The following is a 144,179-nucleotide window of genomic DNA, read 5'->3' on the forward strand; positions in this document are numbered from 1 at the left end:
CCGTTAGGGTTAGGTCTCTCCTCCGTTAGCGTTAGGTCTCCCCTCCGTTAGCGTTAGGTTAGGCCTCTCCTCCGTCAGCGTTAGGTTAGGTCTCTCCTCTGTTATGTTAGGGCGGGTTGCTCCTCTCCTCTGTTAGGGTTAGGTCTCTCCTCTCCTCCGTTGGGGTTTGGTCTCTTCTCCGTTAGGGTTAGGTCTCTCCTCTCCTCCGTTAGGGTTAGGTCTCTTCTCTCCTCCGTTAGGGTTAGGTCTCTCCTCCGTTAGGGTTAGGTCTCTCCTCCGTTAGGGTTAGGTCTCTCCGTTAGGGTTCTCCTCTCCGTTAGGGTTAGGTCGCTCCTCTCCTCCGTTAGGGTTAGGTCTCTCCTCCCCTCCGTTAGGGTTAGGTCTCTCCTCCGTTAGGGTTAGGTCTCTCCTCTCCTCCGTTAGGGTTAGGTCTCTCCTCTCCTCCGTTAGGGTTAGGTCTCTCCTCCGTTAGCGTTAGGTCTCCCCTCCGTTAGCGTTAGGTTAGGCCTCTCCTCCGTCAGCGTTAGGTTAGGTCTCTCCTCTGTTATGTTAGGGCGAGGTTGCTCCTCTCCTCTGTTAGGGTTAGGTCTCTCCTCTCCTCCGTTAGGGTTTGGTCTCTTCTCCGTTAGGGTTAGGTCTCTCCTCTCCTCCGTTAGGGTTAGGTCTCTCCTCCGTTAGGGTTAGGTCTCTTCTCTCCTCCGTTAGGGTTAGGTCTCTCCTCCGTTAGGGTTAGGTCTCTCCTCCGTTAGGGTTAGGTCTCTCCTCCGTTAGGGTTCGGTCTCTTCTCCGTTAGGGTTAGGTCGCTCCTCTCCTCCGTTAGCGTTAGATCTCCCCTCCGTTAGCGTTAGGTTAGGCCTCTCCTCCGTCAGCGTTAGGTTAGGTCGCTCCTCTCCTCTGTTATGTTAGGGCGAGGTTGCTCCTCTCCTCTGTTAGGGTTAGGTCTCTCCTCCCCTCCGTTAGGGTTAGGTCTCTCCTCTCCTCCGTTAGGGTTAGGTCTCTCCTCTCCTCCGTTAGGGTTAGGTCTCTCCTCTCCTCCTTTAGGGTTAGGTCTCTCCTCCGTTAGGGTTAGGTTGCTCCTCCGTTAGGGTTCCGGTCTCTCCTCTCCTCCGTTAGGGGTTAGGTCTCTCCTCTCCTCCGTTGGGGTTAGGTCTCTCCTCTCCTCCGTTGGGGTTAGGTCTCTCCTCTCCTCCGTTAGGGTTAGGTCTCTCCTCTACTCCGTTAGGGTTAGGTCTCTCCTCTACTCCGTTAGGGTTAGGTCTCTCCTCTCCTCCGTTAGGGTTAGGTCTCTCCTCTCCTCCGTTAGGGTTAGGTCTCTCCTCTCCTCCGTTAGGGTTAGGTCTCTCCTCCGTTAGCGTTAGGTCTCCCCTCCGTTAGCGTTAGGTTAGGCCTCTCCTCCGTCAGCGTTAGGTTAGGTCTCTCCTCCGTGAGGGTGAGGTCGCTCCTCTCCTCTGTTATGTTAGGGCGAGGTTGCTCCTCTCCTCTGTTAGGGTTAGGTCTCTCCTCTCCTCCGTTAGGGTTTGGTCTCTTCTCCGTTAGGGTTAGGTCTCTCCTCTCCTCCGTTAGGGTTAGGTCTCTCCTCCGTTAGGGTTAGGTCTCTTCTCTCCTCCGTTAGGGTTAGGTCTCTCCTCCGTTAGGGTTAGGTCTCTTCTCTCCTCCGTTAGGGTTAGGTCTCTTCTCTCCTCCGTTAGGGTTAGGTCTCTCCTCCGTTAGGGTTAGGTCTCTCCTCCGTTAGGGTTAGGTCTCTCCTCCGTTAGGGTTCGGTCTCTTCTCCGTTAGGGTTAGGTCGCTCCTCTCCTCCGTTAGGGTTAGGTCTCTTCTCTCCTCCGTTAGGGTTAGGTCTCTCCTCTCCTCCGTTAGGGTTAGGTCTCTCCTCCGTTAGGGTTAGGTCTCTCCTCCGTTAGGGTTAGGTCTCTCCTCCGTTAGGGTTAGGTCTCTCCTCCGTTAGGGTTAGGTCTCTCCTCCGTTAGGGTTCGGTCTCTTCTCCGTTAGGGTTAGGTCGCTCCTCTCCTCCGTTAGGGTTAGGTCTCTCCTCCGTTAGGGTTAGGTCTCTCCTCCGTTAGGGTTAGGTCTCTCCTCCGTTCCTCTCCTCCGTTAGGGTTAGGTCTCTCCTCTCCTCCGTTAGGGTTAGGTCTCTCCTCTCCTCCGTTAGGGTTAGGTCTCTCCTCTCCTCCGTTAGGGTTAGGTCTCTCCTCTCCTCCGTTAGGGTTAGGTCTCTCCTCTACTCCGTTAGGGTTAGGTCTCTCCTCTCCTCCGTTAGGGTTAGGTCTCTCCTCTCCTCCGTTAGGGTTAGGTCTCTCCTCTCCTCCGTTAGGGTTAGGTCTCTCCTCTCCTCCGTTAGGGTTAGGTCTCTCCTCCGTTAGCGTTAGGTCTCCCCTCCGTTAGCGTTAGGTTAGGCCTCTCCTCCGTCAGCGTTAGGTTAGGTCTCTCCTCTGTTATGTTAGGGCGAGGTTGCTCCTCTCCTCTGTTAGGGTTAGGTCTCTCCTCTCCTCCGTTAGGGTTTGGTCTCTTCTCCGTTAGGGTTAGGTCTCTCCTCTCCTCCGTTAGGGTTAGGTCTCTTCTCTCCTCCGTTAGGGTTAGGTCTCTCCTCCGTTAGGGTTAGGTCTCTCCTCCGTTAGGGTTAGGTCTCTCCTCCGTTAGGGTTCGGTCTCTTCTCCGTTAGGGTTAGGTCGCTCCTCTCCTCCGTTAGGGTTAGGTCTCTCCTCCCCTCCGTTAGGGTTAGGTCTCTCCTCCGTTAGGGTTAGGTCTCTCCTCCGTTAGGGTTAGGTCTCTCCCTCCGTTAGGGTTAGGTCTCTCCTCCGTTAGGGTTAGGTCTCTCCTCCGTTAGGGTTAGGTCTCTCCTCCGTTAGGGTTAGGTCTCTCCTCCGTTAGGGTTAGGTCTCTCCTCCGTTAGGGTTAGGTCTCTCCTCCGTTAGGGTTAGGTCTCTCCTCCGTTAGGGTTCGGTCTCTTCTCCGTTAGGGTTAGGTCTCTCCTCTCCTCCGTTAGGGTTAGGTCTCTCCTCCGTTAGGGTTAGGTCTCTCCTCCGTTAGGGTTAGGTCTCTCCTCCGTTAGGGTTAGGTCTCTCCTCTCCTCCGTTAGGGTTAGGTCTCTCCTCTCCTCCGTTAGGGTTAGGTCTCTCCTCCGTTAGCGTTAGGTCTCCCCTCCGTTAGCGTTAGGTTAGGCCTCTCCTCCGTCAGCGTTAGGTTAGGTCTCTCCTCTGTTATGTTAGGGCGAGGTTGCTCCTCTCCTCTGTTAGGGTTAGGTCTCTCCTCTCCTCCGTTAGGGTTTGGTCTCTTCTCCGTTAGGGTTAGGTCTCTCCTCTCCTCCGTTAGGGTTAGGTCTCTCCTCCGTTAGGGTTAGGTCTCTTCTCTCCTCCGTTAGGGTTAGGTCTCTCCTCCGTTAGGGTTAGGTCTCTCCTCCGTTAGGGTTAGGTCTCTCCTCCGTTAGGGTTCGGTCTCTTCTCCGTTAGGGTTAGGTCGCTCCTCTCCTCCGTTAGGGTTAGGTCTCTCCTCCCCTCCGTTAGGGTTAGGTCTCTCCTCCGTTAGGGTTAGGTCTCTCCTCCGTTAGGGTTAGGTCTCTCCTCCGTTAGGGTTAGGTCTCTCCTCCGTTAGGGTTAGGTCTCTCCTCCGTTAGGGTTAGGTCTCTCCTCCGTTAGGGTTAGGTCTCTCCTCCGTTAGGGTTAGGTCTCTCCTCCGTTAGGGTTAGGTCTCTCCTCCGTTAGGGTTAGGTCTCTCCTCCGTTAGGGTTAGGTCTCTCCTCCGTTAGGGTTAGGTCTCTCCTCCGTTAGGGTTCGGTCTCTTCTCCGTTAGGGTTAGGTCTCTCCTCTCCTCCGTTAGGGTTAGGTCTCTCCTCCGTTAGGGTTAGGTCTCTCCTCCGTTAGGGTTAGGTCTCTCCTCCGTTAGGGTTAGGTCTCTCCTCCGTTAGGGTTCGGTCTCTTCTCCGTTAGGGTTAGGTCTCTCCTCTCCTCCGTTAGGGTTAGGTCTCTCCTCCGTTAGGGTTAGGTCTCTCCTCCGTTAGGGTTAGGTCTCTCCTCCGTTAGGGTTAGGTCTCTCCTCCGTTAGGGTTAGGTCTCTCCTCCGTTAGGGTTAGGTCTCTTCTCTCCTCCGTTAGGGTTAGGTCTCTTCTCTCCTCCGTTAGGGTTAGGTCTCTCCTCCGTTAGGGTTAGGTCTCTCCTCCGTTAGGGTTAGGTCGCTCCTTCGTTAGGGTTAGGTCGCTCCTCTCCTCTGTTAGGGTTAGGTCTCTCCTCCCCTCCGTTAGGGTTAGGTCTCTCCTCTCCTTCGTTAGGGTTAGGTCTCTCCTCTCCTTCGTTAGGGTTAGGTCTCTCCTCTCCTCCGTTAGGGTTAGGTCTCTCCTCCGTTAGGGTTCGGTCTCTCCTCTCCTCCTTTAGGGTTAGGTCTCTCCTCCGTTAGGGTTAGGTCTCTCCTCCGTTAGGGTTAGGTCTCTCCTCCGTTAGGGTTAGGTCTCTGCTCCGTTAGGGTTAGGTCTCTCCTCCGTTAGGGTTAGGACTCTCCTCCGTTAGGGTTAGGTCTCTCCTCCGTTAGGGTTAGGTCTCTCCTCCGTTAGGGTTAGGTCTCTTCTCTCCTCCGTTAGGGTTAGGTCTCTCCTCCGTTAGGGTTAGGTCTCTCCTCCGTTAGGGTTAGGTCTCTCCTCCGTTAGGGTTAGGTGTCTCCTCCGTTAGGGTTAGGTCTCTCCTCCGTTAGGGTTAGGTCTCTCCTCCGTTAGGGTTCGGTCTCTTCTCCGTTAGGGTTAGGTCGCTCCTCTCCTCCGTTAGGGTTAGGTCTCTCCTCCGTTAGGGTTAGGTCTCTCCTCCCTTAGGGTTAGGTCTCTCCTCCGTTAGGGTTAGGTCTCTCCTCCGTTAGGGTTAGGTCTCTCCTCCGTTAGGGTTAGGTCTCTTCTCTCCTCCGTTAGGGTTAGGTCTCTTCTCTCCTCCGTTAGGGTTAGGTCTCTCCTCCGTTAGGGTTAGGTCTCTCCTCCGTTAGGGTTAGGTCGCTCCTTCGTTAGGGTTAGGTCGCTCCTCTCCTCTGTTAGGGTTAGGTCTCTCCTCCCCTCCGTTAGGGTTAGGTCTCTCCTCTCCTTCGTTAGGGTTAGGTCTCTCCTCTCCTTCGTTAGGGTTAGGTCTCTCCTCTCCTCCGTTAGGGTTAGGTCTCTCCTCCGTTAGGGTTCGGTCTCTCCTCTCCTCCTTTAGGGTTAGGTCTCTCCTCCGTTAGGGTTAGGTTGCTCCTCTGTTAGGGTTAGGTCTCTCCTCTCCTCCGTTAGGGTTAGGTCTCTCCTCTCCTCCGTTAGGGTTAGGTCTCTCCTCTCCTCCGTTAGGGTTAGGTCTCTCCTCTCCTCCGTTAGGGTTAGGTCTCTCCTCTCCTCCGTTAGGGTTAGGTCTCTCCTCTCCTCCGTTAGGGTTAGGTCTCTCCTCTACTCCGTTAGGGTTAGGTCTCTCCTCTACTCCGTTAGGGTTAGGTCTCTCCTCTCCTCCGTTAGGGTTAGGTCTCTCCTCTCCTCCGTTAGGGTTAGGTCTCTCCTCTCCTCCGTTAGGGTTAGGTCTCTCCTCTCCTCCGTTAGGGTTAGGTCTCTCCTCCGTTAGGGTTAGGTCGCTCCTCTCCTCCGTTAGGGTTAGGTCTCTCCTCCGTTAGGGTTAGGTCTCTCCTCCGTTAGGGTTAGGTCACTCCTCCGTTAGGGTTAGGTCTCTCCTCCGTTAGGGTTAGGTCTCTCCTCCGTTAGGGTTAGGTCTCTCCTCCGTTAGGGTTAGGTCTCTTCTCTCCTCCGTTAGAGTTAGGTCTCTCCTCCGTTAGGGTTAGGTCTCTCCTCCGTTAGGGTTAGGTCTCTCCTCCGTTAGGGTTAGGTCTCTCCTCCGTTAGGTTAGGTCGCTCCTTCGTTAGGGTTAGGTCGCTCCTCTCCTCTGTTAGGGTTAGGTCTCTCCTCCCCTCCGTTAGGGTTAGGTCTCTCCTCTGTTAGGGTTAGGTCTCTCCTCTCCTCCCCTCCATTAGGGTTAGGTCTCTCCTCTCCTCCCCTCCGTTAGGGTTAGGTCTCTCCTCTCCTCTCTTCCGTTAGGGTTAGGTCTCTCCTCTCTTCCGTTAGGGTTAGGTCTCTCCTCTCCTCCGTTAGGGTTAGGTCTCTCCTCTCCTCCGTTAGGGTTAGGTCTCTCCTCTCCTCCGTTAGGGTTAGGTCTCTCCTCTCCTCCGTTAGGGTTAGGTCTCTCCTCTCCTCCGTTAGGGTTAGGTCTCTCCTCTCCTCCGTTAGGGTTAGGTCTCTCCTCTCCTCCGTTAGGGTTATGCTGGTCTCTCCTCTCCTCCGTTAGGGTTATGCTGGTCTCTCCTCTCCTCTATTTCATCTACTAAACAAAAACAATAACTATGTGCTGGGGTGAACAGTGGCACTGTTTCCCCTTATGCAGCTTTAAAGGCAATGTTCCCAGGTTTGACAAATACCCATTCATGGTAAACATTGCATATGTTGTCTCAATCGGAAATTACCTTGATAAGCCGCAATGCCTATAACCCGCAATCAGATTGAATAGAGCCCTTAGTGTTGTCGTACACACCTGCCTAGTTCATTAAAAAGTGTCTAATCCAACCTGTCATGTGATTTTGCAGCTGCAAGCTGAATGAACATTACGTCAACACATCCGACTTTCTGGACGCCATCAGGACCAACCTGGACAAGGCTCTGGGCAAGTGAAGAGGAGGACAACACCACCACCACAAAACAAACTAACACTAGCTTAGATTAGATCTGTGTTGCTGCCATGTTGTGGTGTCTCTCTGTAGTGTTGTGGTGTCTCTCTTTATGTAGTGTTGTGGTGTCTCTCTGTAGTGTTGTGGTGTCTCTCTTTATGTAGTGTTGTGGTGTCTCTCTTTATGTAGTGTTGTGGTGTCTCTCTTTATGTAGTGTTGTGGTGTCTCTCTTTATGTAGTGTTGTGGTGTCTCTTTATGTCGTGTTGTGGTGTCTCTCTGTAGTGTTGTGGTGTCTCTATGTAGTGTTGTGGTGTCTCCATGTAGTGTTGTCTGTCTCGGTTTGTTCTTAATTGACTTGCTTTTAAAATATATATATTTTTAAATTACCTTAACCCTAGTACAAAACAGACAACTTTGAAATAATCAAAAAATTGCATCCGTACGAGTTTTTGACCTTGTTTATGTAGCGTTAACCTAACTTGTTTTGACCCCAATATTTCAATTTGCTGTGTATCCTGTTTGAAGGGAACACGTTTGATATTTTCCTGACAGTTTGTGCTATGGACTATTTGTGCCAATCAGATGTGTTACTAATAGTGTGTTTGTCTGCCTTCCCATTGACAGGGGAGACTTGTCAAATCATTTTATTTTCTTGTCTGTGGTCCAATACATTCTGGATTCATATGATTAATAACCTATTATTCATATAATGAGATCAATACCAGGGATCAATTTAAAACAACCATTTCAATTAAGCGTAGATTACTCTTGAATGTTGTATAAAAAAAATCTAAATAATTCTCAATAAATGCAGTATGTACAGTCATCAGTTTCCATGTAAAGACTTCTACACTGTAGACTACCGACACCGACGTCTCCACGCTGTACTGATGTCTCAAATCAAAGACTTCTACACTGTAGACTGCCGACACCGACGTCTCCACGCTGTACTGATGTCTCAAATCAAAGACTTCTACACTGTAGACTGCCGACACCGACGTCTCCACGCTGTACTGATGTCTCAAATCAAAGACTTCTACACTGTAGACTACCGACACCGACGTCTCCACGCTGTACTGATGTCTCAAATCAAAGACTTCTACACTGTAGACTGCCGACACCGACGTCTCCACGCTGTACTGATGTCTCAAATCAAAGACTTCTACACTGTAGACTGCCGACACCGACGTCTCCACGCTGTACTGATGTCTCAAATCAAAGACTTCTACACTGTAGACTACCGACACCGACGTCTCCACGCTGTACTGATGTCTCAAATCAAAGACTTCTACACTGTAGACTACCGACACCGACGTCTCCACGCTGTACTGATGTCTCAAATCAAAGACTTCTACACTGTAGGCTGCTGACAACGACGTCTCCACGCTGTACTGACGTCTCCACTGTAGGCTGCTGACGTCTCCACTGTAGGCTGCTGACGTCTCCACTGTAGGCTGCTGACGTCTCCACTGTAGGCTGCTGACGTCTCCACTGTAGGCTGCTGACGTCTCCACTGTAGGCTGCTGACGTCTCCACTGTAGGCTGCTGACGTCTCCACTGTAGGCTGCTGACGTCGCTACGCTGTACTGACGTCTCAAATCAAATTGTATTCGCCGAATACAACAGGTGTAGACCTTAGTGAAGTGCTTACTTACAAGCCCCTAACCAACAATGCAGTTTAAAAAATATGAATAACAATAAGAAATAACAGGAACCAGTAATTAAAGAGCATCAGTAAAATAACAATAGCGAGACTATATACAGGTAGTACCGGTAAAGAGTCAGTGTGCGGAGGCACCGGTTAGTCGAGGTAATATGTTCATGTAGGTAGAGTTATTAAAGTGACTATGCATAGATAATATCAGAGTACCAGCAACGTGAAAGGGGTGAGGGGGGGGAATGCAAATAGTTTGGGTAGCCATTTGATTAGCTGTTCAGGAGTCTTATGGCTTGGGGGTAGAAGCTGTTAAGAAACCTCTTGAACCTAGACTTGGCGCTCTGGTACCACTTGCCGTGCGGTTGCAGAGAGAACAGTCTATGACTGAGGTGGCTGGAGTCTTTGACAATTGTTAGGGCCTTCCACTGACACTGCCAAACATGTTGGTATTACAGACTCGGACAGGGAGAGGTTGAAAATGTCAGTGAAGACACTTGCCGGACAGCGCATGCTCGCAGTACGCGTCCTGACAATCCATCTGGCCCTGCGGCCTTGTGAAAGTTGACCTGTTTAAAGATTTTACTCACATCAGCTACGGAGAGCATGATCACACAGTCGTCTGGAACAGCTGGTGCTCTCATGCATGTTATTTTTTTCCACCTTTATTTAACCAGGTAGGCCAGTTGAGAACATGTTCTCATTTACAACTGCGACCTGGCCAAGATAAAGCAAAGCAGTGCGACAAAAACAACACAGACTTGCACATAAACAAACGTACAGTCAATAACACAATAGAAAAATCTATGTACAGTGTGTGCAAATGTAGAAGAGTACGGAGGTAAGGCAACAAATAGGCCATAGAGGCAAAATAAAAACAATTTAGCATTAATACTGGAGTGATAGATGTGCAGATGATGATGTGCAAATAGATACTGGGGTGCAAAAGAGCAAGAGGATAAATTTACATTTTACATTTAAGTCATTTAGCAGACGCTCTTACTATATGGGGGTAGTTGGGTGTGCTATTTACAGATTGGCTGTGTACAGGTACAGTGATCGGCAAGCTGCTCTGACAGCTGAAGCTTAAAGTTAGAGAGGGAGATGTAAGACTCCAGCTTCAGTGATTTTTGAAATTCGCTCCAGTCATTGGCAGCAGAGAACTGGAAGGAAAGGCAGCCAAAGGAGGAATAGGCTTTGGGGATGACCAGTGAAATATACCTGCTGGAGCGTGTGCTACGGGTGGGTGTGGCTATGGTGACCAGTGAGCTGAGATAAGGTGGAGCTTTACCTAGCATAGACTTATAGATGACCTGGAGCCAGTGGGTTTGGCGACGAATATGTAGTGAGGGCCAGCCAACGAGAGCATACAGGTCGCAGTGGGTGGTGGTGAATGGGGATTTGGTGACCAAACAGATGGCACTGTGATAGACTGCATCCAGTTTGCTGAGTAGAGTGTTGGAGGCTATTTTATAAAATTACATCACCAGAGTCAATGATCGGCAGGATAGTCAGTTTTACGAGGGTATGTTCGGCAGCATGAGTTTAGGAGGCTTTGTTGCGAAATAGGAAGCCGATTCTAGATTTAATTTTGGATTGGAGATTCTTCATGTGAGTCTGGAAGGAGAGTTTACAGTCTAACCAGACACCTAGGTATGTGTAGTTGTCCACATATTCTAAGTCAGAACCGTCCGAAGTAGTGATGCTAGTCGGGCGGGAGGGTGAGAGCAGCAATCGGTTGAAGAGCATGCACTTAGTTTTACTTGCATTTAAAAGCAGTTGGAGGCCCTGGAAGGAGTGCTGTATGGCATTGAAGCTCGTTTGGAGGTTTGTTAGCACAGTGTCCAAAGAAGGGCCAGATGTATACAGAATGGTGTCGTCTCACCAGCAGCAAGAGTGACATCATTGATATATACAGAGAAAAGAGTCGGCCCAAGAACTGAACCCTGTGGCACCCCCATAGGGACTGCCAGAGGTCCGGACAACAGGCCCTCCGATTTGACACACTGAACTCTATCTGAGAAGTAGTTGGTGAACCAGGCGAGGCCGTCATTTGAGAAACCAAGGCTATTGAGTCTGCCGATAAGAATGCAGTGATTGACAGAATCGAAAGCCTTGGCCAGGTCGATGAAGACGGCTGCACTGTACTGTCTTTTATCGTTGGTGATAATGATATCGTTTAGGACCTTGAGCGTGGCTGAGGTGCACCCTTGACCAGCTCGGAAACCAGATTGCATAGTGGAGAAGGTACGGTGATCTGTTTGTTAACCTGGCTTTCGAAATATTTTAGAATGATTTTATTTGTCTCGAAGAGAGCGTAGAAGTAGTTTAGCTCATCTGGTAGGCTCGTGTCACTGGGCAGCTCTTGGCTGTGCTTCCCTTTGTAGTCTGTAATGGTTTGCAAGCCCTGCCACATCCGACAAGCGTCAGAGCCGGTGTAGTACGGTTCGATCTTAGTCCTGTATTTACACTTTGCCTGTTTAATGGTTCGTCAGGGATTTTGGAATTTCTTATAAGCTTCAGGATTAGAGTCCTGCTACTTGAAAGCGGCAGCTATAGCCTTTAGCTCAGTGTGGATGTTGCCTGTAATCCATGGCTTCTGGTTGGGATATGTATGTATGTATGTATGGTCACTGTCTCTACGCTGTGCTCACGTCTTTACGCTGTAGGACACTGACAGCAATGAGCATCTCAGGGAGGGATGGCAGCGCTCCTTAACACCTTTGGACTCCACACTGTGGTGTTCACACTACACCAAGTTTCATTTGAATATTTCTTGGTGGCTATTCAAGTTTTTTATTTAACTATTTATCAAATGGACAGAGGCGGCTGATCTTCCAGCCCAGGGAAGGTAAAGGTGAAATTCCTCTGACGTCCGGGAGTCACTGTACCACTTAATGGAGGGCCACAGATTCTTTCACAGGCAAGATTCAGAAAGCTGTTCCTACTGTGTTGTCTGTACAGCAGGTGGCGACATGGAGGCACAAGTAGATTCCAACTGAAACATGACATCACAGGCTGGGCTAAACAATTCCAGGGTTAGAATTCGGGTTAGAAAGACATGATTAGACTACAGAAGCAGTTGGACCCTTTGACTGTATGATATGGGAGCACAATAGGGTTATATACTGTACTAACTTACAAGGTTGAAACATACTGTCTAGTCATTACAACAAACGTTCAGTTTGAGGAATTACAGAATGCAGACAGATTAAAACAAGACTGAAAAACAGAAACCAAAGAACCTTTATTAAATAGTAATGTGAGGTTTCAGTTGGATTTTAATCATTCCAAAAACAACTATACCAGGGTTTTAGTTTTAGTGTGAATCAAGGCTCCCTGCATAGTAGAATGGGGGGGCAGGTGTTCCCCAAAACAGAACCAGAGAGAGGGTGAATTAGTTTTAACTCGGCCAGTGCTGCGGGACACTTTAGGACCAATGGAATGGTCTAAAAAATGTGCCCGGGCCAGTTATTGACCACTGTTTGATGTTACAGAGTCCTGCTTGTATTGACCACTGTGTGTAGTTAAAAGTCTTGCTTGTACCATCTCAGGTAGCCCGGTCCAGATCTGGTCGTACCGTCTCAGGCAGCCCGGTCCAGATCTGGTCGTACCGCCTCAGGCAGCCCGGTCCAGATCTGGTCGTACCGTCTCAGGCAGCCCGGTCCAGATCTGGTCGTACCGTCTCAGGCAGCCCGGTCCAGATCTGGTCGTACCGTCTCAGGCAGCCCGGTCCAGATTTGGTCGTACCGTCTCAGGCAGCCCGGTCCAGATCTGGTCGTACCTTCTCAGGCAGCCCGGTCCAGATCTGGTCGTACCGTCTCAGGCGGCAGCCCGGTCCAGATCTGGTCGTACCGTCTCAGGCGGCAGCCCGGTCCAGATCTGGTCGTACCGTCTCAGGCAGCCCGGTCCAGATCTGGTCGTACCGTCTCAGGCAGCCCGGTCCAGATCTGGTCGTACCGTCTCAGGCAGCCCGGTCCAGATCTGGTCGTACCGTCTCAGGCGGCAGCCCGGTCCAGATCTGGTCGTACCGTCTCAGGCGGCAGCCCGGTCCAGATCTGGTCGTACCGTCTCAGGCAGCCCGGTCCAGATCTGGTCGTACCGTCTCAGGCGGCAGCCCGGTCCAGATCTGGTCGTACCGTCTCAGGCAGCCCGGTCCAGATCTGGTCGTACCGTCTCAGGCAGCCCGGTCCAGATCTGGTCGTACCGTCTCAGGCAGCCCGGTCCAGATCTGGTCGTACCGTCTCAGGCAGCCCGGTCCAGATCTGGTCTGAATGTCAAGCTAAACCAAGTGAAACAAGGTGGGGGAAAAAGGTTTGTTTGTAGAGTAAGGAGACAGTACTGTAAGTGGTTACACATCAGCAACATGTTGTAGTATTAGCCATTAGAAACAGCAGACAGCAGTCACTTTGGGAAGTATAGACCTGACTTCAGATCAGCTCATAGAAGACTGTTCCTGTGCTCCTCCATGCTGCAGAACAGACATGTTGTGAAGATCATTCAAACATGTTATGTATCAATGTCTAATAGAAAGTACCTCTCAACTCTTTCCAGATTTTGTTGTTTTACAAAGTGGGATTAAAATTGATTTAATTGTCAACGATCTACACAAAATAATCCGTCACAGTGGAAGAAAAATTCTAACATCTGTAAAAAAGAAAGAAAAATAAAACACTAATATATTGTGATTAGATAAGTATTCAACCCCCTGAGTCAATACATGTTAGAATCACCTTTGGCAATGATTACACCTGTGTCTTTCTGGGTAAGTCTCTAAGAGCTTTTTAATTCTTCAAGCTCTGTCAAGTTGGTTGTTGATCATTGCTAGACTGCCATTTTAAGGTCTTGCCATAGATTTTCAAGTAGTTTTAAGTAAAAACTGTAACTAGGCCACACAGGAACATTCAATGTCATCTTGGTAAGCAACTCAAATGTATACTGAACAAAAATGGATAAGTGTTGATCCCATGTTTAATGAGCTGAAATAAAATATCCCAGAAATGTTTCATACACACAAAAAGCTTATTTCACTCAAATGTTGTGCACTAATTTGTTGACATCCATTAGTGAGCATTTATCCTTTGCCAAGATAATCCATCCACCTGACAGGTGTGACAAATCAAGAAGCTGATTAAACAGCATGACCATTACACAGGTACCCCTTGTGCTGGGGACAATAAAAGGCCACAAAAATGTGCAGTTTTGTCACACAGCACAATGCCAAGAAGTCTCAAGTTTTAAGGGAGCGTGCGATTGGCATGCTGACGGCAAGAATGTCCGCCAGAACTGTTGCCTGATAATGTAATGTTAATTTCTACCATAAGCCGCCTTCGACGTAGTTTTAGAGAATTTGGCAGTGCATCCAACCAGCCTCAGAACCGCAGACCATGTTTAACCACTGTAGCCCAGGACCTCCATAACCAGCTTCTTCACCTGCCGGATTGTCTGAGACCAGCCAGCTGGACAGCTGATGACACTGTGGGTTTGCACAACCGAAGAATTTCTGCACAAAAGTTCTGTCAAAAACTGTCTCAGGGAAGCTCATCTGCGTGTTCGGCGTCGTAACCATCTTCAGTGGGAAAATACTCACCTTCAATTATCACTGGCATGCTGGAGAAGTGTGCTCTTCACGGATTAATCCCATTTTCAACTGTCCCGGGCAGATGGCAGACAGTGTGTATGGCGTCGAGTGTACGAGAGGTTTGCTGATGTAAACGTTGTGAACAGAGTACCCCATGGTGGCGGTGGGATTATGGTATAGGCAGGCACAAACTATGGATAATGAACACAACTGCATTTTATCGATGGCAATTTGAATGCACAGAGATACCGTGATGAGATCCTGAGGCCCATTGTCGTGCCATTCATCCACCGCCATCACCTCATGTTTCAGTATGATAATGCACGGGCCCATGTCACTTGGATCTGAACACAATTCCTGGAAGCTGAAAATGTCCCAGTTCTTCCATGGCCTGCATACTCACCAGACATGTCACTAATTGAGCATGTTTGGGATGCTCTGTATCAACGTGTATGACAGTGTGTTCCAGTTCCTGCCAATATCCAGCAACTGCACACAGCCATTGAAGAGTGGCATAACATTCCACAGGTAACAATTAACAGCCTTATCAACTCTATACGATGGCGATGTGTTGCGGTGCACCAAATGGGCGGCAGGGTAGCCTAGTGGTTAGAGCGTATGACTAGTAATTGGAAGGTTGCAAGTTCACACCCCCGAGCTGACAAGGTACAAATCTGTCGTTCTGCCCCTGAACAGGCAGTTAACCCACTGTTCCTAGGCCGTCATTGAAAATAAGAATTTGTTCTTAACTGACTTGCCTAGTTAAATAAAGGTAAAATTAAAAAGATAGACTGGTTTTCTGATCCATGCACATACCTTTTTGTTAAGGTATCTGTGGCCAACAGATGCATATCTGTATTTCAAGTCATGTGAAATCCATAGATTAGGGTCTAATGAATTTATTTCAATTGACTGATTTCCTTATGACCTGTAACTCAGAATCTTTGAAATTGTAGCATGTTGCGTTTATATTTTTGTTCAGTGTGTCACACCCTGACCATAGTTTACTTTGTATGTTTCTATGTTTTGGTTGGTCAGGGTGTGATCTGAGTGGGCATTCTATGTTGGATGTCTTGTTTGTCTATTTCTATGTCTGGCCTGATATGGTTCTCAATCAGAGGCAGGTGTTAGTCATTGACTCTGATTGGGAACCATAATTAGGTAGCCTGGGTTTCACTGTGTGTTTGTGGGTGACTGTTCCTGTCTCCGTGTTTTGCACCAGATAGGACTGGTTTAGGTTTTCACACGTTTGTTAGTTTGTTGTACAGTTTTTTTTATTAAAGTACAATGAATAACAACCACGCTGCATTTTGGTCCGCCTCTCCTTCTACAGATGAAAGCTGTGACACAGTGTATATTTGGCCTTGTGTTTTTGTCCTGCTGAAAGGTAAATTCATCTCCCAGTGTATGTTGGAAAGCAGACTGAACCAGGTCTTCCTCTAGGATTTTGTCTGTGCTTAGCTCCATTCAGTTTTTTTATCCTGAAAACCTCCCCAGTCCTTAATGATGAAAAGCAAACCCATAACATGATGCAGTCACCACCATGCTTGAAAATATGGAGAGTGGTACTCAGTGATGTGTTGTATTGGATGTGCCCCAAACATAACTTTATGTCCTGAATACAAAGTGTTAATTTCTTTGACATTTTTTGTAGTATTACTTTAGTGCCTTATTGCAAAAAGGATGCATGTTTTAGAATATTTGTATTCTGTAGAGGCGTCCTTCTTTTCACTCTGTCATTCAAGTTAGTATTGTGGAGTAACTACAATGTTGTTGATCCATCCTCAGTTTTATATCACAGCCATTAAACTCTAACTGTTTTAAAGTCACCATTGGCCTCATGGTGAAATCTCTGAGCGATTTCCTTCCTCTCCTGCAACTGAGTTAGGAATGACTCCTGCATCTTTGTAGTGACTTGGTATATTGATATGCTATCCAAAGTGTAATTAAAAACTTCACCCTGCTCAAAGAGATAATCAATGTCTGCTTTTTTATTTTATACCCATCTACCAATAGGTGCCCTTCTTTGCAAGGCATTGGAAAACCTCTCTGGTCTTTGTGGTTGTATCTGTGTTTGAAATTCACTGCTTGACTGAGGGGCCTTATTATCTGTATGTGTGGGGTACAGAGAAGGTAGTCATTCAAGAAACATGATAAACAGTATTATTGCACACAGACTGAGTCCATGCAACTTGGTAAGCAAATTTTTATTCCTGAACTTATTTAGGCTGGCAATAAAGGTTGAATACTTACTGACTCAAGACATTTCAGCTTCTCATAAAAAATTCTACAAACAAATTCACCTTGACATTATGGAGTATTATTGTGTGTAGGCCAGTGACATTGAATCCATTTTAAATTCAGGCTATAACACAACATGTGTAAAAAGTCCAGGGGTGTGAAGACTTTCTGAAGGCGCTGTATACAGTGTGTCTAGTTGGATCTAAGATCAGAGTTATACTGCATCTGGCACGGCCTTCTGTCAAAACATAATGATTGGTGAATGATTCCATGGTAGGTAAGATGGTTCTGTGTAAAACTGATTTGAGTGCTGATACAGTTCCAAACCACAACTTAGAGTTTAGATCTGTCACTATAGTCTTTAGTCATGTCTGATAGAATATCCCAAGGACTTCTACACCAATCATGTCTGGTAGAATATCCCAAAGGACTTCTAGACCAATCATGTCTGGTAGAATATCCCAAAGGACTTCTAGACATGTCTGGTAGACCAATCATGTCTGGTAGAATATCCCAAAGGACTTCTAGACCAATCATGTCTGGTAGAATATCCCAAAGACTTCTAGACCAATCATGTCTGGTAGAATATCCCAAAGGACTTCTAGACCAATCATGTCTGGTAGAATATCCCAAAGACTTCTAGACCAATCATGTCTGGTAGAATATCCCAAAGGACTTCTAGACCAATCATGTCTGGTAGAATATCCCAAAGACTTCTAGACCAATCATGTCTGGTAGAATATCCCAAAGGACTTCTAGACCAATCATGACTGGTAGAATATCCCAAAGGACTTCTAGACCCAATTGTCAGTCTCAGAGTCACTTCTATCAGAGACGGGTGGCATGGATTGGCTGTTGAAGTGCATGTCCTGCCCCTCCATCAGGACAGGTCAGTTCTGGTTCTTAAAGAGTCCATGAACCCCCTCCCCGTGTCTCACTGCCACAGCACGCCCTAACCTTAACCTAGTCTCTCTCACTGCCACAGCACGCCCTAACCTAGTCTCACTGCCACAGCACGCCCTAACCTTAACCCAGTCTCTCTCACTGCCACAGCACGCCCTAACCTAGTCTCGCTCACTGCCACAGCACGCCCTAACCAAGTCTCACTGCCACAGCACGCCCTAACCCAGTCTCTCTCACTGCCACAGCACGGCAGCCATGTTGTCTGTTCCCCACCCATGGTCTCCTCTCCATTAACAAAAGCTGAAGAACATACACACATCCAGGTACTTTCCACAGGTGCTGGAGTTATAGGTAAACTCATGGAAAACAGAAAGGGAAACGCCACACTGCTGCTCATGCTCCCAGATATTTATTTATAACAATCTTTCCACCATTAGGTCCTGGATACCTGATGAAGACCTAAGGGTGGAAACGTTATAAATAAATATCAGCTGGGAGCATGAGCAGCAGTGTGGCATTTTCCTTTCTGTTTTCCCATGGTCTGTAGTTAGTCCACCAATAACCCATGGTCTGTAGTTAGTCCACCAATAACCCATGGTCTGTAGTTAGTCCACCAATAACCCATGGTCTGTAGTTAGTCCACCAATAACCCATGGTCTCCTCTACATTAACACATGGTCTGCAGTTAATACACCATTAACCCATGGTCTCTTCTCCATTAATCCATGGTGTCTAATGGTCTGTAGTCCATTAACACTTTTCTCCTACTGCTCAAGACGTGTTGTAGTTAGCTGTATCCTTCCCAAAGTTGTAATAGTTGTCCATGTCGTCCATGTTGGCCGTGGTGAGCTTGGTGAGGTTCTGGGAGCCTCCATTATCCATGTTGTTGTTTGCCCCTGAGGTCCCAAAGTCAAAGTTGTCCTCCTCATAGTGGCCCTGGCCCTCCATCTCAGGAAGAGCATCTGGGAACACACAGAGAAACAGGGCTGTTAGGGAGAGTACAGTGGTAGAACCAACCCCAACCCAGAACACAGTGGTAGAACCAACCCAGAACACAGTGGTAGAACCAACCCCAACCCAGAACACAGTGGTAGAACCAACCCCAACACAGAACACAGTGGTTGAACCAACCCCAACCCAGAACACAGTGGTTGAACCAACCCCAACCCAGAACACAGTGGTTGAACCAACCCCAACCCAGAACACAGTGGTTGAACCAACCCCAACCCAGAACACAGTGGTTGAACCAACCCCAACCCAGAACACAGTGGTTGAACCAACCCCAACCCAGAACACAGTGGTTGAACCAACCCTAACCCCAAACACAGTGGTAGAACCAACCCTAACCCCAACCCAGAACAGTGGTAGAACCAACCACAACCCAGAACACAGTGGTAGAACCAACCCTAACCCCAACCCAGAGGTTGAACAAACCCAGAACACAGTGGCTGAACCCACCCAGAACCCAGTGGTAGAACCAACCCTAATCCAGAACCCAGGGTTGAACAAACCCAGAACACAGTGGCTGAACCCACCCAGAACCCAGTGGTAGAACCAACCCTAATCCAGAACCCAGGGTTGAACAAACCCAGAACACAGTGGCTGAACCCACCCAGAACCCAGTGGTTGAACCAACCCTAACCCAGAACACAGTGGTAGAACAAACCCTAACCCAGAACACAGTGGTAGAACCAACCACAACCCAGAACACAGTGGTAGAACCAACCCTAACCCCAACCCAGAGGTTGAACAAACCCAGAACACAGTGATAGGACCAACCCCAACCCAGTGGTAGAACCAACCCCAATCCAGAACCCAGGGTTGAACAAACCCAGAACACAGTGGCTGAACCCACCCAGAACCCAGTGGTTGAACCAACCCTAACCCAGAACACAGTGGTAGAACAAACCCTAACCCCGAACCAAAAGGCAGTGTAAGAACAAACCCTAACCCCAACCCAGAACACCAACAGGATCACAAACAAAGTTTTAACAAACAGGATATACAACCACCAAGTCAGGCTACTCATTGACTGTTACTAACACTAAGCCTACAATAAGAAGGCTACAGGAATGGTAGTTAGGTGGCTGAATAAATAAGTGATGGATCGTGAGATGAGAGGAAGGAGAGGAGGGCCCTACCTTGTCCATTGGGGGAGATGTTCATGCTGGGTTAGGGTAAAGGGTTTGGTCTTAGGGTAAAGGGTTTGGTCTTAGGGTAAAAGGTTAGGGATAAAGCCCCACCTTGTCCGTCAGGGGAGATGTTCACGCTGGGTTAGGGTAAAGGGTTTGGTCTTAGGGTAAAGGGTTTGGTCTTAGGGTAAAAGGTTAGGGATAAAGCCCCACCTTGTCCATTGGGGGAGATGTTCATGCTGGGTTAGGGTAAAGGGTTTGGTCTTAGGGTAAAGGGTTTGGTCTTAGGGTAAAGGGTTAGGGATAAAGCCCTACCTTGTCCATTGGGGGAGATGTTCATGCTGGGTTAGGGTAAAGGGTTTGGTCTTAGGGTAAAGGGTTTGGTCTTAGGGTAAAAGGTTAGGGATAAAGCCCCACCTTGTCCGTCAGGGGAGATGTTCATGCTGGGTTAGGGTAAAGGGTTTGGTCTTAGGGTAAAGGGTTTGGTCTTAGGGTAAAAGGTTAGGGATAAAGCCCCACCTTGTCCGTCAGGGGAGATGTTCACGCTGGGTTAGGGTAAAGGGTTTGGTCTTAGGGTAAAGGGTTTGGTCCTAGGGTAAAGGGTTAGGGATAAAGCCCCACCTTGTCCGTCAGGGGAGATGTTCATGCTGGGTTAGGGTAAAGGGTTAAAGATAAAGCCCCACCTTGTCTGTCAGGGGAGATGTTCACGCTGGGTTAGGGTAAAGGGTTTGGTCTTAGGGTAAAGGGTTTGGTCTTAGGGTAAAGGGTTAGGGATAAAGCCCTACCTTGTCCGTCAGGGGAGATGTTCACGCTGGGTTAGGGTAAAGGGTTTGGTCTTAGGGTAAAGGGTTTGGTCTTAGGGTAAAGGGTTTGGTCCTAGGGTAAAGGGTTAGGGATAAAGCCCTACCTTGTCCGTCAGGGGAGATGTTCATGCTGGGTTAGGGTAAAGGGTTTGGTCTTAGGGTAAAGGGTTTGGTCCTAGGGTAAAGGGTTTGGTCCTAGGGTAAAGGGTTAGGGATAAAGCCCCACCTTGTCTGTCAGGGGAGATGTTCATGCTGGGTTAGGGTAAAGGGTTTGGTCTTAGGGTAAAAGGTTAGGGATAAAGCCCCACCTTGTCCGTCAGGGGAGATGTTCACGCTGGGTTAGGGTAAAGGGTTTGGTCTTAGGGTAAAGGGTTTGGTCCTAGGGTAAAGGGTTAGGGATAAAGCCCCACCTTGTCCGTCAGGGGAGATGTTCATGCTGGGTTAGGGTAAAGGGTTAAAGATAAAGCCCCACCTTGTCTGTCAGGGGAGATGTTCACGCTGGGTTAGGGTAAAGGGTTTGGTCTTAGGGTAAAGGGTTTGGTCTTAGGGTAAAGGGTTAGGGATAAAGCCCTACCTTGTCCGTCAGGGGAGATGTTCATGCTGGGTTAGGGTAAAGGGTTTGGTCTTAGGGTAAAGGGTTTGGTCTTAGGGTAAAGGGTTAGGGATAAAGCCCTAACTTGTCCGTCAGGGGAGATGTTCACGCTGGGTTAGGGTAAAGGGTTTGGTCTTAGGGTAAAGGGTTTGGTCTTAGGGTAAAGGGTTTGGTCCTAGGGTAAAGGGTTAGGGATAAAGCCCTACCTTGTCCGTCAGGGGAGATGTTCATGCTGGGTTAGGGTAAAGGGTTTGGTCTTAGGGTAAAGGGTTAGGGATAAAGCCCCACCTTGTCCGTCAGGGGAGATGTTCATGCTGGGTTAGGGTAAAGGGTTTGGTCTTAGGGTAAAGGGTTTGGTCTTAGGGTAAAAGGTTAGGGATAAAGCCCCACCTTGTCCGTCAGGGGAGATGTTCACGCTGGGTTAGGGTAAAGGGTTTGGTCTTAGGGTAAAGGGTTTGGTCTTAGGGTAAAAGGTTAGGGATAAAGCCCCACCTTGTCCGTCAGGGGAGATGTTCACGCTGGGTTAGGGTAAAGGGTTTGGTCTTAGGGTAAAAGGTTAGGGATAAAGCCCCACCTTGTCTGTCAGGGGAGATGTTCATGCTGGGTTAGGGTAAAGGGTTTGGTCTTAGGGTAAAGGGTTTGGGCAAAGGATTAGGGCATAGGGTTAGGGCATAGGGTTAGGGCAAAGGGTTAGAGCAAAGGGTTAGGGCAAAGGGTTAGGGCAAAGGGTTAGGGCAAAGGGTTAGGGCAAAGGGTTAGGGCAAAGGGTTAGGGGTTTGGTCTCAGGGTAAAGGGTTTGGGTTAAGGTAAATGGTTAGGGTAAAGGGTTTGGTCTCAGGGTAAAGGGTTAGGGGTTTGGTCTCAGGGTAAAGGGTTTGGGTTAAGGTAAATGGTTAGGGTAAAGGGTTTGGTCTCAGGGTAAAGGGTTTGGGTTAAGGTAAATTATTAGGGTAAAGGGTTAGGGGTCAAGCCCTACCTTGTCCGTCAGGTGAGATGTCCATGCCGTGTTTGACCTTCATGTGTCGGCTGAGGTTCCCCTTCAGGTTAAACTTGGAGGAGCAGTAAGGACACTTGAAGGGTTTGGAGCCGGCGTGGAGGTGCATGTGACCCAGCAGGTTGTACATTCTGTTGAACGACTTCCCGCACACCTGGGAAAGTCAAAGCACGAGTAACAGTATATGTTCATAATCGTGATCGTTTGGCTTGACAACATCAGGACATGGCAACATCAGGACATGGCAACATCAGGACATGGCAACATCAGGACATGGCAACATCAGGACATGACAACATCAGGACATGGCTATTAACTGTAGTCAGTCTTAGGGTAAAGTAGCCCCAGGACAATAAACGAGACGGCCTACAGGGAGGAGGTGAGGGCCTTCGGAGTGTGGCGTCAGGAAAATAACCTCACACTCAACGTCAACAAAACTAAGGAGATGATTGTGGACTTCAGGAAACAGCAGAGGGAACACCCCCCTATCCACATCGATGAAACAGTAGTGGAGAGGGTAGTAAGTTAAGTTCCTCGGCATACACATCACAGACAAACTGAATTGGTCCACCCACACAGACAGCATCTTGAAGAAGGCGCAGCAGCGCCTCTTCAACCTCAGGAGGCTGAAGAAATGCGGCTTGTCACCAAAAGCACTCACAAACTTCTACAGATGCACAATCGAGAGCATCCTGGCGGGCTGTATCACCGCCTGGTACGGCAACTACTCTGCCCACAACCGTAAGGCTCTCCAGAGGGTAGTGAGGTTTGCACAACACATCACCGGGGGCAAACTACCTGCCCTCCAGGACACCTACACCACCCGATGTTACAGGAAGGCCATAAAGATCCTCAAGGACAACAACCACCCGAGCCACTGCCTGTTCACCCCGCTATCATCCAGAAGGCGAGGTCAGTACAGGTGCATCAAAGCTGAGACCGAGAGACTGAAAAACAGCTTCTCTCAAGGCCATCAGACTGTTAAACAGCAACCACGAACATTGAGTGGCTGCTGCCAACACACTGACTCAACTCCTGCCACTTTAATAATGGGAACTGTTGGGAAATTATGTAAAATATATCACTAGCCACTTTAAGCAATGCTACCTAATATAATGTTTACATACCCTACATTATTCATCTCATATGTATACGTATATACTGTACTCTATCATCTACTGCATCCTTATGTAATACATGTATCACTAGCCACTTTAACTATGTGTGACGTAGAAGTCCGTCACTGGCCGCGGGCAGCATTTGGTTCTTTAACGCACACACATATTCATCACTCCTCCCTGCGCCATTATAAGATAAGTTAACAATGTGGGTCGACACACAAATTAATTGGGTTGGCTTTATAGTGCCTGTCCCAAATGGCTCATTGATGCATATGGGCATATTGAAAGATATTGTCAGTAGTGATGTAATGTTGTAAATGTTATGTTGTGATATTGTTTAAAACCGTGTTGCAATGTATATCCTTTAGTATGTTTAGTTCATGGAAAATGTAGGTTTGTATTGTTAATTGATTAATTAATTAGGGTTAATTGTTCTGAGGGGAGGGGCTAGCCCTACAAAAGGAGCCTCTCCTCCAGTCTCTAGAGAGGCAGTTTGGATTGAGCTGTGGATGGGGCAGCATTGTTTTTAAGCTGTCCCATAAGGTAGACGTTGATGGCAGTACTGTTGTTTTTTGTTCCGGAATCACTTGTAAATAAACACCTTTGCACAGAAGAACTTTTGCGGTTCCGCCATCTTTTTTATTTTGATAGAGGTTAGGTTATCCAGTTTAGCCTTCTGGCCTACTCTACGTGACATATGGTGGCAGTGGTGGGATGGCGTACCGCAAATCAATGAATTCCAAAAAGAGAGGTAAAGGAATGCGTACAGGATTGCGTTCTCAGCAACAGCATCAACCCAGACACATCAGCAACAGGTACAGGGGTTCCCACATACTTCTCAAGGCGCCGCTGGCGGCGTGACTTTCTGGGCCCTTTGGTTCCCCCCTCGCACAGACTATCACACAAGTCAGGCAAAGGTTGTAAACCAGCTTTGGCCTGGGCACGAGTGACAACTGAACATGCCATCTGAACATCAGACTGGCAAACTGACTGCCCATATAGCTGACCCCCCACACTTCCCAACAGATCAGAGAGTACAGGCACATCCCTCCCCAAAATCATCTCAAAAGGTAGCTTCTCCATTACCCCAACTTTGAGGAGGTATTTCTGACCCTGAATCTCAACTGTGAGATCAGCTGTGGGCTGCTGTGACTGGTCACCATGGACACATTGGATCAGTGTCTGATGACCATAATCAATGTCATTAACAGGTACATTACCTTTTCTGATCAATGACAGGGGATTGTCCAGTATGTCCTCCAGATGCGAGACAGGTTGGAACGGTACCGAGAGGAAGCTAGAGCAAACCTTCAGCAAGCCCAGAAGGTCCAGAAGAGAGGCTATGACCAGCACGCTCGCCACAGAAAGTTTGAGCCAGGACAGAAAGTCCTGCTCCTCCTTCCCTCGTCTACCAGCAAGCTCCTTGCGCAATGGCAAGGACCGTACCTAATTGGGAGGAAGATGGGCCCAGTGACCTACGAGGTGCTGCACCCGGACAAGGGTAAGAAGAAGCAAACCTACCATGTGAACCTTCTCAAGGCCTGGGAGGAGAAAGAGGAACTCTCCAAAGGAAAGTCCTTTCTGGTCCGCAGAGTAGAAGAGGATGAGTCGGATGGGGTCACAGAGGCATGGAAAGAACGAGCAGAAGTCATACTGGCTCACCTGGAAGAAGACAAGCAAGATGAGCTGAAGCAGCTGTTTGGCAAGTATCCGGCCCTCTTCAGTCAGAGACCAGGAAGAACCAAAGTCCTAGAACACGTCATTCATTTGAAACCTGGCCAGAACCCTGTCCGCCAGCATCCTTACCGTGTGCCTGAGAGGCTGGTGGTAGCCCTCAAGGAAGAGGTCCACACCATGATGGAGATGGATGTTGTCGAGCCATCTTCAAGTGAATGGAGCAGCCCTATTGTCATTGTCCCAAAGAAGGATGGCTCTTTGCGCGTCTGCATGGACTTCCGTAAGGTGAATGCCATCTCCCAGTTTGATACCTATCCCATGCCCCGCATTGACGACTTACTGGAGAGAATAGGTAGAGCTCATTACATCACCACATTGGATCTCTGCAAAGGGTACTGGCAGGTGCCCCTGGATGAACAATCCAAGGCCTACACTGCATTCCGGACGCCAATGGGCCTGTTCCAGTTCAAGGTCATGCCGTTTGGCCTTCATGGGGCCCCTGCGACTTTCCAGAGGCTGATGGACAAGGTCCTCCAGGACTGTGACGATTACTGTGCTGCTTACTTGGACGACGTGGTGATCTACAGCCACTCCTGGGAGGAGCACATACAGCATCTTAGCAGAGTTCTGGGGAAGATCCATGAAGCAGGCCTCACGCTTAACCTCCTGAAGTGTGAGTGGGAGAAACGGGAGACAAAGTACCTGGGTTACCAGCTGGGTAAGGGTGAAGTTCGGCCTCAGGTGGAGAAAGTGGAGTCCATCAGGAATAGCCCTCGACCCAGAACCAAGACACAGGTGAAATCCTTCCTAGGTCTGGCAGGGTGGTACCGGAGATTCATTCCACAGTTTTCGACCATCGCTGTCCCTCTGACCAACCTCACTTCGAAGGGGGCCAGCAACCCTGTGAAGTGGACTGAGGAGTGTGAGGAAGCCTTCATGACACTGAAAAAACGAATGTGCTCATTCCCTGTTCTCCAGACCCCTGATTTTCAGAAGAGATTTCTCGTGCAGGTGGACGCTTCGGCTGTAGGAATTGGAGCTGTACTGGCCCAAGGGGAGCCAGGAGAAGAGCTTCCTGTGCTGTACCTGAGTCGGAAGCTGTTGCCCAGGGAAACCAGGTATTCTACAATCGAAAAGGAGTGCCTGGCTATAAAGTGGGCCCTAGATAGCCTCCGTTACTACCTTCTTGGGAGGGAATTTGACCTGCACACGGACCACAGAGCACTGACCTGGATCCAGACCACGAAGCACCGGAATTCTCGTGTGACCAGGTGGTATCTGGAGCTCCAGCCCTTCAGGTTCTGTGTCCGTCACAAGGCAGGAAAAGAGAACGTTACTGCGGACTACCTATCAAGGCTCCCGAACATGGTCGCTTCAGGAGAGGAGGAAGGTAATGTGACGTAGAAGTCCGTCACTGGCCGCGGGCAGCATTTGGTTCTTTAACGCACACACATATTCATCACTCCTCCCTGCGCCATTATAAGATAAGTTAACAATGTGGGTCGACACACAAATTAACTTCTGTCTTGGTGCATGCATTTCACACTTGTCAATGTTCATATTTGAGAGATACAATAATTATTATACTTATCAATGTTGTGGATGAGCGCATTGTTTGTTTGTTCTGTTCCTCTCTCTCCAACTCTGTAGCTTCCGGGTATGCTGGAAAAGGACCCGAGCTAAGGGAATTGGGTTGGCTTTATAGTGCCTGTCCCAAATGGCTCATTGATGCATATGGGCATATTGAAAGATATTGTCAGTAGTGATGTAATGTTGTAAATGTTAGGTTGTGATATTGTTTAAAACCGTGTTGCAATGTATATCCTTTAGTATGTTTAGTTCATGGAAAATGTAGGTTTGTATTGTTAATTGATTAATTAATTAGGGTTAATTGTTCTGAGGGGAGGGGCTAGCCCTACAAAAGGAGCCTCTCCTCCAGTCTCTAGAGAGGCAGTTTGGATTGAGCTGTGGATGGGGCAGCATTGTTTTTAAGCTGTCCCATAAGGTAGACGTTGATGGCAGTACTGTTGTTTTTTGTTCCGGAATCACTTGTAAATAAACACCTTTGCACAGAAGAACTTTTGCGGTTCCGCCATCTTTTTTATTTTGATAGAGGTTAGGTTATCCAGTTTAGCCTTCTGGCCTACTCTACGTGACACTATGCCACTTTGTTTACATACTCATCGCATATGTATATACTGTACTCGATACCATCTACTGTATCTTGCCTATGCTGCTCTGTACCATCACTCATTCATATCTTTATGTACATATTCTTTATCCCCTTACACTTGTGTATAAGACAGTAGTTTTGGAATTGTTAGTTAGATTACTTGTTGGTTATTACTGCATTGTTGGAACTAAAAGCACAAGCATTTCACTACACTCGCATTAACATCTGCTAACCATGTGTATGTGACAAATAAAATTTGATTTGATTCGATTTAGTCCCTGCTACCAGTCCCTATTAACCAACCCCCAAGACCTAACTGTAGTCACTGCTACCAGTCCCTATTAACCAACCCCCAAGACCAAACTGTAGTCCCTGGCTGCTTACCAGTCCCTATTAACCAACCCTCAAGACCTAACTGTCGTCCCTGGCTGCTACCAGTCCCTATTAACCAACCCCCAAGACCTAACTGTAGTCCCTGGCTGCTACCAGTCCCTATTAACCAACCCCCAAGACCTAACTGCAGTCCCTGCTACCAGTCCCTATTAACCAACCCTCAAGACCTAACTGTCGTCCCTGGCTGCTACCAGTCCCTATTAACCAACCCCCAAGACCTAACTGTAGTCCCTGCTACCAGTCCCTATTAACCAACCCTCAAGACCTAACTGCAGTCCCTGCTACCAGTCCCTATTAACCAACCCCCAAGACCTAACTGTAGTCCCTGGCTGCTACCAGTCCCTATTAACCAACCCCCAAGACCTAACTGTAGTCCCTGCTACCAGTCCCTATTAACCAACCCCCAAGACCTAACTGCAGTCCCTGCTACCAGTCCCTATTAACCAACCCCCAAGACCTAACTGCAGTCCCTGCTACCAGTCCCTATTAACCAACCCCCAAGACCTAACTGCAGTCCCTGCTACCAGTCCCTATTAACCAACCCCCAAGACCTAACTGTAGTCCCTGCTACCAGTCCCTATTAACCAACCCCCAAGACCTAACTGTCGTCCCTGCTACCAGTCCCTATTAACCAACCCTCAAGACCTAACTGCAGTCCCTGCTACCAGTCCCTATTAACCAACCCCCAAGACCTAACTGTAGTCCCTGGCTGCTACCAGTCCCTATTAACCAACCCCCAAGACCTAACTGTAGTCCCTGCTACCAGTCCCTATTAACCAACCCCCAAGACCTAACTGCAGTCCCTGCTACCAGTCCCTATTAACCAACCCCCAAGACCTAACTGCAGTCCCTGCTACCAGTCCCTATTAACCAACCCCCAAGACCTAACTGTAGTCCCTGCTACCAGTCCCTATTAACCAACCCCCAAGACCTAACTGTAGTCCCTGCTACCAGTCCCTATTAACCAACCCCCAAGACCTAACTGTCGTCCCTGCTACCAGTCCCTATTAACCAACCCCCAAGACCTAACTGTAGTCACTGCTACCAGTCCCTATTAACCAACCCCCAAGACCTAACTGTAGTCCCTGCTACCAGTCCCTATTAACCAACCCTCAAGACCTAACTGTCGTCCCTGGCTGCTACCAGTCCCTATTAACCAACCCCCAAGACCTAACTGTAGTCCCTGCTACCAGACCCTATTAACCAACCCCCAAGACCTAACTGTCGTCCCTGGCTGCTACCAGTCCCTATTAACCAACCCCCAAGACCTAACTGTAGTCACTGCTACCAGTCCCTATTAACCAACCCCCAAGACCTAACTGTAGTCCCTGCTACCAGTCCCTATTAACCAACCCCCAAGACCTAACTGTAGTCCCTGGCTGCTACCAGTCCCTATTAACCAACCCCCAAGACCTAACTGTCGTCCCTGGCTGCTACCAGTCCCTATTAACCAACCCCCAAGACCTAACTGCAGTCCCTGGCTGCTACCAGTCCCTATTAACCAACCCCCAAGACCTAACTGTCGTCCCTGGCTGCTACCAGTCCCTATTAACCAACCCCCAAGACCTAACTGTAGTCCCTGGCTGCTACCAGTCCCTATTAACCAACCCCCAAGACCTAACTGTAGTCCCTGGCTGCTACCAGTCCCTATTAACCAACCCCCAAGACCTAACTGTCGTCCCTGCTACCAGTCCCTATTAACCAACCCCCAAGACCTAACTGTAGTCACTGCTACCAGTCCCTATTAACCAACCCCCAAGACCTAACTGTAGTCACTGCTACCAGTCCCTATTAACCAACCCCCAAGACCTAACTGTAGTCCCTGCTACCAGTCCCTATTAACCAACCCCCAAGACCTAACTGTAGTCCCTGCTACCAGTCCCTATTAACCAACACCAAGACCTAACTGTAGTCACTGCTACCAGTCCCTATTTGAGGCAATAACCAACCTGCAACACGAAAGACTAGGGGGCGTTTATTTCAGAATTCAAATAACAGTGTCCGAAACCCTCCCCTGTAGGCAAACACCAATGTTATGTCCACTGGATGGAATCAGAAATTGAGGATCCTTTAATGCAGATGTTTGTAAAGGTCATCCTTACATCCTTTCCTCACCTTGCATTTGAAGGGTTTGACAGGCAGGCCAAAAACTCATCAGGTAATGTATCATATAAATATATAATCTCACCAGGTAATATATCATGTAAATATAGAATCTCACCAGGTCATATATAATTTACATATATTTATTACCTGGTGAGATTATATATAATTTACATATATAATCTCACCAGGTCATATATAATTTACATATATAATCTCACCAGGTCATATATAATTTACATATATAATCTCACCAGGTAATATATCATGTAAATATAAACTCACCAGACAATAAAAATACAATGTTTTTTTCATTAGTTTTAGCAGACTGTGTTTGTCTATTGTTGTGACTTAGATGAAGATCAGATCAAATTTTATGACCAATTTATGCAGAATTCCAGGTAATTCAAAGGGTTCATATACTTGTTCTTGTCACTGTATAATATAAACTATAGGTCATCAATAGGTCATGTATACAATATAAACTCACCAGGTCATATATAATATATAAACTCACCAGGTCATACATACCATAAAAACTCACCAGGTCATATATAATATATAAACTCACCAGGTCATATATACCATAAAAACTCACCAGGTCATATATAATATAGAAACTCACCAGGTCATATATACCATAAAAACTCACCAGGTCATATATAATATAGAAACTCACCAGGTCATATATAATATAATGTGAATATATAAACTCACCAGGTCATATATAATATATAAACTCACTCATTAACCAGTTCCCATATATAATATATAAACTCACCAGGTCATATATAATATATAAACCACCAGGTCATATATAATATATACACTTACCAGGTCATATATAATATAATGTGAATATATAAACTCACCAGGTCATATATAATATATACACTCACCAGGTCATATATAATATATACACTCACCAGGTCATATATAATATATAAACTCACCAGGTCATATATAATATATACACTCACCAGGTCATATATAATATATACACTCACCAGGTCATATATAATATATACACTCACCAGGTCATATATAATATATAAACTCACCAGGTCATATATAATATAATGTGAATATATAAACTCACCAGGTCATATATAATATATAAACTCACTCATTAACCAGTTCCCATATATAATATATACACTCACCAGGTCATATATAATATATAAACCACCAGGTCATATACAATATATACACTCACCAGGTCATATATAATATATACACTCACCAGGTCATATATAATATAATGTGAATATACAGTGCCTTGCGAAAGTATTCGGCCCCCTTGAACTTTGCGACCTTTAGCCACATTTCAGGCTTCAAACATAAAGATATAAAACTGTATTTTTTTGTGAAGAATCAACAACAAGTGGGACACAATCATGAAGTGGAACGACATTTATTGGATATTTCAAATTTTTTAACAAATCAAAAACTGAAAAAATGGGCGTGCAAAATTATTTAGCCCCTTTACTTTCAGTGCAGCAAACTCTCTTCAGAAGTTCAGTGAGGATCTCTGAATGATCCAATGTTGACCTAAATGACTAATGATAATAAATACAATCCACCTGTGTGTAATCAAGTCTCCGTATAAATGCTCCTGCACTGTGATAGTCTCAGATGTCCGTTAAAAGCGCAGAGAGCATCATGAAGAACAAGGAACACACCAGGCAGGTCCGAGATACTGTTGTGAAGAAGTTTAAAGCCGGATTTGGATACAAAAAGATTTCCCAAGCTTTAAACATCCCAAGGAGCACTGTGCAAGCGATAATATTGAAATGGAAGGAGTATCAGACCACTGCAAATCTACCAAGACCTGGCCGTCCCTCTAAACTTTCAGCTCATACAAGGAGAAGACTGATCAGAGATGCAGCCAAGAGGCCCATGATCACTCTGGATGAACTGCAGAGATCTACAGCTGAGGTGGGAGACTGTCCATAGGACAACAATCAGTCGTATATTGCACAAATCTGGCCTTTATGGAAGAGTGGCAAGAAGAAAGCCATTTCTTAAAGATATCCATAAAAAGTGTCGTTTAAAGTTTGCCACAAGCCACCTGGGAGACACACCAAACATGTGGAAGAAGGTGCTCTGGTCAGATGAAACAAAAATGGAACTTTTTGGCAACAATGCAAAACGTTATGTTTGGCGTAAAAGCAACACAGCTAATCACCCTGAACACACCATACCCACTGTCAAACATGGTGGTGGCAGCATCATGGTTTGGGCCTGCTTTTCTTCAGCAGGGACAGGGAAGATGGTTAAAATTGATGGGAAGATGGATGGAGCCAAATACAGGACCATTCTGGAAGAAAACCTGATGGAGTCTGCAAAAGACCTGAGACTGGGACGGAGATTTGTCTTCCAACAAGACAATGATCCAAAACATAAAGCAAAATCTACAATGGAATGGTTCAAAAATAAACATATCCAGGTTTTAGAATGGCCAAGTCAAAGTCCAGACCTGAATCCAATCGAGAATCTGTGTAAAGAACTGAAAACTGCTGTTCACAAATGCTCTCCATCCAACCTCACTGAGCTCGAGCTGTTTTGCAAGGAGGAATGGGAAAACATTTCAGTCTCTCGATGTGCAAAACTGATAGAGACATACCCCAAGCGACTTACAGCTGTAATCGCAGCAAAAGGTGGCGCTACAAAGTATTAACTTAAGGGGGCTGAATAATTTTGCACACCCAATTTTTCAGTTTTTGATTTGTTAAAAAAGTTTGAAATATCCAATAAATGTCGTTCCACTTCATGATTGTGTCCCACTTGTTGTTTATTCTTCACAAAAAAATACAGTTTTATATCTTTATGTTTGAAGCCTGAAATGTGGCAAAAGGTCGCAAAGTTCAAGGGGGCCGAATACTTTCCCAAGGCACTGTATATTATATACACTCACCAGGTCATATATAATATATAAACCACCAGGTCATATATAATATATACACTCACCAGGTCATATATAATATATAAACCACCAGGTCATATATAATATATACACTCACCAGGTTATATATAATATAATGTGAATATATACACTCACCAGGTCATATATAATATATTAACTCACCAGGTCATATATAATATATACACTCACCAGGTCATATATAATATATAAACCACCAGGTCATATATATTATATACACTCACCAGGTCATATATAATATATAAACCACCAGGTCATATATAATATATACACTCACCAGGTCATATATAATATATACACTCACCAGGTCATATATAATATATACACTCACCAGGTCATATATAATATAATGTGAATATATAAACTCACCAGGTCATATATAATATATACACTCACCAGGTCATATATAATATATACACTCACCAGGTCATATATAATATATAAACCACCAGGTCATATATAATATATACACTCACCAGGTCATATATAGTATATACACTCACCAGGTCATATATAGTATATACACTCACCAGGTCATATATAATATATACACTCACCAGGTCATATATAATATAATGTGAATATATAAACTCACCAGGTCATATATAATATATACACTCACCAGGTCATATATAATATAATGTGAACATATAAACTCACCAGGTCATATATAATATAATGTGAATATATAAACTCACTAGGTCATATATAATATAATGTGAATATATAAACTCACCAGGTCATATATAATACATACACTCACCAGGTCATATACCAGGCGCAACAACAACTCAGCCGCGAAGTGGTAGGCCACACAAGCTCACAGTATGGGAACGCCGAGTGCTGAAGTGCGTAACAATTGTCTGTCCTCGGATGCAACACTCACTACCAAGTTCCAAACTGCCTCTGGAAGCAACATCAGCACAAGAACTGTTTGTCGGGAGCTTCATAAAATGGGTTTCCATGGCCGAGCAGCCGCACACAAGCCTAAGATCACCATGTGCAATGCCAAGACGGACAAATTTGGGTTTGGCAGATGCCAGTAGAACGCTACGTGCCTGAATAAATAGTGCCAACTATTAAGTTTAGTGGAGGAGGAATGTTTGGGGCTGTTCATGGTTCGGGCTAGGCCCCTTAGTTCCAGTGAAGGGAGATCTTAACGCTACAGCATTCAACGACATTCTAGACGATACTGTTCTTCCAACTGTGTTGGAAAGGGAAGGCCCTTTCCTGTTTCAGCATGACAATGCCCCTGTGCACAAAGTGAGGTCTATACAGAAATGGTTTGTCGAGGTCGGTATGGAAGAACTTGACTGGCCTGCACACAGCCCTGACCTCAACCTCACCGAACACCCATGGAATGAATTGGAACGCCAACTTCGAGCCAGACCTAATTGCCCAACATTAGTGCCCGACCTCACTAATGCTCTTGTGGCTGAATGGAAACAAGTACCTGCAGCAATGTTCCACAATCTAGTGGAAAGCCTTCCCAGAAGAGTGGAGGCTGTTATAGCAGCAATGTTCCTACATCTAGTGGAAAGCCTTTCCAGAACAGTGGAGGCTGTTATAGCAGCAAAGGGGGGACCAACTCCATATTAATGTCCATCATTTTGGAATGAGATGTTTGACGAGAAGATGTCCACATGCTTTTAGTAATGTAGTGTAAAGCCAACATGAAATGTGATACCAGGCCTATAGTGTCTGAAAGAGTGAATCCATTCTTCTCTAGCTAATAAAAACCTGTCTCCCTATCTTCTGAATCAAGCTTGTACTCAGTACAGTAGCCTATGCTTCGGAGAGGGGAGGGGCAGGTAGCCTAAACACAGACAGGTAAAGATTTTCACCTGGCAGGCAGACAGAATACGTTTGAGTGACAGCGTGGGGGCTTTGTATAGGCGTTTTGTTGTAGGACTAGAAACAAATGCCTGGAACATAAAATAACGTTATTAACCGGTTCCCATGCTTTTAAAATAACAGTTATGTTCCGGAACAGTATGGATCACGTTCCTTCCAGGTTCCCTTGCTGTTATTTTCCGGTTGTGTTCCCTGAACTTGTTCCGACCCTGGATATAAACTCACCTTGCATTTGAAGGGTTTGACGGGCAGGTGGACGATCATGTGCGTTTTGAGCGTCTGTTTCTGGATGAAGCTCTTGAAGCAGATGTGACACTGGAAGGGTCTGATGCTGTTGTGGATCAACATGTGTCTCTTCAGGTTGGCTGACAAGGTGAACTCACGGGAACACACCTCACACTTATGACCCTTCATTCCCTGACCAATAAGAACACAGGAGGACAGTTAGATGAGGACCATTGCAGCAGAATGAATGAACATGAAGTTAGTTTAAATTCTGTAAAGAAGCTGAAGGAAAAGCATGACTATACTGGGATCAGACCTAGCTTGGTCAAATACTTCTAAAGGCTGGGTGGTACTTAACTTGGTTGGTCTGTTATACTGGGATCAGACCTAGCTTGGTCAAATACTTCTAAAGGCTTGATGGTACTTAACTTGGTTGGTCTGTTATACTGGGATCAGACCAAGCTTGGTCAAATACTTCTAAAGGCTGGGTGGTACTTAACTTGGTTGGTCTGTTATACTGGGATCAGACCTAGCTTGGTCAAATACTTCTAAAGGCTTGATGGTACTTATCTTGGTTGGTCTGTTATACTGGGATCAGACCTAGCTTGGTCAAATACTTCTAAAGGCTTGATGGTACTTAACTTGGTTGGTCTGTTATACTGGGATCAGACCTAGCTTGGTCAAATACTTCTAAAGGCTGGGTGGTACTTCACTTGGTCTGTTATACTGGGATCAGACCTAGCTTGGTCAAATACTTCTAAAGGCTTGATGGTACTTAACTTGGTTGGTCTGTTATACTGGGATCAGACCTAGCTTGGTCAAATACTTCTAAAGGCTGGGTGGTACTTAACTTGGTCTGTTATACTGGGATCAGACCAAGCTTGGTCAAATACTTCTAAAGGCTGGGTGGTACTTAACTTGGTTGGTCTGTTATACTGGGATCAGACCTAGCTTGGTCAAATACTTCTAAAGGCTGGGTGGTACTTAACTTGGTCTGTTATACTGGGATCAGACCAAGCTTGGTCAAATACTTCTAAAGGCTGGGTGGTACTTATCTTGGTTGGCCTGTTTGGGATTATTCCATTCCATTGCACACTAAATCAAGCACAGCTCTAGTACTGACATGATTCATATGCATCTGAGCCAGGTCTGATTGGGATACATGAAAGATCATGTATTCTTTGTTCTAGCTAGCAGACAGACAGACACAGGTAGCCCAGCGGTTAAGAGCTTTGGCCCAGTAACCGAAAGGTTGCTAGTTCGAACCCCCGAGTCGGCAAGGTTGAAAAGTCTGCCGTTCTGCCAATGGGCAAGGCAGTTACCCCCAACAACTTCTCCTCGGGCGCCAATGACGTAGATGTCAATTAAGGCAGCCCCCCGCACCTTTCTGATTCAGAGAGATGGGTTAAATGTGGAAGACACATTTCAGTTGAATGCGTTCAGTTGTGGAACTGACAAGGTATCCTCTTTCCCACAGTCAATCCAGTCTGTCGCAACCCACCGTGTCTGACTCTCTGTCTCCACCCCCCGTCTGCCCGCCCCCACCCCCCGTCTGTCCGTCTCCACCCCCCGTCTGTCCGTCTCCCCGTCTGTCCGTCTCCACCCCCCGTCTGTCCGTCTCCACCCCCCCGTCTGTCCGTCCGCCTGTCTCCCCCACCCCCTCCCGTCGTTACGTCCCTCCCCCCCCGTCTGTACATCCGCCTGTCCCCCCCCCCCATCTGTACGTCCGTCTCCCCCACCCCCCGTCTGTACGTCCGTCTCCCCCACCCCCCGTCTGTACGTCCGTCCCCCCGTCTGTACGTCCGCCCATCTCCCCCCCACCCCCCCACCTCTCAGGTTGGTCATCTAATCAGAACCAAGGACTATATAGAGTTCCTGGAAATAACTACTTTTAATAAAGACTAACTAAACTGAACCACTGAGAACATAGTCAGTCTACCATGGCCTTTGAAACCTTCTGGGTTATGGTTAGAGCTAGGGGTTCCAGTGGTCTCAGATGGTCAGTACCTCGTGGGTGAGGGATGCTGGCAGAGGGCTAGGGTTGAAGGTCAGTGGTTAGAGTTAGGGTTTAGGTGTATAGTGGGTGAGGGATGCTGGCGGAGGGCTACGGTTGAAGGTCAGCGGTTAGAGTTAGGGTTTAGGTATATTGTGGGTGAGGGATGCTGGTGGAGGGCTAGGGTTAAAGGTCAGGGGTTAGGATTAGCTACATGGCCAAAGGTATGTGGACACCTGCTCGTCCAACATCTCATTCCAAAATCATGGGCATTAATATGGATTTGGCCCCCCCTTTGCTGCTTTAACAGCCTCCACTCTTCTGGGAAGGCTTTCCACTAGATGTAGGAACATTGCTGCTATAACAGCCTCCACTCTTCTGGGAAGGCTTTCCACTAGATGTTGGAACATTGCTGCTTTAACAGCCTCCACTCTTCTGGGAAGGTTTTCCACTAGATGTTGGAACATTGCTGCTATAACAGCCTCCACTCTTCTGGGAAGGCTTTCCACTAGATGTTGGAACATTGCTGCTATAACAGCCTCCACTCTTCTGGGAAGGCTTTCCACTAGATGTTGGAACATTGCTGCTATAACAGCCTCCACTCTTCTGGGAAGGCTTTCCACTAGATGTTGGAACATTGCTGCAGGGACTTTCTTCCATTCAGCCACAAGAGCATTAGTGAGGTCGGCACACAGTCGGCGTTCTAATTCATCCCAACTGTGTTCGATGGGATTGAGGTCAGGGCTGTGTGCAGGCCAGTCAAGTTCTTCCATACCGATCTCGACAAACCATTTCTGTATGGACCTCACTTTGTGCATGGGGACATTGTCATGCTGAAACAGGAAAGGGCCTTCCCCCAAACTGTTGCTGCAAAGCCTAGAATGCATGCTGTAGCGTTAAGATCTCCCTTCACTGGAACTAAGGGGCTTAGCCCAGACTCAGACCATGAAAAACAGCCCCAGACCATTATTCCTCCTCCACCAAACATTACAGTTGGCACTATTCATTCGGGCAGGTAGAGTTACCTGGCATCCACCAAACCCAGATTTGTCCATCAGCCTGCCAGATGGTGAAGCGTGATTCATCACTCCAGAGAACGCGTTTCTACTGTTCCAGGATGCAATGGCGGCGAGCTTTACACCACTCTAGCCGACGCTTGGCATTGCGCATGGTGATCTTAGGCTTGTGTGCGGATGCTCGGCCATGGAAACCCATTTCATGAAGCTTCCGATGAACAGTTCTTGTGCCAACATGTTTTGGTTGGTAAATATATTAATAAAAAGGCACCTTAGAGAGATTATCACAGCCATCAAAACGCCACGCATGGGTAAGCCCACACAAATCACAGCTCTTATTTGAAATGTCTCTAAAAATCCACCATGGGGAAAAATGAATGGCAGTTTGGAACTCTGTATCGAGTGTTGCAACCGAGAGCAGACCATTTTTACGCGCTTCAGTACTCGGCGGTCCCGTTCTGTGAGATTGTGTGGCCTACCACTTCGCGGCTGAGCCGTTGTTGCTCCTAGACATTTCCACTTCACAATAACAGCACTTACAGTTAACCGGGGCAGCTCTACAAGGGCAGAAATTTCATGAACTGACATGTTGGAAAGGTGGAATCCTATGACGGTGCCACGTTGAAAGTCACTGAGCTCTTTGGTAAGGAAATTAAATTTCAAATGTGTGTGTCTATGGAGATTGCATGGCTGTGTGCTCAATTTTATACACCTGTCAGCAACTGGTGTGGCTGAAATAGCTGATTCCAATAATTTGAAAGGGTGTCCACATACGTTTGGCCATGTAGTGTGTGAGGGTGTGCTGGGGGAGGGTTATGGTCAGGGGTCAGAGTTAGGTACCTTGTGTGTGCTGGCAGAGGGTTATGGGTAGGGGTCAGAGTTAGGTACCTTTTGTGTGAGGGCGTGCTGGCGGAGGGTTATGGGTAGTGGTCAGAGTTAGGTACCTTGTGTGTGAGGGCATGCTGGCGGAGGGTTATGGGTAGGGGTCAGAGTTAGGTACCTTGTGTGTGAGGGCGTCCTGGCGGAGGGTTATGGTTAGGGGTCAGGGGTCAGAGTTTGGTACCTTGTGTGTGAGGGCATGCTGGCGGAGGGTTATGGTTAGGGGTCAGAGTTAGGTACCTTGTGTGTGCTGGCAGAGGGTTATGGGTAGGGGTCAGAGTTAGGTACCTTGTGTGTGAGGGCATGCTGGCGGAGGGTTATGGGTAGGGGTCAGAGTTAGGTACCTTGTGTGTGAGGGCGTGCTGGCGGAGGGTTATGGTTAGGGGTCAGAGTTAGGTACCTTGTGTGTGCTGGCAGAGGGTTATGGGTAGGGGTCAGAGTTAGGTACATTTTGTGTGAGGGCGTGCTGGCGGAGGGTTATGGGTAGTGGTCAGAGTTAGGTACCTTGTGTGTGAGGGCATGCTGGCGGAGGGTTATGGGTAGGGGTCAGAGTTAGGTACCTTGTGTGTGAGGGCGTGCTGGCGGAGGGTTATGGTTAGGGGTCAGGGGTCAGAGTTAGGTACCTTGTGTGTGAGGGCGTGCTGGCGGAGGGTTATGGTTAGGGGCCAGGGGTCAGAGTTAGGTACCTTGTGTGTGAGGGCGTGCTGGTGGAGGGTTAAGGTTAGGGGTCAGAGTGAGGTACTTTGTGTGTGAGGGCGTGTTAGCGGAGGGTTAAGGTTAGGGGTCAGAGTGAGGTACCTTGTGTGTGAGGGCGTGCTGGTGGAGGGTTATGGGTAGGGGCCAGGGGTCAGAGTTAGGTACCTTGTGTGTGAGGGCGTGCTGGTGGAGGGTTATGGGTAGGGGTCAGAGTTATGTACCTTGTGTGTGAGGGCATGCTGGCGGAGGGTTATGCGTAGGGGTCAGAGTTCAGAGTTTGGTACCTTGTGTGTGAGGGCGTGCTGGTGGAGGGTTATGGGTAGGGGTCAGAGTTATGTACCTTGTGTGTGAGGGCGTGCTGGTGGAGGGTTATGCATAGGGGTCAGAGTTAGGTACCTTGTGTGTGAGGGCGTGCTGGCGGAGGGTTAAGGTTAGGGGTCAGAGTTAGGTACCTTGTGTGTGAGGGCGTGTTGGCGTAGGGTTATGGGTAGGGGTCAGGGTTCAGAGTTTGGTACCTTGTGTGGAGGGCGTGTTGGCGGAGGGTTATGGTTAGGGGTCAGAGTTAGGTAGCTTGTGTGTGAGGGCGTGTTGGCGGAGGGTTATGGGTAGGGGTCAGAGTTAGGTAGCTTGTGTGTGTGAGGGCGTGCTGGTGGAGGGTTAAGGTTAGGGGTCAGAGTGAGGTACCTTGTGTGTGAGGGCGTGCTGGCGGAGGGTTAAGGTTAGGGGTCAGAGTGAGGTACCTTGTGTGTGAGGGCGTGCTGGTGGAGGGTTATGGGTAGGGGCCAGGGGTCAGAGTGAGGTACCTTGTGTGTGAGGGCGTGCTGGTGGAGGGTTAAGGTTAGGGGTCAGGGTTAAGGTTAGGGTGAGGTACCTTGTGTGTGAGGGCGTGCTGGTGGAGGGTTAAGGTTAGGGGCCAGGGGTCAGAGGGTACCTTGTGTGTGAGGGCGTGCTGGTGGAGGGTTATGGTAGGGGCCAGGGGTCAGAGTGAGGTACCTTGTGTGTGAGGGCATGTTGGGGGTCGTAGGGTTATGGGTAGGGGCCAGGGGTCAGAGTGAGGTACCTTGTGTGTGAGGGCGTGCTGGTGGAGGGTTAAGGTTAGGGGTCAGGGTGAGTTAGTACCTTGTGTGTGAGGGCGTGCTGGTGGAGGGTTAAGGTTAGGGGTCAGAGTGAGGTACTTTGTGTGTGAGGGCGTGTTAGCGGAGGGTTAAGGTTAGGGGTCAGAGTGAGGTACCTTGTGTGTGAGGGCGTGCTGGTGGAGGGTTATGGGTAGGGGCCAGGGGTCAGAGTTAGGTACCTTGTGTGGAGGGCGTGCTGGTGGAGGGTTATGCATAGGGGTCAGAGTTAGGTACCTTGTGTGTGAGGGCGTGCTGGCGGAGGGTTAAGGTTAGGGGTCAGAGTTAGGTACCTTGTGTGTGAGGGCGTGTTGGCGTAGGGTTATGGGTAGGGGTCAGGGTTCAGAGGTTAGGGTTATGGTTAGGGGTCAGAGTTAGGTAGCTTGTGTGTGAGGGCGTGTTGGCGGAGGGTTATGGGTAGGGGTCAGAGTTAGGTAGCTTGTGTGTGTGAGGGCGTGCTGGTGGAGGGTTAAGGTTAGGGGTCAGAGTGAGGTACCTTGTGTGTGAGGGCGTGCTGGCGGAGGGTTAAGGTTAGGGGTCAGAGTGAGGTACCTTGTGTGTGAGGGCGTGCTGGTGGAGGGTTATGGGTAGGGGCCAGGGGTCAGAGTGAGGTACCTTGTGTGTGAGGGCGTGCTGGTGGAGGGTTAAGGTTAGGGGTCAGAGTGAGGTACCTTGTGTGTGAGGGCGTGCTGGCGGAGGGTTAAGGTTAGGGGTCAGAGTGAGGTACCTTGTGTGTGAGGGCGTGCTGGTGGAGGGTTATGGGTAGGGGCCAGGGGTCAGAGTGAGGTACCTTGTGTGTGAGGGCATGTTGGCGTAGGGTTATGGGTAGGGGCCAGGGGTCAGAGTGAGGTACCTTGTGTGTGAGGGCGTGCTGGTGGAGGGTTAAGGTTAGGGGTCAGAGTGAGGTACCTTGTGTGTGAGGGCGTGCTGGCGGAGGGTTAAGGTTAGGGGTCAGAGTGAGGTACTTTGTGTGTGAGGGCGTGTTAGCGGAGGGTTAAGGTTAGGGGTCAGAGTGAGGTACCTTGTGTGTGAGGGCGTGCTGGTGGAGGGTTATGGGTAGGGGCCAGGGGTCAGAGTTAGGTACCTTGTGTGTGAGGGCGTGCTGGTGGAGGGTTATGGGTAGGGGTCAGAGTTATGTACCTTGTGTGTGAGGGCATGCTGGCGGAGGGTTATGCGTAGGGGTCAGAGTTCAGAGTTTGGTACCTTGTGTGTGAGGGCGTGCTGGTGGAGGGTTATGGGTAGGGGTCAGAGTTATGTACCTTGTGTGTGAGGGCGTGCTGGTGGAGGGTTATGCATAGGGGTCAGAGTTAGGTACCTTGTGTGTGAGGGCGTGTTGGCGTAGGGTTATGGGTAGGGGTCAGGGTTCAGAGTTTGGTACCTTGTGTGGAGGGCGTGTTGGCGGAGGGTTATGGTTAGGGGTCAGAGTTAGGTAGCTTGTGTGTGAGGGCGTGTTGGCGGAGGGTTATGGGTAGGGGTCAGAGTTAGGTAGCTTGTGTGTGTGAGGGCGTGCTGGTGGAGGGTTAAGGTTAGGGGTCAGAGTGAGGTACCTTGTGTGTGAGGGCGTGCTGGCGGAGGGTTAAGGTTAGGGGTCAGAGTGAGGTACCTTGTGTGTGAGGGCGTGCTGGTGGAGGGTTATGGGTAGGGGCCAGGGGTCAGAGTGAGGTACCTTGTGTGTGAGGGCGTGCTGGTGGAGGGTTAAGGTTAGGGGTCAGAGTGAGGTACCTTGTGTGTGAGGGCGTGCTGGCGGAGGGTTAAGGTTAGGGGTCAGAGTGAGGTACCTTGTGTGTGAGGGCGTGCTGGTGGAGGGTTATGGGTAGGGGCCAGGGGTCAGAGTGAGGTACCTTGTGTGTGAGGGCATGTTGGCGTAGGGTTATGGGTAGGGGTCAGGGGTCAGAGTGAGGTACCTTGTGTGTGAGGGCATGTTGGCGTAGGGTTATGGGTAGGGGTCAGGGGTCAGAGTGAGGTACCTTGTGTGTGAGGGCGTGCTGGCGGAGGTGGTGCAGCTGGACAAACTCCAGCCCACAGTGGGAACAGGAGTATGGCCGAGGACTCTGGTGTTTCAGTAGATGGTTCTGCAGCTGGCTGCGGTAGGTGAAGGACTTGTTGCACTCTGTACACTGGTAACTAGTTGGTCCCTGGTGGCTGGTCTGGTGGCGCTTCAGATGGGCATAGGTGGGGAACTCCATGCCACACTGGGAACACACGTGGCAGCGCCCGCGCTCGTGTTTGGTCTCGTGGGCGCGGAGCTCGCTGGGGTAGGCGAAGCCACGGCGACAGAAGCGGCAGCTGTAAGGTTTGACGTCGGTGTGCTGCAGCATGTGTCTCTTCAGGTGGGAGGTCTGGGTGAAGCCCTTCTTACACACGGTGCATTTATGAGGCCTAGTTCCCTGGTGGGTGAGCAGGTGGGTCTGCAGGTGGCTGGGCTGTTTAAACAGCTTCCCACAGTGGGGGCAGGCGTGAGGCTTGATGCCCTGGTGACCCAGGATGTGAGTTACCAGGTTGTACTTGGAGGTGTAAGACTTTTCACACATACGACACTTCCATCTCTTCAGCCCCTCCCCCATGTCCACGCAGTACGACTCATCTATCTGGATGTTGATGTCTAGACGGTCAACCCTCCGGCCGTGGTGACGATGGGTCCCTCCTCTTCCTGCTCCTGCTCCTCCTCTTCCCCCTACCCCCTGCTCCAGCTGGTTGCCCCACATCATACCCTGGCTGTTCTCATGGTAGATCTCCCCCCCCTCGTACCCCCCCACCTCGCTGGACTGGAAGTAGCTGCTGATAGTCTCCTCCTGTCCTCCTTTCATCAGGCTGTTTCCCTGCTCTCCCTCCTCCTCCTCCTCCCTTGCTCTCTCCTGATGCCCCCTCTGCCCCTGCAGGCCTCGATGCCCCGGCTCCCCTTTATGGCTGTGCCCTGCCTGGGAGTGTGTGTGAGGGTGTGTGTTAGCCTGCTGGCTGGACATGTCTCTGTCACACTCGGCACAGCCTTTTTGGACGGCGGCACGGAGAGAGGCGGGGTCAACCTGGACCAATCCCCCTCTAGTAGTAGCCAGGTTGTTCAGCATGTGAACACAGGACGTCAGGCCAGTGATAACCCCTTCTCCTTTCACTTGGGATGACCCGTCCACAGGCACTCCAGCATGGCGCTCGGGCCCTACCATCTTCCCCTCGGGGGGTGGTCCGTGCCACCTCCTCTGGCTACAGCTGGGCTGCATGTGTCCGTCTTCAGGCAGGTTGTCTCCCAGGTAATCTCCGTTAGCTCCTATCAGCTGATCAGCGTATTCGTAATCCACCCCCTCTACAGGCAGGGCAGGGGACTCTTTAGGTTCTCCTGTGTAGAAGCCATTAGGAGCGATGGTAGCACCAAACACCTCATTCTGAGAGATGAGCCCCAGAACAGCAGCCTGGGCTAGAGACAGAACCACCACAGGATCCGTCTGAGTGCCAGAATCAACCTGTCTGGCCATCTCCCTGGGCTCACATCTAACCAGGCGCCTGCTGGCTTCCTCCTGAGACACAAAACAGGGAGACAAGGTTAGTAATGCAGTCAACACATTTTTACTATCTATGATGTTGATCAGAGATAGCAGCAGAGTCAGTGAGGAGAGAATTCATTACTAATATCACCTCTCAACACTGGTCAACCATCATCAATAATATCACCCATCAGCCCCTGGTCAACCATCATCAATAATATCACCCATCAGCCCCTGGTCAACCATCATCAATAATATCACCCATCAGCCCCTGGTCAACAATCATCAATAATATAACCCATCAGACCCTGGTCAACCATAATCAATAATATCACCCATCAGCCCCTGGTCAACAATCATCAATAATATCACCCATCAGACCCTGGTCAACCATCATCAATAATATCACCCATCATCAATAATATCACCCATCAGCCTCTGGTAAACCATCATCAATAATATCACCCATCATCAATAATATCACCCATCATCAATAATATCACCCATCAGCCTCTGGTCAACCATCATCAATAATATCACCCATCAGCCCCTGGCCAACCATCATCAATAATATCACCTATCAGCCTCTGGTCAACCATCAACAATAATATCATCCATCAGCCCCTGGTCAACCATCATCAATAATATCACCCATCAGCCCCTGGTCAACCATCATCAATAATATCACCCATCAGCCCCTGGTCAACCATCATCAATAATATCACCCATCAGCCCCTTGTCAACCATCATCAATAATACCACCCATCAGCCCCTGGTCAACCATCATCAATAATATCACCCATCATCAATAATATCACCCATCAGCCCCTGGTCAACCATCATCAATAATATCACCCATCAGACCCTGGTCAACCATAATCAATAATATCACCCATCAGCCCCTGGTCAACAATCATCAATAATATCACCCATCAGACCCTGGTCAACCATCATCAATAATATCACCCATCATCAATAATATCACCCATCAGCCTCTGGTCAACCATCATCAATAATATCACCCATCATCAATAATATCACCCATCATCAATAATATCACCCATCATCAATAATATCACCCATCAGCCCCTGGCCAACCATCATCAATAATATCACCCATCAGCCCCTGGTCAACCATCATCAATAATATCACCCATCAGCCCCTGGTCAACCATCATCAATAATATCACCCATCATCAATAATATCACCCATCATCAATAATATCACCCATCATCAATAATATCACCCATCAGCCCCTGGTCAACCATCATCAATAATATCACCCATCATCAATAATATCACCCATCATCAATAATATCACCCATCAGCCCCTGGTCAACCATCATCAATAATATCACCCATCATCAATAATATCACCCATCATCAATAATATCACCCATCAGCCCCTGGTCAACCATCATCAATAATATCACCCATCATCAATAATATCACCCATCATCAATAATATCACCCATCAGCCCCTGGTCAACCATCATCAATAATATCACCCATCATCAATAATATCACCCATCATCAATAATATCACCCATCAGCCTCTGGTCAACCATCATCAATAATATCACCCATCAGCCCCTGGCCAACCATCATCAATAATATCACCCATCAGCCCCTGGCCAACCATCATCAATAATATCACCCATCAGCCTCTGGTCAACCATCAACAATAATATCACCCATCATCAATAATATCACCCATCATCAATAATATCACCCATCAGCCTCTGGTCAACCATCATCAATAATATCACCCATCATCAATAATATCACCCATCATCAATAATATCACCCATCAGACCCTGGTCAACCATAATCAATAATATCACCCATCAGCCCCTGGTCAACCATCATCAATAATATCACCCATCAGCCCCTGGTCAACCATCATCAATAATATCACCCATCAGCCCCTGGTCAACCATCATCAATAATATCACCCATCAGCCCCTGGTCAACCATCATCAATAATATCACCCATCAGCCCCTGGTCAACCATCATCAATAATATCACCCATCAGCCCCTGGTCAACCATCATCAATAATATCACCCATCATCAATAATATCACCCATCAGCCCCTGGTCAACCATCATCAATAATATCACCCATCAGACCCTGGTCAACCATAATCAATAATATCACCCATCAGCCCCTGGTCAACAATCATCAATAATATCACCCATCAGACCCTGGTCAACCATCATCAATAATATCACCCATCATCAATAATATCACCCATCAGCCTCTGGTCAACCATCATCAATAATATCACCCATCATCAATAATATCACCCATCATCAATAATATCACCCATCATCAATAATATCACCCATCAGCCTCTGGTCAACCATCATCAATAATATCACCCATCAGCCCCTGGCCAACCATCATCAATAATATCACCCATCAGCCCCTGGTCAACCATCATCAATAATATCACCCATCAGCCCCTGGTCAACCATCATCAATAATATCACCCATCAGCCCCTGGTCAACCATCATCAATAATATCACCCATCATCAATAATATCACCCATCATCAATAATATCACCCATCAGCCCCACCCATCATCAATAATATCACCCATCAGCCCCTGGTCAACCATCATCAATAATATCACCCATCATCAATAATATCACCCATCATCAATAATATCACCCATCAGACCCTGGTCAACCATCATCAATAATATCACCCATCATCAATAATATCACCCATCATCAATAATATCACCCATCAGCCCCTGGTCAACCATCATCAATAATATCACCCAACAGCCCCTGGTCAACCATCATCAATAATATCACCCATCAGCCCCTGGTCATCCATCATCAATAATATCACCCATCAGCCCCTGGTCAACCATCATCAATAATATCACCCATCAGCCCCTGGTCAATCATCATCAATAATATCACCCATCAGCCCCTGGTCAACCATCATCAATAATATCACCCATCAGACCCTGGTCAACCGTAATCAATAATATCACCCATCAGCCCCTGGTCAACAATCATCAATAATATCACCCATCATCAATAATATCACCCATCATCAATAATATCACCCATCAGCCTCTGGTCAACCATCATCAATAATATCACCCATCATCAATAATATCACCCATCATCAATAATATCACCCATCAGACCCTGGTCAACCATCATCAATAATATCACCCATCATCAATAATATCACCCATCATCAATAATATCACCCATCAGCCCCTGGTCAACCATCATCAATAATATCACCCAACAGCCCCTGGTCAACCATCATCAATAATATCACCCATCAGCCCCTGGTCATCCATCATCAATAATATCACCCATCAGCCCCTGGTCAACCATCATCAATAATATCACCCATCAGCCCCTGGTCAACCATCATCAATAATATCACCCATCAGCCCCTGGTCAACCATCATCAATAATATCACCCATCAGACCCTGGTCAACCATAATCAATAATATCACCCATCAGCCCCTGGTCAACAATCATCAATAATATCACCCATCATCAATAATATCACCCATCATCAATAATATCACCCATCAGCCCCTGGCCAACCATCATCAATAATATCACCCATCAGCCCCTGGTCAACCATCATCAATAATATCACCCATCAGCCCCTGGTCAACCATCATCAATAATATCACCCATCAGCCCCTGGTCAACCATCATCAATAATATCACCCATCAGCCCCTGGTCAACCATCATCAATAATATCACCCATCAGCCCCTGGTCAACCATCATCAATAATATCACCCATCAGCCCCTGGTCAACAATCATCAATAATATCACCCATCAGACCCTGGTCAACCATAATCAATAATATCACCCATCATCAATAATATCACCCATCATCAATAATATCACCCATCAGCCTCTGGTCAACCATCATCAATAATATCACCCATCATCAATAATATCACCCATCAACCCCTGGTCAACAATCATCAATAATATCACCCATCAGACCCTGGTCAACCATAATCAATAATACCAATAACAGCAACTCAACTGAGGTAGCCTATCGGTTAAGAGCGTTGGCCCAGCAACTGAAAGGTTGTTGGTTCGAATCCCAGAGGCAACTAGGTGACGAATCTGTCGACGTGCCCTTGAGCAATGCACTTCACTCTAATTGCTCCTGTAATTCATTGTGGATAAGAGCGTCTGCTACATGACTAAACTGTAAAATGACAGAGGCGGATGAGGAATCTTGATAGAGGAGTTAACTATCTAACGTTGGTCAACTGAGTTGAACTCGGGATAACAGGTGACATGAGAGGCTCACCTTTTAGTCAGCCAATTTCTATGGCAAATAAACCTTCAGAACTACCCTGCTCCGGGGCACACTGTCTCAGGGCTGTCATTTATGCTGAATGAAGTGTTGGAGCTGTGTGTTGAGGACCAACCAAATCAAATCACCATTCACAATCCTTTACTTTAGATTCATCTAGATTCTATACCGATCCATAATATAATCTGAACATGTAGCTAACTGAATGAATCCACACAGCTGCAAAACACACACAGTAAGAAGACTACAGCTACACTTTCATGGTAACATACTGTTGTTCTTACATGATAATATGATATGGTGACAGATCTGGTCTGAGAACAGTTAGAGCGAAAGAGCGAGAGAGAGCGAGAGAGCGAGGACAGAGAGAACAGAGAGAACAGAGAGAGAGCGAGAGAGGACAGAGAGAACAGACACAAAGAGAGAGAGGAAAATGAAAGCGGGTGATGGAGGAGAGGGGGAGGGGAGAAAGAGGATGAATGAAAGGGGGGGAGAAAGAGAGGGGGAGGGAGAAAAAGAGAAGGAAAAAGAGAGAGAGGGAGAAAGAGAGAGAGGGAGAAAGAGAGAGAGGGAGAAAGAGAGAGAGAAAGAGAGAGAGAAAGAGAAGAGAGAAAAAGAAAGAGAAAGAGAAAGAGAGAGGGAGGGAGAAAGAGAGAGGGAAAGAGAAAGAGAAAGAGAAAGAGAGAGGGAAAGAGAAAGAGAGGGAAAGAGAAAGAGAGGGAAAGAGAAAGAGAGAGGGAAAGAGAAAGAGAGAGGGAACGAGAAGAGAGAAGGAAAGAGAGGGAGGGAGAAAGAGAGAGAAGGAAAGAGAGGGAGGGAGAAGAGAGAGGAGAAGGAGAAAGAGGAGAAAGAGGAAAGAGAGGGAGGGAGAAAGAGAGAGAAGGAAAGAGAGGGAGGGAGAAAGAGAGAGAAGGAAAGAGAGGGAGGGAGAAAGAGATAGAAGGAAAGAGGGAGGGAGAAAGAGAGAGGGAGGGAGAGAGAGAGAAGGAAAGAGAGAAGGAAAGAGGGAGGGAGAAAGAGAGAGAAGGAAAGAGGGAGGGAGAAAGAGAGAGAAGGAAAGAGAGGGAGGGAGAAAGAGAGAGAAGAAATGAGGGAGGGAGAAAGAGAGAGAAGGAAAGAGGGAGGGAGAAAGAAGGGGAGGGAGAAAGAGAAGGAAAGAAAGGAGAAAGAATGAAAGGGAGGGGAGGGAGGGAGAAAGAGAGAGAAGGAAAGGGGGGACAGAGAAAGAAGGATAGGGAGGGGGGGGGGGGAGGGAGGGAGGGAGAAAGAGAGAGAAGGAACGAGAATGAAAGAGGGGGAGGGAGAGAGAATGAAAAGAGACACTGGAGAGAAAAGAGGAGGGAGAGCAGAGAATGAGAGTGAGAGGGTGAAAGAGGCGGGAGGGGGAGAGGGAGGCAGTGAGCAAACAAAAAAGAGAGGAAAGGGAGGGGAGAGGGAGAGAAAAGGGAGGGGGAGAGGGAGTGAGCAAGCAAGAGGGAGAGAAAGAAATGACTAAATGAAAGGCAGACAAAATGAAAGATTAAATCGTGTAGAGAGGGAGAGAGAGACAGAGAGTACAAGAGATGACAAAATGAAAGATTAGATCATGAAGAAAAAGAGAGAGAGAGAGAGAGCGAGAGACAGAGAGCGAGAGACAGAGCGAGAGACAGAGAGCGAGAGACAGAGAGCGAGAGACAGAGAGCGAGACAGAGAGACAGAGACAGACAGAGACAGACAGAGACAGAGACAGAGACAGACAGACAGACAGACAGACAGAGAGAGAGAGAGAGCGAGAGAGACAGAGAGAGAGAGCGAGAGAGACAGAGAGAGAGAGAGAGCGAGAGAGACAGAGAGAGAGAGAGCGAGAGAGACAGAGAGAGAGAGCGAGAGAGACAGAGAGAGAGAGCGAGAGAGACAGAGAGAGAGAGCGAGAGAGACAGAGAGAGAGAGCGAGAGAGACAGAGAGAGAGAGCGAGAGAGAGAGAGAGCGAGAGAGAGCGAGAGAGAGAGAGCGAGAGAGAGAGAGAGAGAGAGAGAGAGAGAGAGAGCGAGAGACAGAGAGAGAGAGAGCGAGAGACAGAGAGAGAGAGCGAGAGACAGAGAGAGAGAGCGAGAGACAGAGAGAGAGAGCGAGAGACAGAGAGAGAGAGCGAGAGACAGAGAGAGAGAGAGAGAGAGAGAGCGATAGACAGAGAGAGAGACAGAGAGAGAGAGAGAGAGAGAGAGAGAGAGAGAGAGAGAGAGAGAGAGAGAGATGACAAACTGGAAAGGTTTCACCTATAAGGAGGGAGAACGTTTTAAACAACAACTATCACATTTTCTCCTTCTCAACACTCTCAAACTGTGAATGTTCCAACTAATCACCACTAAACCAAACTACTGAACACACCAAAGGTAAATGTTAACCTTAATCCTGTGGTTACCAGCCCAGAACTCACCACATTCTTCCTGTTGTGATGTTTCAGGTGCTTCAAGGACCTCATTCTCCAGACAGAGAGACAGAGTGTCTCAGAGACAGAAGAGAGGAAGTGTTCTGCTCCTATTTATATACTCAGGAAGAAGGAGGCGGGCCTTCTGGCTCCTCCCCCTACCAGAGTGTGTGTGTCTCTCTCTCTCTCTCTCTCTCCACACAAGTACAAAACATTATGAGCGCCAGCTCTTTCCATGACAGACTGACCAGGTGAAAACTATGATCCCTTATCGATGTCACTTGTTAAATCAAACTTTGTCACATGCGCCGAATACAACAACTGTAGACCTTACAGTGAAATGCTTACTTACAAGCCCTTAACCAACAGTGCAGTTCGAGAAAGTTAAGAAAATATTTACCAAATAAACTAAAGTAAAAAATGTGAAAAAGTAACACAAAATAACAATAACGAGGCCAAGTCAGTGTGCAGGGGGTCATTTGTACATGTACCCACTGTAGCGCCTTACGGTCAGATGCCGAGCAGTTGCCATACCAGGCGGGGATGCAACAGGTCAGGATGCTCTCGATCAATCCACTTCAATCAGTGTAGATGAAGGGGAGGAGACAGGCTAAAGAAGGATGTTTACGCCTTAAGATAATTGAAACATGGATTGTGTATTTGTGCCAAACAGAGGATGAACGGGCAAGACAAAGTGCCTTTGAACGGTTATAGTAGTAGGTTTGAGTCAAGAACTGCAACGCTGCTGGGTCTTTCACACTCAACAGTTTCCCCATGTGGATCAAGAATGGTCCCCCACCGGCCTCACAACCGTGGAAACCAAGGCAGCCCAGGACGTCCACATTGGGCTTCTTCACCTGTGGGATGGTCTGAGACCAGCCACCCAGGCAGCTGATGAAACTGAGTTTACACAACCAAATCATTTATACACAAACTGTTAGAAACCATCTCAGGGAAGCTCATCTGCTCGTCGTCCTCAGGGTCTTGACATGACTGCAGTTTGGCGTCGTAACTGATTTCAGTGGGAAAATGCTCACCTTCGATGACCACTGGCACGCTGGAGAAGTGTGCCCTTCACAGATGAATCTCGGTTTCAACTGTACCGGGCAGATGGTATGGGCAGGCATAAGCTACGGACAACGAGCACAATTCCATTTTATCGATGGCAAGTTGAATGCACAGAGATACCGTGATGAGATCCTCAGGCCCATTGTCGTGCCATTTAGCCGCCACCATCACCTCATGTTTCAGTATTATAATGCACGGGCCCATGTCACTTGGATCTGAACACAATTCCTGGAAGCTGAAAATGTCCCAGTTCTTCCATGGCCTGCATACTCTCCAGACATGTCACTAATTGAGCATGTTTGGGATTGAAGAGGAGCGGCACAACATTCCACAGGTCCCAATCAACAGCCTGATCAACTCTATGTGAAGGAGATGTGTCACGCTGCACGAGGCAGACGGTCACACCAGATACTGACTGGTTCTGATCCACACCAGATACTGACTGGTTCTGATCCACACCAGATACTGACTGGTTCTGATCCACACCCCTATCTGTTTTAAACTGTTCTCTCTGACCAACAGATGCATATCTGTATTCCCAGTCCTGTGAAATCCATAGATTAGGACCTAATGAATTTATTAAACTGATTTCCTTATGAACTGTAACTCAGTAGAATATTTGAAATTCTGGCATGTTGTGTTTATATTTGTGTTCAGTATAGTTTCCTCAGATGCTCTTCTGTTATGAAACCAACCAGGTTGATAGTTACACTAGAAGAATACTGACTGAATCAAATAATCCCGAGTGGTGCAGCTCTCTAAGACACTACAGTCCCTGGTTTGAATCCAGGTGGGATCACATCCGGCTGTGATTGGGAGTCCCATATGGCTGTGCACAATTGGCCAAGCATCTCCGGGGTAGGCCGTCATTGTAAATAAGAATTTATTCTAAACTGACTTGCCTAGTTAACACTACACCACTACACTAGTACTGGGGGAAACTGGGCTCAACACTGTCCCCTGGTCAACACTACACTAGTACTGGGGGAAACTGGGCTCATCACTGTCCCCTGGTCTGTCCCCTGGTCAACACTACACTAGTACTGGGGGAAACTGGGCTCAACACTGTCCCCTGGTCTGTCCCCTGGACAACACTAGACTAGTACTGGGGGAACTGGGATCAACACAGTCCCCTGGTCAACACTACACTAGTACTAGGGGAAACTGGAATCAACACTGTCCCCTGGTCTGTCCCCTGGTCAACACTACACTAGTACTGGGGAAACTGGGCTCAACACTGTCCCCTGGTCTGTCCCCTGGACAACACTAGACTAGTACTGGGGAAACTGGGCTCAACACTGTCCCCTAGTCAACACTACACTAGTACTGGGGAAACTGGGCGCATCACTGTCCCCTGGTCAACACTAGACTAGTACTGGGGGAAACTGGGCTCAACACTGTCCCCTGGTCAACACTACACTAGTACTGGGGAAACTGGGCTCAACACTGTCCCCTAGTCAACACTAGACTAGTACTAGGGGAAACTGGAATCAACACTGTCCCCTGGTCTGTCCCCTGGTCAACACTAGACTAGTACTGGGGGAAACTGGGCTCAACACTGTCCCCTGGTCAACACTACACTAGTACTGGGGGAAACTGGGCTCATCACTGTCCCCTGGTCTGTCCCCTGGTCAACACTACACTAGTACTGGGGAAACTGGGCTCAACACTGTCCCCTAGTCAACACTACACTAGTACTGGGGAAACTGAGCTCAACACTGTCCCCTGGTCTGTCCCCTGTTCAATACAACACTAGTACTAGGGGAAACTGGGCTCAACACTGTCCCCTGGTCTGGTTTGTAATAGACAGTATGTGAGACACCATGATTCTAATGAGTCATGGTTAGACAACAACACACTGGGACACTTCTAGAGACACTAGCTTTAAGTAGATCAGATTCACAGAGGTTTGTTTAAAGCATATTTCTGAATCAAATATAAGTCAGTAAAGTTGGTATAATACATGGTCTGGAAGAGGGGGAACAACATGATGGAGGGAATATGAAGGAGAGAGGGAGAAAACAGATGGAGAGAACATGGTGGAAAGAGGGAAGAGGGAGGATATGCTTTCAGAGGAGAGGACAAAATGGGGGCGTAATGGAGGAAGCACAGGGAGAGAGGGAGAGAGAGTGAGCAGAGAGAAAGAGAGCAGAGAGAGAGCTAGAACAGATGATTGCATGGAATGAACGAGGGATTGAGGGGGGAGGGAAGGGAGGAGATAAAGAGAACAGGGGAGGGAGGGAGTGAAATGGTGGAGTGAGGGAGAAGGAAAATAAGAGGCAGCAGCAGTGGGGGAAGGGAGAATAGTAGAGAGAGAAAGAGAGAAAGAGAGAGGAGATGGGGGCAGGGAGCAATGTGAGAGAGAAAGAGAACGGGAGGGGCAGGGTGCAACGTGAGAGGGAGGGAGGGAATGCAGAGAGAGGGAGGGAGGGGGAGAGAGAGAGAGAGAGAGAGAGAGAGAGAGAGAGAGGGGGAGAGCTCAATAGAGAGCAGAAAGAGGGAGGGAGGAGGAGGAAGGGAGTGAGTGAGTGAGTGAGTGAGATGGAAACCGAGAGCAAAAGAGAGAGAAAACAAGAGCGAGAGAGGCAGAGACAGAGAGAGTGGGGGAGAATGAGAGAAGGACAGAGCAAAGAGGAACAGAAAGAGAGAGAGGGGGAAGGGAAAGAGAGAGAAACAAGAGCGAGAGAGGCAGAGTGGGGGAGAATGAGAGAAGGACAGAGGAACAGAAAGAGAGAGAGGGGGAAGGGAAAGAGAGAGAGAAACATATAGAGAGAGGAGAGATATAGTCTTGCTCCACGATGTGTTGTTACACAAACATGGCGACCACAAAACAGTTTAATACACAGACAGCTTGACAATATTAGTTTGATGTGAATTCAAGAACACAGGTTCATGGAGCTATACTCCCTGTATCTTCATACCCATGGGAGCCGAAACGTCATGGAGTCTGAACCACGTTAGCCTATGGTCATCTAGCCAGGCGCAGACCCTGTACCCTAGCCAGGCGCAGACCCTGTACCCTAGCCAGGCGCAGACCCTGTACCCTAGCCAGGCGCAGACCCTGTACCCTAGCCAGGCGCAGACCCTGTACCCTAGCCAGGCGCAGACCCTGTACCCTAGCCAGGCGCAGACCCTGTACCCTAGCCAGGCGCAGACCCTGTACCCTAGCCAGGCGCAGACCCTGTACCCTAGCCAGGCGCAGACCCTGTACCCTAGCCAGGCGCAGACCCTGTACCCTAGCCAGGCGCAGACCCTGTACCCTAGCCAGGCGCAGACCCTGTACCCTAGCCAGGCGCAGACCCTGTACCCTAGCCAGGCACAGACCCTGTACCCTAGCCAGGCACAGACCCTGTACCCTAGCCAGGCACAGACCCTGTACCCTAGCCAGGCGCAGACCCTGTACCCTAGCCAGGCACAGACCCTGTACCCTAGCCAGGCACAGACCCTGTACCCTAGCCAGGCGCAGACCCTGTACCCTAGCCAGGCGCAGACCCTGTACCCTAGCCAGGCGCAGACCCTGTACCCAAGCCAGGCACAGACCTGCTGTACCCCCTAGCCAGGCGCAGACCATTCACCTGCCAGGCGCAGACCCTGTACTAGCCAGGCACAGACCCTGTACCCTAGCCAGGCGCAGACCCTACTGTACCCTAGCCAGGCAGACCCTGTACCCTAGCCAGGCACAGACCCTGTACCCTAGCCAGGCGCAGACCCTGTACCCAAGCCAGGCACAGACCCCTGCTGTACCCTAGCCAGGCACAGACCCTGTACCCAAGCCAGGCACAGACCCTGTACCCAAGCCAGGCACATTCACCTGCTGTAAGGTATGAGGTAGACTACCAGGTTAAACATTCACCTGCTGTAAGGTAGGAGGTAGACTACCAGGTTAAACATTCACCTGCTGTAAGGTAGGAGGTAGACTACCAGGTTAAACATTCACCTGCTGTAAGGTAGGAGGTAGACTACCAGGTTAAACATTCACCTGCTGTAAGGTAGGAGGTAGTCTACCAGGTTAAACATTCACCTGCTGTAAGGTAGGAGGTAGTCTACCAGGTTAAACATTCACCTGCTGTAAGGTAGGAGGTAGTCTACCAGGTTAAACATTCAACACACCTGCTGTAAGGTAGGAGGTAGACTACCAGGTTAAACATTCAACACACCTGCTGTAAGGTAGGAGGTAGACTACCAGGTTAAACATTCACCTGCTGTACGGTAGGAGGTAGTCTACCAGGTTAAACATTCAACACACCTGCTGTAAGGTATGAGGTAGTCTACCAGGTTAAACATTCACCTGCAGTAAGGTAGGAGGTAGTCTACCAGGTTAAACATTCACCTGCTGTAAGGTATGAGGTAGTCTACCAGGTTAAACATTCACCTGCTGTAAGGTATGAGGTAGACTACCAGGTTAAACATTCACCTGCTGTAAGGTATGAGGTAGTCTACCAGGTTAAACATTCACCTGCAGTAAGGTAGGAGGTAGTCTACCAGGTTAAACATTCACCTGCTGTAAGGTATGAGGTAGTCTACCAGGTTAAACATTCACCTGCTGTAAGGTAGGAGGTAGACTACCAGGTTAAACATTCACCTGCTGTAAGGTAGGAGGTAGTCTACAAGGTTAAATATTCACCTGCTGTAAGGTAGGAGGTAGACTACCAGGTTAAACATTCACCTGCTTTAAGGTATGAGGTAGTCTAGCAGGTTAAACAATCAACACACCTGCTGTAAGGTAGGAGGTAGACTACCAGGTTAAACATTCACCTGCTTTAAGGTATGAGGTAGTCTAGCAGTTTAAACAATCAACACACCTGCTGTAAGGTAGGAGGTAGACTACCAGGTTAAACATTCAACACACCTGCTGTAAGGTAGGAGGTAGTCTACCAGGTTAAACATTCACCTGCTGTAAGGTATGAGGTAGACTACCAGGTTAAACATTCACCTGCTGTAAGGTATGAGGTAGTCTAGCAGGTTAAACAATCAACACATCTGCTGTAAGGTAGGAGGTAGACTACCAGGTTAAACATTCAACACACCTGCTGTAAGGTATGAGGTAGTCTACCAGGTTAAACATTCACCTGCTGTAAGGTATGAGGTAGTCTACCAGGTTAAACATTCACCTGCTGTACGGTAGGAGGTAGTCTACCAGGTTAAACATTCACCTGCTGTAAGGTATGAGGTAGTCTACCAGGTTAAACATTCACCTGCTGTAAGGTAGGAGGTAGTCTACCAGGTTAAACATTCACCTGCTGTAAGGTATGAGGTAGTCTACCAGGTTAAACATTCACCTGCTGTAAGGTAGGAGGTAGACTACCAGGTTAAACATTCACCTGCTGTAAGGTATGAGGTAGTCTACCAGGTTAAACATTCAACATAGAACACATTTTAATGGTCCAGTAAAACTATGTATTGGTTCCATAGACTACAATTCTACTGCACCTTCCTCCTCTCACCAATGGGCCAGCAGGTTCTAATGATGACAGTGTAACATAATAGGTTATAGACAGTAGAGATCTAATAGGTTATTGACAGCAATCTAATACAGTAGATTAGACAGTAGAGCTCTAATAGGTTAGACAGTAGATATCTAATAGGTTATAGACAGTAGCTCTCTAATAGATTATAGACAGAGATCTAATAGATTAGACAGTAGAGATCTAATAGGTTATTGACAGAAATCTAATACAGTAGATTACAGACAGTAGAGCTCCAATAGGTTATAGACATTAGAGATCTAATAGATTAGACAGTAGAGATCTAATAGATTATAGACAGTAGAGATCTAATAGAGTATAGACAGTAGAGATCTAATAGAGTATAGACAGTAGAGATCTAATAGGTTATAGACAGTAGAGATCTAATAGATTATAGACAGTAGAGATCTAATAGACTATAGAGATTAATAGAGTATAGACAGTAGAGATCTAATAGGTTATAGACAGTAGAGATCTATTAGACTATAGACAGTAGATGGGGGTGCCACAGGGTTCAATCCTCGGGCCGACTCTTCTCTGTATATATCAATGATGTTGCTCTTGCTGCGGGCGATTCCCTGATCCACCTCTACGCAGACGACACCATTCTATATACTTTCGGCCCGTCCTTGGACACTGTGCTATCTAACCTCCAAACGAGCTTCAATGCCATACAACACTCCTTCCGTGGCCTCCAACTGCTCTTAAACGCTAGTAAAACCAAATGCATGCTTTTCAACCGATCGCTGCCTGCACCCGCATGCCCGACTAGCATCACCACACTGGATGGTTCCGACCTTGAATATGTGGACACCTATAAGTACCTAGGTGTCTGGCTAGACTGCAAACTCTCCTTCCAGACTCATATCAAACATCTACAATCGAAAATCAAATCAAGAGTCGGCTTTCTATTCCGTAACAAAGCCTCCTTCACTCACGCTGCCAAGCTTACCCTAGTAAAACTGACTATCCTACCGATCCTCGACTTCGGCGATGTCATCTACAAAATTGCTTCCAACACTCTTCTCAGCAAACTGGATGCAGTTTATCACAGTGCCATCCGTTTTGTCACTAAAGCACCTTATACTACCCACCACTGCGACTTGTATGCTCTAGTCGGCTGGCCCTCGCTACATATTCGTCGCAAGACCCACTGGCTCCAGGTCGTCTACAAGGCCATGCTAGGTAAAGCTCCGCCTTATCTCAGTTCACTGGTCACGATGGCAACACCCATCCGTAGCACGCGCTCCAGCAGGTGTATCTCACTGATCATCCCTAAAGCCAACACCTCATTCGGCCGCCTTTCGTTCCAGTACTCTGCTGCCTGCGACTGGAACGAATTGCAAAAATCGCTGAAGTTGGAGACCTTTATCTCCCTCACCAACTTCAAACATCAGCTATCTGAGCAGCTAACCGATCGCTGCAGCTGTACATAATCTATTGGTAAATAGCCCACCCATTTTCACCTACCTCATCCCCACAGTTTTTATTTATTTACTTTTCTGCTCTTTTGCACACCAATATCTCTACCTGTACATGACCATTTACCTATCCAGTGTTAATCTGCAATATTGTAATTATTCGCCTACCTCCTCATGCCTTTTGCACACATTGTATATAGACTCCCCTTTTTTTTCCTACTGTGTTATTGACTTGTTAATTGTTTACTCCATGTGTAACTCTGTGTTGTCTGTTCACACTGCTATGCTTTATCTTGGCCAGGTCGCAGTTGTAAATGAGAACTTGTTCTCAACTAGCCTACCTGGTTAAATAAAGGTGAAATAAAATAAAATAAAAAAGAGATCTAATAGGTTATAGACAGTAGAGATCTAATAGATTATGGACAGTAGAGATGTAATAGGTTATAGACAGTAGAGATCTAATAGAGTATAGACAGTAGAGATCTAATAGATTATGGACAGTAGAGAGCTAATAGGTTATAGACAGTAGAGAGCTAATAGGTTATAGACAGTAGAGATCTAATAGGTTATAGACAGTAGAGATCTAATAGGTTATAGACAGTAGAGATCTAATAGACTATAGACAGTAGAGATCTAATAGGTTATAGACAGTAGAGATCTAATAGATTATGGACAGTAGAGATGTAATAGATTATGGACAGTAGAGATCTAGTAGAGTATAGACAGTAGAGATCTAATAGATTATGGACAGTAGAGATCTAATAGATTATGGACAGTCTAGATCTAATATGTTATAGACAGTAGAGATATAATCCCTTATACTACCCACCACATGCGACCTGTATGCTCTAGTCGGCTGGCCCTCGCTACATATTCGGCGCCAGCCTCTGTAATCCGAAGGTTAGCAATACTAACAAGTACATGTGAAATCCCATTCCGAATGCTACAGTAACTCCATTCTAACCAGCGCATTGCCAACATTTTATAGAGTCTCTGACCTAAACCATGCTGAACAAAAATATAAATGCAACATGATGCAAGTGTTGGTCCCATGTTTCATGAGCTGAAAAAAAATATCACAGAAATGTCCCATACGCACAAAAAGTTTATTTCTCAAAAATATTGTGGACAAATTTGTTTACATCTCTGTTCGTGAGCATTTCTCCTTTGCCAAGATATTCTATCCACCTCACAGGTGTGTTTTATCAAAAAGCTGATTAAACAGCATGACCATTACACAGGTGCACCTTGTGCTGGGGACAATAAAAAGGCCACTGTAAAATGTGCAGTTTTGTCGCACAACGCAATGCCACAGATGTCTCAAGTTTTGAGGAAGCGTGCAATTGGCATGCTGACTGCAGAAATTTCCACCAGAGCTGTTGCCAGAGAATTTCATGTTCATTTCATTTTACATGGTTTTAGATCATTAATTTTGCAGTACATCCAACTGGCCTCACAACCGCAGACCACGTGTATGGCTTTTGTGGGCAAGCGGTTTGCTGATGTCAACGTTGTGAACAGAGTGCCCCATGGTGGGGTTATGGTATGGGCAGGCATAAACTACGGACAACGAACACAATTGCATTTTATCGATGGCAATTTGAATGCACAGAGATACCGTGACGAGATCCTGAGGCCCATTGTCGTGATATTAATCCGCCACGATCACCTTATGTTTCAGCATGATAATGCACAGCTTGTTTGTCCTGTCCAGTCCATTACCTCATGTTTCAGTATGATAATGCACAGCTTGTTTGTCCTGTCCATCACCTCATGTTTCAGCATGATAATGCACAGCTTGTTTGTCCTGTCCTGTCCAGTCCATCATGTTTCCATGATAATGCATGTTTCAGTCCATCACCTCATGTTTCAGTATGATAATGCATTGTTTGTCCTGTCCTGCACAGCTTGTTTGTCCTGTCCTGTCCAGTCCATCACCTCAGTATGATAATGCACAGCTTGTTTGTCCTGTCCTGTCCAGTCCATGATAATGCACAGCTTGTTTGTCCTGTCCTGTCCAGTCCATCACCTCATGTTTCAGCATGATAATGCAGCTTGTTTGTCCTGTCCTGATAATGCACAGCTTGTTTGTCCTGTCCATCACCTCATGTTTCAGCATGATAATGCACAGCTTGTTTGTCCTGTCCTGTCCAGTCCATCACCTCATGTTTCAGTATGATAATGCACAGCTTGTTTGTCCTGTCCTGTCCAGTCCATCACCTCATGTTTCAGCATGATAATGCACAGCTTGTTTGTCCTGTCCAGTCCATCACCTCATGTTTCAGTATGATAATGCACAGCTTGTTTGTCCTGTCCTGTCCATCACCTTATGTTTCAGCATGATAATGCACAGCTTGTTTGTCCTGTCCTGTCCAGTCCATCACCTCATGTTTCAGTATGATAATGCACAGCTTGTTTGTCCTGTCCTGTCCAGTCCATCACCTCATGTTTCAGCATGATAATGCACAGCTTGTTTGTCCTGTCCAGTCCATCACCTCATGTTTCAGTATGATAATGCACAGCTTGTTTGTCCTGTCCAGTCCATCACCTTATGTTTCAGCATGATAATGCACAGCTTGTTTGTCCTGTCCTGTCCATCACCTCATGTTTCAGTATGATAATGCACAATTGTCCTGTCCTGTCATCACCTCATGTTTCAGCATGATAATGTTTTGTCCTGTCCCAGTCCATCACCTCATGTTTCAGTATGATAATGCACAGCTTGTTTGTCCTGTCCAGTCCATCACCTCATGTTTCAGCATGATAATGCACAGCTTGTTTGTCCTGTCCATCACCTCATGTTTCAGCATGATAATGCACAGCTTGTTTGTCCTGTCCAGTCCATCACCTCATGTTTCAGTATGATAATGCACAGCTTGTTTGTCCTGTCCTGTCCAGTCCATCACCTCATGTTTCAGCATGATAATGCACAGCTTGTTTGTCCTGTCCTGTCCATCACCTCATGTTTCAGTATGATAATGCACAGCTTGTTTGTCCTGTCCAGTCTACAGGTCGACTGATTATGCCTTTTCAACGCAAGTACCGATACCGATTATTGGAGGACCAACAAAGCCGATTACGATTAATCGTCCGATTTTAAAAATAAAATGTATTTGTAAAAATGACAATTACAACAATACTGAATGAACACTTATTTTAACTTAATATAATGCATCAATAAAATCAATTTAGCCTCAAGTAAATAATGAAACATGTTCAATTTGGTTTAAATAATGCAAAAACAAAGTGATGGAGAAGAAAGTAAAAGTGCAATATGTGCTATGTAAGAAAGCTAACGTTTCAGTTCCTTGCTCAGAACATGAGAACATATGAAAGCTGGTGGTTCCTTTTAACATGAGTCTTCAAATTTCCCAGGTAAGAAGTTTTAGGTTGTAGTTACTATATGAATTATAGGACTATTTCTCTCTGTACCATTTGTATTTCATTAACCATTAACTATTGAATGTTCTTATAGTCAGAGGACACGCTAGATAATATCTAGTAATATCATCAACCATGTGTAGTTAACTAGTGATTATGATGGATTGTTTTTTATAAGATAAGTTTAATGCTGGCTAGCAACTTACCTTGGCTTCCTGCATTTGTGTAACAGGAAGTCTCCTTGTGGAGTGCAACGAGAGAGAGGCAGGTCGTTATTGCGTTGGACTAGTTAACTGTAAGGTTGCAAGATTGTATCCCCCGAACTGACAAGGTGAAAATCTGTCGTTCTGCCCCTGAACGAGGCAGTTAACCCACCGTTTCTAGGCAGTCATTGAAAGTAAGAATGTGTTCTTAACTGACTTGCCAAGTTAAATAAAGATGAACTAAAAGGCGTAAAAATGTTGTTTTTTTTTTTTAAATCGGCACCCAAAAATACAGATTTCCGATTGTTATGAAAACTTGAAATTGGCCCTAATTAATCGGCCATTCCGATTAATCGGTCGACCTCTAGTCCAGTCCATCACCTCATGTTTCAGCATGATAATGCACAGCTTGTTTGTCCTGTCCTGTCCAGTCCATCACCTCATGTTTCAGTATGATAATGCACAGCTTGTTTGTCCTGCCCAGTCCATCACCTCATGTTTCTGTATGATAATGCACAGCCTGTTTGTCCTGTCCAGTCCATCACCTCATGTTTCTGTATGATAATGCACAGCCTGTTTGTCCTGTCCAGTCCATCACCTCATGTTTCTGTATGATAATGCACAGCTTGTTTGTCCTGTCCAGTCCATCATCTCATGTTTCTGTATGATAATGCACAGCTTGTTTGTCCTGTCCAGTCCATCACCTCATGTTTCAGCATGATAATGTACAGCCTGTTTGTCCTGTCCATCACCTCATGTTTCAGTATGATAATGTACAGCCTGTTTGTCCTGTCCAGTCCATCACAGGGTTCTAATAGTGTTCTGTCTGTCCTGTCCAGTCTATCACAGGGTTCTAATAGTGTTCTGTCTGTCCTGTCCAGTCCATCACAGGGTTCTAATAGTGTTCTGTCTGTCCTGTCCAGTCTATCACAGGGTTCTAATAGTGTTCTGTCTGTCCTGTCCAGTCCATCACAGGGTTCTAATAGTGTTATGTCTGTCCTGTCCAGTTCATCACCTCATGTTTCAGCATAGTAATGCACAGCACCATGTTGCAAAGATCTGTACACAATTCCTGGAAGCTGAAAATGTCCCAGTTCTTCCATGGCCTTCATACATACCAGACATGTCACCTATTAAGCATGTTTGGGATGCTCTGGGTCGCTGTGTACGACAGCATGTTCCAGTTCCTGCCAATATCCAGCAACCACAGCCATTGAAGAGGAGTGGCACAACATTCCACAGGTCACAATTAACAGCCTTATCAACTCTATGTGAAAGAGATGTGTCACGCTGCATGAGGCAAATGGTGGTCACACTAGATACTGACTGGTTTTCTGATCCACTCCCCTACCTTATTTATAAAGGTATCTATGACCAACAGATGCATATCTGTATTCCCAGTCATGTGAAATCCATAGATTAAGGCCTAATACAGTTTGTAACATTTTACAAAATGTAACTCAGTAAAATTAAAATTATAGCATGTTGTGTTTATATTTTTGTTCAGTATATATAGTTAGAGAAATTTGATGTGAGCTAGCAACAGAAAGACTGGTTTCGTGCGGACAAACCAAATACAGTCACTCAGCAACCGGACACGAACGCAATCTGTGGAGAAAAACACATGTTCAAATATTTGCATAACCTTTGATTGGAGGATAGCTGTGGGGGTTATCCAATCAAGATCAAATCTTCTGTTCTCCTCAAGTTCATTAATGGTAATTTTGAAGAAAGACCAGTCTCTTTGACACATAACATTAATTTTAGCTAAACAGACTGGCAACGAGGCTAGATTGGTACCAGTTTAGAGTTGTGGTTTGTTGGTTAGTACTAGTACACCGTATACCAAGGTATTTAGCCATGGGATGGTTTTTAAATACCGTTGAAACTATTTTTTTTTTTAAACAAATGGTAATATTTGTAGCTATTTTAAGTAAATACCTGAAGTCAACTTACGACAGGAGATAAATACGACAGGAGATAAAGAAGACCACGTTCTTAATTTCACCTGTCACAATTTTTCATTATGACGCTTACTGGTCGTCCTCAGTCACGTGATATTTGTTTACAAGCACTCACTGTTGTGCAGCTCGTGCCAGGTGATCTGGAATTCACAACTAAATGTTTGCCAGCTAGATATCTTATAACCAACTAACTGTCTAAAATGTGATAAATGCTCTGCATTTAATGCTATGCTCTAATTTAGTAGCTAGTTCACTATCTAGCTAAGTGGTTAGCTTCTTCCAAAATCAAGTTTTACTTGATAACAGCAGGAGATCCCATCCTGGATCAAGAGCCTTGCTGTCTAATATTAGTTTACTGTGTCCAGCAAACTGAGTAGCATTTTTGAGTTCCTTGTATAACTTTATGAGCTGGGATGTCTGTCTTGTGAATACTTTAGGTCAGAGACTGTATAAAATGTTTGCAATGTGCTCATGAGCTTTTAGTTAGCATGCTCTATGGGATTTTACGTGTACTTGTTAGCATTGCTGACCTTCGGATTACAATAACGCCCCTTGGGTTCAGTGCCGGTATTACCCGAATATCCTGGTATGGCACAAGGTGGGTATGAAGGTAGGACAATCTGGATACCGCCCAAGCCTAGTTAAGAGTTGTGGTTTGATGGTTGGTACTAAACGGAGTCAAAAAAAAGAATTGTCCCCTTTTCAGGACTCTGTCTTTCAATGATAATCCGTAAAAATCCAAATAACTTCACAGATCTTCATTGTAAAAGGTTTAAACACTGTTACCCATGCTTGTTCAATGAACCATAAACAATGAATGAACATGCACCTGTGGAATGGTCATTAAGACACTAACAACTTACAGGCAATTAAGGTCACAGTTATGAAAACTTAGGACACTAAAGAGGCCTTTCTACTGACTCTGAAAAACACCAAAAGAAAGACGCCCAGGGTCCCTGCTCATCTGCGTGAACGTGCCTTGGGCATGCTGCAAGAAGGCATGAGGACTGCAGATGTGGCCAGGGCAATAAATGTCAATGTCCGTACTGTGAGACACCTAAGACAGAGCTACAGGGAGACAGGACGGACAGCTGATCGTCTTCACAGTGGCAGACCACGTGCAACAACACCTGCACAGGATCAGTACATCCGAACAGCACACCTGCGGGACGGGTACAGGATGGCAACAACAACTGCCCGATTTACACCAGGAACACACAATCCCTCCATCAGTGCTCAGACTGTCCGCAGTAGGCTGAGAGAGGCTGGACCGAGGGTTTGTTAGGCCTGTTGTAAGGCAGGTCCTCACCAGACATCACCGGCATCACAAAGCAGTGTCGCACTGCTTTGCTTTATCTTGGCCAGGTCGCATTTGTAAATGAGAACATGTTCTCAACATGTTCTCAACTGGCCTACCTGGTTAAATAAAGGTGGGGAAAAACACCAATCGGGACAAGTTCTTCCAGTTTAAAAATTATGTAAAGGTGTTACAAGCCGATGACAGAGTACATAAAAGCCCTTTTCTGAACAATAAAAATGGCCAAATAAAAAGGTAGTAAATCCAAATTGGGTTTATAAAAAAAGTATACCAGTGACTGAGCCTACGAGTGACTAGAGAAGGCCAGCCAACCCTGGTATACAAAGTGCAGTGGTGCGTAAGGGTTTTGCTGTTTAAAATAAATCTCAATGTGCCATGGTAAAGGGTGTCAATTGATTCCAAACACTGAGAAGAAGCATTTATATATAAAATATCCCCATAGTCTAGTAAAGGCATAAATGTAGCTGATATTAGCCTCCTTCTGGCTTCAAAAGAAAAACAGGCCTTGTTCCTAAAATAAAATCCCAACTTCTGTTTACATTTTTTTGTAAATTCTTGAATGTGCAATTTAAAAAAGAGGCCTTGATCAATTAAAATTCCAAGATATTTATATGAGGTTAGTCTCAATCTCCTTGCCCTGACAGGTAGTAATAGATGAAAGGTTCAGAGGTCTATTTCTTGCTTTAGAAAACACCAGTAGTTTAGTTTTGTCAGTATTGAAGGGACAGCTTTAATTGACACAAGGTATGTTGAACAGTATAAAAAGCAGTTTGCAAGATCTGGAAAGCTTTTGTGAGAGACGAGTCACAACAATAAATAACAGTATCATCAGCATAAAAGTGAAGTTGTGCATTTTGCACATTTTTGTCTAAATGATTAATATAAATAGTGAATAAGATGGGACCAAGTACACAGCCCTGGGGCACACCACTACAGACAGAAATGAGCCCATCAAACAGAGTGCACTGAGTTCTATCAGATAGTTAGCAAACCATGCAACTGCATGCTCCGAAAGACCTACTGTCGACAATCTCTGTCTCAGTATAGCATGATCAACTGTATCAAAAGCAACAGTGCTGTTTTTTGTCAAGGGCTTCAGTAATATCATTTAAAACATTCATGCCTGCTGAAATTGTGCTATGCTTTTTACTGAAGCCCGAATGGTACAATGGTCAAAATAGACATTACTATAATTACTGTACCACCTCCATGACATTACTATAATCTACTGTACCACCTCCATGACATTACTATAATCTACTGTACCACCTCCATGACATTACTATAATCTACTATACCACCTCCATGACATTACTATAATCTACAGTACCACCTCCATGACATTACTATAATCTACTGTACCAACTCCATGACATTACTATAATCTACTGTACCACCACCATGACATTACTATTACTATAATCTACTATACCACCTCCATGGCAATACTATAATCTACTGTACCACCACCATGACATTACTATAATCTACTATACCACCTCCATGACATTACTATAATCTACTGTACCACCTCCATGACATTACTATAATCTACTGTACCACCTCCATGACATTACTATTACTATAATCTACTATACCACCTCCATGACATTACTATAATCTACTGTACCACCTCCATGACATTACTATAATCTACAGTACCACCTCCATGACATTACTATAATCTACTGTACCACCTCCATGACATTACTATAATCTACTATACCACCTCCATGACATTACTATAATCTACAGTACCACCTCCATGACATTACTATAATCACCTGTACCACCTCCATGACATTACTATAATCACCTGTACCACCTCCATGACATTACTATAATCTACTCTACCACCTCAATGACATTACTATAATCTACTGTACCACCTCCATGACATTACTATAATCTACACCACCTCCATGACATTACTATAATCTACTCTACCACCTCAATGACATTACTATAATCTACTGTACCACCTCCATGACATTACTATAATCTACAGTACCACCTCCATGACATTACTATAATCTACTGTACCACCTCCATGACATTACTATAATCTACTATACCACCTCCATGACATTACTATAATCTACTGTACCACCTCCATGACATTACTATAATCTACAGTACCACCTCCATGACATTACTATAATCTACAGTACCACCTCCATGACATTACTATAATCTGCTGTACCACCTCCATGACATTACTATAATCTACTGTAGCACCTCCATGACATTACTATTACTATAATCTACAGTACCACCACCATGACATTACTATTATAATAATCTACTGTACCACCTCCATGACAATACTATAATCTACTGTACCACCTTCATGACATTACTATTACTATAATCTACTGTACCACTTCCATGACATTACTATAATCTACAGTACCACCTCCATGACATTACTATAATCTACTGTACCACCTCCATGACATTACTATAATCTACTATACCACCTCCATGACATTACTATAATCTACAGTACCACCTCCATGACATTACTATAATCTACTGTACCACCTCCATGACATTACTATAATCTACTGTACCACCTCCATGACATTACTATAATCTACTATACCACCTCCATGACAATACTATAATCTACTATACCACCTCCATGACATTACTATTACTATAATCTACTATACCACCTCCAAGACATTACTATAATCTACTATGCCACCTCCATGACATTACTATAATCTACAGTACCACCACCATGACAATACTATAATATACTATACCACCTCCATGACATTACTATTACTATAATCTACAGTACCACCTCCATGACATTACTATAATCTACTGTACCACCTTCATGACATTACTATAATCTACTGTACCACCTCCATGACAATACTATAATCTACTGTACCACCTCCATGACAATACTATAATCTACTGTACCAACTCCATGACATTACTATAATCTACTGTACCACCTCCATGACAATACTATAATCTACTGTACCACCTCCATGACATTACTATAATCTACTGTACCACCTCCATGACAATACTATAATCTACTGTACCACCTCCATGACAATACTATAATCTACAGTACCACCTCCATGACATTACTATAATCTACTGTACCACCTCCATGACAATACTATAATCTACAGTACCACCTCCATGACATTACTATAATCTACAGTACCACCTCCATGACATTACTATAATCTACAGTACCACCTCCATGACATTACTATAATCTACTGTACCACCTCCATGACATTACTATAATCTACTGTACCACCTCCATGACAATACTATAATCTAGTGTACCACCTCCATGGCATTACTATAATCTACTGTACCACCTCCATGACATTACTATAATCTACTGTACCACCTCCATGACATTACTATAATCTACTGTACCACCTCCATGACATTACTATTACTATAATCTACAATACCACCTCCATGACATTATAGTAATCTACTGTACCACCTCCATGACATTACTATAATCTACTGTAACACCTCCATGACATTACTATTACTAGAATCTACTATACCACCTCCATGACATTACTATAATCTACTGTACCACCTCCATGACATTACTATAATCTACAGTACCACCACCATGACATTACTATTACTATAATCTACTGTACCACCTCCATGACATTACTATAATCTACTATACCACCTCCATGACATTACTATAATCTACTATACCACCTCCATGACATTACTATTACTATAATCTACTATGCCACCTCCATGACATTACTATAATCTACAGTACCACCACCATGACATTACTATAATCTACTGTCCCACCTCCATGACATTACTATAATCTACTATACCACCTCCATGACAATACTATAATCTACTGTACCACCTCCATGACATTACTATAATCTACTGTACCACCTCCATGACATTACTATTACTATAATCTACTGTACCACCTCCATGACATTACTATTACTATAATCTACTGTACCACCTCCATGACATTACTATAATCTACTGTACCACCTCCATGACATTACTATAATCTACTGTACCACCTCCATGACATTACTATAATCTACTGTACCACCTCCATGACATTACTATTACGATAATCTACTATACCACCTCCATGACATTACTATAATCTACTGTACCACCTCCATGACATTACTATAATCTACTGTACCACCTCCATGACATTACTATAATCTACTGTACCACCTCCATGACATTACTATAATCTACTGTACCACCTCCATGACATTACTATTACTATAATCTACTGTACCACCTCCATGACATTACTATAATCTACTATACCACCTCCATGACAATACTATAATCTACTGTACCACCTCCATGACATTACTATTACTATAATCTACTGTACCACCTCCATGACAATACTATAATCTACTCTACCACCTCAATGACATTACTATAATCTACTGTACCACCTCCATGACATTACTATAATCTACAGTACCACCACCATGACATTACTATTACTATAATCTACTGTACCACCTCCATGACATTACTATAATCTACTCTACCACCTCCATGACATTACTATAATCTACTGTACCACCTCCATGACATTACTATAATCTACTGTACCACCTCCATGACATTACTATAATCTACTGTACCACCTCCATGACATTACTATAATCTACAGTACCACCTCCATGACATTACTATAATCTACTGTACCACCTCCATGACATTACTATAATCTACTATACCACCTCCATGACATTACTATAATCTACTGTACCACCTCCATGACATTACTATAATCTACAGTACCACCTCCATGACATTACTATAATCACCTGTACCACCTCCATGACATTACTATAATCTACTCTACCACCTCAATGACATTACTATAATCTACTGTACCACCTCCATGACATTACTATAATCTACTGTACCACCTCCATGACATTACTATAATCTACAGTACCACCTCCATGACATTACTATAATCTACTGTACCACCTCCATGACATTACTATAATCTACTGTACCACCTCCATGACATTACTATAATCTACTATACCACCTCCATGACATTACTATAATCTACAGTACCACCTCCATGACATTACTATAATCTACACCACCTCCATGACATTACTATAATCTGCTGTACCACCTCCATGACATTACTATAATCTACTGTAGCACCTCCATGACATTACTATTACTATAATCTACAGTACCACCACCATGACATTACTATTATAATAATCTACTGTACCACCTCCATGACAATACTATAATCTACTGTACCACCTTCATGACATTACTATTACTATAATCTACTGTACCACTTCCATGACATTACTATAATCTACAGTACCGCCTCCATGACAATACTATAATCTACTGTACCAGCTCCATGACATTACTATGATCTACTGTACCACCTCCATGACATTACTATAATCTACTGTACCACCTCCATGACATTACTATAATCTACTATACCACCTCCATGACATTACTATAATCTACAGTACCACCTCCATGACATTACTATAATCCATGACATTACTATAATCTACTGTACCACCTCCATGACATTACTATAATCTACTGTACCACCTCCATGACATTACTATAATCTACTATACCACCTCCATGACAATACTATAATCTACTATACCACCTCCATGACATTACTATTACTATAATCTACTATACCACCTCCAAGACATTACTATAATCTACTATACCACCTCCATGACATTACTATTACTATAATCTACAGTACCACCTCCATGACATTACTATAATCTACTATACCACCTCCATGACATTACTATAATCTACTGTACCACCTCCATGACATTACTATAATCTACTGTACCACCTCCATGACATTACTATAATCTACTGTACCACCTCCATGACATTACTATAATCTACTGTACCACCTCCATGACATTACTATAATCTACTGTACCACCTCCATGACAATACTATAATCTACAGTACCACCTCCATGACATTACTACTATAATCTACATACCACCTCCATGACATTACTATAATCTACTGTACCACCTCCATGACATTACTATAATCTACTGTACCACCTCCATGACAATACTATAATCTACAGTACCACCTCCATGACATTACTATAATCTACAGTACCACCTCCATGACATTACTATAATCACCTGTACCACCTCCATGACATTACCTCCATGACATTACTATAATCTACTACTGTACCACCTCCATGACATTACTATAATCTACTGTACCACCTCCATGACATTACTATAATCTACTGTACCACCTCCATGACATTACTATAATCTACTGTACCACCTCCATGACATTACTATAATCTACTCCATGTTACCACCTCCATGACATTACTATAATCTACTGTACCACCTCCATGACATTACTATAATCTACTATCCATGACATTACTATAATCTACTGTACCACCATTACTATTACCATGACATTACTATAATCTACTACTGTACCACCTCCATGACATTACTATAATCTACTGTACCACCTCCATGACATTACTATGACTATAATCTACTGTACCACCTCCATGACATTACTATACTATAATAATCTACTGTACCACCTCCATGACATTACTATAATCTACTGTACCACCTCCATGACATTACTATTACTATAATCTACTGTACCACCTCCATGACATTACTATAATCTACTGTACCACCTCCATGACTCCATGACATTACTATAATCTACTGTACCACCTCCATGACATTATAATCTATGTACCACCTACTATAATCTACTGTACCACCTCCATGACATTACTATAATCTACTGTACCACCTCCATGACATTACTATAATCTACTGTACCACCTCCATGACATTACTATAATCTACATTACTATATCTACTGTACCACCTCCATGACATTACTATAATCTACATTACTATAATCTACTACCACCTCCATGACATTACTATAATCTATCTACATTACTATAATCTACTGTACCACCTCCATGACATTACTATAATCTACTATACCACCTCCATGACATTACTATAATCTACTACCACCTCCACATTACCACCTCCATGACATTACTATACTGTATCTACTACTGTACCACCTCCATTACTATAATCTACTGACATTACTATAATCTACTACTGTACCACCTCCATGACATTACTATTACTACTGTACCACCTCCATGACATTACTATAATCTACTGTACCACCTCCATGACATTACTATAATCTACTACCACCTCCATGACATTACTATAATCTACTGTACCACCTCCATGACATTACTATAATCTACTGTACCACCTCCATGACATTACTATAATCTACTGTACCACCTCCATGACATTACTATAATCTACTGTACCACCTCCATGACTTACTACACCTCCATGACATTACTATATCTACTGTACCACCTCCATGACATTACTATAATCTACTGTACCACCTCCATGACATTACTATAATCTACTGTACCACCTCCATGACATTACTATAATCTACTGTACCACCTCCATGACATTACATTATAAATCTACTGTACCACCTCCATGACATTACTATAATCTACTGTACCACCTCCATGACATTACTATAATCTACTGTACCACCTCCATGACATTACTATAATCTACTGTACCACCTCCATGACATTACTATAATCTACTGTACCACCTCCATGACATACTATAATCTACTCCACCTCCATGACATTACTATAATCTACTGTACCACCTCCATGACATTACTATAATCTACTATACCACCTCCATGACATTACTATAATCTACTGTACCACCTCCATGACAATTACTATAATCTACTGTACCACCTCCATGACATTACTATAATCTACTGACATTACTACTATAATCTACTGTACTCCATGACATTATACTATAATCTACTGTACCACCTCCATGACATTACTATTACCACCTCCATGACATATCTACTATACCATCTCCATGACATTACTATTACTATAATCTACTGTACCACCTCCATGACCTCCATGAAACATCGGGACTTGTTTCAATTGGTTGGTCATTATTAGCCTCTGAACACGCGCTGTATCTTTAAATGGGCCGATAACTTGACAGGAAAACTAAGTTGAAGAAAGACAGGTTCTGGACGGGCCTACTAAAGATAGGTTAGGTTCGGCTCGACCCGCTAGTGACATGGAGGGCTCAGCTCTGAGATGGGGATACCTAGTGTGGCCTCACTACTCGTTTATGGGTCTCTTTCACACTCCCTCCATCCCCCCCTCACGACGCCATCGGTTTGTGGCATGGGACATAGAATGTGGAAGTCAAATAAAAGACGACATTTTGGCTACATAGTGGCTGACGTAGACGGGCTCTTTGTTTACAAGCCGATGTTAACCGCCATAAAGAAACAACCGCGTAAACAAGCACATTACACACTCGCGATACACAGAGAGCCATTTCCAAACCGAGTGAAAAGGAATGAGATAAATGACGCTAGACTAGGAACACTGTCGCCTCTCCGGCCGGTCTACTCTATTCGTCTGTTGTTTCCTTCCTTTATTTCACCAATTAACAGATATTCAACTCACCTGGTTCCAAAAGAGGTTTATGGTGGCGAAGTGATTGTGGTGGGTGTTAATATGAGAAACCAGTTTGAACGTGGTGTCCCCCGTTGACGTTGTATGTAGAGCAGGACGGAAGGAGGAAGGGATTGAAAGAGGGGTGACGTAAATGAAGAAACAACAGACCTCCTCCTCCTCGCTGGCAAACAGGAGAGAAGTGCTGATAAACTGACATGGAGAATAGACACCTCGTTAGTATTGCCATTTTACTAAGATATAATACATGTATCACCTTTACTTTCTTTTTAGTCATAGAACACATTTCGGTAGGCCAATAGGCTCCAACTCAAGGTCTGCCCCTAGCGGACTAAACCTCATTCCATGGTGAAGGAAGTTTATAGTGAACTTCACCAACAGAGTGGAGCAGAGACCAGGCTTTGCGGAATCTCGCTCCGACTTCATCGATTCGCTCAAGGTCAATACCCCCCCCCCAAAAAAAATGTTAATCATGAAACGCCTACCTTGTACCTATGTTTGTCCTCTGTAGTTGCGTGCCTTTCTTTGTTTGCTGAAATCTATACTTTTTCAATAAACATTCATCAAATACAACCACCGACGTTTATTCTCGTTTCTAGAGTAAAGGGATGACATGACGTGTCGCTTTGTGTCCAATCAAATCACACGCTCTAACAGCTGGTGACAACCATTCAAATGTAGATCATTACAGGCGCCAGTAAACAATACATTTGTTCCATAACCTTATTGACTTGGCACATTTCTGTCCAGACTCTAGAGATACTGAGAAATAAGAGAGAGAAATCATATATTTTTTTTACATATTACAATCATTTTATTATAGGTTTCATTTACACACTTCATCGGATTTACATTGACACGTGTGCTGAGTTGCCACCTTCGAGAAACGGAAACAAGCAAAAAGTCGGTGGTTGTATTCACGTTTATTGAAAATGTATGGATTTCAGCAAGCAAAGAAAGGAAAGCAACTATTGTTACAAAGGTCTCTAACCATGGAGTGGACTTTGGTCCCCAAGGTCTGCCACATGCAACCAATAGAGGCAATAATTATTAAAATGTTCTTCTCATTACTCTCTATTTATAACTGATAATAATAATAATCGATGTAGTCGGGGGTAGATTCCGCAAAGCCTGGTCTCTTCTGCATTCTGTTGGTGAAGTTCGTAAACTTCCTTCACCATGGAGTGGAGTTTGGTCCGCAAGGTCTGCAACCAATATTGGCATTAATTATTAACATTTTCTTCTCATTACTCTCTATTTATAACTGATACTAATAATGAATAATATCTCATTAAGTCCTTATTGGGCGTTAAGCCACCAGAGGGCGCTCTAGCACAATATACCCTGCAGACAGGCTTGGTGCAGACCATAGAGAATAATTTGAGGCCCCTAGTCGCCAAAAGGTTCTATTAATATAGGTTGTATTTAGTATTGTTAACTGGGTGAGACTTCCAACTTTATTGGCTGATCCATCCCGATAACCCTGTTGGAGTCATGTCCTATCTGGATCAGCCAATCATGAAGAAAAATGACTACTTCAATATGGAGATTGCCTCAATGGCGCTGCCCATGCTGTTATGCTATAATGGGAGAGCTTTGATTTGATGCTATAATGGCAACAGATATAAAGATGAGTCCTCTATCTATCTCTATGGCGCAGGCCCAGACCTGCCTTGTATTTTTGAAGGAGAGTAATTCCTTCTTGTTTAAGGTTCAGTTGGATTCAGTTATGATAGATCTATTAGAATTCTTTAGATATTCAGCAGCTATGATTGTTGTGACTGAACACTGAACTCTTGATGTGCATACAGTAGTCTAAAGGCCATTCTATAATGAATGAATAGGTTACTTTATGTTATTCTATAGACCATACTGTATTCAAATCAAAATCAAATCAAATTTATTTGTCACATACACATGGTTAGCAGATGTTAATGCGAGCGTAGCGAAATGCTTCTGCTTCTAGTTCCGACAATGCAGTAATAACCAACGAGTAATCTAACTAACAATTCCAAAACTACTACCTTATACACACACACTATAGAATAACATAAAGTAACCTACCCTGGTATCATTAATACAGTATGGTCTATAGACCAACATAAAGTAACCTACCCTGGTATTATTAATACAGTATCGTCTATAGACCAACATAAAGTAACCTACCCTGGTATCATTAATACAGTATGGTCTATAGAATAAATAAAGTAACCTACCCTGGTATCATTAATACAGTATGGTCTATAGACCAACATAAAGTTTTTATTTTTTTATTTTTTTTATTTCACCTTTATTTAACCAGGTAGACTAGTTGAGAACAAGTTCTCATTTGCAACTGCGACCTGGCCAAGATAAAGCATAGCAGTGTGAACAGACAACACAGAGTTACACATGGAGTAAACAATTAACAAGTCAATAACACAGTAGAAAAAAAAGGGGAGTCTATATACATTGTGTGCAAAAGGCATGAGGAGGTAGGCAAATAATTACAATTTTGCAGATTAACACTGGGGTGATAAATGATCAGATGGTCATGTACAGGTAGAGATATTGGTGTGCAAAAGAGTATGGGGATGAGGTAGGTGAAAATGGGTGGGCTATTTACCAATAGACTATGTACAGCTGCAACGATCGGTTAGCTGCTCAGATAGCAGATGTTTGAAGTTGGTGATGGAGATAAAAGTCTCCAACTTCAGGGCCAGCCGACTAGAGTATACAAGTCGCAGTGGTGGGTGGTATAAGGTGCTTTAGTGACAAAACGGATGGCACTGTGATAAACTGCATCCAGTTTGCTGAGTAGAGTGTTGGAAGCAATTTTGTAGATGACATCGCCGAAGTCGAGGATCGGTAGGATAGTCAGTATTACTAGGGTAAGTTTGGCGGCGTGAGTGAAGGAGGCTTTGTTGCGGAATAGAAAGCCGATTCTTGATTTGATTTTCGATTGGAGATGTTTGATATGAGTCTGGAAGGAGAGTTTACAGTCTAGCCAGACACCTAGGTACTTATAGATGTCCACATATTCAAGGTCGGAACCATCCAGTGTGGTGATGCTAGTCGGGCATGCGGGTGCAGGTAGCGATCGGTTGAAAAGCATGCATTTGGTTTTACTAGCGTTTAAGAGCAGTTGGAGGCCATGGAAGGAGTGTTGTATGGCATTGAAGCTCAATTGGAGGTTAGATAGCACAGTGTCCAAGGACGGGCCGAAAGTATATAGAATGGTGTCGTCTGCGTAGAGGTGGATCAGGGAATCGCCCGCAGCAAGAGCAACATCATTGATATATACAGAGAAAAGAGTCGGCCCGAGAATTTAACCCTGTGGCACCCCCATAGAGACTGCCAGAGGACCGGACAGCATGCCCTCCGATTTGACACACTGAACTCTGTCTGCAAAGTAATTGGTGAACCAGGCAAGGCAGTCATCCGAAAAACCGAGGCTACTGAGTCTGCCGATAAGAATATGGTGATTGACAGAGTCGAAAGCCTTGGCAAGGTCGATGAAGACAGCTGCACAGTACTGTCTTTTATCGATGGCGGTTATGATATCGTTTAGTACCTTGAGTGTGGCTGAGGTGCACCCGTGACCGGCTCGGAAACCAGATTGCACAGCGGAGAAGGTACGGTGGGATTCGAGATGGTCAGTGACCTGTTTGTTGACTTGGCTTTCGAATACCTTAGATAGGCAGGGCAGGATGGATATAGGTCTGTAACAGTTTGGGTCCAGGGTGTCTCCCCCTTGGAAGAGGGGGATGACTGCGGCAGCTTTCCAATCCTTGGGGATCTCAGACGATATGAAAGAGAGGTTGAACAGGCTGGTAATAGGGGTTGCGACAATGGCGGCGGATAGTTTCAGAAATAGAGGGTCCAGATTGTCAAGCCTAGCTGATTTGTACGGGATTTGTACGGGTAACCTACCCTGGTATCATTAATACAGTATGGTCTATAGACCAACATAAAGTAACCTACCCTGGTATCATATTAATACTATGACGAACGTGACACACTCCAGTGTTAATCTGCTGAATTGTAATTACTTTGCTACTATGGCCTATTTATTGCCTTACCTCCTCATGCCATTTGCACACACTGTATATAGAATATTTTTCTATTGTGTTATTGACTGTCACAGTTGTAAATAAGAACTTGTTCCCAACTTGCCTACCCGGTTAAATAAAGGTGAAATAAAATAAATAAATGAAAAAGCTTGTGTGGCAACTTCGGAGGAGAGCACAGACCTCGCTAGTGCCCAGCATATAGAAAATAGTGTCACAACTGTGTCATGAAGAACCATGCAGGCAGCGGAGGCAACACAATACAGTACACTGTGTCAATGAGGACCAGGACAACAGCAGTGACAACGAGTACAGTGAGGGGGCTTTGGGTGACCTCTTTGTAGGAACAGTCGAGCGAGCAGGACCAGACGAGGACTGGACTTCTACAAGACTAATGGAACTGACATTGTGTTCAAACTTGACCCTGGATCACAGGTCAACATCATTCCAGAGACTGAATTGTTACGGTTACAGGTAAAACCAGTGGTGAACACTAAATAAAGGAGAAGACTGAAAGCTTACAGTGGTAAAGCACATGCACATTCGTGCTGGAGGTCGATGACCAAGGTTCCTTTAGTCATAGTAATGGGAGAAAAAACACCTAACCCTTACAGTGGTAAAGCACATGCACATTCGTGCTGGAGGTCGATGACCAAGGTTCCTTTAGTCATAGTAATGGGAGAAAAAACACCTAACCCTTACAGTGGTAAAGCACATGCACATTCGTGCTGGAGGTCGATGACCAAGGTTCCTTTAGTCATAGTAATGGGAGAAAAAACACCCATCATTGGGTTCAAGTCATGTAACTTACTGGTAAAGCACATGCACATTCGTGCTGTCCAGTGAAACAGGTTCAGGATGCTGATGTTTTTCAGGAAATAGGAAACCTCAAGGTGCAGCACAACATGGAGTTAGAGCAGCCAAACAGACCAGTGATCCATCCACCTAGAAAGGTCTCATTATCACTAAGAGACCAGCTAAAAGCAGAGCTACTGAGGCTAGAGGCCTTCGATATCCTAGACAACGTAGAAGAGTCTACTGAATGGGTCCACTCACTAGTAATAGTTGAGAAGAGACACTCTCTCAGACTGTGTATGGTTCCAAAAAAGCTCAACCAGTATGTAAAAAGGGAACACCTTCAGCTGCCTACCAGACAGGAGACATTCAGGGACATAGCAGGGGTTACAGACTTCTCAAAGCTAGACGCCTCCTCGGGGGTTTGGCAGATCAGTATAGACAAGGAGAGTACAAGGCTTTGTACTTTCAATACTCCTTTTGGTAGTTACTCATTTAAAAGGCTCTTGTTTGGTCTCACTTCAGCACCAGAAGTCTTTCATAAGACAGTCAAACAGAATTTTGAGAGTAAGCCAGGCACAAAAGTGTACATTGATGATGTGCTAATATGGGGTTAGACTCTTGAAGAGCACAGCACAAGCTTGAAAGCAGCACTTGATCTAGCCAGAGCTAATGGGCTAAAGCTAAACACAGACAAATGTAAATTCAGAAAGACAGAAATAATCTTATTGGGTGAAAAACAAATATGTGAAGATGTTCAGATAGACCAGAGCAAAGTGACAGCCATAAGGAACCGTCTACCGATCAAGAGGGTATATAAAGGTTCTTAGGTGGGGTTAACTAGTTTGTCGCTAAGCTGGCAACTCACACGAGTCAGATGAGACGTCTGCTGTGTAAAACTACAGAGTGGTGTTGGAACAGTAATCATGCATACACTGAGCATGCAAGCACATCTCACCAGATACCATGGGCTCCCGAGTGGCGCAGTGGTCTAAGGCACTGCATCTCAGTGCAAGAGGTGTCAATACAGTCCCTGGTACAAATCCAGGCTGTATCACATCTGGCTGTGATTGGGAGTCCCATAGGGCGGCGCACAATTGGCCCAGCGTCGGCCGGGATGGCCGTCATTGTAAATAAGAATTTGTTCTTAATAACTGACTTGCCTAGTTAAGAAAAGGTGCAATGTTGTTACAGCAGTATGGCACTAGTTGGTGCCCAGTTGCATATGCCTCCAGGGCTCTGACAACTTCTGAGTGTAACTATGCTCATATTGAGAAAGAGGCATGTGAGAAATCCGATGTGGTGAAACACATCATAAACCTTTGGTTAATATTGTAAAGAAGGGTCTCACATATACACCACCAAGGGTACAGAGACTGTTTCTAAAACTTCAGAAATATTACTTGCAACTCGAGTACAGGCTAGGGAAAGAATTGTTTTGGCAGACACATTGTCCAGAGCTTTTGACAACTCAGAACCAAACCAAATATAGGAGCAGGACGAGACCATACATGGAAACCTTATCAGAAAGAGTTGCCCTGTCTCAGATGAAATGTGGGCAGTTATTTCACCTGCTACTGCAAAATATGAGTGTTTGCAAAAGGTGATTTAAGCCATAACATGCGGGTGGTGTGTACAAGCTATACCCTTATGGTCAATACAGGATGAGCCATCTGCTTGATGGAATTCTGTTTAAGGGTTCAAGAATTCTGATACCAAGTGTGTTACAGAAAAACATGCTGATCAAAATACTGTGACAAGAAAACGTATGTGAACCGTTTGGAATGACCTGGACTTCTGCAGAAATAACCTCAACTAAACGGATCAGACCTGCACAACGGTCAGGAGGGATTTTGGACCATTCCTCTTTACAAAACTGTTTCAGTTCAGTAATATTCTTGGGATGTCTGGTGTGAACCGTTCTCTTGTGGTCATGCCACAGCATCTCAATCGGGTTGAGGTCAGGACTGTGTCTCCGCAGAAGGCCTATTTTCTTCTGTTGAAGCCATTTTGTTGTTGATTTATTTCTGTGTTTTGAGTCGTTGTCCTGTTGCATCACCCAACTTCTGTTGAGTTTCAATTGGCAGACAGTTGGCCAAATATTGTCCTACAAAATGTCTTGATAAACTTGGGAATTCATTTTTCCGTCGACGATAGCAAGCTGTCCAGGCCGTGAGGCAGCAAAGCAGCCCCAAACCATGATGCTCCCTCCACCATACTTTACAGTTGGGATGAGGTTTTGATGTTGGTGTGCTGTGTCTTTTTTTCTCCACACATAGTGTTGTTTGTTCCTTCCAAACAACTAAACAATTTCATCCATCCACAGAATATTTTGCCAGAAGCGCTGTGGAACATTCAGGTGCTCTTTTGCGAACTTCAGACATACAGCAATGGTTTTTTTGCACAGCAGTGGCTTCTTCCGTGGTGTCCTCCCATGAACACCATTCTTGTTTAGTGTTTCACGTATTGTAGACTCGTCAACAGAGATGTTAGCATGTTCCAGAGACTTCTTTGTCTTTAGCTGACACTCTAGGATTCTTCTTAACCTCATTGAGCATTCTGCTCTGTGCTCTTGCAGTCCTCTTTGCAGGATGGCCAGTCCTAGGGAGAGTAGCAACAGTGCTGAACTTTCTCCATTTATAGACAATTTGTCTTCCCGTGGAATGATGAACATCAAGGCTTTTAGGGATACCTTTGTAACCCTTTCCAGCTTCATGCAAGTCAACAATTCTTGAACTTGGGTCTTCTGAAATCTCTTTTGAGACATAGTTCACATCAGGCAATGCTTCTTGCAAATAGCAAACTAAAATGTTTTTTTTTTTTTTTTTTTTTTTTTTTTATAGGGCAAGGCAGCTCCAACCAACATCTCCAATCTCGTCTCAATGATTGGACTCTAGGTTAGCTGACTCCAATTATCTTTTGTAGAAGTCATTAGCCTAGGGGTTCACATACTTTTTCCAACCTACACTGAATGTTTAAATGATGTATTCAATATAGACAAGAAAAATACAATTTGTGTGTTATTAGTTTTAGCAGACTGTTTGTTTGTCTGTTGTTGTGACTTAGATGAAGATCAGATCTAATTTTATGACCAAATTATGCAGAAATCCAGTACATTCCAAGAGGTACTTTTTCTTGCCACTGTACATGAGGGCCATCTAGGGATTGAAAAGTCCAAATTAGGTGCAGAAGCAGTGTTATTCTGGCCCAATATGAATGCTGATATAGAGCATACAGTCAGAGCCTGTGAAACATGCCAGAAATACTTTGAGTCAAATATCTAGCAATGTGCATGAAAGATCTGGTCTAATCAACAATCTAATATTATTTGTCACATGAGCTGAATACAACAGGTGTAGACTTTACCGTGAAATGCTTCCTTACGAGCCCTTTCCCAACAATACAGAGTTAAAAAGTCTGAACATTTGTATTGGTTTAGCCCAGGCCCTTTACCGCTACCAGTCAATGCCTAGGCAGATGGCACAAACGGGGCAGTTTGATTGGGCAGAGCAAGAGTTCAGTCTGTTTCCATCAATAGCAAGCGCGAGGGGAGGGGATGAGCTGGTTTTGAAGTTAGAATGGGTAACTGAGCTGGCTTTTGAAGTTAGAATGGGTAACTGATTCTGAGCTGGTTTGGAAGTTAGAATGGGTAACTGATTCTGAGCTGGTTTTGAAGTTAGAATGGGTAACTTTGGAAGTTAGAATGGGTAACTGATTCTGAGCTGGTTTTGAAGTTAGAATGGGTAACTGATTCTGAGCTGGTTTGGAAGTTAGAATGGGTAACTGATTCTGAGCTGGTTTGGAAGTTAGAATGGGTAACTGATTCTGAGCTGGTTTTGAAGTTAGAACGGGTAACTGATTCTGAGCTGGTTTGGAAGTTAGAATGGGTAACTGATTCTGAGCTGGTTTGGAAGTTAGAATGGGTAACTGATTCTGAGCTGGTTTTGAGCTGCAGTTAATGGCCAACCCAGGAATGGCAGACAGCTGTGACCATTTGCTGGACTGTAAATTACGTGTATGTGTAGAATATAAACTGTGTGGCTAAGAAGAGTTGATCATCGAGTATCGAGACCAGATCGCAACTCTTGCCGCGTTCAAATCAACTGGGAACTCGAAAAAACTCAGACAGGGAAAAATCTAATTGAACATTGGTCATCCAACTCTTACTTTTTCCAGAGTTCCCAGTTGTTTTGAACAAAGCATCTATATACGGGCAATTCTAGTTTCCTCTGGATCTCTGTTGTATCTTCTTGTCTAAGAAATATTAAAGAAAAGTGTTCTTTAAAACACAAGTCCTTCTTTATCCAAGGTAACCGGAGCCGTACAAGTATAGTGCTTTGAGCTGGAATCTCCCTCTGTCCAACTGCTGTACGCAGGCTGCGTGTCCCTGAGGCCGATTCAAGTATAGTGCTTTGAGCTGGAATCTCCCTCTGTCCAACTGCTGTACGCAGGCTGTGTGTGCCCGAGGCCGATTCAAGGCGCTCGGTCACATTTAGGACACAATATAATGTATTATTTTACAGAAACATGGTTGTCAGAGAAAGATGACATTCCATAGCTAAGTGAATGTGAGAAGAGTAGAGGGATAAACTGAAAATCTGTTTTTTCCTTGGACACAAAGTGTCATGCTCAGCAGAGCGGACTGTGGCATTACCTTCGATAAGGGGCGAAGACAGGGTTAGGTTCTCTCATAAATAAATAGTCATATTGGAGACTTCTGAGGCATGATACCTCAGAAGGATGTAGATGTTGGGCTAAGACAGAACACCCTGTCAATATAAGGTTAGCTGACTCCAAACTAATAATAACGATTGTTTGGTGTGAGACACTTGGTTGTGACACTGTATTTATAATTTAATCTTAATCTCCCAATTTATTCAAAGCCCTATCAAAACATGGTCCATTCTTCAGTGGATCTAAGAAAGCAGATGTAAGAACCCATACATTATTGCCTGTAACATATGCTAACATCAAATCTAATAATGTAAAACCTTCCATTACCGCTATACCCAAAAGTCAAGATGCCAACCTGGAAGAACACAGGTTACGCTGAGGGAGATGTAGTATTCAATCAATATATCCTGTAGGTTTTCATGTGTCAGTCTATGTAGTGATGGAAGACATGTGGACGTGGTAATGTCCTGCTTGTGGTGGTTCTGTAAAATGGTAACAGGGTGTTGGTTCTGTAAGAGGGGAACAGGGTGTTGGTTCTGTAAGAGGGTAACAGGGTGTTGGTTCTGTAAGAGGGGAACAGGGTGTTGGTTCAGTAAGAGGGAACAGGGTGTTGGTTCAGTAAGAGGGTAACAGGGTGTTGGTTCAGTAAGAGGGTAACAGGGTGTTGGTTCTGTAAGAGGGTTGGTTCTGTAACAGGGTGTTGGTTCAGTAAGAGGGTAACAGGGTGTTGGTTCAGTAAGAGGGTAACAGGGTGTTGGTTCAGTAAGAGGGTAACAGGGTGTTGGTTCTGTAAGAGGGTAACATGGTGTTGGTTCTGTAAGAGGGTAACAGGGTGTTGGTTCAGTAAGAGGGTAACAGGGTGTTGGTTCAGTAAGAGGGTAACAGGGTGTTGGTTCTGTAAGAGGGTAACAGGGTGTTGGTTCTGTAAAATAGTAACAGGGTGTTGGTTCAGTAAGATGGTAACAGGGTGTTGGTTCTGTAAGAGGGTAACAGGGTGTTGGTTCTGTAAAATAGTAACAGGGTGTTGGTTCAGTAAGAGGGTAACAGGGTGTTGGTTCTGTAAGAGGGTAACAGGGTGTTGGTTCTGTAAAATAGTAACAGGGTGTTGGTTCAGTAAGATGGTAACAGGGTGTTGGTTCTGTAAGAGGGTAACAGGGTGTTGGTTCTGTAAAACAGTAACAGGGTGTTGGTTCAGTAAGAGGGTAACAGGGTGTTGGTTCAGTAAGAGGGGAACAGGGTGTTGGTTCTGTAAGAGGGGAACAGGGCGTTGGTTCAGTAAGAGGGGAACAAGGTGTTGGTTCTGCAAGAGGGGAACAGGGTGTTGGTTCTGTAAGAGGGGAACAGGGCGTTGGTTCTGTAAAATGGTAACAGGGTCTTGGTTCAGTAAGAGGGTAACAGGGTGTTGGTTCTGTAAGAGGGGAACAAGGTGTTGGTTCTGTAAAATGGTAACAGGGTGTTGGTTCAGTAAGAGGGTAACAGGGTGTTGGTTCTGTAAGAGGGTAACAGGGTGTTGGTTCTGTAAGAGGGTAACAGGGTGTTGGTTCTGTAAGAGGGTAACAGGGTGTTGGTTCTGTAAAATAGTAACAGGGTGTTGGTTCAGTAAGAGGGTAACAGGGTGTTGGTTCTGTAAGAGGGGAACAGGGTGTTGGTTCTGTAAGCGGGGAACATGGTGTTGGTTCTGTAAGAGGGTAACAGGGTGTTGGTTCAGTAAGAGGGTAACAGGGTGTTGGTTCTGTAAGAGGGGAACAGGGTGTTGGTTCAGTAAGAGGGTAACAGGGTGTTGGTTCAGTAAGAGGGTAACAGGGTGTTGGTTCAGTAAGAGGGTAACAGGGTGTTGGTTCTGTAAGAGGGTAACATGGTGTTGGTTCTGTAAGAGGGTAACAGGGTGTTGGTTCAGTAAGAGGGTAACAGGGTGTTGGTTCTGTAAGAGGGTAACAGGGTGTTGGTTCTGTAAAATAGTAACAGGGTGTTGGTTCAGTAAGATGGTAACAGGGTGTTGGTTCTGTAAGAGGGTAACAGGGTGTTGGTTCTGTAAAATAGTAACAGGGTGTTGGTTCAGTAAGATGGTAACAGGGTGTTGGTTCTGTAAGAGGGGAACAGGGTGTTGGTTCTGTAAGAGGGGAACAGGGTCCTGGTTCTGTAAAACAGTAACAGGGTGTTGGTTCAGTAAGAGGGTAACAGGGTGTTGGTTCAGTAAGAGGGGAACAGGGTGTTGGTTCTGTAAGAGGGGAACAGGGTGTTGGTTCAGTAAGAGGGGAACAAGGTGTTGGTTCTGCAAGAGGGGAACAGGGTGTTGGTTCTGTAAGAGGGGAGCAGGGCGTTGGTTCTGTAAAATGGTAACAGGGTCTTGGTTCAGTAAGAGGGTAACAGGGTGTTGGTTCTGTAAGAGGGGAACAAGGTGTTGGTTCTGTAAAATGGTAACAGGGTGTTGGTTCAGTAAGAGGGTAACAGGGTGTTGGTTCTGTAAGAGGGTAACAGGGTGTTGGTTCTGTAAGAGGGTAACAGGGTGTTGGTTCTGTAAGAGGGTAACAGGGTGTTGGTTCTGTAAAATAGTAACAGGGTGTTGGTTCATTAAGAGGGTAACAGGGTGTTGGTTCTGTAAGAGGGGAACAGGGTGTTGGTTCTGTAAGCGGGGAACATGGTGTTGGTTCTGTAAGAGGGTAACAGGGTGTTGGTTCTGTAAGAGAGTAACAGGGTGTTGGTTCTGTAAAATAGTAACAGGGTGTTGGTTCAGTAAGAGGGTAACAGGGTGTTGGTTCTGTAAGAGGGTAACAGGGTGTTGGTTCTGTAAAATAGTAACAGGGTGTTGGTTCTGTAAGAGGGTAACAGGGTGTTGGTTCTGTAAAATAGTAACAGGGTGTTGGTTCAGTAAGAGGGTAACAGGGTGTTGGTTCTGTAAGAGGGGAACAGGGTGTTGGTTCTGTAAGAGGGTAACAGGGTGTTTGTTGGTTCTGTAAGAGGGGAACAGGGTGTTGGTTCTGTAAGAGGGGAACAGGGTGTTGGTTCTGTAAAATAGTAACAGGGTGTTGGTTCAGTAAGAGGGTAACAGGGTGTTGGTTCAGTGAGAGGGAAATAGGGTGTTGGTTCTGTAAGAGGGGAACAGGGTGTTGGTTCTGTAAAATGGTAACAGGGTGTTGGTTCAGTAAGAGGGTAACAGGGTGTTGGTTCAGTAAGAGGGTAACAGGGTGTTGGTTCAGTAAGAGGGTAACAGGGTGTCGGTTCTGTAAAATGGTAACAGGGTGTTGGTTCAGTAAAAGGGTAACAGGGTGTTGGTTCTGTAAGAGGGGAACAGGGTGTTGGTTCTGTAAGAGGGGAACAGGGTGTTGGTTCAGTAAGAGGGGAACAGGGTGTTGTTTCAGTAAGAGGGGAACAGGGTGTTGCTTCTGTAAGAGGGTAACAGGGTGTTGGTTCTGTAAGAGGGTAACAGGGTGTCGGTTCTGTAAAATGGTAACAGGGTGTTGGTTCAGTAAGAGGGGAACAGGGTGTTGGTTCTGTAAGAGGGGAACAGGGTGTTGGTTCAGTAAGAGGGGAACAGGGTGTTGTTTCAGTAAGAGGGGAACAGGGTGTTGTTTCTGTAAGAGGGTAACAGGGTGTTGGTTCTGTAAGATGGTAACAGGGTGTTGGTTCTGTAAGATGGTAACAGGCTTGTTGTCAGTTCTGTAACAGATGGTAACAGCTTGTTGTCAGTTCTGTTAGATGGTAACAGCTTGTTGTCAGTTCTGTTAGATGGTAACAGCTTGTTGTCAGTTCTGTTAGATGGTAACAGCTTGTTGTCAGTTCTGTTAGATGGTAACAGCTTGTTGTCAGTTCTGTTAGATGGTAACAGCTTGTTGTCAGTTCTGTTAGATGGTAACAGCTTGTTGTCAGTTCTGTTAGATGGTAACAGCTTGTTGTCAGTTCTGTTAGATGGTAACAGCTTGTTGTCAGTTCTGTTAGATGGTAACAGCTTGTTGTCAGTTCTGTTAGATGGTAACAGCTTGTTGTCAGTTCTGTTAGATGGTAACAGCTTGTTGTCAGTTCTGTTAGATGGTAACAGCTTGTTGTCAGTTCTGTTAGATGGTAACAGCTTGTTGTCAGTTCTGTTAGATGGTAACAGCTTGTTGTCAGTTCTGTTAGATGGTAACAGCTTGTTGTCAGTTCTGTTAGATGGTAACAGCTTGTTGTCAGTTCTGTTAGATGGTAACAGCTTGTTGTCAGTTCTGTTAGATGGTAACAGCTTGTTGTCAGTTCTGTTAGATGGTAACAACTTGTTGTCAGTTCTGTTAGATGGTAACAACTTGTTGTTCTGTTAGTTCTGTTAGATGGATGGTAACAGCTTGTTGTCAGTTCTGTTAGATGGTAACAGCTTGTTGTCAGTTCTGTTAGATGGTAACAGCTTGTTGTCAGTTCTGTTAGATGATAACAGCTTGTTGTCAGTTCTGTTAGATGGTAACAGCTTGTTGTCAGTTCTGTTAGATGGTAACAGGGTGTTGTCAGTTCTGTTAGATGGTAACAGCTTGTTGTCAGTTCTGTTAGATGGTAACAACTTGTTGTCAGTTCTGTAAGAGCACCATGGCGGCATGCTCTTGGAGCTGGTTCCATGTCTCAGTCATGACTTTGTTTCTCTCCTCCACAGATTGAACCCTGAAACACAATACAGACAAACACACAAAGCCAGAACAATTACAGTATATACAATAGAATACTGTGGAAATCACCAATTACACAATACACAGACACACAACCAGGACAGTTGTACGCAACACAACAGACTACTGTAGAAAACCCCCAGGACTATTACACACAATACAACAGACTACTGTAGAAAACCCCAGGACTATTACACACAATACAACAGACTACTGTAGAAAACCCCCAGGACTATTACACACAATACAACAGACTACTGTAGAAAACCCTGTGTTAAAACCACGTATTAAACCTCTCCTTGGGACCCAATACAACAGGCCAACATGTTTTAAACCTCTCCTTGGCACCCAATACAACAGGCCAACATGTTTTAAACCTCTCCTTGGGACCCAATACAACAGGCCAAGATGTTTTAAACCTCTCCTTGGGACCCAATACAACAGGCCAAGATGTTTTAAACCTCTCCTTGGGACCCAATACAACAGGCCAAGATGTTTTAAAACTCTCCTAGGGACCCTACAACAGCCCAAGGCCAACATGTTTTAAACCTCTCCTAGGGACCCTACAACAGCCCAAGGCCAACACGTTTTAAACCTCTCCTTGGGACCCAATACAACAGGCCAACATGTTTTAAACCTCTCCTAGGGACCCTACAACAGCCCAAGGCCAACACGTTTTAAACCTCTCAGCCGTTCAAGGTATTTGAACTATTCCAGAGCTAATACAGCTGATTTAACTTGTCAACCAATCATCAAGCCCTTGACTAGGTCAATCATTGAGTTAACTTGTAAACTAATCATCAAGCCCTTGACAAGGTCAATCATTGAGTTAACTTGTCAACTTATCATCAAGCCCTTGACTAGGTCAATCATTGAGTTAACTTGTCAACTAATCATCAAGCCCTTGACTAGGTCAATCATTGAGTTAACTTGTCAACTAATCATCAAGCCCTTGACAAGGTCAATCATTGAGTTAACTTGTCAACTAATCATCAAGCCCTTGACTAGGTCAATCATTGAGTTAACTTGTCAACTAATCATCAAGCCCTTGACTAGGTCAATCATTGAGTTAACTTGTCAACTAATCATCAAGCCCTTGACTAGGTCAATCATTGAGTTAACTTTTCAACTAATCATCAAGCCCTTGACTAGGTCAATCATTGAGCTAGTTCAGGTCTACAACAACATTGTGAAATGTCTGGGTGTCCCCGAGGAGCTTTGAAAAACACTGGCCCAAGTCATACTGGTAAAAGCAGTGTGTGTGGCTCTCTTTTCATTAGAGTTTCTGATTATTCCCCCAGGCACCTGCAACAAGCCCATTCAGATGTGCCACAGCTTTTCATAGTTTCATGTTAAATCAGACCAATTCCATGCCATATGACGTCACCACCTGATGTTATAACTAGACCACTGACATACTGTTGATGGGTTCTGACTTCAAAACTTGAAATATGCTTACACATGTTACTGGGGGAGAGAGAGGGGAATGCAGAACATTTACATTCTGTCATAACATGTTATTGTTAGACACCAGGTATCCTATGGAAAGGAGGAGGGCCACAGTCTGGGACGAGTCAACAGGACAGCCGTGAGTTGGGGAGAAGTGAGGGATTTGGGCCGAGGTCAGATGAATTGAGAAAGAACAGGCATCACTAAAGTCCTGTCCAGCAACAGAGATGTTGTGGCTGTCCAGATGTGCAAGGAGGAGACTCAGCATAGGAGGAAGGGTAAATTCCAGTGCTTGTGTAAATAGGTTTTTGTCTGTTCAGCTATCTGACCCATTGGGTGAATACATTTGGTTTGAGCTTTTCCTACCGTTAGTTTGTACTCTGTTTATTTAGAACCTAACACAGTATTAAATACCGGTTGTTTCACACTCTGATGTCATCAACTCTGTTTCAGCAACTAGTGTTTAACAGGAACACACAATGAGAGATTCATTTTGACGCGTGTCTGGATGAGTCCAAACTGATCTGGAAAGACATATTATTGTGATAATGGCGTTTAGCTGTAGGTACAGTAATAGCAGTTGGACTGACAGTTGTTCCTGCACCTAGAAAGGCTAAATAAATCTGTTCTTAAACAGAGCTGAGCCTGTAAACAAACCTTTGTTGGAAATAGAGGTTGCATGTTTCCTCCAAGTTAGAGGCGCCTGTCCCTGATTGGCCCTGGGGTGATGATGCTCTGCCGACATATTCGTGTCTGTACGGCTTGACGACAGCAGCATCTTGGAGACGGAACACAAAGAGTCGACTCCCTCCGTCCTCCCCCTCCTCCCCACTGTCAGGACCGGGACGCTGATCACCTGGGGGAGAAGGAATTGCTTAATATCCCACCATTAAAACTGAATTGAGTTATTTTATATAACAGTTAAAGGCTATGTTGATATCCTGTAGGTCAGTAAATGTAAACTAACGATATTTTCCATTTAAAATATATTAGACCATAAAGAGGGGATCAGTTGCTGGTCACCGGAGGTAGAAAAGCCTAGAACCGGGCTCAGAGGGCCAGTCCTCTCCTGGCTGTACCTGGTAAAGAGGAACCGTGCTCAGAGGGCCAGTCCTCTCCTGGCTGTACCTGGTAGAGAGGAACCGGGCTCAGAGTGGTGGCCAGTCCTCTCCTGGCTGTACCTGGTAAAGAGGAACCGTGCTCAGAGGGCCAGTCCTCTCCTGGCTGTACCTGGTAAAGAGGAACCGTGCTCAGAGGGCCAGTCCTCTCCTGGCTGTACCTGGTAAAGAGGCACCGCGTTCAGAGGGCCAGTCCTCTCCTGGCTGTACCTGGTAGAGAAGAACCAGGCTCAGAGGGCCAGTCCTCTGCTGGCTGTACCTGGTAAAGAGGCACCGGGCTCAGAGGGCCAGTCCTCTGCTGGCTGTACCTGGTAAAGAGGCACCGGGCTCAGAGGGCCAGTCCTCTCCTGGCTGTACCTGGTAAAGAGGAACCGGGCTCAGAGGGCCAGTCCTCTCCTGGCTGTACCTGGTAAAGAGGCACCGGGCTCAGAGGGCCAGTCCTCTCCTGGCTGTACCTGGTAAAGGGGTGGCCAGTACTCTTCTGTACCGGTGGAGGTTTCAGAGCATATATCACCATTAAGGCCAGATGGTTTTTCATGACATGACATCAGGTGTGTTGCTTTAGAACCATGAGGTAAAGCAGACGTGAGGTAAAGAAAGAACAAAACCCAAGCACTCCTCGTAGCTGGGCCAACGCCGTTACTATCTACCAGCAACATTACTAACCACCAGCAACATTACTAACTACCAGCAACATTACTATCTACCAGAGCTGTTACTATCTACCAGCAACATTACTAACCACCAGCAACATTACTATCTACCAGAGCCGTAACTATCTACCAGAGCCGTAACTATCTACCAGAAGCGTTACTATGTACCATTAACATTACTATCTACCAGCAACATTACTAACAACCAGCAACATAACTAACTACCAGCCACATTACTAACTACCAGCCACATTACTATCTACAAGCAACATTACTAACAACCAGCAACATTACTTACTACCAGCAACATTACTAACTACCAACCACATTACTAACTACCAGCAACATTACTAACTACAGAGCCACTACTAACTACCAGCAACATTACTAACTACAGAGCCACTACTAACTACCAGCAACATTACTATCTACCGGCAACATTACTAACAACCAGCAACATTACTTACTACCAGCAACATTAATAACTACCAACCACATTACTAACTACCAGCAACATTACTAACTACAGAGCCACTACTAACTACCAGCAACATTACTAACTACCGCCAACATTGCTAACTACCAGCAACATTACTATCTACCAGAGCCACTACTAACTATCAGCAACATTACTATCTACCAGAGCCGTTACTAACTACCGGCAACATTACTAACTACCAGCAACATTACTATCTACCAGAGCCGTTACTATCCACCAGCAACATTACTAACCACCAGCAACATTACTAACTACCAGAGCCGTAACTATCTACCAGAGCCGTAACTATCTACCAGCAACATTACTATCTACCAGAGCCGTTACTATCCACCAGCAACATTACTAACCACCAGCAACATTACTAACTACCAGAGCCGTAACTATCTACCAGAGCCGTAACTATCTACCAGCAACATTACTATCTACGAGCAACATTACTATCTACCAGCAACATTACTAACAACCAGCAACATTACTAACAACCAGCAACATTCCTAACAACCAGCAACATTACTAACAACCAGCAACATTCCTTCCGTGGCCTCCAACTGCTCTTAAACGCACGACGAGCATCACCACCCTGGATGGTTCCGACTTTGAATATGTGGACACCTATAAGTACCTAGGTGTCTGGCTAGACTGTAAACTCTCCTTCCAGACTCATATCAAACATCTCCAATCGAAAATCAAATCAAGAGTCGGCTTTCTATTTGCAACAAAGCCTCCTTCACTCACGCCGCCAAACTTACCCTAGTAAAACTGACTATCCTACCGATCCTCGACTTCGGCGATGTCATCTACAAAATTCCTTCCAACACTCTACTCAGCAAACTGGATGCAGTTTATCACAGTGCCATCCGTTTTGTCACTAAAGAACCTTATACCACCCACCACTGCGACTTGTATGCTCTAGTCGGCTGACCCTCGCTACATACTCGTCGCCAGACCCACTGGCTCCAGGTCATCTACAAGTCCATGCTAGGTAAAGCTCCGCCTTATCTCAGTTCACTGGTCACGATGGCAACACCCATCCGTAGCACGCGCTCCAGCAGGTGTATCTCACTGATCATCCCTAAAGCCAACACCTAATTTGGCCACCTTTCGTTCCAGTACTCTGCTGCCTGTGACTGGAACGAATTGCAAAAATCCCTGAAGTTGGAGACTTTTATCTCCCTCACAAACTTCAAACATGTGCTATCTGAGCAGCTGTACATTTTTTTTTTTTTTACCTTTATTTAACCAGGCAAGTCAGTTAAGAACAAATTCTTATTTTCAACGACGGCCTAGGAACATTGGGTTAACTTCCTGTTCAGGGGCAGAACGACAGATTTTGTACCTTGTCAGCTCGGGGATTTCGGTTACTAGTCCAATGCTCTAACCACTAGGCTACACTGCCGCCCCAAAGTCTATATACATAGTCTATTGGTAAATAGCCCACCCATTTTCACCTACCTCATCCCCACACTGTTTTTATTTATTTACTTTTCTGCTCTTTTGCACACCAGTATCTCTACCTGTACATGACCATCTGATCATTTATCACTCCAGGTCTAATCTGCAAAATTGTAATTACTCGCCTACCTCCTCATGCCTTTTGCACACAATGTATATAGACTCCCCTTTTTTTCTACTGTGTTATTGACTTGTTAATTGTTTACTCCATGTGTAACTCTGTGTTGTCTGTTCACACTGCTATGCTTTATCTTGGCCAGGTCGCAGTTGCAAATGAGAACTTGTTCTCAACTAGCCTACCTGGTTAAATAAAGGTGAACTACCAGCAACCTTACTAACTACCAGAGCAGTAACTATCTACCAGATGTAACGGTCTTCATGCGGTGAAAGAGAGTCGGACCAAAATGCAGCGTGTAGACTGCGATCCATGTTTAATCAAACGTAAACACGAAACAATACAAATACTACAAAACAAAGAACGTAATGAACGTAATGAAAACCGAAACAGCCTATACTAGTGTAAACTAATACAGCGACAGGAACAAGGACACTAAAGACAATCACCCACGAAACACACAAAGAATATGGCTGCCTAAATATGGTTCCCAATCAGAGACAACGATAATCACCTGACTCTGATTGAGAACCGCCTCAGGCAGCCATAGACTAACGCTAGACATCCCACAAAACCCCAAGACAAAAACACACCACAATAACCCATGTCACACCCTGGCCTGACCGAATAAATGAAGAATAAACATAATATATTTCGACCAGGGCGTGACACCAGAGCCGTTACTATCTACCAGCAACATTACTAACTACCAGCAACATTACTAACTACCAGCAACATTACTAACTACCAGCAACATTACTAACAACCAGCAACATTATTAACAACCAGCAACATTACTATCTACTAGCAACATTACTAACTACCAGCACCATTACTAACTACCAGCCACATTACTATCTACCAGCAACATTACTATCTACTAGCAACATTACTAACTACCAGCACCATTACTAACTACCAGCAACATTACTAACTACCAGCCACATTACTATCTACCAACAACATTACTAACAACCAGCAACATTACTTACTACCAGCAACATTACTAACTACCAGCCACATTACTATCTACAAGCAACATTACTAACTACCAGCAACATTACTAACTACAGAGCCACTACTAACTACCAGCAACATTACTAACTACCACCAACATTGCTAACTACCAGCAACATTACTATCTACCAGAGCCGTTACTAACTACCAGCAACGTTACTATCTACCAGCAACTTTACTAATTACCGGCGACATTACTAACTACCAGCAACATTACTAACAACCAGCAACATTACTAGCTGCCAGCAACGTTAATAACTACCAGCCACATTACTATCTACAAGCAACATTACTATCTTCTAGCAACATTACTAACAACCAGCAACATTACTAACAACAAGCAACATTACTAACAGCCAGCAACATTACTAACTACCAGCAACATTACTAACTACCAGCCACATTACTATCTACCAGCAACAGTACTAACAACCAGCAACGTTACTTACTACCAGAAACATTACTAACTACCAGCAACATTACTAACTACCACCAACATTGCTAACTACCAGCAACCTTACTATCTACCAGAGCCGTTACTAACTACCAGCAACGTTACTACCTACCAGCAACTCCACTAACTACCGGCGACATTACTAACTACCAGCGACATTACTAACTACCAGCAACATTACTAGCCACCGGCAACATTACTAACCACCATCAACATTACTAACTACCAGCAACATTACTAACTACTAGAAATATTACTAACTACCAGCAACATTACTAACTACCAGCAACATTACTAACTACAGGCAACATTACTATCTACCAGCAACATTACTATCTACTAGCAACATTACTATCTACCAGCAACATTACTTACTACCATAACTGATCATATTGTTGCAAAGAGTTCTGGGATATTAGAATCCTGTTGTCTTCAACGTTGTCATCCTCAACTCAGCACTAAACTAAATCCAGAAATAATCTAGATTAAAATATGTAAAAAATATGCCTTTCAAGATACACTATTGCCCATTGTTCCAGTACCTCTTATGAACAGAGGCTTCAGAACCATGCAACACAAACATTGGTTTAGTATAATGTCATATAAATCTAAGCAGAGTATGAAATTAAATGTTTATCTTTTTTGTCTTGCAAGACATTCTAGTACCTGGTATGAGCAGAGACTGCTGCGTGGGGTCCAGTAGAAACACAGGATTCCAGGGATTGGCCAGGAGATGAGTGTCTGGGAGGGAGAAGCAGCACACTACTCTCCTGTCTACCATGTCTTGGAGGAGGATCTTCCCATTCCTCTGCATGATCAGAACCTGTTTACCAGGGACCATCAGAAACATGATCAGAACCTGTTAACCAGGGACCATCAGAAACATGATCAGAACCTGTTAACCAGGGACCATCAGAAACATGATCAGAACCTGTTAACCAGGGACCATCAGAAACATGATCAGAGCCTGTTTCCCAGGGACCATCAGAAACATGATCAGAACCTGTTAACCAGGGACCATCAGAAACATGATCAGAGCCTGTTTCCCAGGGACCATCAGAAACATGATCAGAACCTGTTAACCAGGGACCATCAGAAACATGATCAGAACCTGTTTCCCAGGGACCATCAGAAACATGATCAGAACCTGTTAACCAGGGACCATCAGAAACATGATCAGAACCTGTTAACCAGGGACCATCAGAAACATGATCAGAACCTGTTTACCAGGGACCATCAGGAAACATGATCAGAACCTGTTTCCCAGGGACCATCAGAAACATGATCAGAACCTGTTAACCAGGGACCATCAGAAACATGATCAGAACCTGTTAACCAGGGACCATCAGAAACATGATCAGAGCCTGTTAACCAGGGACCATCAGAAACATGATCAGAACCTGTTTCCCAGGGACCATCAGAAACATGATCAGAACCTGTTAACCAGGGACCATCAGAAACATGATCAGAACCTGTTAACCAGGGACCATCAGAAACATGATCAGAACCTGTTTCCCAGGGACCACCAGAAACATGATCAGAACCTGTTAACCAGGGACCATCAGAAACATGATCAGAACCTGTTAACCAGGGACCATCAGAAACATGATCAGAGCCTGTTTCCCAGGGACCATCAGAAACATGATCAGAACCTGTTAACCAGGGACCATCAGAAACATGATCAGAACCTGTTAACCAGGGACCATCAGAAACATGATCAGAGCCTGTTTCCCAGGGACCATCAGAAACATGATCAGAACCTGTTAACCAGGGACCATCAGAAACATGATCAGAGCCTGTTTCCCAGGGACCATCAGAAACATGATCAGAACCTGTTAACCAGGGACCATCAGAAACATGATCAGAGCCTGTTTACCGGGGACCATCAGAAACATGATCAGAACCTGTTAACCAGGGACCATCAGAAACATGATCAGAACCTGTTTACCAGGGACCATCAGAAACATGATCAGAGCCTGTTTCCCAGGGACCATCAGAAACATGATCAGAACCTGTTAACCAGGGACCATCAGAAACATGATCAGAACCTGTTTCCCAGGGACCACCAGAAACATGATCAGAACCTGTTTCCCAGGGACCATCAGAAACATGATCAGAACCTGTTAACCAGGGACCATCAGAAACATGATCAGAACCTGTTAACCAGGGACCATCAGAAACATGATCAGAACCTGTTTCCCAGGGACCATCAGAAACATGATCAGAACCTGTTTCCCAGGGACCATCAGAAACATGATCAGAGCCTGTTTACCGGGGACCATCAGAAACATGATCAGAACCTGTTAACCAGGGACCATCAGAAACATGATCAGAACCTGTTAACCAGGGACCATCAGAAACATGATCAGAACCTGTTAACCAGGGACCATCAGAAACATGATCAGAGCCTGTTTCCCAGGGACCATCAGAAACATGATCAGAGCCTGTTTACCGGGGACCATCAGAAACATGATCAGAACCTGTTAACCAGGGACCATCAGAAACATGATCAGAACCTGTTAACCAGGGACCATCAGAAACATGATCAGAACCTGTTTCCCAGGGACCATCAGAAACATGATCAGAACCTGTTAACCAGGGACCATCAGAAACATGATCAGAACCTGTTAACCAGGGACCATCAGAAACATGATCAGAGCCTGTTTCCCAGGGACCATCAGAAACATGATCAGAACCTGTTTACCAGGGACCATCAGAAACATGATCAGAGCCTGTTAACCAGGGACCATCAGAAACATGATCAGAACCTGTTAACCAGGGACCATCAGAAACATGATCAGAACCTGTTTCCCAGGGACCATCAGAAACATGATCAGAACCTGTTAACCAGGGACCATCAGAAACATGATCAGAACCTGTTAACCAGGGACCATCAGAAACATGATCAGAGCCTGTTTCCCAGGGACCATCAGAAACATGATCAGAACCTGTTTCCCAGGGACCATCAGAAACATGATCAGAACCTGTTAACCAGGGACCATCAGAAACAACAGCTGAGTCAGATCATGTCAGATAAAATAGGAGAGTTAGAGAAATGTATTTAAGTGTCACTCCACAATGATCCAAACCCCAGATGATTTGTATCCACATTGTGGACCACTAACAGGGAGTTATGAGACTGTAAAAAGTCGCTCCAGTTCCATATCAGGAGATTATTCTAGAAGATGCAGAATAAGTGGACCTATTAGGACTCGTACCCATTAAGCCCACTTCAAACTCTGGATAACAACATTATCATAAATCATTCTGCTGTTGAAATGCAAATTAATTACTTAAAAATCAAACAATGTGATTTTCTGGATTTTTGTTTTAGATTCCGTCTCTGACAGATGAAGTGTACCTATGATACAAATTACAGACCTCTACATGCTTTGTAAGTAGGAAAACCTGCAAAATCGGCAGTGTATCAAATACTCTCCCCACTGTATATAGCCTCCACAATGACTCTGTACCGTAACACCCTGTATATAGCCTCCACAATGACTCTGTACCAGTACCCCCTGTATATAGCATCCACAATGACTCTGTACCGTAACACCCTGTATATAGTCTCCACATTGACTCTGTACCGTAACACCCTGTATATAGCCTCCACATTGACTCTGTACCGTAACACCCTGTATATAGTCTCCATATTGACTCTGTACCGGTACCCCCTGTATATAGCCTCCACATTGACTCTGTACCGGTACCCCCTGTATATAGCCTCCACATTGACTCTGTACCGTAACACCCTGTATATAGTCTCCATATTGACTCTGTACCGGTACCCCCTGTATATAGCCTCCACATTGACTCTGTACCGGTACCCCCTGTATATAGCCTCCACATTAACTCTGTTCTGGTACCCCTTGTATATAGCCTCCACGTTGACTCTGTACTGGTACCCCCTGTATATAGCATCTACAATGACTCTGTACCGGTACCCCCTGTATATAGCATCCACAATGACTCTGTACCGTAACACCCTGTATATAGTCTCCACATTGACTCTGTACCGTAACACCCTGTATATAGCCTCCACATTGACTCTGTACCGTAACACCCTGTATATAGTCTCCATATTGACTCTGTACCGGTACCCCCTGTATATAGCCTCCACATTGACTCTGTACCGGCACCCTCTGTATATAGCCTCCACTTTGACTCTGTACCAGTACCCTCTGTATATAGCCTCCATATTGACTCTGTACCGTAACACCCTGTATATAGTCTCCACATTGACTCTGTACCGGTACCCCCTGTATATAGCCTCCACATTGACTCTGTACCGGTACCCCTGTATATAGCCTCCACATTGTCTCTGTACCGGTACCCCCTGTATATAGCATCCACAATGACTCTGTACCGTAACACCCTGTATATAGCCTCCACATTGACTCTGTACCGTAACACCCTGTATATAGCCTCCACATTGACTCTGTACCGTAACACCCTGTATATAGTCTCCATATTGACTCTGTACCGGTACCCCTGTATAGCCTCCACATTGACTCTGTACCGGTACCCCCTGTATATAGCCTCCACATTGACTCTGTACCGGTACCCCCTGTATATAGCCTCCACATTAACTCTGTTCTGGTACCCCTGTATATAGCCTCCACATTGACTCTGTACTGGTACCCCTGTATATAGCATCTACAATGACTCCGTGCCAGTACCCCCTGTATATAGCATCCACGTTGACTCCATTACCCCCTGTATAGCCTCCACATTGACTCTGTACCGGTACCCCTGTATATAGCATCCACAATGACTCTGTACCGGTACCCCCATAAGCCTCCACATTGACTCTGTGCCGAACGCCCAGTATATAGCCTCCACATCGACTCTGTACCGGTACCCCCTGTATATAGCATCCACAATGACTCTGCACCGGTACCCCTGTATATAGCCTCCACAATGACTCTGTACCGGTACCCCCTGTATATAGCCTCACATTGACTCTGTACCGGTACCCCCTATATAGCCTCCACATTGACTCTGTACCGGTACCCCCTGTTATAGCATCCACAATGACTCTGTTATACCCCCTGTATATAGCCTCCACATTGACTCTGTACCGGTACCACTGTATATAGCATCCACAATGATCTGTACCGGATACCCCTGTATATAGCCTCCACATTGACTCTGTACCAGTACCCCTGTATATAGCCTCCACATCGACTCTGTACCGGTACCCCTGTATATAGCCTCCACAATGACTACCGGTACCCCTGGATAGCATCCACAATGACTCTGTACCGGTACCCCCTGTATATAGCCTCCACATCGACTCTGTACCGGTACCCCCTGTATATAGCATCCACAATGACTCTGTACCGGTACCCCCTGTAATAGCCTCCACATTGACTCTGTACCGGTACCACCTGTATATAGCCTCCACATCGACTCTGTACCGGTACCCCCTGTATATAGCATCCACAATGACTCTGTACCGGTAGTATATAGCCTCCACAATGACTCTGTACCGGTACCCCCTGTATATAGCCTCCACATTGACTCTGTACCAACACCCTGATATAGCCTCCACATTGACTCTGTGATAAATATAGCATCCACAATGACTCTGTACCGGGATATAGCCTCCACATTGACTCTGTGAGGTACCCCCTGTATATCCTCCACATTGACTCTGTACCGGTACCCCCTGTATATAGCCTCCAGACTCTGTACCGAGTATATAGCCTCCACATTGACTCTGTACCGGTGTATATAGCCTCCACATTGACTCCGTACCGGTACCCCCTGTATATAGCATCCACGTTGACTCCGTCCGGTACCCCCTGTATATAGCCTCCACATTGACTCTGTACCGTACCCCTGGGATATAGCATCCACAATGACTCTGTTTACCAGGTACCCCCTGTATATAGCCTCCACATTGACTCTGTACCGGTACGCCCAGTATATAGCCTCCACATCGACTCTGTACCGGTACCCCTGTATATAGCATCCACAATGACTCTGCACCGGTACCCCCTGTATATAGCCTCCACAATGACTCTGTACCGGTACCCCCTGTATATAGCCTCCACATTGACTCTGTACCGACCCCTGTATATAACCTCCACATTGACTCTGTACCGGTACCCCTGTATATAGCATCCACAATGACTCTGTACCGGTACCCCCTGTATATAGCCTCCACATTGACTCTGTACCGGTACCCCTGTATATAGCATCCACAATGACTCTGTACCGGTACCCCCTGTATATAGCCTCCACATTGACTCTGTACCAGTACCCCCTGTATATAGCCTCCACATCGACTCTGTACCGGTACCCCCTGTATATAGCCTCCACAATGACTCTGTACCGGTACCCCCTGTATATAGCCTCCACAAACTCTGTACCGAACCCCCTGTATATAGCCTCCACATTGACTCTGTACCGGTAATATAGCATCCACAATGACTCTGTACCGGTACCCCTGTATATAATCCACATCGACTCTGTACCGGTAATATAGCATCCACAATGACTCTGTACCGGTACCCCCTGTATATAGCCTCCACATTGACTCTGTACCGGTACCACCTGTATATAGCCTCCACATCGACTCTGTACCGGTACCCCCTGTATATAGCATCCACAATGACTCTGTACCGTACCCCCTGTATATAGCCTCCACAATGACTCTGTGCCGGTGTATATAGCCTCCACATTGACTCTGTACCGTAACACCCTGTATATAGCCTCCACATTGACTCTGTACCGAGGGACCCCCTGTATATAGCATCCACAATGACTCTGTACCGGTACGCCCAGTATATAGCCTCCACATTGACTCTGTACCGGTACCCCTGTATATAGCCTCCACATTGACTCTGTACCGGTACCCCCTGTATATAGCCTCCACATTGACTCTGTACCGACCCCCTGTATATAGCCTCCACATTGACTCTGTACCGGTACCCCCTGTATATAGCCTCCACATTGTCTCTGTACCGGTACCCCCTGTATATAGCCTCCACATTGACTCTGTACCGTAACACCCTGTATATAGCCTCCACATTGACTCTGTACCGTAACACCCTGTATATAGCCTCCACATTGACTCTGTACCGTAACACCCTGTATATAGTCTCCACATTGACTCTGTACCGGTACCCCTGTATATAGCCTCCACATTGACTCTGTACCGGTACCCCCTGTATAGCCTCCACATTGTCTCTGTACCGGTAGCCCCTGTATATAGCCTCCACATTGACTCTGTACCGTAACACCCTGTATATAGTCTCCACATTGACTCTGTATACCCCCTGTATATAGCCTCCACATTGACTCTGTACCGGTACCCCCTGTATATAGCCTCCACATTGACTCTGTACCGGTACCCTCTGTATATAGCAGGGTACCCCCTGTATATAGCCTCCATATTGACTCTGTACCAGTACCCCTGTATATAGCCTCCATATTGACTCTGTACCGTAACACCCTGTATATAGCCTCCACATTGACTCTGTACCGTAACACCCTGTATATAGCCTCCACATTGACTCTGTACCGTAACACCCTGTATATAGTCTCCACATTGACTCTGTACCGGTACCCCTGTATATAGCCTCCACATTGACTCTGTACCGGTACCCCCTGTATATAGCCTCCACATTGTCTCTGTACCGGTACCCCCTGTATATAGCCTCCACATTGACTCTGTACCGTAACACCCTGTATATAGTCTCCACATTGACTCTGTACCGGTACCCCCTGTATATAGCCTCCACATTGACTCTGTACCGGTACCCCTGTATATAGCCTCCACATTGACGCTGTACCGGTACCCTCTGTATATAGCCTCCACATTGACTCTGTACCGGTACCCCCTGTATATAGCATCCACAATGACTCTGTACCGGTACCCCCTGTATATAGCCTCCACATCGACTCTGTACCGGTACCCCTGTATATAGCATCCACAATGACTCTGTACCGGTACCCCCTGTATATAGCCTCCACATTGACTCTGTACCGGTACCACCTGTATATAGCCTCCACATCGACTCTGTACCGGTACCCCCTGTATATAGCATCCACAATGACTCTGTACCGTATAGCCTCCACAATGACTCTGTACCGGTACCCCCTGTATATAGCCTCCACATTGACTCTGTACCGTAACACCCAGTATATAGCCTCCACATTGACTCTGTACCGGTACCCCCTGTATATAGCCTCCACATTGACTCTGTACCGGTACCCCCTGTATATAGCCTCCACATTGACTCTGTACCGGTACCCCTGTATATAGCCTCCACATTGACTCTGTACCGGTACCCCTGTATATAGCCTCCACATTGTCTCTGTACCGTACCCCCTGTATATAGCCTCCACATTGACTCTGTACCGTAACACCCTGTATATAGCCTCCACATTGACTCTGTACCGTAACACCCTGTATATAGCCTCCACATTGACTCTGTACCGTAACACCCTGTATATAGTCTCCACATTGACTCTGTACCGGTACCCCCTGTATATAGCCTCCACATTGACTCTGTACCGGTAACCCCTGTATATAGCCTCCACATTGTCTCTGTACCAGTACCCCCTGTATATAGCCTCCACATTGACTCTGTACCGTAACACCCTGTATATAGTCTCCACATTGACTCTGTACCGTAACCCCTGTATATAGCCTCCACATTGACTCTGTACCGGTACCCCTGTATATAGTCTCCACATTGACTCTGTACCGGTACCCCCTGTATATAGCCTCCACATTGACTCTGTACCGGTACCCCTGTATATAGCCTCCATATTGACTCTGTACCAGTAATGTATATAGTCTCCATATTGACTCTGTACCGTAACACCCTGTATATAGCCTCCACATTGACTCTGTACCGTAACACCCTGTATATAGCCTCCACATTGACTCTGTTCTGGTAACACCCTGTATATAGTCTCCACATTGACTCTGTACCGGTACCCCCTGTATATAGCCTCCACATTGACTCTGTACCGGTACCCCCTGTATATAGCATCCACAATGACTCTGTACCGGTACCCCCTGTATATAGTCTCCACATTGACTCTGTACCGTAACACCCTGTATATAGCCTCCACATTGACTCTGTACCGGTAACCCCTGTATATAGCCTCCACATTGACTCTGTACCGGTACCCCTGTATATAGCCTCCACATTGACTCTGTACCGGTACCCTCTGTATATAGCCTCCACATTGACTCTGTACCGGTACCCCTCTGTATATAGCCTCCATATTGACTCTGTACTGGTACCCCCTGTATATAGCCTCCACATTGACTCTGTACACCCCTGTATATAGCCTCCACATTGACTCTGTACTGCCAACCCCCCACCCTGTATATAGCCTCGCTATTGTTATTTTACTGCTGCTCTTTAATTATTTGTTACTTTTATTTCATTTTTTCTTGTATTTTTCTTAAAACTGCATTGTTGGTTAAGGGCTTGTAAGTAAGCATGTCACTGTAAGGTTGAATTCTCCTAAGATAGGAGTTGTACATAAGATAACTAAGATAGGAGTACTAAGGGAAGATAGGAGTAGTGATGGTCTGTCATGGATAGATGACAGTGAAACAGAGAAACACACTCGTCCAGAATCACTACATCAAATGAGACTGAGAGATGGACCTGGTGGCCAGAGAGAGAGTCAACATAATAACGCTGGTTTACCAGGCGCTGGAGGAACATAACCGCAGCAGTCACCACGGGGAAACAGCCTGGATCTGATGGTCTGAAACATAGTAGACAGGAAGTTATAGAGGGAGGGGAAACAGCCTGGATCTGATGGTCTGAAACATAGTAGACAGGAAGTTATAGAGGGAGGGGAAACAGCCTGGATCTGATGGTCTGAAACATAGTAGACAGGAAGTTATAGAGGGAGGGGAAACAGCCTGGATCTGATGGTCTGAAACATAGTAGACAGGAAGTTATAGAGGGAGGGAAACAGCCTGGATCTGATGGTCTGAAACATAGTAGACAGGAAGTTATAGAGGGAGGGGAAACCTGGATCTGATGGTCTGAAACATAGTAGACAGGAAGTTATAGAGGGAGGGGAAACAGCCTGGATCTGATGGTCTGAAACATAGTAGACAGGAAGTTATAGAGGGAGGGGAAACAGCCTGGATCTGATGGTCTGAAACATAGTAGACAGGAAGTTATAGAGGGAGGGGAAACAGCCTGGATCTGATGGTCTGAAACATAGTAGACAGGAAGTTATAGAGGGAGGGGAAACAGCCTGGATCTGATGGTCTGAAACATAGTAGACAGGAAGTTATAGAGGGAGGGGAAACAGCCTGGATCTGATGGTCTGAAACATAGTAGACAGGAAGTTATAGAGGGAGGGGAAACAGCCTGGATCTGATGGTCTGACAGGAGAGACAGGAAGTTATAGAGGGAGGGGAAACAGCCTGGATCTGATGGTCTGAAACATAGTAGACAGGAAGTTATAGAGGGAGGGGAAACAGCCTGGATCTGATGGTCTGAAACATAGTAGACAGGAAGTTATAGAGGGAGGGGAAACAGCCTGGATCTGATGGTCTGAAACATAGTAGACAGGAAGTTATAGAGGGAGGGGAAACAGCCTGGATCTGATGGTCTGAAACATAGTAGACAGGAAGTTATAGAGGGGGAGGGGAACAGCCTGGATCTGATGGTCTGAAACATAGTAGACAGGAAGTTATAGAGGGAGGGGAAACAGCCTGGATCTGATGGTCTGAAACATAGTAGACAGGAAGTTATAGAGGGAGGGGAAACAGCCTGGATCTGATGGTCTGAAACATAGTAGACAGGAAGTTATAGAGGGAGGGGAAACAGCCTGGATCTGATGGTCTGAAACATAGTAGACAGGAAGTTATAGAGGGAGGGGAAACAGCCTGGATCTGATGGTCTGAAACATAGTAGACAGGAAGTTATAGAGGGAGGGGAAACAGCCTGGATCTGATGGTCTGAAACATAGTAGACAGGAAGTTATAGAGGGAGGGGAAACAGCCTGGATCTGATGGTCTGAAACATAGTAGACAGGAAGTTATAGAGGGAGGGGAAACAGCCTGGATCTGATGGTCTGAAACATAGTAGACAGGAAGTTATAGAGGGAGGGGAAACAGCCTGGATCTGATGGTCTGAAACATAGTAGACAGGAAGTTATAGAGGGAGGGGAAACAGCCTGGATCTTATGGTCTGAAACATAGTAGACAGGAAGTTATAGAGGGAGGGGAAACAGCCTGGATCTGATGGTCTGAAACATAGTAGACAGGAAGTTATAGAGGGAGGGGAAACAGCCTGGATCTTATGGTCTGAAACATAGTAGACAGGAAGTTATAGAGCTCTGCATCATGTTTCTATCAATGCTTATGTAATGTAACTTGGTATGGGTTATTCAAGTTAACCTTGTGTAGAACAGAATACTGTAAACCTTTCTGATAGTTGTGTGACATTATGAGAGTCCAGTCCTCTTCCTGCGTCGACTAGATGACATGCTCCACTCTTACAGGTGACCAGTAGATGGACCTGTGTGCTGCTGTGGTTCGGACCCTGGCTGTGTAGGGCATCCTCAGTAGTCGTACTAGGCCAGTAATCCACAAATATTATGCTGCTGAACACACTGTCTGCTTCCACTGAGACAACAGACAGAGGAAGACCTACATAATGGAGGAGAGAGATGAGAGACTTACTGCACATAGTCATATTCACTTAATCCAATTAGGAATAAATCCATACAGCGCAGCTAGGTCCTTACACAGATAACAAATAGGCTCCAGGGTCTGTACATATGAAATGGAAACTTATAACTGAGGTAAACAAAACAAAGAAATAAGAAAACATTTACTTTGAAATATTTTGGTTGTGCGCTTTTTACCAAGGGCCTCATTTATAAACGTTGCGTATGCATCAAAATATATCCCAAAACATGCACTGGTTCAGGCAAAAGTTGGCATTCATAAAAACTGAACTTGATATTAAATAACGGTTAAATAAAAAATAAAATATGAGAATGTGCTTATCCTCACGCAAACTTTAGACCAATGGTCACCAACCGGTCAATCGACTGGATCTTCAAGACATTCCTAGTCGACCACCAAACATTTCGGTAGAAAAGCCAACGATAAAAACTTGCACTCCTTTCTGTTTTTATTCCTAAAGGTGCATTTGATTCAGAAGCCCTGTTGGTGGTAGGTGCACTTGATTCAGAAGCCCTGTTGACGGTAGGTGCACTTGATTCAGAAGCCCTGTTGACGGTAGGTGCACTTGATTCAGAAGCCCTGTTGACGGTAGGTGCACTTGATTCAGAAGCCCTGTTGACGGTAGGTGCACTTGATTCAGAAGCCCTGTTGGCGGTAGGTGCACCTGATTCAGAAGCCCTGTTGATGGTGCACTTGATTCAGAAGCCCTGTTGACGGTAGGTGCACTTGGATTCAGAAGCCCTTCAGGTGCAAGCCCTGTTGGCGGTAGGTGCACTTGATTCAGAAGCCCTGTTGATCGGTAGGTGCACTTGATTCAGAAGCCCTGTTGACGGATAGAAGCCCTGTTGGCGGTAGGTGCACTTGATTCAGAAGCCCTTTGGCCCTGGTAGGTGCACTTGATTCAGAAGCCCTGTTGGCGGTAGGTGCACTTGATTCAGAAGCCTGTTGAGGTAGGTGCCTTGATTCAGAAGCCCTGTTGGCGGTAGGTGCACTTGATTCAGAAGCCCTGTTGGCAGGTGCATGACTAGGTGCAATTCAGAAGCCCTGTTGATGGTAGGTGCACTTGATTCAGAAGCCCTGTTGACGGTAGGTGCACTTGATTCAGAAGCCCTGTTGAAGGTGCACTTGATTCAGAAGCTAGACGGTAGGTGATTCACTTGATTCATTCAGAAGCCTGTTGACGGTAGGTGCACTTGATTCAGAAGCCCTGACGGTAGGTGCACTTGATTCAGAAGCCTGACGGTAGGTGCACTTGATTCAGAAGCCTGTTGGCGGTAGGTGCACTTGATTCAGAAGCCTGTTGGCGGTAGGTGCACTTGATTCAGAAGCCTGTTGGCGGTAGGTGCACTTGATTCAGAAGCCCTGTTGACGGTAGGTGCACTTGATTCAGAAGCCCTGTTGACGGTAGGTGCATTTGATTCAGAAGCCCTGTTGACGGTAGGTGCATTTGATTCAGAAGCACTGTTGACGGTAGGTGCACTTGATTCAGAAGCCCTGTTGACGGTAGGTGCACTTGATTCAGAAGCCCTGTTGACGGTAGGTGCACTTGATTTAGAAGCCCTGTTGACGGTAGGTGCACTTGATTCAGAAGCCTGTTGACGGTAGGTGCACTTGATTCAGAAGCCCTGTTGACGGTAGGTGCACTTGATTTAGAAGCCCTGTTGACGGTAGGTGCACTTGATTCAGAAGCCTGTTGACGTCGTGCATTTGATTCAGAAGCCCTGTTGACGGTAGGTGCATTTGATTCAGAAGCCCTGTTGACGGTATTGCACTTGATTCAGAAGCCCTGTTGGCGGTAGGTGCACTTGGTTCAGAAGCCCTGTTGACGGTAGGTGCACTTGATTCAGAAGCCCTGTTGGCGGTAGGTGCACTTGATTCAGAAGCCCTGTTGGCGGTAGTTGCACTTGATTCAGAAGCCCTGTTGGCGGTAGGTGCACTTGATTCAGAAGCCCTGTTGACGGTAGGTGCACTTGATTCAGAAGCCCTGTTGGCGGTAGGTGCATTTGATTCAGAAGCCCTGTTGACGGTAGGTGCACTTGATTCAGAAGCCCTGTCCACTTGATTCAGAAGCCCTGTTGGCGGTAGGTGCATTTGATTCAGAAGCCCTGTTGGCCACTTGATTCAGAAGCCTGTTGGCAGGTGCACTTGATTCAGAAGCCTGTTGGCAGAGGTGCACTTGATTCAAAGCCTGTTGACGGTAGGTGCACTTGATTCAGAAGCCCTGTTGACGGTAGGTGCACTTGATTCAGAAGCCCTGTTGAAACATTTGATTCAAAGCCCTGTTGACGGTAATTTGATTCAGAAGCCCTGTTGACAAAGGTGCACTTGATTTAGAAGCCCTGCTGACGGTAGGTGCACTTGATTCAGAAGCCTGTTGACGGTAGGTGCACTTGATTCAGAAGCCCTGTTGACGGTTGCACTTGATTCAGAAGCCTGTTGGCGGTAGGTGCACTTGATTCAGAAGCCTGTTGGCATCAAAACTTGATTCAGAAGCCTGTTGGCATGCACTGATTCAGAAGCCTGTTGGCGTTGGTGCATTCAGAAGCCCTGTTGACGGTAGGTGCACTTGATTCAGAAGCCCTGTTGACGGTAGGTGCATTTGATTCAGAAGCCCTGTTAGGTGCATAAAGCACTGTTGAAACTTGATTCAGAAGCCCTATGAGAGGTGCACTTGATTCAGAAGCCCTATCCTGCACTTGATTTAGAAGCCCTGTTGACGGTAGGTGCACTTGATTCAGAAGCCTGTTGACGGTAGGTGCACTTGATTCAGAAGCCCTGTTGACGGTAGGTGCACTTGATTTAGAAGCCCTGTTGACGGTAGGTGCACTTGATTCAGAAGCCTGTTGACGGTAGGTGCATTTGATTCAGAAGCCCTGTTGACGGTAGGTGCATTTGATTCAGAAGCCCTGTTGACGGTAGGTGCACTTGATTCAGAAGCCCTGTTGGCGGTAGGTGCACTTGGTTCAGAAGCCCTGTTGACGGTAGGTGCACTTGATTCAGAAGCCCTGTTGGCGGTAGGTGCACTTGATTCAGAAGCCCTGTTGGCGGTAGTTGCACTTGATTCAGAAGCCCTGTTGGCGGTAGGTGCACTTGATTCAGAAGCCCTGTTGAAAGGTGCACTTGATTCAGAAGCCCTGTTGGCGGTAGGTGCATTTGATTCAGAAGCCCTGTTGACGGTAGGTGCACTTGATTCAGAAGCCCTGTTGGCGGTAGGTGCACTTGGTTCAGAAGCCCTGTTGACGGTAGGTGCACTTGATTCAGAAGCCCTGTTGACGGTAGGTGCACTTGATTCAGAAGCCCTGTTGGCGGTAGGTGCACTTGATTCAGAAGCCCTGTTGGCGGTAGGTGCACTTGATTCAGAAGCCCTGTTGGCGGTAGTTGCACTTGATTCAGAAGCCCTGTTGGCGGTAGGTGCACTTGATTCAGAAGCCCTGTTGACGGTAGGTGCACTTGATTCAGAAGCCCTGTTGGCGGTAGGTGCACTTGATTCAGAAGCCCTGTTGACGGTAGGTGCACTTGATTTAGAAGCCCTGTTGGCGGTAGGTGCACTTGATTCAGAAGCAATGTTGGCGGTAGGTGCACTTGATTCAGAAGCCCTGTTGGCGGTAGGTGCACTTGTTTCAGAAGCCCTGTTGGCGGTAGGTGCACTTGATTCAGAAGCCCTGTTGACGGTAGGTGCACTTGATTCAGAAGCCTGTTGACGGTAGTTGCACTTGATTCAGAAGCCCTGTTGACGGTAGGTGCACTTGATTCAGAAGCCCTGTTGACGGTAGGTGCACTTGATTCAGAAGCCCTGTTGACGGTAGGTGCACTTGATTCAAACGCCTTCTTGATGGTAGGTGCACTTGATTCAGAAGCCATGTTGACGGTAGGTGCACTTGATTCAGAAGCCCTGCGCTCTGGGTAGACAGTGTTCCCATTTTAACCCTTTAATTTGTCTGAAAAGACAAACTCCGCCTCAGGAAGGACTGTAGCTAAATTGAGTGCCGTGCAATCGGATTCAAATCACCATGCCTACAGCTTCCACGATTCCGGTGCAGCAAGGTTTGATACAGCCTACAGCTTCCACGATCCCGACCACAGCAAGGTTTGATACTTACATAAGATCTCATAACTTTTAACCTCTTACACTTGATGGTGGCGCATTTGATTTTTGGAGAAAAACGCCCTGTTGACAAGTAGGTGTCACAAAGATGCTGATTTATAAGCCCTGTTGACGGTAGGTGACTTGATTCAGAAGCCCAAATGTTTCTCTGTGCGTGCACTTTTCACGTGAGCTTTAAAAACCAAGATGACTTGGCATCCAGGAAATGACAAGGATTTTTGAGGCACTGTTTTTCATGATTCCTATATGGCTGTGAACGCAAGAGGAATGAGTCTGCCCCTTTCTGTTTTCCCCAAGGTGTCTTGCAGCATTGTGACGTACTTGTAGGCAGATCGTTGGAAGATTGACCATTTTAGAGACCACATTTAATTTGTCCGCCCGATTCCTGCGCCTACAGGAAGGTTTGATTACCTGCTTTTTCCATGGGGCAAGACTTCCATGAACTGCATGTTTATAGCTCAAAAAACACCATCCAACAACTTTGCCATGATTCCGTCAGCAATTTTGATTAATCCTACAGTTTCCACGTCCCGACTGCACAGCAAGGTTTTATTCAGGCGCACTGTCTCCTACACTTTTTTGGTATGTGGCTGGGAAATTCACAACATCAGAAGCTCTTCAAAGGTAAATGATTTTATTATTTGGTTATCTGGCTTTTGTGAAAATGTTGCTGTTGTTTTTTAATTCACTACAAATGTCAACACTTTTTTAATTCACTACTTCAACACTGTTTTTATTCACTACTGTCAACACTTTTTTATTCATTACTGTCAACACTGTTTTTATTCATGCTACTGTCAACACTGTTTTTATTCACAACACTGTCTGTTTTTATGACACTGTTTTTTTAATTCACCACTGTCAACACTGTTTTAATTCACTACTGTCAACACTGTTTTTATTCACTACTGTCAACACTGTTTTTATTCACTACTGTCAACACTGTTTTTATTCACTACTGTCAACACTGTTTTTATTCACTACTGTCAACACTGTTTTAATTCACCACTGTCAACACTGTTTTTATTCACTACTGTCAACACTGTTTTTATTCATTACTGTCAACACTGTTTTTATTCATTACTGTCAACACTGTTTTTTGTACTATTATTAACAACCAGTGGTGTGTATTCATGGAAGCCAAGGGAAGCCAAGCTTCCCCAAAAATTTACCAAGAAAAAAAAACTATTATCTTTTTTCTCTCTCTGTTTCATAATTCTCCTTCAATTCGCATGAGGCTGAATGTATCTCACCGGAAAAAGCATCCAAGCGAGCAAAACAGCGCCCTTCTGTCTCTTTATGTGTGGGCCAACTATCTGTTGCGGTCTGATCAAAAAGTATGACATTGTTGCCGCCGATAGCATTGCAAAGGAAGCCAGCAAGCACTTGGCCTCCATTGATTAAAAAAAAAGTATAAAATTGTCACGTCTACTCCCACTCTGGCGCTCAACGTCGCCGATCTAACCATCGTCCCAGGCAACCCATCATTACACACAACGGCCTCCGGTAGCTCTAACGCCACGACCCCACCATCTCCTGGTCAAGAAAGGAGATCACTGCCTGGGCACCCGGATGACAGAAGACCTTGTGGTTCCACGTCAGTTGAGATGTGAGGTTTACCAGTTGAGGTTTACCAGGATCTCAGGGACGTTTTGTCCAAGACCCGCACCACCTGTCTCCCTCCTCATCGCATCTGGGACTGTTTTAATCAACCTGCTTACAGACTCTGCGCAGCCGCATCTACCCCCTGTCAGGGGCTCAAACCAAGGCTATGGAGGCCCTCCAACAGGGTTTTATCAGCCCATTCACCTGCCCTGTGTCGGCAGGTTTCTTCTTCGTGGCCAAGAAGGAGGGGGGTCTTTCTCTGTGTAGTGTCTACAGAGGTCTCAATGCCATCACCACCAAGAACTGTTAGCCCCTCCTGGCTTTGCCCGGCCGATCAAACTGCTCCGTGGGGACCATTTTTTTTATTAAGTTGGACCTGCGGAGGCCTACAATTTCATCCTTATCCGGGAGGGGGATGAATGGAAGACGGCCTTCAGCATGATGTCTGGGCACTCCGTCGGTGTTCCAGGCATTTGTTAACGAGGTGTTCTGGGACATGCCTGGGCATCAGGTGGTCGTGTATATCGATGACATCCTGATCTACTCAGCCAACTTGGATGATCACGTCGCCCACATCCAGGACGTCCTGGAACGCCTCCTGGAGAACCATCTGTATATCAAAGCGGAGAAGTGCCAGTTCCTTCTTGGGATATCGGATCAGCCCGCAGGGAGTGGTTCTGGAGGAGAGGAAGGTCGATGCAGTCAGGTCATGGCCGATCCCAACCACCATAAAGGGACTACATAAATGTTGGGGTTTGCCAACTTCCACCACCGGTCCCCCGGAAGTTGGTGTGAAGTTCTGCAGCTGATGAGGCCTTACACCTACTGAAGGAGCGTTTCACCTCTGCCCCGTTGCTGAAACCCCCAGATCCTACGTTGCCCTTCGTGGTGGAGGTGGACACCTCAGAAGTGGGCGTGGGGGCTGTCCTGTCACACCATCAAGGTAATCCACAAAAATTGTATCCATGTGCATACTACTCTAAAAAACTGTCTCCTGCAGAAAGGAACTATGACGTCGGTGACAGGGAGCTCCTGGTGGGGAAGTTGCATTAGAGGAGTGGAGACACTGGCTGGAGGGAACCACGGACCCATTTCTCATCCTCATTGACCATTGGAACCTGGAGTACATAAGGAGTATGTATGGAGAGCATTCATGGAGAAGTTGGGGGTCACAGTCAATGTACCGGCCTCAGTCCAAAGAGCAGGTGGAGAGGACCAATCAGGAGCTGGGGAGGTTCCTGAGGAGTCACTGACAGGACCGACAGGGGTAGTGGCCAGGTTCCCTGGGCGGAGTACAGTTGGTCGGAAGTTTACATACGTCCGCTCCGGTGCTCGGCGTTGCCTGTCTCCTAACCCCCGGCCCTGGCAACAATCATTACACACAACTGCGACCCATCATGAGGCATACCTGGACTTCATCACTCAATGATTACTCTCTCTTTATCTAGTACTCTGCTGTATCACCCATTAGGGAGAATTGTTTCCTTTTTTCATGTTTAGACGCGTTCCTTTTAAACACACCAACTGCACCTGCTTCATGGCTCCCTGCGTCTCCATTACAATAATAATAGCCAATCAGCGTTGAGCTGAACTGTGAATGGTCCTGGCACACCAAAAAAATATATATACAAAAGTGTCAAGGGAAGCCAGTTTGGTTTTGGCTTCACTCCAAATTACATCACATCGAGAGCAATCCGTCATTGGCAGAAACAACTTGAATTGTTGTATCTCGTTGCCTTGTTGTCCTCCGGTGGCTAGTGTTTGGTTCTTATTTTTCAGAGTAAATAACTCACGGACACTAGAGAAGCTTAACCAAGTTTAATTCTTCCCAGAGTGTCTTTACAGCTGTAATTCAGACAACCCAACATTTCTCCCATCACAGGTATATATATATTCCCCTTAAGACACTCCTCCTTCTCTCCAATTCTTACATCTTATGGTTCCACAGGAAGAGGGTAACAGGATACTAAACCCTTATTACTCCCTTCAGGGGATCTGACCCCACCTCCTGACCTCAACCCCTCCTTCTGTCTCCCCTATAGCAATCCTTTGATCTCCTCCCGTCCACCCAGTACATTCCACAGCCACTCTGTTTTTCTACAGATCTCACTTCTTAATATACTATGCGTCTGATCTATCATGTCTTTAATAGCTCAATGTTCAACATTTCGAATCCAACACCAGCTAGCAAAAATTGTCCCTTTCCTAAATTAGCTATGGATGGCGATAGCGATTTGGACTTGTGGTTTAACTTAATTTTCCGTACTGGCCAATGATTATAATGACGATTCAGATCCAACTATTAATTCATACATTGTTTTTGCCCCTGGACTGGGAGGATGGAAGTTGAATATGCAGAAGGCTAATGTTAACTAGCTAACGTTGGCTATCAAAACAAAGAGTTGCACACTCTATATAACCTCCCTGTAATTTATTGGGTAAAAAACACCAATGGTGTTTCAGCATCACTGTGACTTCTTCTGACCCTGAAGAAAGCAGTGATGCCGAAACATTTTTATTTTTAAATAAACCTTCGGGAGAGACGAGGGTCGAAAGCCATGCGTCCTCCGAAACACAACCCAACCAAACCGCACTGCTTCTTAACACAGCGCGCATCCAACCTTGAAGCCAGCCACACCAATGTGTCGGAGGAAACACAGTGCACCTGGCGACCTTAGTTAGCATGCACTGCGCCTGGCCCGCCACAGGAGTCGCTGGTGCACGATGAGACAAGGATATCCCTACCGGCCAAGCTCTCCCTAACCCGGACGACGCTAGGCCAATTGTGCGTCGCCCCACGGACCTCCCGGTCGCGGCCAGCTGCAACAGAGCCTGGGCGTGAACCCAGAGTCTCTGGTGGCACAGCTAGCGCTGTGATGCAGTCCCCTAGACCTCCCGGTCACGGCCGGCTGCGACAGAGCCTGGGCGAACCCAGAGTCTCTGGTGGCATAGCTAGCGCTGTGATGCAGTCCCCTAGACCTCCCGGACGCGGCCGGCTGCGACAGAGCCTGGGCTGAACCCAGAGTCTCTGGTGGCACAGCTAGCGCTGTGATGCAGTCCCCTAGACCTCCCGGTCGCGGCCGGTTGCGACAGAGCCTGGGCTGAACCCAGAGTCTCTGGTGGCACAGCTAGCTCTGTGATGCAGTCCCCTAGACCTCCCGGGAGGCCCCATCTATTTTATTTTAACCCCTTTTTCATGGTACCCAATTGGAAGTTACAGTCGTGCATCATCGCTGCAACTCCCGTGCGGCTCAGGAGAGGCAAAGGTTGAGAGCCGTGCATCCTCTGAAACACAACCAAACCAGGCCGCACTGCTTCTTGACAGTACACTTCAACTGTGAGAGATGGAATCTAAAACAAAAATCCAGAAAATCACATTGTATGATTTTTAAGTAATTAATTTGCATTTTATTACATGACATAAGTATTTGATCACCTACCAAACAGTAAGAATTACAGCTCTCAAAGACCTGTTAGTTTTTCTTTAAGAAGCCCTCCTGTTCTCCACTCATTACCTATAAACCTGCAAAATCTGCAGTGTATCAAATACTTGTTCTCCCCACTGTATATGGAGTGTGCAACTGTCTTTGTTTTCATAGCTTCCAGGTTATCGGGGCTGCAGGGTAGCCTAGTGGTTAGAGTGTTGGAATAATAACTGAAAGGTTGCAAGTTCAAATCCCCGAGCTGACAAGGTACAAATCTGTCGTTCTGCCCCTGAACAGGCAGTTAACCCACTGTTCCTAGGCCGTCATTGAAAATAAGAATTTGTTCTTAACTGACCTGCCTAGTAAAATAAATCAAATTCTCCGTTAATCAGCACCTCTACACTAAACCATTTTCTCTGGGTGTGCACCAGTTCATGCTTTTCATTAAACTAGCTAACTTGCCCATGAAAGGAAGTTAGGCTAGCGAGCAAGCATTTTAGCCAGGTAGCCTTGGACAACAAAATAAAAGCGTGCACTGTATGACAGAGTCATAGACCGTTTCGTCAACATGAAAGAGAGGAGGATTGGCATTGGTGTTTCTCTACCAGTAGGTGCTGGAGGCAGCTCCTGTTTTCTTTGTCACTTGCGGTAACATTAACTTGCTTGACCGTGCTGTAGGTCATGTAACTATTTGCTACATGCAATATGCTTTGTGGACTCCACCGGACAGAGGTGGCTCTCTTGATTCAGCCACTATGTCTTCTTATTGTCTCCGCCTTAGGCCTATATACCACGGTGGCATATGAACAAACAGATTACAGAGCAAACAGAATTCATCACAAAACATAGGTTGTAATATGGCCCCAGTGATTTTACCCATGCACCACTACCCTTTCTCTGGTCATGGAAACAACATTTGTGCATGAAGCAGATGCGATGCAACTCCAGTTTCGCCATCAGGTGGAACCAGTAGCAATGCCTGGGTAAAATCACTGGGGAAGCCAAGACAGAAATAAAAGCCATATTCCAACCTGTGTTGTGATAATTGCGTTGTTTGCTCTATAACCTGTTAGTTCATATGCCTCGCCACCGTGATGTATAGGCCTAAGGCCGAGACAAAACATTATTGAATTCAAACTGTATTTTTACAGGTCCACAACAATGTGTCATTATTTTAGTCTTTCAGAAACAGACAGAAAGGCTACAGCAAATGTCAGTGCAAAAGGAAACATGCCAACCCCTCCAAAGACGTGATCAAGTTCACCATGAATTGATATTTCCTTAGAAACTGTCTTGGCCTAATTCCAATACTTCCAAAGCACACAGCAAATGAGGGTGTTATTGTTTTCCAAGCGGAGTTTTAATGCTCGTTCACGCGTACACAGGTTTACCACAGGTCTGATTTAGAACTGGACACTTCATCAATCTCAACATTATTGTGCATGCGCAGTCTTTTCAGAAAGGGACACACAGATATTTAGTGTAACATTTAGGTAACTGTATGCACAGTGAACTCACCTAAGTGTCTGTCCCAGACAGTGACCAGTCCAGTAACCAGTCCCAGAGTTATGTGTCTAGTACAGCTGCTAACAGCAGAACACAGGATCTCCTGGGCATTAGGCCACAACGCATCAGGCTTGGGCTCCGGGTCTGGAACAAAGAGACAACATGATGAGAAGCTACTTTTGGGGCGGCAGGTAGCTTAGCGGTTAGAGCGTTGGGCCAGTAACTGAAAGGTTGCTGGATTGAATCCCCGAGCTGACAAGGTAAAAATCTGGGCAAATCAAGGCAATAAACCCACTGTTCCCTGGTAGGCCGTCATTGTAAATAAGAATGTGTTCTTATTAACTGACTTGTCTAGTTAAATAAAGGTAAAAACATTTTTTTAATAAACATTTTTAAAGCTGCTGGCCTCCTGCTGGTCATGAACATATACTACACCCAGAACATTCTGGTAATATACTGACATACAGTAGAAGGGCCTGTATTCATAAAGCCTTTCAGAGTCTAGGATCAGTTCCCCCCTGTCCATGTAATTATATTTGTAATAATCTCAATGTTAAAACTGATCCTAGATCAGACACTTGAATACAAACTCAGGATATTTTTTAACATCACAGATCCTACTGTTATCGCATAGTACATGTGACTAAATGACCCCCAACCTACCTGGTTTGTCTCTGGGAGCTTTACACAGTAAGTACTGCAGCAGATTGTGTCTGCCGCTCCACCACAGACACACAGCTACAGCCACTCCTCCTGGAGAGAGAGACAGACAGGCGACATGGAATCAGTTGTCCTGAGTCTGCCCTGAACTGCCAGGATCTAGGACCAATAGTATAATAGTATCATTGAACTGGGGTGGCAGGTAGCCTAGTGGTTAGAGCATTGGGCCAGTAACCGAAAGGTTGCTAGATCAAATCCCCGAGCTTACGGGGAGTCTTTTTTACAATGACAGCCTAGGAACAGTGGGTCAACTGCCTTGTTCAGGCATAATATAATGGCATAATCTCTGTCGTTCTGCCCCTGAACAAGGCAGTTGACCCACTGTTCCTAGGCTGTCATTGTAAAAAAGAATTTGTTCTTAACTGACTTGCCTAGTTAAATAAAAATAAACTGCCAGGACCGAGGAACAATAGTATCTCTTGACCAATTCATGAAAATAGTCATGGCTTCTAAACCTTCTAGCTGCATTGTGACCCTATTCCAACTAAACTACTGAAAGAGCTGCTTCCTGTGCTTGGCCCTCCTCTGTTGAACATAATAAATGGCTCCCTATCCGTCGGATGTGAACCAAACTCACTAAAAAGTGGCGGTCATAAAGCCTCTCTTGAAAAAGTCAAACCTTTACCTGGAAAATGTTTTAAAAAACTATCGGCCTACAGTCAGAAGTTGACACACCGACTCATTCAAGGTTTATCTTTATTTTTACTACTTTCTACATTGAAAAATAATAGTGAAGACACATTTTACATGTTCCTATCCAATTGTGTTTTTTTGTTTGTTTCTTTGCGTTGTTTGTAATGTATTATTTTAACTTATTTTGTACATAATGTTGCTGCTACCATATCTTATGACCGAATATAACTTCTGGACATCAGAACTGCGATTACTGACCACGAACTGGCAGAATACTTTTCCTTTACCGAGCCTGATGTGAATGACTGTTTTCCCGGGAACAGGCCCAGATCGTCATTTGCATGACGAGAAGGCAGAGAAAAATAAAATCGATGACCGACGCATAATAATAGAAGAATTAAAGCAGGAAGCACCAGTGACTCGGTCTATAAAAAAGTGGTCAGGTGAAGCAGATGCTAAACTACAGGACTGTTTTGCTAGTACAGACAGGAATATGTTCCGGGATTCCTCCGATGGCATTGAGGAGTATACCACCACAGACATTGGCTTCATCAATAAGTGCATTGATGACGTCATCCCCACAGTGACAGTATGTACATACCCTAACCAGAAGCCATAGATTACAGGCAACATCCGCACTGAGCTAAAGGCTAGAGCTGCCGCTTTCAAGGAGCGGGACGAACCCTGAAGCTGATAACAAATCCCAATATGCCCTCCGACAACCATCAAACAGGCAAAGCGTCAATACAGGACTAAGATTGAATCGTACGACACCGGCTCTGACGCTCGTCGGATGTGGCAGGACATGCAAACCATTACAGACTACAAAGGGAAGCACAGCCAAGAGCTGCCCAGTGACACGAGCCTACCAGATGAGCTAAACTACTTCTACGCTCTCTTCGAGACAAATAAAATCATTCTAAAATATTTCGAAAGCCAGGTTAACAAACAGATCAAAGGGAAAACTACTTCTATGCTCGCTTGGAGGCAAATAATAAGTCAGATATTTACATACACTTAGGTTGGAATCATTAAAACTCGTTTTTCATCCACCACAAATGTCTTGTTAACAAACTAGTTTTGGCAAGTCGGCTAGGACATCTACTTGTGTATGACACAAGTCATTTTTCCAACATGTCACGTTCTGACCTTAGTTCTTTTATTATGTCTTTGTTTTAGTATGGTCAGGGCGTGAGTTGGGTGGGTTGTCTATGTTCGTTTTTCTATGTTGTGTTTTGCGTTTGGCCTGGTATGGTATGGTTCTCAATCAGAGGCAGGTGTTGTTACTTGTCTCTGATTGAGATTCATACTTAGGTAGCCTTTTTTCACCTGTGTTTCGTGGGTGATTATTTTCTGCTCTGTGTTTTGTATTTCACCGTTCAGGACTGTTTCGTTTCGTTCTCGTTTTTGTTTTGTGTTCATATCATAAATACAATATGGACACTTACCACGCTGCGCATTGTTCCTCTGATCCTTCTTACTACTCCTCCTCAGAAGAGGAGGACGAGAATCGTTACACAACAATTGTTTATAGACAGATTATTTCACTGTATCACAATTCCAGTGGGTCAGAAGTTACATACACTAAGTTGACTATGCCTTTAAAAAGCTTGGAAAATTCCAGAAAATGACGTCATGGCTGTAGAAGCTTCTGATAGGCTAATTGACATAATTTGAGTCAATTGGAGGTGTACCTGTGGATATATTTCAAGGCCTACCTTCAAACTCAGTGCCTCTTTGATTGACATCATGGGAAAATCAAAAGAAATCATAAATCAGCCAAGACCTCAGAAAAAACTATTGTAGACCTCCACAAGTCTGGTTCATCCTTGGGAGCAATTTCCAAACGCCTGAAGGTACCACGTTCATAATTACAAACAATAGTACGCAAGTATAAACACCATGGGACCACGCAGCCGTCATAACACTCAGGAAGGAGAGGCGTTCTGTCTCCTAGAGATGAACGTACTTTTGTGCAAAAAGTGCAAATCAATCCCAGAACAACAGCAAAGGACCTTGTGAAGATGCTGGAGGAAACAGGTACAAAAGTACAAAAGTATCTATATCCACAGTAAAACAAGTCCTATATCGACATAACCTGAAAGGCTGCTCAGCAAGGAAGACTACGGTTAGCAACTGCACATGAGGACAAAGATTATTTTTATTTTTTTACCCCTTTTTCTCCCCAATTTCGTGGTATTCAATTGTTTTTAGTAGCTACTATCTTGTCTCATCGCTACAACTCCTGTATGGGCTCGGGAGAGACGAAGGTTGAAAGTCATGTGTCCTCCGATACACAACCCAACCAAGCCGCACTGCGTCTTAACACAGCGCGCATCCAACCCGGAAGCCAGCCGCAACAATGTGTCGGAGGAAACACCGTGCACCTGGCAACCTTGGTTAACGCGCACTGCGCCCGGACCGCCACAGGAGTCGCTGGTGCGCGATGAGACAAGGACATCCCTACCGACCAAGCGCTCCCTAACCCGGACGATGCTTGGCCAATTGACGATGCTTGGCCAATTGGATGGGCTATTTACAGATGGGCTATGTACAGGTGCAGTGATCTTTGAGCTGATCTGACAGCTGGTGCTTAACGTTAGTGAGGGAGATATGATTCTCCAGCTTCAGTGATATTTGCAATTCGTTCCAGTCATTGGCAGCAGAGAACTGGAAGGAAAGGCGGCCAAAGGAGGATTTGGCTTTGGGGGTGACCAGTGAAATATACTTGCTGGAGCGTGTGCTACGGACGGGTGCTGCTATGGTGATCAGTGAGCTTAGATAAGGCGGGGCTTTACCAAGCAGAGACTTATGGATGACGCGGAGCCAGTGGGTTTGCCGACGAATATGAAGTGAGTGCCAGCCAACGAGAGCATACAGGTCGCAGTGGTGGGTAGTGTCATGACGTTGGCCTGTGGGTAAGGTTTATGATCCCCCCCATAAATACCTTTCTCCCTTCCCTCTCTCTCCAACTCTACTGAGGGACTCTTGAATAGCCTTTGTTAAACATAGAGAGTCTGGGAACATCAAACAAGTGGAAGGAAAGGAACCATATTTCGGTAATAGAACCAGTTGAAAATATGCGTTGGTACTTAATGAATATGATGTCAGTTCGGTTGTCATCTGAGACATTATGACTGATGACAGGACCACATAAACTGTATCTGGGAAAGTCTACACATTATAGTTATCAGATTCACATGGAATTGTTGTGCAATTTAAATGCAATTTAAATGAAACTATTTGTGAAAAGATTAAATGTCATTTTAGCTTCAAATGAGAGAATTGGGTTTTCATAAGATTGGAGCTCTTCTCAATCAGTGGCCCGCCCCTGTGAAGAGACAAACTATGAAACACACCTCTCTCTCCCTCCACTATATAAGCCCTTGACGAAAATGTAACCTCCTGTTCCGAGAATGATGGTTCATATGTTGAAAATGACTAACATGTCAACTACAGAACTAAACCAACCTCAGCGTGAGCTTTGGTTGCGAATGGTATGAAATTTGAACTCACTACAGAAGTGATACCTCCTAGCCGTTGAGTTAGCAGCGGTCGCTGTAAACGTGGGCTAGGAGAGGACAGACAGAGTATCCCGTCTACCACCCAATGATGACAATACAACGTAGTGGACTCTGTTGGCCAACACGGCCTTCCATCTACCACCAACCTATTGAAGCTCAGAGTAAATATTTATTGCATTTTCCTTTTCCAAATAGGCGGTAATTTAGAATGCATATGACACTGTATTTACAATAGCACCGCTTTTCCCTTTGTTCCTCAGTCATCCCACTCTTTTGCTCAAACCCAACCCCCTTTCCTTAACCAGCTGTCATGTCTGCTCCATCTAGGGACGTTTTCCTTTATGATGTAATTTGTTATCAATGTATGGTTGATTCTGTGTATATGTAATTCTGTATGATTAGTAAATAGGTATTTTATTTAACTAGGCAAGTCAGTTAAGAACTAATTCTTATTTTCAATGACGGCCTAGGAACAGTGGGTTAACTGCCTGTTCAGGGGCAGAACGACAGATTTGTACCTTGTCAGCTTGGGGATTTGAACTTGCAACCTTTTGGTTACTAGTCCAACGCTCTAACCACTAGGCTACCCTGCCACCCCTATTTAGTAAATAGTAAATAAATAAACACAATTTTGTATTGCTGATTCAACTTGTTAGCCAGGGTTCATGAAGATAACCAAGAATTTACAACTTTCAGATGAGGTGACGATTTATATTGACTGCAATTGATGTAAAATATTACTAGGTCTTTAAGAGTTTATTCGGAAGATAACAGCTCTATAAATATTATTTTGTGGTGCCCCGACTTTCTAGTAAATTACATTTACATGATTACCTCAATCAGGTAATATTAATTACAGAGAAAATATTTTATAGAATAGCATTTCATATCACTTAATCCGGCATAGCCAAAGACACGACAGTAGTATATGTGGCTTTGGTGACAAAACGGGTGGCACTGTGATAGACTGCATCCAATTTGCTGAGTAGAGTGTTGGAGGCTATTTTGTAAATGACAGAGATGATGATGATGTCATTCAGAAACACAATGTCAACTTTTACTGCTATACGGATGACACACAGCTGGACATTTCGATGAAACATGGTTAAAATTAAGCACCAAATTTGCCTACCCTGGAAGCCTGTGTTTCAGACATAAGGAAGTGGATGGTGGCAAATGTTTTACTTTTAAACTTGGACAAAATAGTTGGCGACCTGGTCAGCGTGCACTGCGCCCGGACCGCCACAGGAGTCGCTAGTGCGCGATGAGACAAGGATATCCCTGCCAGCCAAACCCTCCCAAACTCGGACAACGCTGGGCCAATTGTGCACCGCCCAATGGGCTTGAACCCAGAATCTAGCACTGCGATGTAGCACTGCGATGTAGCACTGCGATGTAGCACTGCGATGTAGCACTGCGATGTAGCACTGCGATGTAGCACTGCGATGTAGCACTGCGATGTAGCACTGCGATGTAGCACTGCGATGTAGCACTGCGATGTAGCACTGCGATGTAGTGCCTTAGACCACTTCGCCACCCGGGAGGCCAAAATTCAGAAACTTTTTTTCCAAAAATGATGCAGCTAATTCATGCTTTTGTCATTTCTAGATTAGACTACTGCAATGCTCTACTCTCCTGCTACCCAGATAAATCACTAAATAAACTTCAGTTATTGCTAAACACGGCTGCTAGAATCTTCACTAGAACCAGAAAATGTGATCATATTACTCTAGTGCTAGCCTCTCTACACTGGCTCCCTGTTCAGGCTAGGGCTGATTTCAAGGTTGGACTGCCTGGCCTGATGACTCCTGGCTGTCCCCAGTCCATCTGGCCATGCTGCTGCTCCAGTTTCAACTGTTCTGCCTGCGGCTATGGAACCCTGACCTGTTCACCAGACGTGTTACCTTGTTCCAGACCTGCTGTCTCAACCTCTGAATGTTCGGCTATTAAAAGCCAACTCACATTTACTCCTGGGGTACTGACATGTTGAACACTCTACAACCACTGTGATTATTATTTGACCCTGCTGGTCATCCATGAATGTTTGAACATCTTGAAGAACAATCTGGCCTTAATGGCCATGTACTTTTAAAATCTCCACCCGGCACAGCCAGAAGAGGACTGGCCACACCTCAGAGCCTGGTTCCTCCCTAGGTTTCTTCCTAGGTTCCTGCCTTTCTAGGAAGTGTTTCCTAGCCACAGTGCTTCTACATCTGCATTACTTGTTGTTTTAGGCAGGGTTTCTGTATAGCACTTAGTGACATCTGCTGATGTAAAAAGTGCTTTATAAATACATTTGATTTTAATTTGATAAAGGGGATGTATTTTACTGCAAATAGAAGGGATGCTTCTAAGAACAGAGTAAGATAAAAACATTTGATTTAAGAGTGGATAAAATTTATATTTTATGTGTTGTCGATCTCAATCTGCAACAGGACCCATGGCATCAATTCAATATTTAATTACAGAACCCATGGCATCAATTAAAGATTTAAATACAGAACTGATGGCATCAATAAAATATTTAAAAACAAATTCATGATATTCAAATGTAATGAAAAAACATTTGTTAAATTGTCTTAACCCACCTGTCTGAGGCTTAACTCCTCCCAGGACAGGAAACAGACCTCCAGGAAGCAGGAAGTGACTGGTCACACAGCTTCAAACACAGCATCTCCATGGTTACAACACTAACATGTCATCTCCACGGTTACAACACTAGTGCACCTTTCATTTCCAAGTCTAAAGTCGATGTCAACATGAGCTCATGATGGAGTGATTGAAGTCCAAAGGCAAGCAATGGGCGGATTCCAATATGCTGAGCCGAGGTGCACCGGTCGGTGGCCCTTCTCAAATGGAACAGTAATCTGCATCACTCGGTCATGTTGTCAACAAGGCAGCATGGTGCATCATCCAGAAACATACATCTCTTTTGCATAAAATACATGTTTGGATTTTATAACTAGTTTTCAGTGGGAAGGCAGATAAAGTGTTTTTATCAAAATAAATACCTTTTGTAATGTGAAAACACAGAATCACACTAATAACTACAGTGTTTAATTACATCACTTGTGTTTTGATCGGAGTCCGCTGTGGGACAGAGCAGGGCACCTGGCTCACACCCGGGAGGCAGCCTGGTTCCAAAACTAATCAACTTCACCAGGTGCAAAACACGCTTACACGGCCGCCCGGGCCAGATTAATCCTCTCATTATCAATCAACAACTTCCTTACACGGCCACCCAGGCCAGATTAATCTTCTCATTATCAATCAACAACTTCCTTACACGGCCACCCAGGCCAGATTAATCCTCTCATTATCAATAAACAACTTTCTTATTGTCCAATTTTGAAACGGAAGCTTCCCTTTTTTCCACCCCCCTGGATACCTCACTGATACGAGAGGCTGGAAAAACAAGAGGCTCACTAGGAAATCATGATTCAACTGATGATCAGTAGATGTCTGGGTATAGTCTGATTCAGACTGAGGACACAGGGCCCTAACAGATCATCAGTAGCTGTCTGGGTATAGTCTGATTCAGACTGAGGACACAGGGCCCTAACAGATCATCAGTAGCTGTCTGGGTATAGTCTGATTCAGACTGAGGACACAGGGCCCTAACAGACACAGGGCCCTAACAGATCATCAGTAGCTGTCTGGGTATAGTCTGATTCAGACTGAGGACACAGGGCCCTAACAGATCATCAGTAGCTGTCTGGGTATAGTCTGATTCAGACTGAGGACACAGGGCCCTGTCAGGTCTTATTTTCTGTTATCATTACAATCTGAGGATTTTAAGACTAACCACTCTCATTCAACTGTAGTGTTTACCTAGGTCTGTCCTCTGGGTCTGTAGTGTTGCTGGGGTTAGTAACCATGTACTTCCTGTATACAGACTTAAACACAGCATCCTGGTCCTCCCATTGGCGACTGCTGATCAGGTGGTTCTGTCCTGAGCCAATCACATTGCCATCCTCGGTCTTCTGCAACACCTCAAATGGACTCTTCATGGTAGAGCCTATCAAATATGACAGACAGATTGCCTTCCTGTAATTCTCATGTTGATACAATGTCTTCCTGTTATTCTCATGTTGATACAATGTCTTCCTGTTATTCTCATGTTGATACAATGTCTTCCTGTTATTCTCACATTGATACAATGTCTTCCTGTTATTCTCATGTTGATACAATGTCTTCCTGTTATTCTCACATTGATACAATGTCTTCCTGTAATTCTCATCTTGATACAATGTCTTCCTGTTATTCTCATCTTGATACAATGTCTTCCTGTTATTCTCATGTTGATACAATGCCTTCCTGTTATTCTCATGTTGATACAATGTCTTCCTGTTATTCTCATCTTGATACAATGTCTTCCTGTAATTCTCATCTTGATACAATGTCTTCCTGTTATTCTCATCTTGATACAATGTCTTCCTGTAATTCTCATCTTGATACAATGTATATCTGTTATTCTCATGTTGATACAATGTATATCTGTTATTCTCATGTTGATACAATGTCGTTACAATATATTTTTTAAACTACTGTTTGGTTACCGGGTCATTCCACCTCAAAAAGCACAAAGAGGATTTTCACACCCACCATCTCAGATCGATCTGAAATCATTTCTGTTGTCAGAAACAGATGAGATTAGCATTCCTGCAACATTATTTTGTTGAAATATAATTTGACATCTGAGAAATTAAGCTAATTGATTGCAGCCAAATTGGCATTTTTAATTTATAGGATTCATATAATATTCAATAAATATAGTACCTAACATCCAATTTGGACCAAACTTTTTCTACCAATGAGTCCGACATGAGGAATCCAAAGGAATGGTCAGTAGCCACCCAGACCCACAACACCCCAACAACAACAATACAGGTTCTGACCACAAGATGGTGCTGTTCATGCTATTAGGTGGGAAAAGTTTGAAGACCCCCCCCCAATGTTAAAGGGATTGTTCATCTAAAAAGCAATATGACATTGGTTGTCTACTGACAAGGTGTGACAGCAACCCACGCTTGGGTTTTTCAGCCAATGTTTCAAGTGCTAACTTCTTAGCATTTGTGGCACAAATTCAATGCAAGTCAATGGTACGTATAGTAGCATTTTCATGCTTCATGTTCATTAGAACACTATATAGGTAATAGGGTGCCATTTGGAAGGTAGCCATGTTTTACAAACCATGAGACAAGAGGTCCACAAGAGGTCTCTTCACAGTCCCCAAGTCCAGAACAGACCATGGACTGTAGATATGTGTTAGTGGAGTATGGGCCTGAGGGCACACACAGTGTGTTGTGAATTCTGTCATGAATGTATTGTAATGTTTTAAAAGTTCTATAACTACCTTCATTTTGCCAGACCCCAGGAAGAGTAATGGGGATCCATAATAAATACAAATCATCCTAAAGTATCAAAAAATGGATTGTGTAACTGTATTATCTTACTTAGATACAAAGCACAAAAAGGCTAATATATGTACAGGAGGAGGAGGAGGTCCAGGGAGAGGAGGAGGAGGAGGTCCAGGGAGGAGGAGGTGGTCCAGGGAGAGGAGGAGGAAGGGGGCCAGGGAGAGGAGGAGGAGGTCCAGGGAGAGGAGGAGGTCCAGGGAGAGGAGGAAGAGGTCCAGGGAGAGGAGGAGGTCCAGGGAGGAGGAGGTCCAGGGAGGAGGAGGAGGTCCAGGAGGTCCAGGGAGAGGAGGAGAGGTATGATGGCAACCCTTGCTTTGGTTTTGTTTACCTAGCCAATGTTTCAAATGCTGTTTTAGCATTTGTGGCACAAATCCCATTGCGAGATTTGACTCCCTGGACCTCCTCCTCTCCCTGGACTTCCTCCTCCCCCTCCTCTGCCTGGACCTCCTCCTCCTCCCTGGACCTCCTCCATCTCCCTGGACCTCCTCCTCTCCCTGGACCTCCTCTCCCTCCTCCTCTCCCTGGACCTCCTCCTCCTTCCTGGACCTCCTCCTCCCTAGACCTCCTCCTTCTCTACTGGACTTCCTCCTCCCCCTCCTCTGCCTGGACCTCCTCCTCCTCCCTGGACCTCCTCCATCTCCCTGGACCTCCTCCTCTCCCTGGACCTCCTCTTCCTCCTCCTCTCCCTGGACCTCCTCCTCCTTCCTGGACTTCCTCCTCCCTGGACCTCCTTCACCTCCTCCTCTCCCTGGACCTCCTCCTCTCCCTGGACCTCCTCCTCCTCCTCTCCCTGGACCTGCTCCTCTCCCTAGACCTCGTCCTCCTCCTCTCCCTGGACCCCCTCCACCTCTCCCTGGACCACCTCCTCCTCCTCTCCCTGGACCTCCTCCTCCTCCTCCTCTCCCTGGACCCCCTCCTCCTCTCCCTGGACCTCCTCCTCCTCTCCCTGGACCTCCTCCTCCTCTCCCTGGACCTCCTCCTCCTCTCCCTGGACCTCCTCCTCTCCCTGGACCTCCTCCCTGGACCTCCTCTCCCCTAGACCTCCTCCTTCTCTCCCTGGACCACCTCCTCCTCCTCCTCCTCCTCTCCCTGGACCACCTACTCCTCCTCCCCCTCCTCTCCCTGGACCCCCTCCTCCTCTCCCTGGACCACCTCCTCCTCCCCTGGACCTCCTCCTCTCCCTGGACCTCCTCCTCCTCTCCCTGGACCACCACCTCCTCCTCCTCTCCCTGGACCTCCTCCTCCTCCTCCTCTCCCTGGACCACCACCTCCTCCTCCTCTCCCTGGACCTCCTCCTCCTCCTCCTCTCCCTGGACCACCACATCCTCCTCCTCTCCCTGGACCACCACATCCTCCTCCTCTCCCTGGACCTCCTCCTCCTCCTCCCTGAACCTCCTCCTCTCCCTGGACTACCTCCTCCTCCTCCTCTCCCTGGACCACCTACTCCTCCCTGAACCTCCTCCTCCTCCTCCTCTCCCTGGACCACCTACTCCTCCTCCTCCTCCTCTCCCTGGACCTACTCCTCCTCTCCCTGGACCTACTCCTCCTCTCCCTGGACCCCCTCCTCCTCCTCTCCCTGGACCTCCTCCTCCTCCTCTCCCTGGACCTCCTCCTCCTCCTCCTCCTCTCCCTGGACCTCCTCCTCCTCTTCTCCCTGGACCTCCTCTTCCTGGACCTCCTCCTCCTCTCCTTGAACCCCCTCCACCTCCTCTTCCTGGACCACCACCTCCCTGGACCACCAACAACTGATGCTATATACTCGTTGTTGGGGTGGGATTGGTGTGGGGGGCAGTCATGGGGGAGGGGGGGGGTGGTCATGGGGGGTGGTCATGGGGCCGGTCATGGGGGCGGTCATGGGGGGCCGTCGGTCATGGGGGGCCGTCGGTCATGGGATGGTCATGGGGGGCGGTCGGTAATGGGGAGGCGGTCATGGGGGTGGTCATGGGGGGCGGTCCGTGGATGGATTTTGACCATTTATTTAGATTTCTCATGTCGGACTCATTGTCAGAAATAAAGTTGGGTCCAAATTGGATGTTAGGTAATATATTTATTGAATATTATATGAATCCTATAAATGAAAATAAAACCAATAAGCTTAATTTCTTAGAGATCAAATTATATTTAAACAAAATAATGATTCAGGAATGCTGAATTTATCTGTTTCTACAACAGAAACTATTTCAGATCGATCTGAGATGGTGGGGGTCATGTCTTGCTGAAATGACATGGAACGACCCTACCGTGATCTGTTAAAGTTTGGTACGACAGTATGTCATGGGAAGTACCTGTGTGAGGTTTAGGTGGTTTGATCTTCATCAGCATGGCGACAGGAGACAGTTTGCCTGTATCTCCTACTCCAGGTGCATGCTGGGACAGCTCTTTCAGCCAGGAGTCTTTAGGGAACCTGTACACCTCTAAACACTGACATCCATTACCTGGTGGGAAACATGAAAATAATGAGGATTGAATGAAATATTCTGGATGCATACTTAGGACTGGACTAAACAGATGGAAAGGCCTGCATACTGTACTTAGGACTGGACTAAACAGATGAAAAGGCCTGCATACTTAGGACTAGACTAAACAGATGAAAAGGCCTGCATACTTAGGACTGGACTAAACAGATGAAAAGGCCTGCATACTGTACTTAGGACTGGACTAAACAGATGGAAAGGCCTGCATACTGTACTTAGGACTGGACTAAACAGATGAAAAGGCCTGCATACTGTACTTAGGACTGGACTAAACAGATGGAAAGGCCTGCATACTTAGGACTAGACTAAACAGATGAAAATGGTCCTTTTGTTTTGCAATCCTCTCAACAGATGAATCCTCTCCTTTCAGTTAGGTGGTCTGATTGAGCTGATCCTGTACTTAGGACTCTCCCAAACAATCCCAGGCCATCACTTCCGTCACTCGTCAATCTTTTCAACTGTTGTAAAGCCAGGTGCCAGTACACTGTTGTGAAGCCAGGTGCCAGGACACTGTTGTGAAGCCAGGTGCCAGGACACTGTTGTGAAGCCAGGTGCCAGGACACTGTTGTGAAGTCTGGTGCCAGGACACTGTTGTGAAGCCAGGTGCCAGGACACTGTTGTGAAGCCAGGTGCCAGGACACTGTTGTGAAGCCAGGTGCCAGGACACTGTTGTGAAGCCAGGTGCCAGGACACTGCTGTGAAGCCAGGTGCCAGGACACTGTTGTGAAGCCAGGTGCCAGGACACTCTTGTGCCAGGACACTGTTGTGAAGTCTGGTGCCAGGACACTGTTGTGAAACCAGGTGCCAGGACACTGTTTTGAAGCCAGGTGCCAGTACACTGTTGTGAAGCCAGGTGCCAGGACACTGCTGTGAAGCCAGGTGCCAGGACACTGTTGTGAAGCCAGGTGCCAGGACACTCTTGTGCCAGGACACTGTTGTAAAGTCTGGTGCCAGGACACTGTTGTGAAACCAGGTGCCAGGACACTGTTTTGAAGCCAGGTGCCAGTACACTGTTGTGAAGCCAGGTGCCAGGACACTGCTGTGAAGCCAGGTGCCAGGACACTGTTGTGAAGCCAGGTGCCAGGACACTGTTTTGAAGCCAGGTGCCAGGACACTGTTGTGAAGCCAGGTGCCAGGACACTGTTTTGAAGCCAGGTGCCAGGATACTGTTGTGAAGCCAGGTGCCAGGACACTGTTGTGAAGCCAGGTGCCAGGACACTGTTGTGCCAAGACACTGTTGTGAAGACATGTGCCAGGACACTGTTGTGAAGCCAGGTGCCAGGACACTGTTGTGAAGCCAGGTGCCAGTACACTGTTGTGAAGCCAGGTGCCAGGACACTCTTGTGCCAGGACACTGTTGTGAAGCCAGGTGCCAGTACACTGTTGTGAAGCCAGGTGCCAGGACACTCTTGTGCCAGGACACTGTTGTGAAGCCAGGTGCCAGGACACTGTTGTGAAGCCAGGAGCCAAGACACTTGACATGTAACTAACCTCCACTAGAAACAATAGTGTTTATACTCATACCACAGATAATCAATAAATTACTGTGTTGTCTAATTGTTATAGTGAATCACTGACATTTTAAGTCAGTTTAATATTCAGGATTATGTATTCATCATTATGCAGATGAGATGTGACCATGATCTGTGTTGTGTAATAAACCTTACAGCTGATGGTAGCAGCTCCGTAGTCTCCTCCTCTGGACAGTTCAAACTTCACACAGACACTTCTCTGGTTGAGGTCATCCTGGTCACATTAAAAGGTTCATGATAAGATATAATATAATGATATGATATAATCTAATGATAACTGGGATGAAACCAACTAGACAAACTATGTCCATTGCCTTCCACCTCAGACTCTGCAATCACCCGCCATCACTGACAGGGACCTTGCTATCTGGAATTCTTGGGACATCCCCATTGAAGTTTACATTTACCCCATTTAGCAGACGTTCTCATCCAGAGCTGCTTACAGGAGTAGTTTGGGTCAATGATCTCTTTTCTTTCTTTAACTAGTCAGTTTGGGGGTTCCAACCAGCAACGTTTCAGTTACTGTCCCAACGCTCTGAACCTCTAGACTACCTGCCACCCCCGTTTAAATGTAACATGGTTAGGGTTAGGTTAGGGTTAGGGTTTAGGGTAGGGACGTCCCAAGTTGGGCTGTTGTGATGACTATTACAGCCACACCGGCAGTCATGAGTCAGGACCACAGTCAAATTTCACATGACCGCTGAGTCACCTTAATCTCCTCCTACGCGCTCTGTACATGAATGGCGCTGATGCATTGGTAGTACCCAACTTGCTAATGACAGGACCTAAAGGCCTGGTACTCAGGGCTATATTGTCCCTCCAACAGGACCTAATGGCCTGGTACTCAGGGCTATATTGTCCCTCCATCAGGTCCTAATGGCCTGGTACTCAGGGCTATATTGTCCCTCCAACAGGACGATAATGGCCTGGTACTCAGGGCTCTATTGTCCCTCCAACAGGACGATAATGGCCTGGTACTCAGGGCTCTATTGTCCCTCCAACAGGACGATAAATGGCCTGGTACTCAAGGCTATATTGTCCCTCCAACAGGACCTAATGGCCTGGTACTCAGGGCTCTCTCGTCCCTCCATCAGGTCCTAATGGCCTGGTACTCAGGGCTATCTCGTCCCTCCATCAGGTCCTAACGGCCTGGTACTCAGGGCTATCTCGTCCCTCCATCAGGTCCTAACGGCCTGGTCTCAGGGCTCTATTATCCCAGTAATCACAGCATTTAAGATGCTGCATGGAGAACACCAATCTGCATATTAAACCTGATGCATACTCCTCGGCCTATACATGAGCCCAAGCTGATGTGTACTCCTCGGCCTATACATGAGCCCAAGCTGACGTGTACTCCTCGGGCCTATACATGAGCCCAAGCTGATGTGTACTCCTCGGCCTATACATGAGCCCAAGCTGACGTGTACTCCTCGGCCTATACATGAGCCCAAGCTGATGTGTACTCCTCGGCCTATACATGAGCCCAAGCTGATGTGTACTCCTCGCCCTATACATGAGCCCATGCTGACGTGTACTCCTCGGCCTATACATGAGCCCAAGCTGATGTGTACTCCTCGGCCTATACATGAGCCCAAGCTGATGTGTACTCCTCGGCCTATACATGAGCCCAAGCTGATGTGTACTCCTCGGCCTATACATGAGCCCAAGCTGATGCATACTCCTCGGCCTATACATGAGCCCAAGCTGACGTGTACTCCTCGGCCTATACATGAGCCCAAGCTGATGTGTACTCCTCGGCCTATACATGAGCCCAAGCTGATGTGTACTCCTCGGCCTATACATGAGCCCAAGCTGATGTGTACTCCTCGGCCTATACATGAGCCCAAGCTGATGTGTACTCCTCGGCCTATACATGAGCCCAAGCTGATGCATATTACATTTAAAAAATACATTTCCTTCATATCATAATGTTTCTTTACACCTGTCTAAAATAAATTATAGATGTATTGTGATGGTGTATATTACATGGATTTAGACTTTTCTTTAAAAATGTCCACATCAGTGGCTTGTATGCGTGGAGGCCTGGAGATGCTACATGTGTTTATGTTAATTAAAGGTTAATTACTGTAAGACCGGCAGTCATTTGCATGACAGTTACCGGCTGACAAAATGTAATGACTGCCACAGCCCTAGTCCCAAGGATTCCGGATAGCACTAACCTCACTCACAACTGTGAGCTACATACTCCTTCATCTAGCCTTGCTGGTGCTCAAAGTACCTTCTGAATGCTGCCCCCTAATGGTCGGATGTTATAATGGAAAACTGACGAACTGAATTCCTAACAATAACATATTGTGATAAAAACAAAACTGAATCAAAATGGTCATTAAATAATTATGTATTTTTCACTTAACCCTTATTTGACAAGATCAGTTGACTGAGAACACACTCATTTCCAGCAACGACCTGGGGAACATTTACAGGGGAGAGGACAGAGGAGGGACAGAGGGAGGATGAATGAGCCAATGGAAAAATAAACACCAAACTTACTGTTTCATTCATGACTTTTATCAGGTGGCTGGTTTCTGAGTAATAAGCAAACAGTCTGGCAACACCTACAGTCAGATGAGGTGTAAGAGGAAGAAGTAGAGGAAGAGAGGAAGGAGGTGAGGAGTTGGAGGAAGAGGAGGTGGATGAGGGAGAGGAGGAGGATAAGGGAGAGGAGGAGGTGAGAAATTGGTAGAAGAGGAGGGAAGGGAGGTGGATGAGGGAGAGGAGGAGGTGAGTGAGGCGTTGGAGGAAGGGGAGGGAGAGGAGGAGGAGGTGGGTCAGGAGTTGGTAGAAGAGGAGGGAGAGGAGGTGGAGTGAGGAGATAGAAAGAACAACTAGAATAGTTTTGTTACCCATAGACATACGATATAATAGTGTAATTCTGTGGTGTTACCATAGAGATATGATATAATAATGTTCTGTTTAATTCTGTGGTGTTACCATAGACATATGATATAATAGTGTAATTCTGTGGTGTTATCCATAGACATATGATATAATAGTGTAATTCTGTGGTGTTATCCATAGACATATGATATAATAGTGTAATTCTGTGGTGTTATCCATAGACATATGATATAATAGTGTAATTCTGTGGTGTTACCCATAGACATATGATATAATAGTGTAATTCTGTGGTGTTATCCATAGACATATGATATAATAATGTTCTGTTTAATTCTGTGGTGTTATCCATAGACATATAATATAATAGTGTAATTCTGTGGTGTTACCCATAGACATATGATATAATAGTGTTCTGTTTAATTCTGTGGTGTTACCCATATCATCCAGGGATGCCAGCAGGTAGGCCATCTCCCCCAGACAGGTGATGTGAAGAGAGGTGATCTCTACCTGGTCCTCCTGCCACACTGGCACACAGTAGGGAGAGGAAGAGGAGGAGGTGGTGATACCCTGGGGCAGAGCCATAACAGACAGGCCGTGGGGGTGACCCAGGAAGATGTACCTGCCATCCTCAGAGCAGGCCACGCAGTTGGTCCTCACAGGGAGCTGGGAACAAACACAGGATATGTGTTGGACAATCATGTGGTGAACACAATTAGACTGGGTTTTATGCATCAAGTTTCATCATGTCAATAACATAACAGAAGTTTTATGAGGCTAAAAGAAGATAAATGAGAAAATATATGGGTTTGTACCTTTACGTCCCCTGAGACCTGCATAATGGGTATAGTTTTAATAGCTTGCTCTGTGACCCTGACAGTTTCTCTCTGTGAGATGAAGTCCCATGCCCTGTCTACAAGTCTGTCCAGGACCTTGTCTATCATTCTGAATGGCTGGGGGAGCTGGTCCTGGAGTTGATCAGGGTCACTCAGGAACAACTCCTCCTCGTCATCACCGTGGCCGCTGTCGGGGGCTCGGGGATATCTGCAGGCCCTTTTCTGATGTATACCGGCATCCTGCTGAGAAAGCGGATATGTCGTAATGTTATCAATACCTGGGAAGGTTAAATACTGATGTCATCATACCCCTTTTGATCGATCAACCAATCAAGAGTGTTCTGCGTTAACACTGATTGAAAAGTTTTCTTGCCCGAGTTGCTAGCTAGTGTCGTTTGTCTCCTTATTAGCTAACGTTACGTTAGCATCAGTGGCATTGGAAACAAACATTGTGAAGCTTTGCACACAGACTTTTCTCAAAATTATTCTGCCAAGAGACACAGAAGTACTTGCTAGTTAATATACTGTCGGCACAAAAGAAAATCACATTTGGCTTCATTGTTCACTTTGAAGTTACTATTACCTTTCACGTCAGAAATTGGCTAACCAAAGCCCGTCCTCAACATATGATCCTTGCTAATTTGGATCTTTGGGACATCCCAAGTTGAAGTTGAAAAGGATCCCGTAAAGCACTGACCTTGCAACACATTTCCTTCCGGTGAGTTGTGTAGCGTCGTCATGACAACAACGCCTCCCTTAACTCTGCTGCGTGGAACCAACCGTCATGCGCTCAAGCGAACTGGCTACCGAGAGAGATTACTGGCTACCGAGAGAGATTACTGGCTACCGAGAGAGATTACTGGCTACCGAGAGAGGTAACTGGCTACCGAGAGAGTTAACTGGCTACCGAGAGAGATAACTGGCTACCGTGAGACAACTGTTCACTGACCATTTTACTCGCCCTAGCAGAGCTGGTTAGGCTGGTTTCATGTTATCCAGAGCGTTGGTGACTGCAACTGTGATGCTGGCAACAATTTATGTTTTGCCAACGTTTACTGACACCGAACATATTCAAAAGGTGTTGAGAGACCGAGGTAAAGACAGTTTCAGGTTGGATATTCGCATGTAGTTTTCCTTACGTCCACCAACAGCAGTTAGGGACCGTCAACATAGTGACAAATCACACAGCTCTTTAACCATTACTCCTAACACTTTCCAAACTGGTTGTAAACTAACCCGATGGCATAGACACACATTGCACACCTTTGAGTTTGACCATTTTCATCTCACAGGGGTTTACATGCATTTTTCAAAATGTAACATTTCATTAGCTCCTTGGTCATGTGACCTAATGTCCACTGACTACCCTTCTATTTTGCACACTCTTGTTTGTGTACTGTAAAATCACGCGGTGTAACATACATTTTTCATAGTTTCAAATTTGCAAAAGCCCTTGGTCATGTCAATTGCACACCTAAGAAGCATGCAGTGGATATGCACCAATATTGCATAACCTCTAGTCATGTATCTTCTATATTGTTGTAACGTAAACACGTACATCGCCTTGGTCCGTACAATTGCCCTTATTTTAGCGCACCAAAAACGTAATACTTCCAGATCAACTGTAATGTCAATACCATTGTAAAGCACAATTTCTCCCCTTTCCAACAAAATCAATCACTTGACCTAAACTCTGCCCATTTCTGCATAATTCAAGCAGGCAATGAGCCCCGTCGGGTCTTTTTAAAAATGGCGGGTGGGTAATTGAAACTAATGCGTGATAGTGAGAAGGACAGATGTTGTGTGGGAAAATAGCTTTTTTCACTAAATCTGTCCAATTTATCACCTTATCGCCTCTAAAATGTAAATAAAACACTTTAAAGAGTTTATATAATGTGTCATTACATACCTATTTGAACGTTTGTGTCGAATTCTAATCGGGTTTTTAGGGCAGTGCCAAAGTGAGCTTAGAAGTAAACAGCGGCTTTGAGAATGATGATCGCATGCAATTATGAAGCAAAAAATGACTAGGTATCCCCCCCTTACTGTCCATTTCTTGTTTTTAAAGGATGATAGAAGTGCTACACCTGGTGGAGAGAGATTGTAAGACAGAAATAGTAGCTTTATGCGTGCTGTACGTTACGACATGACACGTCAAGATGTAACGGAAGGTCAGTTTTTAAAACTTTTCTCCAATACTATAGAGCCATTACCATGTCGATCAACGCTTGAATATAAACCTAGTTCACACCCCCGATTTTGAAGTCAACACAGTCGCTACAGTCCCATTCGTTTTCTTTGTAGCCTCGTTTGAATATCACGGTTACGCACATTTGTATGGAATGGGGTGAGTTTACGTTACATTAATATTAGTTTGAAAATTAGGGGGTTCAGTCCAGTGTTGTGTTTACCCTTTTCTTTAATATTTATCTACAATAATTGGTAGTTCTAAGTACTTATTTTCCCAGTTATAATTTATTTTTCCACAGTATTTAACAGTGGTACACAATAGGACAGAGACAGATAATATCTCCTTTCGTCGTTATATCAACCATAAAGGAAAAGGGCAAAGTACGAGAGTCATGCTAATAATTGTCCAAAGCAGGGATGGAGAGTGAGCTGGTGAGGGAGGCTGGTTAATACATATACTGAACATGTAACCACAGTAATGGGGGCCAGGAAATCAATGAATAAAAATGGAATATTGACAAATTAAACAGAAATCGTAGACCTTTAATGTTTTCCAACATGTCAACAGACACTTAACTTCAATTAAGCATGAAACATTTCACAATGTTAACTTTCTCTTTATCCCTGGTTGATGTACATTTCAGAGCCTCTTCAGTGTGGATGGGGTATAGCATAGTTTTCAACAACAAAGACTGCACTTCCAGTTTGTGTTCTTTACTCTGTTGAACTCTTTTGTCTTCATTCCTAGTTACAGCACATGGAACCACCGTTGGCAGCCAAACATCCAATCAAAGCAAAGCAGAACACGTTATAAATCATATCAAATATTAATGCAGTATGACCAATGACAAATTAGCCATCCATTGTGTTATATCGTGAATTGTCTGACATGCCGTTACTGTTGTCAAAAGATTATAAACATGTTAAATAAAGTTACTAACCCAGTCAGTCTTTGGGCCACATCCAGGTTCTTTATCAGTGGCCCACATGAAGCAGTTGTTGGCTTTGTTGAACCCTGAAATCATAGGCATGAACTGAACATATGGCTGTCCCAACTACATAAAAATAAAGAATTGACATTTACTTTGTCATTATATACCAGACATTTTTAGTATATCCTCAGCCATTTCTTTTCGCAGTTGCTCCATGTGTTTTTGAAGGTTCCATATCATTTTGGGATGTTGGGGAAGTTCTGTGCAACTTCCTTGGACATCTACACCAACAAATAAAATAGAGTTTTTGACCTAATTGTCACATAACAGCTAACCACTCATTATTGAAAATCTAACTATCAAACCTGCATTACAAAGACCCCACAGCTGAATGTGTCCTGATACACTTTATGTCCGCCCAGTCGTCTTTTCCATAGCAGGATCTTCTCATTTTGAAGTTTCTCTTTTTCTGTAAAAATAATGGAATTATGATTAGTTATAGGCAAATAAATACACAAGCCAAATGTGTATGCTGTTTTCCTTATCACTATATTCTAGTAGTAATTTATTAGTAGAGGTAATTTCCTTTATGCCCCATTCTACACACAGCCTAAATTGTAGGCACTGAACCATTTACAGGACAATAATAAAAGTAGCATATAGGATCCAACCCTCACAGAGTGAATAAACGTAGAGCGTTTGTAGACTTTAAGAACAAAAATATGAAGTGACATCAGTACGTGCTTAAAGAAAGAAAATCATATCACAAAGATCACAGATGACAGTGCCCACCCAACTCACGGCCTGACCAACTAAAACAAAGAAATAACACAAGAACTAGGGTCAGAACGTGACAAGTTGAGTAATATTCCATGTACCAACACTACATGTAGGACGGACATAAGACATTCCCACATACAGTATTTATTTTTCACCTTTATTTAACCATGTCCTAATTTACAACTGCGACCTGGCCAAGATAAAGCAAAGCAGTGTGACACAAACAATAACACAGAGTTACACATAGAATAAACAAACGTACAGTCAATAACACAATACAAAAGTCTATATACAGTGTGTGCAAATGAAGTAAGATTAGGGAGGTAAGGCAATACATAGGCAGTAGTGGCGAAATAATTACAATTTCACAAATAAACACTGGGGTGAGATGTGCAGAAGATGAATGTGCAAGTAGAGATACAAATGGTGCAAAGGAGCAAAAGAATATATAATAAATACAATATGGGGATGAGGTAGTTGGATGGGCTATTTACAGATGGGTTACAGTGGTGCAAAAAAGTATTTAGTTAGCCACCAATTGTGCAAGTTCTCCCACTTAAAAAGATGAGAGAGGCCTGTAATTTTCATCATAGGTACACTTCAACTATGACAGACAAAATGAGGGAAAAAATCCAGAAAATCACATTGTAGAATTTTTTATGAATTTATTTGCAAAATATGGTGGAAAATAAGTATTTGGTCACCTACAAACAAGCAAGATTTCTGTCTCTCACAGACCTGTAACTTCTTCTTTAAGAGGCTCCTCTGTCCTCCACTCGTTACCTGTATTAATGGCACCTGTTTGAACTTGTTATCAGTATAAAAGACACCTGTCCACAACCTCAAACAGTCACACTCCAAACTCCACTATGGCCAAGACCAAAGAGCTGTCAAAGGAAACCAGAAACAAAATTGTAGACCTGCACCAGGCTGGGAAGACTGAAACTGCAATAGGTAAGCAGCTTGGTTTGAAGAAATCAACTGTGGGAGCAATTATTAGGAAAATGAAGACATACAAGACCACTGATAATCTCCCTCGATCTGGGGCTCCACGCAAGATCTCACCCCGTGGGGTCAAAATGATCACAAAAACGGTGAGCAAAAATCCTAGAACCACACGGGGGGACCTAGTGAATGACCTGCAGAGAGCTGGGACCAAAGTAACAAAGCCTACCATCAGTAACACACTACGCCGCCACGGACTCCTGCAGTGCCAGACGTGTCCCGCTGCTTAAGCCAGTACATGTCCAGGCCCGTCTGAAGTTTGCTAGAGAGCATTTGGATGATCCAGAAAAAGATTGGGAGAATGTCATATGGTCAGATGAAACCAAAATATAACTTTTTGGTAAAAACTCAACTCGTCGTGTTTGGAGGACAAAGAATGCTGAGTTGCATCCAAAGAACACCATACCTACTGTGAAGCATGGGGTGGAAACATCATGCTTTGGGGCTGTTTTTTTGCAAAGGGACCAGAACGACTGATCCGTGTAAAGGAAAGAATGAATGGGGCCATGTATCGTGAGATTTTGAGTGAAAACCTCCATACCAGGCGGTGATGCAACCAGTCAGGATGCTCTCGATTGTGCAGCTGTAGAACCTTTTGAGGATCTGAGGACCCATGCCAAATCTTTTCAGTTTCCTGAGGGGAAATAGGTTTTGTTGTGCCCTCTTCATGACTGTCTTGGTGTGCTTGGACCATGTTAGTTTGTTGGTGATATGGACACCAAGGAACTTGAAGCTCTCAACCTGCTTCGCTACAGCTCTGTCGATGAGAATGGGGGTGTGCTCGGTCCTCTTTTTCCTGTAGTCCACAATCATCTCCTTTTTCTTGATCACGTTGAGGGAGAGGTTGTTGTCCTGGCACCACATGGCCAGGTCTCTGACCTCCTCCCTATAGTCTCGTCGTTGTCGGTGATCAGGCCTATCACTGTTGTCATCTGCAAACTTAATGGTGTTGGAGTCATGCCTGGCCGTGCAGTCATGAGTGAACAGGGAGTACAGGAGGGGACTGAGCACGCACCGCTGAGAGACCCCTGTGTTGAGGAGCAGCGTGGCGGATGTGTTGTTACCTACCCTTACCACCTGGGGACGGCCCGTCAGGAAGTCCAGGATTCAGTTGCAGAGGGAGGTGTTTAGTCCCAGGGTCCTTAGCTCAGTGATGAGCTTTGACGGCACTATGGTGTTGAACGCTGAGCTGTAGTCAATGAATAGCATTCTCATGCAGATGTTCCTTTTGTCCATGTGGGAAAGGGCAGCGTGGAGTGCAATAGAGATGGCATCATCTGTGGATCTGTTATGGTGGTATGCAAATTGGAGTGGGTCTAGGATTTCTGGGATGATGGTGTTGATGTGAGCCATGACCAGCCTTTCAATGCACTTCATCGCTACAGACGTGAGTGCTACAGGTCGGTAGTCATTTAGGCAGGTTACCTTAGTCCCTGTGCCCAAGAACACTAGGGTGGTCTGCTTAAAACATGTTGGTATTACAGACTCGGACAGGGACAGGTTGAAAATGTCAGTGAAGACACTTGCCAGTTGGTCAGGACATGCTTCTCAGTGCTAGAGGCGTCACTACAGACCAACACTCTGCGTTGTGTAATTTTAATTAGGACGCTGCCACAACTGAAGGTCTGCTTGTTGAATTATTTTTATTTGCCCTGCACACAAAGAGACAACACACATTATGTTAACCCTTGGCGCAGTCCTAGCTCTCAGGCACCTTGCTAGCTGGAGGTCAGGCAAAAGAGAACGCCAAAAGGAAATAACAGGTGCTGCGTGCACACTTTCAATGCACGACAGCACACCATACAATACAAGCAAAATGATACAGAACATAATTCAGACAATATAAAGACATACCTGCACACGAAGAGACAACACATAATTTAGACAACATAAAGACATACCTGCACACGAAGAGACAACACATAATTCAGACAACATAAAGACATACCTGCACACGAAGAGACAACACATAATTCAGACAACATAAAGACATACCTGCACACGAAGAGACAGAACATGATTCAGACAACATAAAGACATACCTGCACACGAAGAGACAACACATAATTCAGACAACATAAAGACATACCTGCACACGAAGAGACAGAACATAATTCAGACAATATAAAGACATACCTGCACACGAAGAGACAGAACATAATTCAGACAACATAAAGACATACCTGCACACGAAGAGACAGAACATGATTCAGACAATATAAAGACATACCTGCACACGAAGAGACAACACACATTATGTTAACCCTTGGCGCAGTCATAGCTCTCAGGCACCTGCGCCAGCACATGGACACTCACTCAAACACTGTTCCAAGTACTCTAGTTAGGGAGCTTTGTGAAACTTGTTAACATAAATCTTTATATTATCCACATTGTAACAAACTTATGCTAGCATAACAGTACACTGTGTAACATTATGACGGTTTTATATTGAACAATTTCGGAGCCAAGGACAACATACCTTGCAAGCCGAAGGTCAGGCAAAAGAGAACAATAAGGGGGTATGGGAATACAGATAACCCGCGATGGGCCAAACCAAAATATACAAAACTTTTACAATCACATGTATGTACGATATTGATATGAAAAGTGTTTGTACACCAAAGAAAAACATTAGCTGTGCAGCTTTAATTAAATTAAAAAATACACTGAATTACTATTATTATTATCAAATTATTAACATTCCCTCTTGACCTGGCCTATTTGAACTGGTCCTTGTGTGCAACTTGGTGCATAATCTAGGGGAACAACATCACACTGCTACATATGTATATAGGGCAGCAGCCTCTAAGGTGCAGGGTTGAGTAACCGGGTGGTAGCCGGCTAGTGATGGCTATTTAACAGTGTGATGGCCTTGACATAGAAGCTGTTTTTCAGTCTATTGGTGCCAGCTTTGATGCACCTGTACTGACCTAGACTTCTGGATAGTAGCGGGGTGAACAGGCCATGGCTTGGGTGGTTGGTGTCCTTGATTATGTTTTTAGCCTTCCTGTGGGGCGGCCCGTCAGAAAGTCCAGGATCCAGTAGCACAGGGTGGGGCTCAGACCAAGAGCCCCGAGCTTAATGATGAGCTTGGAGGTTACTATGGTTTTGAAGGCTAAGTGTTACTCAATGAACAGCATTCTTACAGAGGTATTCTCTTTTCCAGGTGGAATTGGGCAGTTTGCAGTGCGATGTCGATTGCATTGTCTGTGGATCTATTTAGGAGGTAACAGATGCAAGCAGTAGAATCCGATTTTAAAAAACATATACAAATACACCATATGGAACAGCGGGGACTGTGAAGAGACACACACACACAGGTACAGAGTAGCTGTTGCCTTGGCAATGGGGATCCCTAATAAATACAAATACAAATGTAGAAAATCAATACTTGGACACAGTCAAATTGTATTTGTCACATGGGCCGAATACAACAGGTGTTGTACCGTGAAATGTTTACTTTACAAGCTTTTAACCAACAATTCAGTTCAATAAATATATTTACTAAATAATATTTACAAAATAAAATAAAATATAAAATAAAATAAAAAGTAACACAAAAAAATAACAATACCAAGGCTATATACAGGGGGTACCGATACCCAGTTGGGGGTACAGGTTAGTCGAGGTAATTTGTACATGTTGGTAGGGGTAAAGTGACTGCATAGATAAGAAACAGTGAGTAGCAGCAGTGTAAAAACAGGGGGGCAGGCAATGTAAATAGTCTGGGTAATCTCGTAAAGTTTAATATAGTCAGGAATGGATGGACTACTTAAATTTAAGATGTGATAGAGATGAAAGGGAGAGCAGAGAGCTAGAAAAATGGACTGAGAAAAAGGCAGAGAGAAAGAGAGGCAGAGCGAGAGAGCTTGGGGGTGGTATTTTGGTGCAGGTTATCCAGCTGCACTAAGAGAGGTGGCTACGTAGTAACGAACCACGCATGGTACGGTGTGTGATCATTGCATTTCTCTGTGAAAAACAACCTGCACGATATGGAGCCCTGGATTCCGACTGTCTGCTGTTATGGAATTTGATCATTGCCGCGGTTAGAGATATCAATATACCGTCGGCGGAAAAAACAATCTCCTTCAACGTTACGTCTGATGGGAGGCATTCATTCCTGCTGGAGCTGAGTCGACGCACCAGGGATGTTTAGAAGCCGCCCGGACCCACCAGACCAATAAGGTCTTCAGAATAATGTATGGCCGTTTTCCGACCATGTTTATGGTGTGTGGACATACTGTAGCAGGGTTAATAATTCGAACCGGCTAGTGACAGCTAGTTCTCCTGCAATAGACTAAGTTATCTCGCTGGAAATGGTCATCATTAGACTGGATCTGTGTAGCTTCCAGCCGTACCTTTTCTGAAAGGATGCAGGTGAAAAATCAGATCTGTACAGAGAGGAGTACCGAAGACCCCGAACACGATGATAACCAGAAACATACTTCATGTTTTTCTAATATCAAAATATTTCTAGTATCGGAATGTGCGCTGATGCTGGCGCAGGGGACGGTTGGCGCGTATCTGGTAAGTTATCCTCTCAGAACGCTGTCGAACGTCCCAACCTTCCAGTGATGGGAAATCATGTTTGTTCCCCTTCACATGCGATGTAGGCGATTTTCTTTTGGTGAGA

At 45.4% G+C, this 144,179-nt stretch overlaps 3 protein-coding genes and 2 long non-coding RNA genes across 9 annotated transcripts in view; 2 read left to right on the forward strand and 3 right to left on the reverse strand.

The window, feature by feature from the left end:
• Positions 1-16,611: 16,611 nt before the first annotated feature.
• znf710b (zinc finger protein 710b) lies at positions 16,612-74,005 on the reverse strand. Of its 5 annotated transcripts, none has more exons than XR_010457690.1 (6): positions 49,951-50,041; positions 41,697-43,238; positions 34,034-34,225; positions 21,526-21,697; positions 17,116-17,984; positions 16,612-17,076 (listed from the first exon to the last, which is right to left on the reverse strand). XR_010457690.1 is itself a non-coding variant. In XM_064986683.1 (6 exons), the coding sequence occupies exons 3-6, from the start codon at positions 43,194-43,196 to the stop codon at positions 17,794-17,796; spliced, it is 2,055 nt and encodes a 684-aa protein (XP_064842755.1). In that variant the 5' UTR covers positions 43,197-43,238; positions 73,397-73,597; positions 73,891-74,005; the 3' UTR covers positions 16,612-17,793. The 5 variants fall into 5 exon arrangements, 4 of the variants coding, with proteins under 4 accessions (XP_064842755.1, XP_064842764.1, XP_064842744.1 ...); XM_064986683.1 differs by lacking the exon at positions 49,951-50,041 and adding exons at positions 73,397-73,597; positions 73,891-74,005 and having other exon boundaries at positions 16,612-17,984; XM_064986692.1 differs by lacking the exon at positions 49,951-50,041 and adding exons at positions 73,397-73,597; positions 73,898-73,999 and having other exon boundaries at positions 16,612-17,984.
• A 13,297-nt stretch (positions 74,006-87,302) lies between these two features.
• Positions 87,303-134,878, reverse strand: LOC135553271 (WD repeat-containing protein 93-like). The gene is given in 12 exon segments (XM_064985445.1): positions 87,303-87,546; positions 89,658-89,856; positions 116,657-116,788; positions 117,308-117,397; positions 124,110-124,180; positions 125,353-125,539; positions 129,227-129,376; positions 131,083-131,161; positions 133,459-133,523; positions 134,241-134,469; positions 134,619-134,845; positions 134,848-134,878. Coding segments are annotated over 12 exon segments (1,551 nt in total). The 3' UTR covers positions 87,303-87,455.
• A 567-nt stretch (positions 134,879-135,445) lies between these two features.
• On the forward strand, positions 135,446-138,160 carry LOC135553288 (uncharacterized). The gene is made up of 3 exons (XR_010457575.1): positions 135,446-135,514; positions 136,708-136,810; positions 137,578-138,160. It is a non-coding gene; the product is annotated as an uncharacterized LOC135553288 (long non-coding RNA).
• LOC135553282 (uncharacterized) lies at positions 137,484-138,196 on the reverse strand. Its single transcript, XR_010457574.1, has 3 exons — positions 138,127-138,196; positions 137,771-137,844; positions 137,484-137,573 (listed from the first exon to the last, which is right to left on the reverse strand). It is a non-coding gene; the product is annotated as an uncharacterized LOC135553282 (long non-coding RNA).
• A 5,765-nt stretch (positions 138,197-143,961) lies between these two features.
• The window catches only part of LOC135553294 (solute carrier organic anion transporter family member 3A1-like), a 5,560-nt gene continuing 5,342 nt past the window's right edge, over positions 143,962-144,179 (forward strand). Inside the window, exon 1 of the mRNA XM_064985464.1 lies at positions 143,962-144,073. Within this exon, the coding sequence (XP_064841536.1) occupies positions 144,041-144,073 (33 nt within the window). The 5' untranslated portion in view covers positions 143,962-144,040. The remainder of the gene's footprint in view (positions 144,074-144,179) is intronic.

This window comes from Oncorhynchus masou, chromosome 2, assembly GCF_036934945.1.
Source record: "Oncorhynchus masou masou isolate Uvic2021 chromosome 2, UVic_Omas_1.1, whole genome shotgun sequence".
NCBI lineage: Eukaryota > Metazoa > Chordata > Actinopteri > Salmoniformes > Salmonidae > Oncorhynchus > Oncorhynchus masou.

What these genes read in the sequence shown, in the direction of transcription:
- znf710b (XM_064986672.1), bottom strand. Translation starts at nt 49,995, where the DNA reads ATGAGGTCCTTGAAGCACCTGAAACATCACAACAGGAAGAATGTG. An exon ending in ATCACAACAGGAAGAATGTG is followed by an intron (nt 43,239 to 49,950) that starts GTGAGTTCTGGG and finishes TTTGTGTCTCAG; the next exon opens with GAGGAAGCCAGCAGGCGCCT. An exon ending in AGCACGCCCTCACACACAAG is followed by an intron (nt 34,226 to 41,696) that starts GTACCTCACTCT and finishes CTTATTGGTCAG; the next exon opens with GGAATGAAGGGTCATAAGTG.